General features: G+C 44.8%; 2 protein-coding genes across 2 annotated transcripts; both read right to left on the bottom strand.

Annotated features, from left to right (window-relative positions):
• Positions 1–27,413: 27,413 nt before the first annotated feature.
• Nudcd3 (NudC domain containing 3) lies at positions 27,414–120,187 on the bottom strand. The gene is made up of 6 exons (XM_041669234.1): positions 119,739–120,187; positions 114,066–114,388; positions 64,564–64,696; positions 47,225–47,368; positions 34,619–34,807; positions 27,414–29,782 (listed from the first exon to the last, which is right to left on the bottom strand). The coding sequence occupies exons 1-6, from the start codon at positions 119,928–119,930 to the stop codon at positions 29,672–29,674; spliced, it is 1,092 nt and encodes a 363-aa protein (XP_041525168.1). The 5' UTR covers positions 119,931–120,187; the 3' UTR covers positions 27,414–29,671.
• A 3,182-nt stretch (positions 120,188–123,369) lies between these two features.
• Positions 123,370–143,802, bottom strand: Npc1l1 (NPC1 like intracellular cholesterol transporter 1). The gene is made up of 19 exons (XM_041669238.1): positions 143,674–143,802; positions 141,096–142,624; positions 138,217–138,317; positions 137,724–137,896; positions 137,357–137,485; positions 136,698–136,880; positions 135,681–135,795; positions 135,392–135,519; positions 134,837–134,974; positions 134,527–134,616; positions 132,023–132,213; positions 131,723–131,847; positions 131,161–131,287; positions 130,952–131,007; positions 128,151–128,301; positions 127,666–127,897; positions 127,373–127,486; positions 127,122–127,284; positions 123,370–123,957 (listed from the first exon to the last, which is right to left on the bottom strand). The coding sequence occupies exons 1-19, from the start codon at positions 143,722–143,724 to the stop codon at positions 123,770–123,772; spliced, it is 3,984 nt and encodes a 1,327-aa protein (XP_041525172.1). The 5' UTR covers positions 143,725–143,802; the 3' UTR covers positions 123,370–123,769.
• Between the last annotated feature and the right edge of the window lie 377 nt (positions 143,803–144,179).

The following is a 144,179-nucleotide window of genomic DNA, read 5'->3' as shown; positions in this document are numbered from 1 at the left end:
TGGCCACGCTATAGATTCTAAATGTTCCCCCTCAAAACGCACTGAAATCCTAACCTAGTGCCCTGGAATGTGACACTGAGGAGGTGAATAAGGTAAAGATGAGGTCAGTATGGTGGACACTAATTCAGCAGGCATATTTAGAAGAAAGAGAAATTTGGACAGAGGCATGCAGAGGGAGACCTTCTGGGGAAGACATGGGAAGGCACTTCTCCTGTGCCAAGGAGAGGCCCCAGAGAAACCAGCCCTTCCCACATGTCTGAGACTTCCAGACACCAGGACCAATAGAAAGCCCTCCTCTGTTTTTTAATATGCTTGGTCTTTACGGAAGACCTAGCACACAAATATGATCAGACTATGGATACGGAATGTGATTTACAGGGATGGCCTCTGTACCAAGAGGCCACGTATCTAACCCCTTGGCAGCTTGTGGGATATATTTTCCTTCCTTTTACCTTCAACATCTTTATTAAGATGCATCTTTATTAAGACTTCTAACTATGTAGTTTTTTGTTTTTCCTTTAAACTACCGTGGTCTTTTACATGGATAATTTAGTCTGCTTATATTTAATGTAATCCCTGGTATGCTTTATTTTCTACCCACTATGTAATTTTTTTCTATTTATATCAGCTATATTTTATATTATTTTTCCTCTTTATTGCTTATATTCAATTAAATAATTTTTGTTTTTTATTCTCCTCCACATTAGCCTTTGGTTACATGTTTCTTTCCTGATGTTTTGTTTACGATTTCCATGCTTGTGCTGCTTGTGTAGTGGCTGCTCCAGAAACAAAAGGCCTGAAAAAGCTCCATGTACACTTTTCTAACTTTTCCCCAAGAAACTTATCTTCATTTTTGAAAAATATTCCCACTACAGAATTCTAAGAATTTCTAGGTTGGCAGTTATTTTCCCAACCTTCTGAAAATGTTATTGCCCTCTGAGACGTGTTGAAAAGCCTGCTCAGGCTCTTTTAAAGGCTGTGTGCCCTGCATGGCTTCATCGGCTCCCTCTGGTTGTGGACTGTGGTATTCTGCTGCCTCTAAAATGATCATAATCTAATATTGCTTCTTGGCTATCATTTTTCTTGTACCTTTCTGAGATGACTATGTCTCTTTTAAAGATTTCCAGTAGGTCTTATACATGTCTTATCTAAAACTTTGTACCCAGTCTTGATGTCATCTACGCTCCTATTCTCTGCTTCTCCAAGTCCTGCTAGTTCATTTCCATTAATCCTCTCTCCTGTTTCACCAGCACCTAAATCCATCTATTCTAAGTATCAACAGTATTTCCACACACACTATATATGTGTGTGTGTATGTATGTATGTATGTACATACACTATATTATGTATATATGTATGCATTATGTGCTATGCATATGTATACACACGTGCATATATTACTGACAGAGGTTGCTCTAAGGGGCAGCTATAGAGTGAGAAAACCATGGTCCTTGTGAGTTTCACTGTGCAATGTCATTGGTCAGACCTGCTCCTAAGGTGTTGCTCTCCACAGAACCAACGAAGAGAACCAGGGGATCACAGAAAACTCCACTCTGCTTTTCACCAACTTTCTTATTAGTTTTAGCCTCTCACCATGTGGATTTTATACACAGGCAAACCCCTTGGGTCCTGGCTGGCTTGTCAGCCTTAGAGTTAAACTTCTCTCCTGCCTCATGAAATCCCTAGAAGTTCTTCCAGCTTCTTAACCTAGCAGTACTGGCCCCATGCTTGAATTCCTAGAATGTCTTTTTTCTTTTTTGGCTTTATTATAATTCTCTTTTTTGATAGTATAATAACACTATTCCCTCCTTCTTATTCTTCCTCCAAGCTCTCCCATATCCTCCCTCCTTTGTGCTCTCTCCATTCACGGCTTCTCTCTCTCTCTCTCTCTCTCTCTCTCTCTCTCTCTTTCTGTGTGTGTGTGTGTGTGTGTTCCTAAATATGCAAATTAAAAACTGCTCACCCCATATAATGTCGCTTGTATATGATAACCAGTTGGTGTGGCCTTCCCGGAGGAAGAGTATTTCTCTGCTCTCCACATTCCTTAGTTGTCTGTAGCCTTTGTGTAGGATCACGTCCTCCTGAACTTTATTATGGTTCACATTCATTTCTGTCTCATAAATAAAAACACCCAGGGGCTAAACAGAGTGCTTACCTCACACTGCCCAGTTTCTCTTCTTTGGAAACGTGGCTCTAAGTTCTGGTTGTCTGCAGCTGCCCAGTTCATTCAAATAACTTTTTAGCCTGGGTTTTCTGGCTATTCTCAATGTTCTCCTCTGGGAATGTTACTTTAACCAAGCCTTATTTGTGTGTGTGTGTGTGTGTGTGTGTGTGTGTGTGTGTACACTACACGTGTGAAGTGCCTGTGGAGTCCAGAAAAGTGTGTCAGATCCCCTGATGATGGAGATACAGGCAGTTGTGAGCCACCAGATGTGGGTGCTAAGAATGGAATTTGGGTCCTCTGCATAGACCAGGTTATCCCCAAACTCAGAAAGATTTACCTGCCTTTGCTTCCTGAGTTCTGGGATTAAAGGTGTGTGGCAGGAAATGTACTTTAAAAAAAGAATTATTATTTTTATGTGTCTGGGTGTTCTGCCTGTATGTCTGTGCAGCACTTGGGAGGCAGAGGCAGGTGGATCTCTGTGAGTTCGAGACCAGCCTGGTCTACAAGAGCTAGTCCCAGTACAGGCTCCAAAACCACAGAGAAACCCTGTCTCGAAAAACCAAAAAAAAAAAAAAAAAAAAAAAGTCTGACCCCATCTCAAGGGCTCAGGTCACAGGTATATACCACTATTGCCTGGTTTTATTTGGTGCTGACAATCAGACTCAAGACTTTGTGCATGCTAGGCAAGCGTTGTAGCAAAGGAGCATACCCTCAGCCTGCAAACTGTTTGTTGTGGCCATTACATAGATGTACCACAATGTGTGCATCCCTTTAGCGGCTGCTGGACACTGGGGGTTCTCTCTTCTTTGGGTGACCGTGAATACTGCTACACTGACCACACGTATCCATGTGAGAGGTTCCAATTCTTTGGGGTCTGTACCCAGAAGGGAACTCACTGGGCAAATGGCACTTCTGTTTAACGTGAGGAAGTGTCAGAAGTTTCCCACAGCAGCTGCACCATTTTCCACCTCTCCCAGCAGTGAGTGAAGGAAGGCCTCACTTCTCTACAGTCCCGGCCACACCTCCGATTTCTTCTTGAGAGTTTGACATTTGAGTGTGTGTGAAGTATAGACTTTTGCCCAGTTTTCATTACTTTTGTGTTGAGTAGGAGAGGTTCTTTCTACAATTGTTGTGGAATATTATTTTTAAATGTGTTACATTTGTTTATACTGTGGAACATTTGTTTAATGATGCAAAGATGCATTGTACTCTTTTATGTTGCATTTGTTTAATTCTGTGAAGCTGTGTTACTGTGCCTGTCTAAATCACCTGATTGGTCTAATAAAGAGCTGAACAGCCAATAGCAAGGCAGGGTAAAGGATAGGCAGGGCTGGCATGCAGAAACTAAATGGAAGGAGAAAAAGATCAAGGTATAAGGAAAAGAGGAGGGCTCAAGGGGCCAGCCAGCCAGCCACACAGCTAGCCACAGAGTAAGGAGTAAAGAAAGATATACAGAAATAAAGATAAAATCCCAGAGATAAAAGGTAGATGGGATAATTTAAGAAAAGCTGGCTAGAAATAAGCCAAGCTTAGTTCAGGTATTCTTAATAATAAGACTCCATGTGTGATTTATTTGGGAGTGGGGTGGCAGGTCCCCCAAAAGATGCAAAGAGTCAAACAACCAACTACATACTTTTTTTTTTGTTTCTCAAGACAGGGTTTCTCTGTAGCTTTGGAGCCTGTCCTGGAACTAGCTCTTATAGACCAGGCTGGCCTCGAACTCCCAGAGATCCGCCTGCCTCTGCCTCCTGAGTGCTGGGATTAAAGGCGTGTGCCACCACCACCCAGCTACAATTTTTTTTTTTGAGACAGAGTCTATTATGTAACTTTGGCTGTCCTGAAACTCAGTATGTGAACCAGACTGACTTCAAACTCAGAGATCACCTGCCTCTGCCTCCTGGGCGCTGGAATTAAAGGTGTGCAACACCACTACCCTTGAACCTCGTGTTCCTACATTCTTGACCTTGGACATGTGTTAGCCGTAGGATCAAAGCATTTTATTCCATTCTGCAGGTGGAAGTGTAGATTATATTTTATCTGCTTGGTAGTGCATTTTGATGTACTAAAACTCTCAATTTTAATAAAGATCATTAAATCTATGCCATATTAAAGAAGCCACAGCCAAATCCAAACTCATGCTTTCTTCAGAGTTATGCGGGGTCAGCTCTTGTATTTAGGGCTTGGTATATTTGGGGTTAATTTCTTTTTGGGGTATGAGGTAGAGGTTCAACTTTATCCTATGAAATAGGTAAATCTGAAGAGGCAGCATTAGTGAGTAGCTTGACTGATCCAGCTTTGTGGGGATAGGGAGTGATTGCCAGTGGACATGGATTCTTCCTGGGGTAAAGAACATAGTCTAAATTTAGTGGCAAGGGCTGAAGAATGCTGTGAATATCCTAAAACACTGGATTGCACACTTTAAACACTGAATTTTATGCTATGTGAATTATACCTCAATAAAGCTGTTATTAAAGGAACAAACAAAAAGAACAGCTGGTGGCCCGGATGAGGGAGGACAGACTGACGCTCCTGCCTCTTGCTTCTAGGAGAGAAAACATGTTGTACAGAGCCCTTCTGTAGCTGCGGCCAGACCCCCAGAACGCAAGGAACGTGTTCTAGACGCAACAGGCACCCCGGGCTCTTCCTCTTCTACACTGTGGAACCATAGCTCTTTCCCATCCAGGCTCTTCCTCTTCTACAGTGTGGAACAATAGCTCTCTCCCATATGGTCTCACTCCTGCCTCAGGCTTCAATGCTGCTCCTAGCTCTGTAATCCTGGCGAATTAATTCACATGAGGAAAATCATAGCAAAACCACAAGCAGTTGTCTCTCCTCTTGGGAGAAGATGATCTGAGGAAAGGGCGGGAACACTGGCAGCCCAGGGAATCCTGGCAACAGGTCAAGGTGAGACACGGGTCTTCCCTTACATCTCCCAAAGGAGACAGTCTCATTCCTCGGGGACAGAAGAGCTGGTAAGGAGTGGAGTGACTCCAGTTTGGGCTTCCATAGTCAGCTGGTGTTCATTTGCTGACTAGCCCACCGTAGGTTACAACTGGGATTTTAACAGGTAGACTGGCTGGTTCAGTTGACTGGCTGGTTGAAGCTTTCCTGTAGATGGTAGGAGTTGGAAGTGTGTTGGGATCCAAAATTATCTCTCTGTAGAGCATAGCCTTGCTTTCTGACACCTGAATCCATAGGAACTACCAGAGTTTGGTCCTTGGAGGATAGAGGGTGAGCAAGGGGTTCAGTGTCCTAATGGCATCCTGATAGCCTTCCTAGACAGACGACCATGGGTCTCCAAGGGTTGAATAAATCTGGCGATAGCACTGCTGAATAGATCCTGTATGACACAACCTGGGAAGTTCAGAGCCCTTTCAAGGCCCCAAGCTCTCTGGATTCTTGCCCCCCACCACAGAAGTGAGGGCACTCCCCAAGGTCTGAGAGGCCATGAAGAGCCTCTAAAATGTGGCTGGCTTCTCCGGCTGGCACTGCCACTCCTGGTGAGCCCCAAGACCCCAAGTGGCCTGGTTGGCCCTTTGGCCTTCACACAGCCATCTACAGCCCTTCACTGGGTCTAGCTAAAGTCTTGATTTCATGTTTTAATTTACAGTTTTAAGATGTGCCTGTGAGCACCTAACCCTTCCTGGGTCCCTCACACAGCTCCCCACCCATTCTTCCTGTCCCCTTGTCTAGATCTTCAGTTAGAGAGGCCATGCATCCTCCTTCCACACCTCGACCAAGGTTACCTCAAGGGTTAGACACTGCGGAAAGAAGTGGAGGGACAAGGGCACTTTCCCTCAAAGTCCTCATCCCTACTGTCTAGAGCTGCCTGATGCTTGTTCCTCTGCTAAGGTCCACGCAGCTCTTAGGGTGGTCATCATGGTGTCGCCCTGCCCACACCCCACCCTGACCAGTTCCTTGTGTGCTGTGTGTCTTTGTAAACCCTCTGAGGCACAGCCTCCACACTTCCCAGTCAAAGGCAGCTCTGCTGGACCAAGACTAGTCCTTTCCCACAAGCCACGTCTCCCTCTCTGGACTTCAGTGGGATCTGCGTCTTTGTTTTTTAGTCGGTCTGTCTGGCATTAGGGGTGGAAGAGCTGACAATAACCAGGCTATACCCCATAAAAGCAACAGCCAAATGCCTGCCTTCTTGCGCCTCCTCCAGGGCCCAGAGCTAGCAGGCGGAGAGTCTGATTCCCGGGAAAAGCTGTTCAGCCAAACTTAGCACAGAATAGCAATTCAGGAGCTGAACTCTACCTAGCAACAAGATTAGCAGCTGATTTTGCAAGCTGGTATTTTTATCCTAGGATGGGAACGGCTGAGAGTGGCCACCTCCTGCTCCTCTGAGCGCTGCTCCCTCCTGTTCCACCCAGGGACCTTGCTCCCTACAAATCCCTCCTGGCACCATGCCCAGCTCCGTCTTCCCTTTTTGCTGTGGCAGTTTCTGACCCACGGAGGCTTGGGTGGGGCCTCAGAGCTTCCAGAGGGAAGTATCAACCCTGGGTCCAAGGCTCAGAGGCCCAAGTTGGCCTTTCCTCCTCTCCCCACTTCCTGGCCTTCCTTTTTCCTGTCCTCCTCTCCCCCATCCCCAGCGGTGTACATTCCATGCTGTCCCCAAAGCCCCTGGCACTCTGCTGTCTACCAGACAGGCTTCTCTGTGGGAATGGGGCTCCTTCTTCCCATGGGGCACATAGTGAGCTCCCAGTGTCTGATCCATGACCTCTGCTTGTACACTCCCCCGCACTGCTCTCTCAACAGCCTTCACAATGACAGGATCCTTTGGCAGCCTGAAGTCCAGGAGCTTTCTGTATGAACAGCCACCCACCACTACCCTCTTTGGAGAGAAAAAAAAAATACCATGATATGATGGTGAAATATGGCAGAATAGGACTTCCCATGTGAGAACAAGATAGTGGGGACTCACTTCCCCAGGTCCTCTCTCCCTTGATGTCATCCAACACACGCAAAGAACCCCGAGAGCTGCAGAGAGGGCAGCAAACTGTCTTGAGAGCTCCACTGTGGCGCAGATCCTGGTGGTTGTCTTAGTTCCCATAGGCTCAGGCCAGACACAGAGGACCCTGTGTACAAAATTTCTGCAGGGATAGACAGAGAATAAGCAAGCCACACTGAAACCTGCATCTTGTCACAGGACTGTGAAAGAGAACCCACCAGAGCTAGAGACAATACAACCATTTCTCCACCAAGTGCTACAAGAGCTCAGGCCTAGTGGGAGGACCATCTATGCTAGCAAACATCACACCCCAACAGTAATACAAGGTCTCTGAAACTTTTATGACAAGGACCTCCCAAAAGTAGTCCGCATGCTCGCTTAGGTTATACCTAAAAAGGACACCTACCTGATAAAATAAGAGACAGGAATGAGAGAGTCCCCCAACAAAATCCTCACTGCTCACGATATAATCTAAGATCACTCACAATACCAGCAACCAGGAAAGCCACAACTTAAGAGAAGCAATCAACTGATGTCCATGCTTGGAGAATCCGACACTAGAACTCTTACAGAGTTGAAATTGGCTATCATTAAAATGTTCTGGCAAATAATTACGGATTATTTTGAATTAAGTATAGAAACAGAAAATCTCAGCAAACCATTTGATACGTGCATTGATTGATTTGTTTATTTGTTGTTGTTTGGAGACATGGTCTTTCTATGTAGCCTTGTCTGTCCTGGAACTCACTATGTAGACCAAGATGGTCTCAAGCTCACAGAGATCCTCCTGCCTCTGACTCCCAAATGTTGGGATTAAAGGTGTTAAAATACCACACTAAGCTTTTGTAAGTTTTTGAAAGATTTGTCATTTTAATAATTTGATATGTATATCTGTGTGTGTGGTATTTGCATGCATGTGATGGTGTGATCTAGGAAGCTAGATCCCCTGGAACTGATGTTACCGGCAGCTGTTAGCCAGCTGTGCTGAGAGCAGAACTTGGGTCCTCAGGAAGAACAGAACCCGCTCTGAACTGCTGAGCCAGCTCTGCAGTCCCCTTGCCTATGCTTTATGAAAAGAACCAAGGGGAAATTATAAAACTGAAAAATATGGTCCTTGGGTGCCAAGCCTTGCTGCGTGGACTCACGAGTACACTGTGACAACAGCAGGGTCGAGAGCCCTCAAACAGGTGAGTGGGGTTTACTCATCAACAGCAGAGCGCACAGGCCAGGAAAAGAGAGGCACAAGGCCTCAGGAGTGTACGGGGGAAAGCAGACAATCCTACTTCTTATCATGGTGTTCATTAAGGGGAAAGAGTATAGAAAAAAATCCAAGCTGGGCACAGTGGTACACGCCTTTAATCCCAGCACTTGGGAGGCAGAGGCAGGTGGATCTCTGTGAGTTCAACGCCCATCGGGTCTATAGCCCAAGTTCCAGGACAGCCAAGCCTATACAGAGAAATCCTGTCTCGAAAAACAAAACAAAATGATCCAAAACGTAATGTTTGAAAACACTTCAATTTTCACAAATTACTCAAACCCACAATTTTAAGAAGTGAATCAAATGCCAAACAATACAAACCCAAATTAATTCACTGCACATCACAAAACTTCTAAAGACCTAAGGAAAGGGGAAGTTCAGCAGCTCAAGAGAAGCCAGCATGTTAGCACAGAGCACAGTGGTCTACACGGCAGCAAGAGAAGCCGGCATGTTAGCACAGAGCACACTGGTCTACACGGCAGCAAATCTCCCCGGAACCCAGGGCAATCAGAAGTAAGCAGACTGTGTCTCGAGTGTTGGAAAGAAAGACTCCATATCCAGCCAAACCACACTTGAGGAGTATGGAGAAAACACTCCCCAGATGAAGAAGAAAAAGGAGAACTGGTTGGTAGCAGCCTAACCTGGGGATAAACGTCCCCAGACAAACAGGGGGTATCAGGAAAGGGAGGCAGTGGGAGAACACTAGGACTGAGGGATGGCTTCGCAGTTAAGAGTACCTGCTGCTTTCTCCAAGGATCCAAGTGGGATTCCCAGCTCCCAAGTGTCCAGAACTCCAGCTCCAGGGGATGTGATGGCATCATCCGGCTCTGTTAGCGCTGCATACTTGTGCTCTCTCTCACACACATAAATAAGACGTATTTGTTAATGTAAAGAAGGTAAGAAAAACAAACTGTCCACTCGTGGCTTTCTCTGATCACTTTCAATAGCTAAAACAAAATTGCAATACCACCTGATGTGGTCCCTCGGTGTTAAAGGAATCCTTCAACAATTACATTCTTAAATCTGAGAGGTAAAAGGAGCATTAACGGAATTAAGGTTTAGACACTTAGTAGAAATGAGGAGTCACAGCTGCATGTGGTAGGCCAAAGCAACCCCTAAAACAACTATAAAAAGCAACGCACTGAAACAGTACAAAAACCGAATGGAATCATGACAGCAGTTCAAAACATCTGCAGGAAAGTCAGAAGAAAACAGAAATAATGACCAAAGGGGCCATGTGGTGATATTTTGTCTGTGCTCTAACAAATAAATCTTGCCTGAAGATCAGAGGGCTGAGGTAGCCACTAGTTAACCATAGAGATCTGGAAGTCTGTACAGACAGACAAGAAGTAATATGTCTGGGTGGAGAGAGGAATATAAGGTGGGAGGAGACAAGAGCTTGGCCCTTTTCCACTGAGCAGTTAGCAAGGTGAAGGAGTTGGCTGTGGCTTGCTCCTTTGTCTCTCTGAGTTTTCAGCATTTACCCTAATATCTGGCTCCAGGTTTTTATTGTCAAGACCAATTAGAATTCGTGCAACAATTGGCACCTAACTTTAAGGCACAAACTCATGAAAAAGTTGCTAGCCTGTGGCTTTGTAGCCACTGGCACATGCCGAAGCTGCACATGGTGGCTCCCACCGGAGTCACCCCACCCGCTAGGTTTTCTTTTCTTTTTTTCTCCTCAGCCTCTGAGCAAGTTTGGGATTTTCCTGTTGCAGCAGCTCTACACAGTCTCCAGCTACCATAGAGCCTACCCACCCTAGTCTGACTGGCTCTGCCTTCTGGTAGCTCCGGCCACACGCGCTTCTTCTGCACAATCCTGTGTGCATTTTTCAGACAAGCCGGCTCCCTCTCCCGCGTGGGTTGTTGGCTCCACCTAGACCCCCCCCCCCTCCCTGGGCTCCACTCTCAGCTCATGGCTACAGGCTAGCAGCTGCAGCTGAACTCAGCCAGGCTGTTCAGTGCCTGGGTTCTCCGCTCAGATGTGCTACACCTCACATTTCACCATCGTCGTCAGCAGATTTGGTGAGGTAACCGGGAAGTCTTAAAAGGCAGGAATTAGTTAAAAGAGAGAGGTTTTTCCGCATTAAAAAACATGAAACACGGGCGGTGGTGGTGCACGCCTTTAATCCCAGCACTCGGGAGGCAGAGGTAGGTGGATCTCTGTGAGTTCGAGACCAGCCTGGTCTACAGAGCTAGTTCCAGGACAGGCTCCAAAGCCGCAGAGAAACCCTGTCTCGAAAAACCAAAAAAAACAAACATGAAACACTTATGATGGAGAGAGTTAGGTCTCCGTATGATTACACAATGCACGGTTTAAAACGGAACAATTTAACTGGGATTGGCATACTGTTAATTATCATTCTGATAATCTTTATTGTTGATAATTCTTGATTTATCCTTTTAAAAGATGGTTAATATCAATGCCAAGATACAGGCCTTAGAAAAATTAAGTAAAACAGATCATAGATATATTCAGACCCAGACAGAGGGATTTAAAGGGAAACCAATCTCAGCATTGCACTTTGCACTTTTACGGTTAGAGGAAACAGCGTAAGGTTTTTCAAACAGCTAACTTTAATTTATCCAGTAGCCTTACAGGAACAACTGTCAAATGACAGATATCCCCAAGGTTGTGCAAGAGCTGAATGGACTCCTGTGGAAATGTTATATTTAAGGAGATTCAAGGAAGTGATAGTCTCATATGGTATGCATTCACTCTTTGTAAAGCAGATGTTAAATTCATAGTCAATATGTAATAGAAGTATCCCTCAAGACTGGAGAGACTTGGTTACAGCTGTCTTGGAGCCTGATCCTTAATTACAATGGAGGACCTGGTGGAAAGATGGAGGCTAAGATCACTGAACAACAAAGTAGGGCAAGAAATTTGGAACTCTCCCAAGACCAACTTCTTGGAGAGGGAGATTACACTAATGTACAAAGGCAATCTTTATATGATGACAACAACTTGGTTTTATGCCATGCAGCAGCTTTGAATGCTTGACAGAATTGAAGAAGTAGAAAAGAAAACTGAGTCTGTTGCTAAAGTTATATAGGGCCAAAGGAAACCTTCATAGATCTCTTAGAAAGATTGACGTTAGCAGTAATAGAATGACACCAAATTCAGAAGCTAGACAAATAACAATTGAAATGCTGGCTTTTGAAAACGATAACACACAATGTAAAGGGGTAATTGGGCCATTAAAGGCAAGATCAGCACCCTTGGAGGAATGGATCCAAGATACAATCAATATTGAATCTTAGGACCACAATGATGCTTCGATAGGAGAGGTGATTTCCAGAGGTTTGAAAAAAAAATAGAATTGTCAAATGTTTCAATTGCAGTAAACAAGGTCACTTTAAAAAGGGATTGTAGGCTGGGCGGTGGTGGTGCATGCCTTTAATCCCAGCACTCGGGAGGCAGAGGCAAGTGGATCTCTGTGAGTTCGAGGCCAGCCTGATCTACAAGAGCTAGTGCCAGGACAGGCTCCAAAGCTACAGAGAAACCCTGTCTCGAAAAAACTAAAAAAGAAAAGGGGGGGGGATTGTAAACAGGGCATTCCTGGAAACCATGTTTTCTCTAAACATAATCCAAACAGAATATCCCTCCCTTCTGGATTATGCAGAAGGTGTGGCAAAAAACAGGCACTGGACTATTAAATGTAGAACAATGAGACAGCCAATGTAACCCTCTACCATTGGGAAACGCCTCTCAAATTCGGTTCAGTCATCAGGGAGGAAACATCTTCCCAGAACAATCAAAGAACCTAATGCCTACTGTAAGAAAACATACTGCTCTACTGCTCTGGGCGATAGAAAAGAGAACAAAAATAAAGAAGAGAGAAGAAAAAATTCAAGAGAAACTGTGAAGCAAATATTTTGGCAAACGTCTATAAATGAACAAAGACCAAAATTAAAAATACAAATAAGGGATGTCACTGAAGGTCTTGTAGACACAGGTGCAGATGTAACAATAATTGCACCCGAATCTTGGAATCCAAATTTCCTCTTCAGGATGTAAATGTCTACTTTTTACGGATCTGAACTTTATCTCAGGTAAAATAGAGCACGAGATGGATCAAATGTATAGGGACAGAAGGACAGAGAGGAAATTTAAAGCCACAGGTGGCTAACACAGCAATGAATTTCTAGGGAATGTGATTTGTTACAGCAATGCAATATTCAAATTAACATTCCCCCAATATTAGAAACAGACCACAAATTAACACGTTTCTGAGGAAAATATTAGAAGGTATTTCAAAGAATAGTCAGTGACTATTCAGGTTGTACAAGAACAGAGTACAATGGAGGGGAATGCTAAATAGCATACCCTGTGCCATTATTATGAACAACAGCCATTGGAAATAATACATAAACCATTTCTTCAATCTATAGTTTACCATTATATGAATGATATTTTACTAGCTAACTCAAATGTAGATACATTAGGAACAATGTTTGAAGTAAAGAAAATTTTGCCTTGTTGGGCATTACAAATTGCTCCTGAAAAATACAAAGAGGAGATTCTATTAATTATTTAAGATATAAAATAGGTCTACAAAAAATTAGATCCCAAAAGGTTCAAATTAGGAGAGACTGATTGCAGACTCTTAATGACTTCCAAAGATTGCTAGGAGACATTTCCTATCTATGGTCCATTATTGGGGTAAAAAATGGTGAACTGAGTATTTGGTTCAAACCCTTAGATGGTGACAAGGACTTAAATAGTCCAAGAGAACTATCAGCTGAAGCTGAGAGAGAATTGACTTTGGTGGAGAAGAAGTATCAAGATGCACATGTGAATTATTTGGATCCAGAGCTTGATTGCATCCTGGTTATTTTACCCTCTATGTATTCTCCTACAGGAATATTAATGCAGAGAGAAGATATTATCATAGAAGCAATCTTTTTTTTTCTTTTTTTTTTTTTGGTTTTTCGAGACAGGGTTTCTCTGTGGCTTTGGAGCCTGTCCTGGAACTAGCTCTTGTAGACCAGGCTGGTCTCGAACTCACAGAGATCCGCCTGCCTCTGCCTCCCAAGTGCTGGGATTAAAGGCGTGCACCACCACCGCCCGGCTAAGAAGCAATCTTTTTACCACATAAACAGTAAAAAAAAATAAAGAACTTAAGTGGATACCTATTCAGGTTTCAATGGGCAACTACTTTGAGTTGGGAAAAGGCTGATTTGGTAATTGCACATTTCCTAGAACAAAAACTATGAATACCATCAAAATTGACAAAGGTTAGATTTGAACAAGGGAAACCTCTTAATTAGAAGAGATGTAGTTCATCAAACAACATGGCCATTCAATCTGAACTAACCTATAAAACTAACAAATGCTTTTCATTTAATCATATGTAACTAGCCAAAAGGGGACCTCCCCAAAGTTAGGGTTGGAGCCGGGTTTTCTTTTTGTCTTTTCGGGAGAATAAAGGCATCTAGCTAAGGAATCCAAAGACCATTGGACAAATGAGACATCTGAAGAAAAGGACAAATCATCCAGAAAAAAAAATCCCAAGAAAAAAAATTGGCCTATTAGTATATCACATCTCCAACAGGATAAAATTTCATAAATCTACCCAAATATTTGTTTCTGCTTTTCTCTATAGACATAATACAAATGTTCTTTTTGTAGTCCCAGTCCAGTTAAAAATTAAAACTGGCTTTGGAGTTGGAGTGTGGTTCTCTCATCCTCTAAACCCTAACATGCTTGTTAAAGTAAAATCCAAAATCTCTGTCTCTTGTTAGAAGAGTCACCTGATATGGAACAACAGAAAAACCAAAATTAAGGGATTATTTTATTGTCACTAATCTAATAATCCTTTGGGGTTTTTTTGAATCTTTGAAGCTTTTCTTAAGGTGTAAATATCTCAAAACTTATAGGATTAATATATTTGTTATATATATATATATTATATAATATATATAATCTTTTTCATGATATTAATAGTCATACAGAGCACTACCTAACTCTAGAATAAGGCTTCATCTAACTTCCTTCACATGATTTTAGGTTTGAGGGAACAGAATTTCTTCAGGTAAATTGGAATTATGTTTTTGTACTATGGATGTACATAAAAAATAGTAATCTTTTAACCTCTTTAAGATCTGCTGCATATGACATTCAAAATGTTCAAGTTTTAATGTTTAAGTATTCTGTGGTGGTGAACCATGACGCCTAAAAGCAACCTGTGAAGTCTCCATGCCTAAAACACAACCTTCTACGTGACTTTTGGTGTGTGTGTATATATATATAAATGATTATATATATATATTACATATATATTTGTTCTAAATTCTAAAATTTATATAGAAAGAGCTTACAATAAGCAAAAGAGACATGAAGAAAAGGTTCGTGTCAGGGTTTACAAAGTAGTTACAGAGTTAAAATGGTGGTACTGGTGGTAGATACACAGATGAATGAAACCGAACAGAAACCTCAGAAACATAAAATAAATATGCCCAATGCTCCTCCTCCTTTGGGTTGTGTATTTCAGTGTCCCAAAACAGTCTCTAGGACTCAAGTGGTCAAGTGATCCTACTGCTTCTGCTTCCCCAGTAGTTAAAGGCAGGCACACTCACCAACATGCTAAACCAAGAAGGTAGGTTGGTCATGAAATGAGAAAGGCATCAAGATTGATATAAAAGCCAGTTACGAGAAAGACTGGAAACCATCCCTCACTAGGGCTACAAGTAAGGAACAAAGCAGGCTCTAGAAAATCATGATATACACAAATATAGGTCGGAGAGGGTGGACAGTATGCAAATGACATAACCTATGTAAGTCATGGCGCTGGGGCAGGACTTTGGATCTTCCCCAGCTCACTTCCATTTTTGAGAAGTACCTTTCCTTCTCCTATTTTTGTATTTTTATTTTTGAAGGTTTTGCTATGTAGCCTTAGCTGTCCCGGACCTCAGTATGTAGACCATGCTGGCCTCAAATCCGTAAGAAATCCACCCAAACTTGTCTCTGCCTACTACTGGGTGCTGGAACTAAAGGCTTGCACTACCACACCCAGCCCTTTTGTTAAACTGTCTCATTTTATCCATATGCCCCAATCCAATTTATTCAGATTCTGGAAATATCAGAGGGTGTCCCTCTAGACTCTGATCCATTCCTACTTCAAAACCTCACTTTCCAACCTTTTATTAGTTGGGCATATGTATATGCACACACGTATGTACATGTAGAGGCAGGGGACAACTGTCAGAGTCTATTCTCTCCTATGATGTGGGTTCTGGGACTCAAACTAAGGTTGTCTGGCTTGGTGGAAAGAACCTTTACCTGCTAAGCAATCTTGCCAGTCCCCTCAATTCACTTTGAAACGGAAAAAAGTAATTCAATGGAGAGAAGATAGTCCTTTCAAAAATTAGTGCTGAATAAAAGAGACACTAAGAAAACAATGAAAGGCCTAAAAAAAAACTGTTTTATTTACAAACTGACTCAAAGTAGACAGAGGACTTAAATGTAAAATACAACAAGAAAACTTCAAGAAAACCGTAGGAGAAAGTGTTTGAGATCCAGGATAGAGAAAAGATTTTTTTAGAACTGTCACCAGAAGCTTAATTCATAAATGGAAATTTTCAAACACTGGATCTCATCAACATTAAAAACTTCTGCTCTGAGCAAAACTATGTAAGGAAGATAGCAAGACTTTGGAAAAGGATGAATTTCTAACTACTATGATGTTGTCAAGTATATATTTGGACCTTAGATTCTCGACATGCAAACTCCAGAAATCCTCAGAACCTGTTGGAGTGACAGGTTCTTTTTGTATGCTAATGAGATGACTTTGTGGCTGGTGTATCCTGGGTAGCTTAAGGATGGGGGATGGCCACTATAAAGTTCAAGGCAGGATTTAGGGACTGAACTTTTTGCCTGGTCCCACCGACCACCCAGGACAGGGAAGGCATGGTTCTGTGTTTTGGGAGGTTCTGGACAGTTATAATCTGTGAAGGTTCCTGGACTGTGGTTTCAGGAAGGACCCTTTCCACACACACTGCTCATCCTTCATCTGTGTATTCTGCTCATGCCTTTAAAGTACACAGGAGTTTCCCTCGATTCACTAAGTTGCCCAAGCAAAGAAAATGAACCTGAGCAGAGGCTTATGGGAACCCAGTTTATAGCCAATCACTCAGAAGCACAGGTGAAACACTTGGAGCTTTGAATTGATCTCTGCAGAGGGGATAGTCATGGAGACCAAGGCCTCAATCTGTGTGATCCAACACTATGGCTGCGTAGACAGGATGAGAACTGAGTCAGTTGGGAAGTTTACTGGTTGTTGTAGCATAAAAGTAGACACATACACATGTATGTATATATGTATGTATTTGCCATGGGAAAACATTAAATTACATAGCCAGAAAATGACTTTTATCTAGAGTATATAAAGAATGTACATAACTTGACATTTATAAAAACAGTGGATTCAATTATAACTCAGCCAAGAATCAACAGATTTCTCACCATGTGTGGCAGAAAGCACATGAGAAGATGCTCAATGCTCAGAATCATTAGCCACTGGAGGAGGCAATCAAATGAGGAGAGGCCTTCACTTATCTATTAGAAGGGACCAAAGAGAAAAGTACAGAAGCCAGATGCAGTGGCACACCTTTAATCCCAGGATTTGTAGGCAGATCGCGGTGAGTTCCATGCCAGCCTGGTCCTACCCAGCAGACCTTGCTTCAAAAAACAAAACAAGCCTGTTTAAACCTGTATCATTTCCCATTACCTCTGTAGTAAACTGTAACAAAGTTAGAGTCTTATGACAGCCCAAGCGATTCCAGTCTAGGAGGCCAGAAGTCCAAAATGGGTCTTCTGAAGTTCCTGACCACTGTCCACACACAGCGGCAGGTTAAGAATCCATGGCATGTCTTTCTGAGTCATCTCTCTCCCTCTTCATTTTTACGGAGCCAGGTAACTGTTTTGGGTCCACTCAGGAATCTAGAATAATCTGTCGCTCCGGACAACTGTACTGAAACCTAAAGTCTACCTGCTCGCGTGGGTTCTGGGGACTGGGAAAGGTCTTGTGTGGAGCCACCACTCTGCTTATCCCAGCATCAGTCCATCTGGGCACTGTGCAGAGAAACAGGAACTCTCGGTGTTGCGATGGAAATGTAAAACAGTGCACCTGCTCCGGAATCAGTTTGACGGCTTCAATAAAGTCACACATACACTCAAACATATGACCCAGCAATCACATCCCTGGGTATTTATTCCAAAGAAATAAAAATGTCTGCTCACTCAAAAGTCTGTATATGAATGTTAATAACAGCTTCATTTGTGACAGGAAAAGAATCCTGGAAATTGTCACTGGCAGCAGGAACTGAGATCAGCCTCCCAGTGTCTCCCTCAGTGGTCTTAGGAGTTTCTTTAGTCTGTAGGGACCTCAACACAGAAAAGTTTCATGACAAACCACCACAAGCAGCATTGGAGCTCATTAGAAACAGAAGGGCACCCAAGAACATGCGTACCTTTAAAAGAAGGGTTGCAATTAAAATTACATGTGCATGTGTGAAGCAAATGGTGATGTCAGATGTCTTGCCTACATGTATGTCTGTATAGCACATACATGCCTGGTACCTGTGGAGGCCCGAAGGGAGCATCAGATCCCATGGATCTAGAGTTGCGGATGGTTATGAGCCACCTTGTGGAGCTGGGAATTGAACTTGGGTCTTTTGGGGGAAAGCAGAGAATGTTCTTAAGGGCTGAGCTATCTCTCCATCCTGCTTTACCCTATTTATTTCCAGACAGAATCTCTAATTGCACCTGGAACTCTCCAACTGGTTATGCTGGTTGGTCAGCAAGCTCCAAGGATCTTGTGCCTGCCTTCCTAGTGCTGGGATTATAGGTGTGAGTTACCACAACTGCCCTTTTTAAAGTGGGTGCTGGGAATCCAAATAGGTCTTTGTGCATACACAGCATTACTGAATAAGTCATATCCCAACCCTAAGAGTTGCTAAATATTAAGACTTAATTTTTTTTTTAAAGATGGGGTGTTGTAGGATAATATTTTAAGGTGTGTTACTTTTGTTTATCTCTGGTACATGTTTAATGATACAAAGATGTGTTTGATTAAATAAAATTCATCTGTGGTCTGGAGCCTGCATCAGAAACTAGTTGAGAGGAAGTAGTAGGGAGGAGTCAGGTGGAGAAGGGTTTATAAGGAGGGGCGAGAAAAAACATGAGGACTTCCCAGGAGATGCGAGGAGGTGAGCTAGGTGAAACACTTGCTATTCCGCCTCTCTGGGGAGCAGGATTCCACCTCAACCTGTGAATCTTGAGTTCTTTAGCAGGACAGAGATTTAGATGAGTTCTCTTAGTAGTTTGGAAAGAGTCGGTGCCTGAGGGAACAGAATTTCTTCAGGCTGTGGCTCTTGCAGCCTGGCTGCTACTGGTAGCGGTGGAGCTGCAGTTGCTGACTAGAATAGCCGTAGTTTAAAAGACACTGGCACGGGGTTTTGAACCTACGTAATGTGCTGGCTTTGTGGGAGCCTAGCCAGTTTGGATGTTCACTTTCCTAGAAATGGACGGAGAGGGGAGGACCTAGGACTTACCACAGGGCAGGGAACCCTGACTGCTCTTTGGACTGGAGAGGGAGGGGGAGAGGAGTGGGGGGAGGGGGAGAAGGGTGGGGGGAGGGGGAGGGAAATGGGAGGCTGGGAGGAGGTGGAAACTTGTTAAAAATTTAATAAAATTAAAAAAAAAGACAGATAATTAAAAAAAAGAGGACAACAATGAGGTCTCACTATGCCGCATGCACTTGCTGCACCTACACAGACCAGGCTGTCCTCAGACTCACAGACAAGTGACTGCCTCCTGAGTGGTGGCGTTAAAAGCATGAGCTACATAGTCATTCAAACATATATTTTCATCAGAGGGGTTAAGAGATAGAGACACCCAGGCAACAAATAAAACAAACTCTATGGGACAAAGACAACAAGAAGATGGTGGAGTAGGAATTTTCCATATGTATCATCCCATAAAAACACCAAATTGCACAACTCTGTTTACAAAAATACCTTAATATGAACTTTGCAAAAATTACACGAGCAAGATGTTACACAGAAAAAATAAAAGATGCACAAATAAAGAAAAAAATCCTAATGTGGGCATGGGCTTCTCAAGGGATAGCCAGAATTATATTTTTGCATTAGCTATATGTGTTATCTTGGTGGCACTCAAGTTTAACTAAGGGTTGTTGCTAAGAAATTTCTCTCTCTTCTGCTCCCTGGGTCTGTGTAGCCTCAACTGACTTGGAACTGGCTATGTAGAGCAGGCTAGCTTTGAACTCACAGGGATCCACCTGCCTCCCCCTCCTCAGTGCTGAGATTAAAGGTGTGCACCATCATGCCTGGCCCTTTCTTTTTTGATAAATGAGATTATGGGTTGGCTCTGAAGTGCCCTGGATTGGATTAAAATCTGGCAAAGTAAAACTATGAGCCACATGAGTTACATAAAGGGTTAGGATCTCTTACTGTAAATGGGAGCTTCTGGGGGAGCTCCCTAGAAAATTACAGGTTTACAGATGTGAAAGAAGGCCAGGTGGTGGTGGTACATACCTTAATTCCAGCACTTGGAAGGCAGAGGCAAGATGATCTCTGTGAGTTCAAGGTCAGCCTGGCCTACAAAGTAACCAGGACAGCCAGGATCACAGAGAGAAACCATCTCAAAAAAAAAAAAAAATCCAAAAAAAAAAAAAAAAGAAAGAAAAGTAGATGGAAAAGAAGAAAGCCTTAAGCAAGTGTAAAATATGCTAAAATTCTTGATTTTCAGTGAGAGGCTTGAGCAGATGCCAGATTCGGGGATGGGAGAGTCTTTTCCCCCTTCCTTTGTTCTCATAATTTTTTCTATCTTTCTATTCTGTCCCAAACTATATAGACCAAATGTCCTTTGATGGATGGATGGTTGAGCTGTGGAACACCCACATACTCTGCCAAGCTATTCTGTAAGAAAAATAATAAACCATAATACACAGGGTAACCTGAATGGGCCTCAGGGAATTTCTGGGGAGTGAAAATGCCAGCCTCAAAACCATAATAAAATACTACATAGTTCCACATAAACCACACAGGAAACAGAGCAGCTACAGAGAAGGAGAACAGACCAGTGGTCTCCAGAGGTTAGGGACAGAGTACCTATAAAGACATAGGAAGGAGCCTTGTAGCAACCAAACACTTCCATATTGATCCTGGCAGTGTTTCTGTGGAACTGTATGCAGCTCCAGACACAGACGCACACACTTGGACCTGGTGGGATCTGAACAAACTCTGTGGTTTTGATCTTGAGCCATTGGTACTGGAGAGGCTGCAGCATCTTCACAACTGTACAGTTGCAAAACCAACTGAGGCTATTTTGGGTTACACAGGAAATGTAACCATGTGTGAAAGGTAATCATGATCGGTTATGACAGCAAGGCCAACCTGTCATCCTGGCCATCTTTGGACCCATGACAGGCCTTCTGCTAGGCCAATCTCTCAGCTACATTCCAAATTGTGGATGCTCCTCCCTACATAGGGACCAACCACAGACCTGTCCCAAGCCTTATCTTGCAGCTCTCACCCAACAAGCTAGTCAGTATTCTCCCTGGCTATACCCTCAGAGGGGCTGGATATTGTCCCTCTAACCCAAATGCTCTCAACACTGGGGTCTAGTTCCTCCCATTTCTCTGTAATAACCAGACTGGATAGGCTGGTCCTTGCCTTGACCCCACAGCGAGCTGTGGTGGGCAGTGGAGAAGTGAGTACTGTGGTGGTCAACCCTGCCACTTGCTACAGCCAACTGCAATACAGTGGGGATCCACTGACATAACTTGAGCCTTTAACTTTTCCAAGAGCTTAGAAAATGTCCTTTTGCAAAATTTTATCTATTTAATGCCAGCAACAAATTAAAGTTTAATGTTTTAAAAAGTTCTGGTGTTAGATAGTGATGAAGGCTGTGAATGTATATAACGCCAGTAATCACATACTTACAAATGAGGTCTTCAAGGTGGCTCAGGAGAGAAAGGCACTAGCTTGACCACGTGAGTTCCATCCTTCGGACCCACATGGTAAAAGGAGAACCAATTCCTTCAGCCTGTCTTCTGATTTATACACGCACACACGTACACACACAAGTGTAATAAAAATCATGAAATAATTTTGTGCAATATGTATTTTTTTTCATTTTTTGGTTTTTCGAGACAGGGTTTCTCTGTGGTTTTAGAGCCTGTCCTGGAACTAGCTCTTGTAGATCAGGCTGGTCTCAAACTCACAGAGATCCGCCTGCCTCTGCCTCCCAAGTGCTGGGATTAAAGGCGTGCGCCACCACTGCCCGGCCTGCAATATGTATTTTGCCACAACAAAAATGTAGACATAAAAGCCTCCTGATGTAGGTGGGCGAGTATGCCAAAGGTGAATGGGAGAAAAGGAGATAGGGTGGTTTTTCCAGGCATGGTGTGGGGGTGGGGACTGAAGCAATGTTCGAAGCTTTGTGATCTAGCAAACAGAGAAAGCAAAAATGGGCACATGGGTAGCAGTTGGAAAAATACAGGCTAAAGGAGGAGAAACTTGGGCAGGTCTAATGCATCCTAGGTGAGCCCCACGTGGGAGAGACTAGGGGACTAAGGGGCCTCCTTAATTGCTGACTTCCTCTGGCTTAAATAGGGAGCCACTGGGACCATTAAGTGCTCATTCTTCTGCAGTTGAGGGAAGCACAGGACTAATCCCCAGCCCTCCTGTAGGTACGGCTGCCTCTTGACTGGAAGTCAGACCACCCACAAAGTATGTATCCTCCAGAAAGTGGATACCACCTAGCTGGTATGGAGGTGAGTGAGATGGGCATGCTGTGCCATAAATGGTTGTTGAATGTGGACCTGGAGAAGGTGCCTCATGCCTGGAGAGCAGGTACAATTGCTGTAATATTCCCAGACCTGTGGACACATGGCCCAGGCCTCCAACTTCCAAGGTCCTGGTCCAAGTGTCCAGCCTGAAGCAGCGAAAGGAAGGAGGAGGCAAGGAGGGCTTGGGATGCACAGATCTGTAGTAAGGGCCCCAGACTCTGGGAGCCTAGCTGGGTTGGAATACCCTATCTGTGTTCAACCCCCCCAATCTAGCTCCAGCCCTCCTGGAGCCCTCACAAATCTAGATCAACTTGATACAGAATGAGTGTCTACGATACCGCTCCATTCCTCAGAGGGGCACTTGGAGTCATAAATGCTGGGCAGTTTACCACTAGGTAGTTTGGGGGCTTCAGTGAGCACCTTCCTGTGCTGCTCAGTGGGTCGAGTACCTGCACTGACCACTAGATGTGAGTGTTTGCTCACTGGAGCGTCAAGGATTAGCATAGGGACTGAGAGTTATGTTATCTCTTACCATGGGTCTGTAACTCCTTGGAAAGGCTGAGAGCAAAGCCTGGGGCTGAGCCCCTGCTGGACCACTGGGCAACCGTCTGCTCTGAGGAAGCAGAGTTACCGTAAAGACACTAGTCACTCTAACGGGTTAGAGCACTGGTTCTTAACCTTTGTCATGCTGTGACCCTTTAACACAGTTTCATGTTGTGGTGACCCCAACCATAGGATTATTTTTGTTACTACTTCATAATTGTGATTCTGCTGTTATGAACTGCAACTATGATATGCGACCACTGAGAAAGGGTCACTTGACCCCCAAAGAGATGTGACCCACAGGTTGAGAACTGGGTTAGAGCCTAAAGTGTATCACAGCATGTGGATCAAGGTGAAGTGGGGCCAAAGGGCCTCCCAGAAAGGAGGAGAGTGTCTAGGTTTGTGACTTCCAGCAGGGGGTAGAATGGCTCAAGTCAATGCCTTCTGCTGTGCCTGATACTTTCCTATCACCTAGTTCTGGACCCTGTTTTAAGCCACAAGCTCCTCTGTTACCCTGAGAGGAAGGACTTTGTATAAAGACATTTTTCTACGTCAGACACATCCCCACTATCCTCTCCTCACAAGATGACGGTGCCTCCTCTATCACCATCCTGACAAATCACCTGGTCTGCAGGAGAGTAACTCTTGGGGCTCTGGTACCTGTGTTTCTTCAGTTGCTGCACGGGAGAGGGGTAGGGCCTACTCAGGATTTCAAAGCCTCTGAGTGGGGAACATCTGCTTCATATGTGATGAGGATGGGAACTGGCACCTACCCTCAGAGCAGGTAATGCAGGCTGTAGTCAGGATTCCACTGAAAACTAGCAATGAGGTGTGGAACTCCTTCTGTATACCTATTGCTTTTATTGGTTAGTGAATAAATCAGTTTCGGCCATTGGCTTAGCAAAATAAAGCCAGGCAGGCAATCCAAACAGAGATGGAAAGAGAGAGAGAGAGAGAGAGAGAGAGAGAGAGAGAGAACAAAACAAAAGGTGAAGACAATAGAGGGAGACATCTGATAATTGCAGTTAGAAAGCGGACACAAGAAACCTGTCAAATAAAACACATCACACATCTTACAAAATTAAAGTCATTTGAAGTCTGGCCAGTGGTGACACACGCCTTTATAATTTCAGCACTTGGTAGGCAGAGGCAGGCTGATCTCCAAGTTTGAGGCCCACCTGGCTTACAGTGAATTCCAGGACAGCCAGAGCTCTTACAGAGAGAGACAAAAAAAAAAAAAAAAAGTCATTTAGATTAACTGGACTCCCACCCTGTAGCTTTCTGTTACTCATATTTCTAAGTAGGACCCTTAGTTTCACATATGCTATTGGTAGCCCCTCACTCTTCACCTTTGCAAGGAGGCTGCTTGTTGGTTCCCAGCATAGACCCAAAATAATCACACAGAAACTGTATTAACTAAAACACTGTTTGGCCCATCAGCTCTAGCTTCTTATTGGCTAACTCTTACATATGAATTTAACCCATTTCTATTAATCTGTGTATTGCCATGTGGCTTTTTCATGAGTCTGGGAATCTGACCTTGGCCTCACACTGGCACAGAGTTCAGCTATCTCAGGCCAGGAGAAACATCAGCTCCAAAACTACTTGAGAAAACAGTGTCACACGGTGTTTACAGAATCCAAACTCTCCTCTTTGCCAGTGTGCTTCTAGAACCAGTGCTATGCAGAACTGTTGGAAGACACACCTGAACCTGAGTGGAAGCTACCAAAGGGTCCAGCTAAATTATCTTTTCAAAGGTTCAATACATGTTTTTCAAACAACATCCTGCTGGTCCAATCAGGAGCGGATGAGATGCCAGCTGTGGCCACCTCTGCCCCGAGAGCAGCCACACAGGTAACAGTGTCTGCTGGCGTGGCTGATGTTAGGTGCCCACAGTGGGAGGACACTGAGATGGCACTATCCAAATGAAGCCTGCCATCACCCTCCCAGCCCTACCCCGAGTGCTGCTTGATTGGACTCTTCTGCCTAACAGACTGAGTAGAGTTGGCAGTCAGCTAACTCACCTTGAATTCAATCATGTTCTGCACAGAGCCAGGCTTAGAAATGTTGCCTTGGATTTAACAAAATCCCTTCTCTCATCTGTAAAGAGCTGTGGCCACTCAGTGCTGTTGGAACCTTCTGATGGCCAAGGTCTGGTCTGTAGTCTTTCTCTGAGGGCCACTATGTATGACTGGTGTCCTGTGAGCTGGAGTTCCATATGTAAGACCATTAGTTACTATGGATAACTACCAAGGAGCTCCCAGGCTGGCACTACTGGGTCAAAGATGGCCGAGCCCAGTTCTGTTGGTTAAGCTTCCACCATGGACCTACAATTGAGCAGCTGTCTGCCTGAAAGAAAGGTCACCTCTAAGTCCTAGCCTACATCTCTAAGCCCTGACTTCTAGTAGCTCTTTCCTATCCTGGCCCTTCTCCTCAGCAGAGTGCTGGGGAGCCACTGGGCACCCATGTCTGGGTTACTGAGTTCAGATGAATGACAACTGGGGCTAAAGGTGAGGGGATGGCTTGTGCCGGTCTCAGGTTGGGTGACGAGCATGACTGGAGACAGACAAGGGAGTCACAGGCCACACAACTTTCCAAGTTACTCGCTCCTATAACTAGTATGAAGAGTTGTACAAGGAAGTCCCCCAAGTCATTGTCCAGCTCTTTGCAACACATAGTATGGAAAAGCAGCAGGAAGCTAGGCAAGACTACCTCTCAGTCAGAAGTCCATCCAGTAGTCCAGAGGCTGCCCTTGCAGTGATGGCCACAGGCTGGGCTGGGGTATGACTCTGCACATCATCCCTGCAGCCACAAGGCAGAGCTGCCCAGTGATGGGCTCTGCTTCCCCACTCCTCCTTTCCACCAAAGGGATAGCAAGGAGTGAGCAGGCTTCAGGTGGCAGCCTGTTTTCCCTTGCTCACAGAAAGCCTTCTTGGGCTCTTGTCTGTGGAGGGATTATATAGTAGATCTAACACTGAGACTTCAGGTATGTTGGGGTTCTGTCCTCAATTTGAAGACAAACTTGGCTTAAGAAATAAAACTAAAAGTCAGGTGGGGCACAACTTTAATCCTAGCACTCAGGAGGCAGAGGCAGGTGGGTCTCTGTGAGTTCAAGGCCAGCCTGGTCTACAGCGTGCATTCCAGAACAGCCAGGGCTACACAGTGAAACCCTGTCTCGAAAAACAAAACAAACACAAAAGCATTTTAACACCTGGAGTTAATAGCTGAACCTGAAAAGGAAAACTATGAATGTTTCTTCTCACCTGAGATAGTGACCACATAAGCTTCAAGACTGGGAGGAGGCCCCGGGCTTCCAGGTCACATCCGTGCAGGATCTTCTGGTGCCCAGGAAAGACCTCTGGACAGTAAGCTGTTTCAGACCTTCAGGCAGGCAGGCGAGATCAACCTCAGCTGACCACAGCCAGCCCTCGTTCTGTGGGAACCCAGCTTTGTATCGGGGCACCAGTGAGCAGGGCCACTAGGCCACTGGCCGAGCAGGAGAGCTCCCGGGGGCCTGGCGGGGCTCTGTGCTAACTCCATGCTTTCTACTCACAGAAGCAGGCCATCAGTTCCTGGCTGAGCTGCTGCCAGCTGGCCCGTAAGAGCAGCAGATTTGAGGTGGGGTGAGGGTCTGTTCCCCAAGCACAGTGTTCTGGCCAGTGAGTTCTCTGCACAGCAGCTGACGCCTCCTGGACATATTTCCACACAGAATGCTTGACTGTGCTCACTCCTGCACTCTCAGGGCCTATCAACAAAGATGCCTCTTTCACTTTATTTAGTGGAAGGTTATTTCTGGTCCCCAGAATTAAATGGGCAATTCCAGTGTTCTTCACTCTTAAAAACTAATTTACAAGCCCACAGGTCCTGCCTACTGAGAGTGAGTAGGGTCCGTGATGGGTCTTCTGGAATAGGGCAGAGAACAGAAAGGAATAGTCTAAGGTCTGAGTGGATTGAGTCAGATGCAGGATTATGTACTGGTGAGAGCTTGTGTTCTAAGGGCTTGGGAGCCTGGTAAACAAAGAGTGGGGATATGCCAGCAAGTTTTATGTCAACTTGATACAGCTGTAGTCATCTGAGAGGAGAGAATCTCAGTTGGAAAAGTGTCTCCAAGATCCAGTCGTTGATAAACCTGTAGGGCATTTTCTCAACTAGTGGTTGAGAAGGGAAGACCCAGCCCTCTGTGGGTGGTGCCATTCCTGGTTGATGGTCCTGAGTTCTTTAAGGAAGCAGGCTGAATAAGACATGAGAAATAAGCCAATAAGCAGCGACCCTCCACGGCCTCTGCATCAGCTCCTGCCCAGCTTGAGTCCTTGCCCTGACTTCCTTCAGCGATGGATGATATGCAGAAGTATAAGCAAAATAATCCTTATCTTTCCCCAAGTTACTTTTGGTTATGAAGTTTCATCATAGCAATGATAACCCTGAGACAAGGGCTCTCCAGGAGGACTCTGGATGGGCCCTTAGGGTACAAGAGACGCCTAGAGCCTGCCTGAAATAATACAATGGATTAATCACTTATAGAATTTCTAAAAGCAGTGACAGTCCAGATGAGAAACAACCCAGAGAATTCAATTTTGGCGTTGACAATATGTACAGGAACTCAGGACTCACAGCTAGAAGTCAAGGGCAATGGCCACCAGAAGTGTCTTTCAGTGAATGTCACAGACAGACCCAAACTTGCTTAAATACAGATTTTATTGCAAACCAACACCGAGGAGTCAGAGCAGCTTTGTAGGCCGGAAACCCAACTCTCCTGGGTCTTTGGACAAAGGGGATGGAATCACCCTGCTTTCCTCAGACCTCAGCGGGTGGGATTTAGGGACCAAATTGTGGCTGTCGTGTCTAAAAAGAGAAAACAGGCAATGTGCCAGCTTCAGTGGCAGGGTGAGGCAGGACAGTGCCTTAGGGCAAAGAGCTATCTACTTGGCTGGCTAGGGTTGAGCCCCACTGTGATGAAGACATGTGAATACAGTAGCCACCACCACACCATGCACTATAACATGCCACAGGGATCACTTGCAGAGCACAGGTTCCTGCCATATGGCTTATACCTAACACTGTTCCCCAGGCTTTTTTCTACACTGGCTTGTTTGCTGAAACAAGGCAGGGACAAAGGAGAAAAACAACACAGAAAATAAAACCATGCCAAAGGAAGGTAAGTTGCCACAGAAGTGAAACATTGTCCCAAATAAAAAGATGCAAAGCTCCCCCACTCCGTTAGTCCTTCTGGAAGACTACCCACAGGATGAGGGTCGTGAGGGAGCGAGCAGGACTGCAGAAGACTGGAGATACATACACACCATGAAACTTCCTTCATTAGGTGGGACAACTTGTATGGGACAGGGATGTGCAAATCCTAGGACCTTGATGGAAACTTCAGGAACAAGTAGCAGAAGTGTCCTGGGGATCTTGTGAGTGTGACAAATTCTTCTCCCCGAGGATGACTTCTTCAGAGAGACTTCATCACAAGTCCAGACTCCAGAGTGGGTATTTGGGGCCCACTGCTCTCCCTTGACCACCATCATGGTCTATGTGCACCCACAGATTAACGCCTAGTATGGACTTCTTACAAGAGCCATCAGTTACCAGCTGTAAACCAGAAATCCTCAAATAACTGCAATGAACTAGTTCCTGACTATACAGTTGACGGAAGGCTTCTTGAAATAAGTCTTCAACCCGCTCTCGGTGGCTCCTTCTGAGTGTGTATCAACTGCACTCAGTGCAGGGCTATTTCCAGAGGGCAGGCTGCCTTGGCTTCGGTGGGTCTTAATTCTCACTGGTAGTATGGTTACCAGAGTACAGAGACCTGTACACACACACCAAGACTGAGAGCCATGCAAACTGAGATGCCAGCCGGCAACAGGCACAGACGACCCTGTAAAAGGCTGGGACACCCAGGTCTCTGCCCCTTGGTCAGGTCCTCACACCATGGCTAAAGGTGATCTGCAGCCACAGAGGATCTGAGTTCTAGGGAGCAGTCTGGTGATTGGCACAGGGGAATCTTCATTTTCTTGGACTCAATTATAGTTGCCTTCAAGTCAGTGGCTAAGTTTTCGTTCCTGAGGCATCCTCCACGGTCAAGGCTGCTTAGGAAATGTGGCTGACACAATCTGCCAACGAACAACTAACATGCTGCGATCTCTTCCTGAAGGTACCCAGGCTTTAACACAGCACGTCCAAGAGGAGGTCTTGAATAGAGCAAGTAGTGGTGTCGAGGCCCGGTCCACTTCAACAAGAACCAAAGCAAGGCAGCTGCAGTCAGAAGGCAGGCAGCATCCTTATGCACCTGGATCAGAGACCAGAACCTCAGACTTTCTCCCAACATCTCCAACAGGCAAAACGGACCCCAGTTTCTGCCGTTCTGCACACGAAGCTGAGGCTGGACAAGTGTATTCACAAAGAGATGAGCAAGAGTGAACACACACACACACACAGGTCTCACCAAGTGAGAGGTCCCATAGCAGTCCTAGAAGCAGCTCCACAGCCATGCCCCATATGCCTTCATGCATGTGCCTGGTGAACACACTTCAATTTAGCTTTGTCTGAGAGCCTACTCATTCCTTATCCCTAGTCAGAAAAGCAAGCGGACTAGTGTTAAAACAACAGCAAGCAGAGAGAACAGGGGAAGAAGGAAATGCTGCCTGCAGTGGCTGGTTGCTGTGGAGACAGAACATGTGCTCCCAGTTTGCTGGGACATGTCCCTCCCTAATTTGAAACACCTTCATTTAGTGTTGGCCATAGAGACTGCCAGGCAGCTGCTGGGCCTGCACCTTCTCTAGAATAGTCTGAAGGTGCAAGGTAAGCACGGAAGGTCTGGTTCATCATGAAAAAATTATGGTGAGTTGATCAGGAGGAGTGAGTCCCTGGCATGCAGGGAGTGAAAGGGACAAGGTCTCCACCTCCCCGATGATGAGGGTTTCCTTTCCTTCTGGTCATTAAAACTGCACAGCCCCAGGGGAGATGTTGAACATGGCCGGGTCGAATCGCTGGCCTCGGAAGGGAGAGCCTTCAGCATCCCACCCCTTCTTCAGCATCTCATGGACTTTCTACAAATAGAAAATAGAGAGATTAAAGGAGATCACAGGGCACCACATGCTTTCTCCTACAACAGACTTCCTGAAGGCCCAGAGCCATCCTGTTTCCTCAGGTCCTGAGGACTTGCCTGCTAGGGCCAACTGGCCAGAGGACTGCAGGCCCTGCAGTAGTTTGTGCTCAGGAGAAGCATCCCATGACCCTCTGCAAGACTGTTCTCCAAGACTGAATTCCTACTTTTCCAGCTTCGGTCTCAGTAAAGCACTAACTGCTCATGTCCCTTTCCCATTAGTCTGTCCAAACTCCACACAACGCACAAAACCTGCAGCATTCTCCAAGGTGATGATCAAGATATGAAGATGTGGGGCCTTCACCCCATAGGAACACGACTAATGTGTCCCAAGGAAGGACATTCTTATCATTGAGAAATGCATCATCAGACAACACAGGTTTGATCCAAGATGTAATGATGTGGAGGAGGAGAGACCTCAAAATGCCCAGCCGTGGAACTGGCAGGTCAGAAATGATGGACCCAGCTCTCTGCAGCCCATGGCCACTGTTGAACTATTTAACCTTTGAAGATCAGAGGCAGACTGGAGCTGCATGGTTACAGCTGGGACAAGCAGGGAGACAGTGCTCCTGAAGGCAGCACCTCTGCCTATACTGATGGGCTGGCCTTTCTTTGAACATCTGCTTTCCTCAGCTACTACCACAAATGTACCCAAGGATAGGGTGCTTTCCTCTTGCTTCCAACCAAAAAAAGCCTAACAAAATGCATGGCTAGAGATTACCCCCCAATGGAGTACCTGTTGCAGACAGCCCTGCAGAACAGGTGCAGAGAACAGGTGCTGCTTCCCTTATCACAAAGATGACAGATTGAAAGTAAAGTGGAAAATTTGCACTGTCAGCAAAGTTACTGGATTCTCAGAACTATGGACTGTTAAACAAAATCCAAGCTTCCTGCTAAGAGAGGTTTTGCTTGTTTATAAACCTAAGTGAAGAAGCAAAGATACTTAGTACATAGCAGGCTCCCATCTTTGCCCATGAGAAATGTGACGCTGTATAGTTTTAAACAAACACAAGATGAGACCCGCCAGCTAAGTACACCTAGGCAGGAGGGAGGCTGATGAGGCCATCAGGAGAACCTCAGCCAGCTGCAAGGTGAACAGCAACTATAAGAACCTGGTGGCTGGGTGGGGACCCACTGTAGCAAGCCCAGAGGGCAAAGGGCAGGTGCCTAGGTTTGTCTTCACAATTGAGGAAGCTCATGATGCCCAAGATAAATGCTTGGCCCTTTCTGCAGAGCACAGGCAGAGATCAGACCATCCTGTGTGCCACTAAGTTCACTCACAGGAAATGCTGGCACCTGCCTCTGCAACGTCAGCCACTGTTTGTTAGGGGATAAGGGCCACCAGGCTGGAGAGATCCTAGACAGACACATCTAAGTATAGACAGAGCAATGGCACCTGTGTACTTCTACACACCCCTTCTCAATGAACACCTGCTCAAAGAAATCTCACTAGGGAAAATGAAGAGCATTCAATTTGCTGACTTTGGAAAGAAGTGACATATAATGGCAACTTAAAGAATTCAAAATGACAGAAGAGGTATATTACCACTTCAAAATTAAAATGCTTCAAAACACAAAGCACTGGTGGCATTAGAAACACAATTTAAAATTCTGGCAAATTTAGAAAACTTCAAGTTTACACCATAAATGGGCATCAGAGCACGTTGGTAACTGTGACTGCCAATGTGCATAGCAGATGGAGGCTGACAGAAGAACCTGGCCCCGTTTCCCCCCTCTCTCTCTCTCTCTCTCTCTCTCTCTCTCTCTTTCTTTCTCACACACACACACAGTTAGGACTGGCAATCCTAGAGAAGTGACCTCAACCACCCACAAAACCCCAGCATGTGAGTACTGCTTATGTATGTGACTAAGCTGTTACAACAGGAAACACAAGGCCCTGGACCTCCCTTTCTAGTTCTGTAAAGGAAGGTGCTAAAGATACTCTACATGGAGCCCCAGAGTGCTGAGACTTCAGCACTGACAGGTAGTGGGACATGCTCGAGTTGACTATCCATGGGTTGAGGCTTCCTTGGCCATCCTGATTAGTTCAGCTCTGGTAAGGGAATCACACTGGATCCTACCATGCATTACTGGGCCTAGGCTCCTTGTAGGCCTTGTTAGGACAGCTCATCTGGGCAAGCACACTCATTTCCTCTATGGTCTTTGCCAGGTCCATAGCAAGTCCACAGCAGAATCAAGTTAAACTCAAGACAAAGCTCTTTCCACTAGACCAAAGCATCTTCAAGGTTTTTCTTAGGGTCCTTCTTAGCTGGGTAAGACGTTCAGTCTCCTCAGTTTCTCAGTGTTGGGTCATAAACAGTTGTGCGGAAGCTGCTCATCAGCCACGGACAAGTCTTCTACGCACAGCTGTAAGGACCTTGTGTTCCACACGCAGGTTTCTGCAATGTCTTGTGGGCAAAGAAGGCAGTCTTCATAGAAAGCCAAAACAGGGCACCCCCAAAGCCTTGCCTTTGCAGTGAGTCAGGTTCCCAGCAGCAGGTCACGCATGGGATGATACATTAAGTGTGTGTGTGCGCGCACAGTGCACACACATGATGTTTAGCACTGCTATCTTTTGATCCTTTTACTAGCCTGTTTCAAACTGTCACTGAGGATCCTGGAGCCAGAACATCAGAGAGCTGCCTTGGTTTACTGGAGATAAAGTACACTGCCCTATTCCCAGTCCTCAAGAGTAGGCTGGGAGGTAGCCACCAGAACAAGGAGACCAAAGACCTACAGGGATAGAAAAAAAGTAGCCAGTTCCTGCAGAGGACCATTGTTGAGACCGAAAAATGAGGTTGAGCTGCTCTCTGGATAAGATCAGATTAAAGAGGCTGGCCTCTTGCCTCCATGAAGACAGTTGTGTGCTTGTCCTCACTGATGCAGACTGAGTATTTTCCATCTGTCCTTGAGGAAGGTGACACTAGGCCAGGCCAAAGGGCATCAGCACCAAAGGAAGAAAGGAGGGCTATGTATGCATGGAAACAATGAGCGAAAGGATCAAGGGGAAGGAAGAAGACAGTGTGGGGAGAGGGAGATAGGGAGCCCAAAACCTGACACATCACGCAGGTCCTGCACTGCTGCTAATTCCCAGACAAGTGACACTGAGGTTGTTTTGACTTGTGTGTCAGGCAAGGGATGCAATCCCAGGGACCTTAAGACTAAGAGGTGCAAACAGTTGTTGAACCTTCTAGCTTCTCTACTATCTCATAGCTAAGAGTCTATAGAAGACATCACCGAGGTTTGGCTAATGCTCAAAGGTAGTTCAAGCCACAATCAATATCTATTCTCGTGTTTCTCTACAACAAGCATTCAGTTACAGCATCTGGGGATGGCACGAGGAGTCACTCAGCTCTGGCCTCTCCATTCTGTGGCACAAACTTCTCAGTGGTACTTGGTAGCTCTTCCCCCACCTCACCCAGGATGATGGCGTCTGCACTCATTTCTCCACTCCAAACAGACTCTTCCCTGGCAGTCACCTTATGGATACATCTGACTCCTTTTGTAGACAAAGTTCTGACCCTGGACACAGGAATGAGCATCTAGATCCATAAGGTCTCAACCATAAGGCTAAGGGTCACAGATAGACCTTCTGCCCAGTGGACACAGGCCAACCTGACTGGATTATATTGTGACCAATTAGGTCTGGCGATCTCTGCTAAAGTGAGGGCTGTAAGCTTTCCAGTTGCTGCCTAAGGACCTCTGTGTTCATGGACCGGCAAAGATGCCCTCCCCCTCACCCACTCGGGGCCAGGAGAGAAGTAAACCCCATCCCCGCTCCTTGAACTGCTATGAGGCACAATCCATACTCAAATATAAAAAACTCAACACTTTCTCGTTGTGAAAACCAGACCATCTAACCAGGGCTGCTGTGCAGAGCCTATAGCCAGTCAACCTACTCTGCCCATCATAGAACATGCTCATGACATGGCCTGGTATGGCCTAGAGGAAGAGGTAAAGACGCCAGCACTGCCTCCAAAGGCTTCTTGACCTTAGTCACAGGGAACATGTCCATGAAAACAGACTATAGTGGCCAATGCAGTAACAGTATATCAAAGATCACTGCTACTCTGAAGGGAAGCATGGGACAATTCACACAATCCATGAAGTAAGGCTCCTTCAGAGACAATAGGGAACACACATTAACTTTTCTAGAGTCCTGGGGGCTGGCTTCCTGTAGACAGCCTTCACCAAGTCTCTAAGCCAATCTTGGTGCGCACACACACACACACACACACACATGTCTAGGAGCTATGTGGCTAGCCATTTGACAGTGAAAAGAACCTGAGGCAAAAGCCTTTTCTTCCTTAAGTAGTTATTCTTATGCAGAAGAACAATGTGTTTACCCAAACAATCATTCTTTGGCATCTGCACCAGTCAGACAGACCCAGCCTTTGGCTCTTCCAGAAGCTGCTGACCTCACACTCTCATTACAGCCCCAGCACTTCCTTCACCCACCCACCTATTCGCTCTGCACTGGCTGTTGTAGTCAGACCCTAAGTGGGTCCTGCAGCCTGGCCTCCCTCCTTCCACCAAAGGGGCTCTCAGGCTCCGGAGGAGCCATTAGCACTAAACAATTCTAGGCTATGAGATGTGGCTGAGCAGCAGTGTGTACCTGTTCTAGGTGAGGAACAGATGGCATGAGCAGTTGGGCTTCCCTAGGCAGGACACCACAGAACTGCAGCAGGGCCTAAGCCAGGCCTAACATCTTCATGTCTTATTCCCCACCAGCATGACCCACCCGCCTGCTGAAGGTACAGGAGAGCCATGGTGCTCATACCAGCTCGTGGCTCTGGGGCTTGCCCTGCAGCTTCTGGTGGTAGTCAAAAGTGAGTCTGTCCAGGACTGCCTGTTCCTCCTCATCCACAGTGGCCATGGAGCGCTCCTTGTTGATCTTGTCGATGTCAATGGGCTCTTCTCCCTCCAGGATCGCACTCCACCAGTACTCGCCAACCTTGCTCAGATTCACCTGGGACAAGGAGGGGGAAAAACTGTATCAAGTATGGCAGGAAACAGCCCAAGTCACTAGAGAAAGAATATTAACAATGTGGACAGGGTCAACTAAGGGACAGGCATACTGTGCTGGGGACAGAGCAAAGTACGCGAGAGGCAGATATCCCAGGCTGAGCTTTAGACCTGCACAAAGGCAAGGTGGCTGCTGGGTCAGGTATGAGGTCACAACAGGAATCTCTGAGCCAGAGATCCCGCTAAGGGCACTAAGAGTCCTGCATCCTATAGATCTGAGTCCTCAGAGTCAGCATACTGTCTACCACATGTGCCCACACTTACTAGGCATCACTATTTTCTAAAGTTCTCTAATCCAGCAGGACCTGGCCCTGAGCTTTCCCATGCTGCTGCATCCCCTCCAAGGAGAACCCTATTTGGTAAGACTTTGTTTCTGCCCAATTCAATCAAGTTCCTCCCTTGGCAATGACCGTTCTTTCTCCCAAGAGCAAACTCAATGGGGAGATGGGGCCTCTGAGATGAAGGATGTAACCTGATAAATGACATAATCTTTCAGATGACTATGGCTAGGGACCCAAGTGTCTGTTCTCCTTCATCCTTGGTACCTTCAGGAGTCCTCCAGCCCGAGTTTTTGACTTCTAATGGTTCAGAGAGGAGCCAAAGAAGAGCTGAACTCAAGCTGCAGGAATGTCTAGACGTACTGTGATCAAGCAAAACAGCACCCATCCAATATCATGCAGCAGCCCTTAGTAAATTTGGAATCTGTAAAACTTATCACATGACCACAGAAACTCAGAAGCCAAGTGGAATTTCAGCAAGAGTGGAACAGAGAACATCAGAGGCATCTTGCAAAACTGGTATTCAAGGACAGAGCTGCTTCTGTCACAGGATGTAGGACAATAAGATGCAGGGCACACCATTCCTCGAGGCTACCGGTCAAAGAGACACACACAAGAAACTGGAGGCATTGGCAGTATCCCTCATGGTCACTGGCTGGACTCATCAGGAAACTGTTCAGAGTGGAGCAAGGTGTAATGTTTGCTCACTCTATATGATGACTCTGACGAGATAAAACAGATCAGTGCTCACAGAGGGGGCTAAGGGTAGTTGGAATTTTTTTGAGTCACCAACCAGCTCCCAAATAAAGACATGGAGACTTATTACTAATTATGAAAGCTCAGTCTTAGCTTAAGCTTGTCCCACCAGCTCTTTTAACTTCATTTAACCTGTTTCTATTCATCTACATTTTGCCTTAGGGCCTTTTACCTTTCTTTCCTTCTGTATGTCCTGCTTTCCTGCTTCCTCTCTGTCTGTCTGGCCGGCCCCTGGGGTCTCTTCCCATGACCCTCCAAGCCTAAAATCCTCCTCCTACTTACTCTCCCTGCCGAGAAGACACACCTATACCTCCCTCACTAGTGGCCATTCAGCTTTTTATTACATCAATCAAGTGCCTTAGGCAGGCAAGGCAAATCAGCAACACATCTTTACATAGTTAAATATTCTGCAACAGTTAAGGGCTGCTAAAACTGACCTGCAGAACCCTGGGGTCAGTCCACAATACTGTTAACTAACAGAATAGGCTGACAGTACAGGAACATTCATAGGAAGTTTCCAGAAATGAGAAAAACAACACAAAAACTTGTGTAAGCATGACACAACATCAGTACCTCAAAACTTCTACTCCTGATACCCAAAGCACAAGGGAATAAAAATAGGGACGAGGGACTAGAGAGATGGCTCACTGGTTAAGAGCACTGGCTGCTCTTGGGATTGATTCCTAGCACCCACATGGTGGTTTCCAAATGTAAACACCAATTCCATGGCCTCTAACACCCTCTTCTGGCCCCTGTGAGCACTGTGTACATGTGGTACACAGAGACACATGGAGGCAAAATACCCATATACATGAAGGAAAAGACTCCTTTTTTTAAACAGGGGAGAGCAACTACCTATGGTGGCAGCTCCACCAGTAAATGACTTCTGCTGTTTGGTTCCCAACTTAAAACAAAGCTATTCTAGATATTCTGGTCCCTGGTCCAATACTATGTGCAGTTTATGAGGTGGGAACCCCAAAACAGCCCCCCAAAACTCTAATACTGAGAATTCTGCCCTGTCTTTACCAAGCTTGAGGGATGAAGAACCTTCAAGTAGGAAGCTTTCTCTATTCCAGAAGAGATTCTGAGGTGTTACTATAAACTGGCCAGGTAGTGGTGGCGCACACCTTTAATCCCAGCACTCGGGAGGCAGAGGCAGGTGGATCCTCTGTGAGTTCGAGGCCATCCTGATCTACAAAAGCTAGTTCCAGGACAGGCACCAAAGCTATAAAGAAACCTTGTCTCAAAGAAACAAACAAACAAAAACCAACTGTAAATTGCTAGAAAGATAGCCTTTTTTTTTTTCCAGTTTTTCGAGACAGGGTTTCTCTGTAGCTTTGGAGCCTGTCCTGGAACTAGCTCTTGTAGACCAGGTTGGCCTTGAACTCACAGAGATTCGCCTGCCTCTGCCTCCCAAGTGCTGGGATTAAAGGCATGCGCCACCACCGCCCGGCCAGCCTTTTGTTTTTATGAGTGACGCACATGAGACCTATAATAATATGCCACCCCAGGCTCTGTTACATACATGTTGTCGTGCCTACTTAAGATGAAGAAAAGTCTCATAAGTCAGGGCTGTGTGAGGTGGAGCCTCCTTCGGCTACCAGCCCACCAGTATCGCTGCACGGGGATGACCAAGCATATCTATAGTTCAGTTATTGCTAGTAGATCTTTGTACATCGCACAGACCAGTCTCAACTCCACCATCAGGTCCACACAGATGCTCAACATCACAGCTCCACAGACATAAACAGAATAGAGGACAAGTCACTGGTCTGTCCTCTAGGAGAGAACGGATTATAGCTATCTGCCAGGAGTAAGGAGTAAGGGAAAGGTTCACTTCTAAGTCTAAAGTGGGGGGATAGAATGGGGCTTATCCCATGCCAGATCCACATGTGCACTTAGCAAATCTAACAAAATTCATGATGAATCCTATCCCTTTTATCATTAGAAATATTTAATTTCACAGAATGTTTAACTATAGGAACATGCTCAGGTTATTCCAAAAATTCTCAAAGGTTTTTGCAACAATAAGGATCAAACTACAGGCACTGTGCATACCAGACACACACAGCAATCTACTACTGTGCTACATTTCAGGCTCTGTGTGCACGTGTGTACGCTGCATGCACACAGTGGAGAACAAATGATGCTGGGTATTTTCCACTATTGTTGTCCACTCTATGAAGTTAGGCTAGCTGGCCAGTGAGCTCCTGAGATCTGCCCCACTTCCCATCACAAACACAAGCAGCCATGCCAGGTTGTGGCTGTTGTTTTCTATTATTAAAAAAACAAATATCCACAACATGAACACTGGAGATTCAAATTCAGGTCTTCATGCTTGTATAACAAGTGTACTATGTCATCTCACAAGCCCTTTAGTTCCCCCACTCCCCCTTTTTCTGAGACAGGGTCTTGTATGTAGTACAGGCTGGCCTTGAATTCATGATCTTATGATTCTCTTGTCTCTGAGAACTAGGACTAAAAGTATGTACCACCCACAAAAACCAGCTAGAAAATTTTAAAACATCTTCAATTAAAACAAAAACATTCCTCAGTCAGGTGTGCATGTCAAATGTCTAAGTGGATGCTACTAGAAGCTTAGGGCTATTATACCAGAGAGCATAGCTTCAGCCACAATGGTAACAGGTACCATCCAATGCCAGTCACCTTGTTTCTTCTTTTTTAAAGAAAAATTATTGTGCAATTCATTTAACTTATTTTTCAAAAGTGAACAGTTCAATGGAATTTGGTACAACCATAGTGGTATGCAACCAACCACATCTGCATGCTGGAACATTTCCATCACTCCAAAAAGAAGCCTTGTACCCAGTGACACACTCTTCATTTTACCCTAATAATTTCTCTTTCTCCACCCATACAACTATTAATGCTTTTGTCTCTTTAGATTTCACACAAATGGTGTTGTTTTGTATCTGGCTTATATCACTTAGTATGAAGTTTTAGAGGCTCATCTGTGTTGTAGCATGTATCAGAACTTCATTCCTCTCCATGCCGAACATTCCCCTGAATGAGCCTTCCACCGTCTATTGATCCATTCTCTGTAGATGGACACTTCCCCACCTTTTGACGATACTGAATAATGCTCTACTTGTATGGGTTCCTAATTTCGATTGCCTTGGTATTTACCTAGGAATGGAGTTACTGGGGCACTTGGAACATCTACTTCATGTTTCAAGAAATCCCCAAATTGTTTCCCACTAGAACTGTACCACTTCCACATCCTGGCACTGCAGAAGGAAGGGGTTCGGGTCTCTACTCCCTCATGGACATTTGGGATGCATTTTCAAGGGTGTGGAAGCTTGCCTGTTATTCCTTTACCTGACTACATGTAAGCATACAAGCTCCAGTGACTTCTTTCCTGCTAAGGTTTAGGCTGCTCTTGGTGCTGGAGCAACAGACAGCACTGAAGAAGTTCCTGGAAAACCCAAAATGTTGTTTCCAAAACTTTTTTGAATCCTCTGAGATTATCTTCTTCCACTCTGTTTCTAAAGACTAAGGAAGGCTGCACTTTAGTGTGACCATCATCCTCATCCTTCACTGGCCTGGCCTCCTTTTCCAGAGCTTCCTCGGAGCATCTCATGCCCTGCTCTGGCTCCTTACCCTCACACCCAGAGTCTACCCTCTCTAACTAGCATATGTCCCAGAAGTCTTAGCAGACAAGTTCCTTGGAACATCACTGACTTCCTTGAGTGCTACTTCTAGGGAACTCAGGTAAGACACTCTGGGAACCTAGTCTTTCAGGCAAACAACGTGGCTTGAATACACACAAGTCTCTGGAGGTAGGGTAGGGTGTTCTCAACACTAAAGACAGAACCAGAGTTGGGTGAGAACAGAGGAGAAACACTCTTGGAACAGACTTCATGGGTTCCTAGCTAGAGACCACACCCTCACAAAACTAGTTCCATGGTTTGCTTAAATTAACTGTTTTGGTTTAACATTTTGTTACTTTTTAACAAGTCAGGCTTGTGGAGGTGTAGTTTGCACACAGTAAAACTCACCCTGTTGCAGTTTCATCTCCTCCAGCCTCCACTACAACCCACCCACACCCAGGCCCCTCCTTCCACATCAGTCTGCATTGCTCATCTTGCAGTCCAGCTTGTCCACGTCCAGGATGTCTTCCCCACAGAAACCCACGGCTTGTGGGCGTGTACACATTTCCTTTCTGGAGCCTGTGGGCTATGAGCATGGCCAGGCTAGTCCATGATGCAGGTGATCACTATCCAAGGCCATGGAGGTGGTCCTAGGGTTTGGCAGATAGGCAGGAAGCCGCTGTAAGGATTTTTGTGGTTCCATTTCCTGGGAGCGCAGTGAAGGTCAGCAGGGCTGCAATGTGAGCACATTGGCTATGCTCACCACCTCACTCTCATGGCTGCAGTGAGGAGTTCAGGACACCACAGCTCCTCCAAGTTGAGCACTGTGAGCTTCTTAGCAGCCACTCTCGTAGGTATAAAAGGCATCTCGCTGTAATTTTTACTTTATTTCTCTGATGACGCTGAGTTTCATTGTGTACTTGCTAGCCCACTCATTTCTTATTTGCAAATAACTTCAAATTTACACACTGTCCAAAGTATAGGCAGCCACATGGGCATTTAGCAGCTATGTGCCTGCACTGTCCCATACTGTATATATGTTTGCATACAACATAACAAATAGTGGTTTCTCTGAACCACTTTATCCCGAGTTACCTTTAAGACTAGGCAGGTCTTTTGAAGTAACAGACTGGCTGGCCTAGCTTCCCGCAGCACAGGACTCTGGTGGGCTCTGCTCTGCTCTGCTCAGGACCATGCCCACAGTGTTCCTCTCCTGTCTAGTGTCTCCTGAGGTGTGTCTCTGGCCTACCAGCAGGTATCTCTTGCCCCAGGCCTCTTCACATTGTCACCAGTGTCATCCTCTCCCACAGGCCAGGAAACCTGACCTTTAACTCAGCCTCTCCTTGCTGACAGGGCATGGGCACTACTGAAGTGAGCCTTCTCTACAAGGGAACTGCTTGCCACCTTCCTCCTTTCTCAGTGGCTTAGAAAGTCACTCTGAACCATCCTTCTTTGGGTCAAAATGAGATGGTGCTCTAAAAGGTCACTGTGGCCTCACCATTTCCTGGATACACTCTCATTTTCCAGATCCTCTTTCATCTAACTGGTCCCACAATAATTTCCCAGAGGGACCCCAGACCGTCACTGACCGAACAGTGCTCCCAAAATGTCCTCACAGAAACTTCACCCTCAGTGTGAATAAACTTACCTCAGCATCCCCCGATCTGTGCCGATGACTCACCAGCATTTATATCCCTTTCCTTCCTTAGTAACGGAACCTCATTTCTATTCAGGGAAGCACTGTGCCCAGTGAGAATGGCTTTACTCCTCGCAGCTGCCCGTGTGATTGAGTTTGGGCCAACGGGAATGTTGTGGGACGTTCCTTCCAGGAAGGCACCTTGGAACAAGGGCAGATAATGGGGTGAGATGACAGCATGGCGGGTGCACCTGCTCAGCTCGACACCCACTGTGGGGAAGAAAGGTGGGGCAGCCTCTGACTCCTGTGGGTGTGCTGCGAGCCACCACCACACAAACAGTCTCCTGATTTTCAGTGTCATCAACTGCCTTGTGAGCTTAAGAAATTCAAGCAGAACTGAGACACTGCACAGGTCAGAGGACATGGGGGCAGAATACAGCTATACTCTGTCAAGTGGGGACAACAAGTGATAGAAGCTACACACTGCTTTCTTCCTACCACCCAGGAGGAGGGACTGAGGGCCCATCCACTGCTCAGCACAGTCCTGATTTCATTTGGAACAAAAACTCTTAGCCTTCTATGTGAGTTCAAGCCTCAGCTCCTCCCTGCTGGCATCCAGGACAGAATGATGTTAAGAATCATGATAAAACTGGAAACAGAACTCAGCCTGGAGATGGCGTCACACTAAAGGTGGGCTCACATTCCAGTTCACATACATCCCAGGCTGGGGTGCTAAAAATAACTTAATCTGTAGCTTCCATTCTGGATTTATGAAGAAGTATGGTGATGATATGTAAGGACAGCCTCACAGACCAGGAAAAAAGGCTTGTGAGGCGGTAAGGGACAATGGACCACTTCATCCTTGAAAGAACAATGAGAGCTGTCCAGACAACTGGCAAGGAAAATGAAGGAGTCCCTGGCTGAGAAGGCAGGGATGACACATCACCGGCGCCACCCTGGAAATGCTGCACTGTTCAGGGAGAGCCGCAGCAGTGATCATCCTGGGATTCCACTTTCTGAGAAATAATAACTACAGGAAATCATCTCAATACAGGCAGGGAGGTGCAGCTTGTATAAAAATACTCACAGTGCTAAAAAAAAATCATAAATAAACACAGTGCAGTAAGTTTTAAAGCCTGAACTCCAACATCTATTTATTCAGAAAATAGTCTAGAGCTACCTAATCAGTGTTAAATAGTCTGTGTGCACGATGTCAGCACATGAAGATGTGTGAGGGGAATAGCATTCACCTCTCAGGCAGCTCCTACCACCCATCCAATACAGCCATGGCTGAGAGCCCTGAAGCAGAGCATGCCGCCTGCCTACAGCTACCCACACAATGCAGAGGGCAGCCAGCTTGCCAGTTCTCCACAGGGAGGAAGAAATGAGGACAATGCACGAGATCAGTGCCTGGCTTCTGGAACCAAATGAAGAATCAGGAAAAGTAGCTGGTGCCGTTGCCACGGCTGATTTTACATCTCCGTAACCAGGCAAGGAGCTTGCCTGAGTCAAGAAGTCTCATTTAACATTCTCAAGTGTGGGAGGGAGGGAGGCAAGAACTGTCACACGGTTTTAGCTGCCACCCCTGCCTGCCCTGACTGTCTGGTGTGGGATCCACTGCAAAAGGGAGGAGAAACAGGACACATGGAAGGCGCTGAGAAGCAAGTGGCATGTCTGCATTCCCCTGCTGTGAGGTGAGAAGGTCAGAAGCTCTTATTGTAGAGTCTGGGGTACCAATAACAGCTCCAATGTCACTCCTCTTCACAGAGGCTGCAAGGGTCCTAATGTGAGAATGCCCAAGGGCTGCTATGACAAAAATGAGACTGGGTCGGAGGACTGAGTACTTAAAATGTCACCCATTCATTTCTTGTAGTTCTGGAGCCCAGATGTCCAAAATCAAGGAGTAGGCATGGTGTTGGCTTCTTTCAGCTCCTGGTGGCTGCTGGAATCCCTTGATTTATGCCCATATCATTCTAGTCTTTGCCTGGTCTTCATGAGAACTTCTTTGTCCGTCTCTTCTTCCGCCTCTTTGAAAGGTGTCTTTCAAATTCAGGGGTCACCCAGGAAATCCAGAATGACCTCATTCTTAATTACACCTGCAAAGTCCTTTCCTCCAAAAGAGGCCATATCCACAGGTCATCTTCCCAAGCCCAACAAGAAGCGATAAGTAGGCATGTGGAGATCAGGAGCCAGGTGCTCATTCCAAGATCATACAAAACTCAAGCATGGCTACAATGACAACTCACAGGCAGGCCCCCCGATAGTTAGGCAACCTTTTCTTAATCCATATGTTGGGTTCACACAGCAGATGCAATGTGTTGAGGGGAACAAAAATAGGCCCTTCATGAAGAAAAATAATATGCTCAATAATTTACAGGATTGTCTCATGTATATAATCAGAAGAGAAAAAAAAACTAGCCCCAATAGGTCATCAATAAATAAAGTAAAAACACAGCAAACCTTTAGTGTCTGGAACTGGACACATTCCATAACATACAGCACTTATACGCTAAGGCTTCATGGTAAAAGGAGGTAGAAGACCAGTCCTGCACCTCTCATCAGGAAGGGACCCCAAGTACAGACAACAACCCAGGCTGATGAGAGGGCCAAAGAAGTGATTATAATGCCCATGGCTCCTCTTTTTCAAATCCCTTACTGTCCACAAGTGATGCTCCCCTAAAAATAAAATCCATCCAATAATAGTACCAGCAACTCTGAGGGACAGGGACTAACGGGTGTGGTATCTCAAGGGCTTTTCTTTGGCTCTACTAGAGATGGCACAGCACCCACAGAAGTCATGTTTATGGCGGCATCTAAATGCAGCTAGTTGGTTCTTTTCATAAACTCTGCAGACAATAGGTATCTGGCAAAAATCAAACCAAAACCCAAACAGCAACTGGTACACAAGAAAGCCCAGACCATAGCAGAACATGGATGAAGAGTCCTCAGGAAACGTGTGCATGGATAGCAGGAATGAGGATCTTCCATCTGACTGTCCTCTCCAGGATGGCTGTCTAGCTGGAGAGCCACGCTAATGAGAGTACAGGTACAGAACACAATGTCTCCCGCCTGGGGGAGGTATCACCCACATCAATCTGACATGAGAGCTTCTCAGAACCACTAGGTTCAGCTCCCTTCCCTCTTCACCTTAGTTTTTCTCCTTGCCTGGAAAGGTCACTTTTCCTAGCCCCTCAAGAGAGAAAATTCCAGCCAGGCATGGCTTTGAGGCTCAATCCCACACTTGGGCAAAAACAACCCCATCTCAGAGCCTCAAGATCCTGACTTCTAAGACTATATGAAGAATCAGCGTATCATGTATCTCATAAAGCACCTGAGCCAACACATGTTATATATATGTTAGCAATTAATGAAGGCGTTAGCGTTTGGGTTATCACCACATCCTATTCCATTTTTAGAATTTTATATGATTTTTTAAAAATTGTTTCTGTGTGTGTGTGTGTGTGTGTGTGTGTGTGTGTGTACATATATGTGTGTGTCATGGCACACATACAGAGAGAGGTCAGGGAATAACTTGTGGAAATCAGTTTTCTCCCTTCACCATATGAATGCTAAAGATTGAAATCAGGTCATCAGGCTTGGTGGCAAGCATCCTTACTTACTGAGCAATCTTACTGGCCCAGTGTTTTGTTTGTTTCCTCTTGAGATATTTTCTTGCTATGCAATCCAGACGGGCTCAAAACTAATGGAAACCCTTCTGCCTCAGCCTCTCAAGTGCAAGGAGCATAGGTATTAAGTCACAATGTATGACTCCATCCTATTTCACCAGTATGGACAGGCCCTCCAAAAGTAATATGGCTCTGGACTATTTATATAAAGCTCTTAGAGGTAATTTAATAGCAATCGTATTTTATAGACATAAAGTAAAAGGAATAAATTCCAAGTACACAGCTTCTGATCCCAGTGGATTCTGAATACAGATGGAGCCTGTGAGCCCAAAGACCATTTCTATGGGAAATCCTGCTGGTTTCTGAGCAACACACAGCACTTGGAAAGGGATCCCAGTATGGAGCTGGGCAGAGTTGGGAACCTAACTCATTCCATACTCTGCCAAGGCAGAAGTCAGGGCTGTCACAGAACTCACAGTCCTTGAAGGCAGCAGCCCAAAAATCAGATAACTCTAGCATGGTTCTCACTGCAGCCACGGGCAGTGCCTGCCAAGAGCAAGGCAGTACTGCCATGTTACTCATGCTCCAGAACCGCCTGACCAGGAGACTTCAAGAGCACCTGGAAGCTCAAGTAGCGTGACAAGGAAAGGAGCTGGGGTGCTCAGACCTAGGAGTCCAATACAGCACTATTAGCATGCAGCCTGTATAGGTCAGGAAAAGGGAGAAAGGACTGAGCTGCCACACCCAAGAAGGTTACATTAGGGTTCTCCAAAGAAACAGAACAAACAAGTAAGAGGACACACATGGACATATAATACATATTAAATTGGCTCACATGATCACAGGTACAAAGCCAGGGAAGTCAGACCCTCAGAATGAGAGAGATGTATAGTGTACAACCTCAGTTAGCTACTGAAGGCTCAAGGGTCACTCATACAAAATCCTAGAGATAAAAGGACAAAAAACCTAGAGTCTGATATCCAAGGCTTTGCCTTTATATATAGTAAAGTGGGTTCTCAGGAAATGTTTCTCTTCCTCCACATCATGTTCAGTCTGAGTCTAGCCTACTGGATTGTTCTGCATTGCCCAAACTCAGAGTAGGCCTTTCCCTCTTGGATCACTGACACACATGAAAGTTGTCTCTGAAACATCTTTGCACACGCACCCATGCCTTACCAGTTCATTCAACCCAATCACACTGGCACCCAAAGTCAACCTTCAGAGGCAACGGGCACACTGTAGGCAGAAGAGTATTTTGGTTTTCTCTGGCTGTGGAATGCTGCCCTGCCAAGGGATGTGCATCAGTGAGGTACAGAACAACAATCAGACAAATGTAGCCTATACACGGCTGGTGGAGCCCTGGGCCAAGTCCCTATGGCTATCACCAGTACTAACCATTGACAAAGATGGGCCTGGGTGCTGGAAGATTCAGAACACAGGACAGACCAGATCCAGTCCCACCTCTGAAAACTCCACAAGCTATCTCATGGGCCTTAGGATACCGCAAGAGGAACTGAGGTAGGTCAGGGACCTGGCAACCCTAACGCACATGCCTGGGGGGGGGGGGGGGGGGGGGGTGTGTCCACATGAACAACAGTAATTCTATTTCAGATGTGATAGCAAGACGAAGCAGAAAATATGCCCAATCCCCACAGGTGCTGGCTGAGTCCAGTTAACTTGGTCCCTAGCCCATGCCTCCCCCTGAAACATGAGTGTAGCTAAGAGACCCACTGTGGGCTCAAGAGCTTTCTTCTTTACCCACCAGTAACAACAGACATTTTTATTTTACACATTACATATATGAAGAACACCTGAAGGATTTTTTTCATCCAAAGACTTACTGTTTTTCATCTTTATCTCTTTTACCTAACTTGTTCCCTCTGTAGGAAGAAAAGAGGAAACAAGTTAGTCCAAGATGCCCTGTGCAGCAGTTTCCCTCTTGGGTGCCAGCACAAGGGTCAGAGGTATTGCAGGAGAGAAGGCTGAGCTGTGCACATGTGGCCAAGCATACAGCCCAAACTGTAGGGGTCTGTTGACTAGTAACAACTGGGCTCTTCATTCGATTCACACCTCACTGTCATACCCTTGAACTTTACCTTGTGCCTTGCCAGATACTTGGTGAGATCTCCTTGGTAAACTTATTAAATCCAGACTGGCATCTAGAAAAAAAATGCCACCTCCATTTTCACTTTAATGTACTTGCTTTTGTCTTTCTCTGTAGTAAAGTGGGTTCTCAGGAATGACTAGGGCTGAGGGTAGAGGATACAAATGCAAAAGTTCATGGAGACAGGCTCTGAACAGGAGTATGGTGCTAAATAAGCAAAGACTTAATTAAGTCTGTTCCAATTACTGTAATTAAAGGTCTCACTGCTCATTGGAAAGACTTGGCCAAAGGGGGTATCATAGCAGGTTTGAAAGACACCTGAGAGCTCTGCATACAGTGACCACACTTACCAAAACACACTTTCCTGGCTCTAGGCTCCAGAGGGAACTCTCCGTGTTAATCTTGTGGGTGAGCTTCCCTTCCATGAGGACACGCTCTCCATTTTCTTCCAGCATGGCCACTCGGATGGAGCCACTGCTAAGGGCCACAGAGACCTGAGAATACACCAGGAAAAAAAAATCATCTTGCTTATGAAGGTAGCGGCTACTGCATTCCAGCTGCGCACACTGTGACACTTGGGTTTATCAAACATTTCTGTGAAGAAAGCCATTCCAGCCTAGTCCGCATTCCAAGCAACCTGCATTCTATCAGCTCCTTTAGGCAAATGTACAAGGAAAAAAAAATCAACTTTAAACAGAGATATCAAGTATTGTGGTGGAAGCTGCTGACTTTTATCCAAATCCTTTTACCTTCTGCACTTAGAGAGACTGCTTCTTGGGCTGGAAGGCAAGCAGAGAGGTAGGAGTTGGGGGCTTCCTTTCACCTCCCCCATGACTACCTAAAGGCTGCAGAAGCCGCAGCTCAAGATTCCAGAGGGAATCCTGGTGTTGCTCTCATGGTGTGCTTCCTTTCCATGAGAACCCATTCTCCGTTTTCCCCTCAAATGGCCACACAGTCACTGGCAAGAGCCATCTCTCTGACCTCTTCAGGCGCTGGACCACTGTGCCTAGAATAACTGAGTTGCTTGCCCAAAACTTTCTGGCAAAAGACATGTGTGGTCTCTTCTTTCTCTGAGCATCAATAAAGAATGTGATTATAGTTTGGTCTTCATAGAGGACAATAAAACTAGTTTCTTCAGTTTTGTTTCTGTCTGTTTGTTTGAAACAGGGTCTCAGTTTGTAGCCTAAGCTGGCCTGAAACTCACTCCATAAATTGGGCTGGCCTTGAACTCACAGAGGTCCACTTGACTCTGCGGTCTTTCTGCTGGGATTAAAGGTGTGTGCCATTATGCTGGGATTAAAGGTGTGTGCCTTTTAGCTTGGTTCTTTATGAAGCCGAGCCTCAGTACCTTTCTCCCCAGGCACTGGGCAGAAACTGTCTATGTGTCTACTTTGTTATTGTGGGCATGGCTGGTTGGCCAGCAAGCCTCAGGAATCTGCCTGTCTCTGCCTCTCTAACTCTGCGATTGCAAGTGTTTGCCAGCATTCCTGGGGTTTTGCTGTTTTCTGAAGGTTCTGGGGATCAAACTCAGGCTCTCACACTTGTGTGGCAAGCGTTTTACCAACTGAGCTGTCTATCAACGACGACAACAAAACGAGGAACCCACTGGAAATACAACTCAGAGATTAAGTAGCTACTTATCCAAAGGACCCAGATTTGATTCCTAGTATCTATGCACATGGCAGCTTATAACAGTTTGCAACTCCAGTTCCACCCAGGGACTCTAACACAAGCATACAAGCGAGTAAAACACCCATACACATAAAAAATAAATAATAAAAATGAAGTAGGGGGAGAGTTTGAAAGAATTTCTTCTTTTAAATAGAAAGAAGGGATGTGTGTAACCATACATGACAATGATCCCCTCTGACACTTCTCAGTGAAGATGCTGCGTGTGTGCTTGGGGGAGAAGATAATAGAAAGGCTGCTTCTACTCGCCATAGCCACACTGCCAGGTTCAAGTACAGACTTGGGGAAACATCTTCCCATGGGACTTCAGATCTACCTGCACTGACCTCTCCTCTGTTTACTGTTACATCTTTACCTGGATGGCTCTGCCGATTATAGTCTAGGTCCACTATCCACTTTCTACCAGCCAAAGAAATGTAAGCAAACGTGGCATGGCTCAGCTCTTTCCTGATAATCATGACCCATGTTGGCCAAATTAATCTAACCATAAATTTCTATTTGTAAAGAACACCAGACACAGGTCTTGGTCCCTCCCAAGAACATACTCACCCTAACATACTCCCAGCAGTTTTATATGACATGCTGATTTCCAAACTCAGGCATGATTCTCACAAGACCTAACCAGACTAATGAACTAAATCGTCGAAGGTGGGAAGCAGACAAGGTGTACTTCCAGAAGTACCAATAGGAAACACTACTTTGGGAACATCTCACTCATCTTTTGAGGCCTGCCAAAATGACAGTACCAGAGGAAAAAGCACCACTGGTGGAGACAAGGAAGGAAAGAACTGATGAGGCGCGAGCACTTCCGTGAAGACAGGAGTAAAAAGTGACACATGGCACACTTGCCAGAGGCGGGGACACATCTGGCAGCAGCTAGAGCCTCTGGCTAGGAGAAGCCAGGCACACAAGCACAGGCACGTGAGGACAGCTTCAAGTCGTGCTGGATCTGCGGAAGTAGCCCTCCTTCAGAGGCTGGCCTGCACTCTGAGGAGATGGTGTGCTGACCATGCTCTAGGTAAAAAAATACTAGTTCTTCAAACACAGAAACTTTAAACCTTGTCAGTCAAATCTAACTCTCAATTTTCTCAGCTGATAGCTGGTGGGAAAAACATACCTTTGAAATGCAACAAAGTAAATAAAGCCCTACACTCAAGACAGTGTAGGAAACTAGTAAATAATGAGAAAAATACATCTAGTAGGGAAGAGTTCTCTCTTATGAAAAAAGCCAGCAGCATGAAGAAAAAAGCTAAAAAGCAAAACCAAAGATGATAAACTTAAATCAGGAAAAAGCATATTTGAATATTTCTATTTTATAACTTTTCAGAATCTAATGTAGTATGAAAAATTATTGGACCAAAAATAAAGAACTAAAAACACAATTGCAAAAAAAATAAATAAAACTTCAATAGAAAGACTAGAAGGTTCAAATCAAAGAAATCCGATAAAGAGATGTTGTATTTCTTTTGCTCTAGCCTCATGTTGAACAGCAAAATGTTGTTGGCTATTTTTTGTTTTGTTTTGTTTTTACTCTTGACTCTTTTGGGGGGACCTGCCACTCAGCTCCCAAATAAATTACACACACATGGAGTCTTATTCTTATTTATGAATGCCCAGCCTTAGCTTGGCTTGTTTCTAGCCAGCTTTTCTTAACTTAAATTACCCCGTCTACCTTTTGTGTCTGGGTCTTTTCTTTTTCTTACTTCTGTATATCTTACTTTTACTCTGTGGCTAACTGGATGGCTGGCCCCTGGTATCCTCTCCTTCTCTTGCTCCTTGATCCTCAGAGTTCTCCTATTTATTCTCCCCACCTGCCAGTCGAACCTATCCTTGCTCCTGACTCATTATCAGCCGTTTAGCTCTTTATTAGACCAACAGGTGCTTTAGACAGGCAAAGAACCACAGCTTCACAGAGATAAACAGATGCAGCATAAACAAAAGCAACACAGCTTTACATCGTTAAACAAATGTTCCACAGAACAAACAAAAGTAGCACATCTTAAGATAATATTCTACACAAAGAGATCATTTGCTAAGGCAATATGACATTCGAGAAATTCTTATTAAAATTCTTATTAGCTAATTTCCTAGAAGAGTAAAACACTATGCCTTTATGTTGAAAAGAACCCCAAGAGCTGAGCAGAATGAATACAGGACAATTTAAACTCAAGTATTTTGATAACATTGTTCTGAAGAGGACATGATAACGCTTACTCACAGAGAACCCAAGCAGATGACCTACTCCAAATCAGTAACCATGGATAGAAAGAAGAAAGGGGTCCCTGAGATGCTCGGCAGACTAATGGGTCTGCTGTTGAGTCTGATGATCTGAGTTCTATCCCAGAGACCCAAGAGCTGAAAGGAGAGAATCGGTCCCTGAAGTTGTCCTTTGACCTCCACATGCCATGGCATGTATGTGTGCACACAGAGATAAATATACACAAACAAATGAATAGATTAAAAATGTAACAAACAAGCTCTCGCTATCACATATCACTCACAGGACAATCAGTCTAAATGAGAAAACTAAAAGAAGAAATATTCCAACTAGATCCCAAACACAGTAACACTTCAACCACAGTGCGAGGTGCAACTGGAAACAGTCACACACGTGTCACCGGTGAGAAAGGTCATCAAAAAGAAAGTTGATTTCTGGACAACACACAGTACGACTGAATCTCAGTAACTTGAAGGACATGAGGAAAGTACATTGTATTTGACAATATAAAAAGATAATAAGAAACCACTAAAAAGAAAAAAACTAAAATGATAAGAGAAATTCCTAATTCAAAGGGATGTCAGTAAATATGAAGTGAAGGGAATTCTAAAAAGCTTTTGGCAAAATCTGTCAGCATCAACTCTATGAATGTTGGAAACTAGCCAGAGATATCTACACAAGAAAACCAGGAAGCTCTGTGGAATTCTACTCTGTCCTAACCTCATCCCACTCTCTTCTCAGTGCAGCTCCAATTCGCAGTCACCATCAGAGGAAGCAATACAGGAGCTCTTCAAAGCTCCATTCTCAGAGAACCACCATTATCTAACCCATGGGAGGTTCTTTAGAAGACCCTGCCAACAAGGAAGGGTGTGTATATGTGTTCACACCTGGCTGTAAGGTTGTTTTCCGAAAGCCTTTCCCAGGGCAGTGTTTGTTAAAAATAATTATAGGCAATTGTTTTAACCGAGCAAACTAAAGAAAAGGCTAGGGAATAAAATGTCCAGAAGGCTTTGAAAAGCTCTGGCATATTCCAGAACAGCTAAAAGGCAAAACAGATGAGGCTCAATGCATGCTCAGGAAATACTAAGATGAGCTTTGGTTCATGTGTGTACTATGCTGACTTGTAAACAGACAGTGCAAAGTACACTAAGTTCACAAAGTAGTCAGAGTTCACCAGCTCTGCATAACAAAGAATATAGAACTCAAAGAATTAGTTCAAAAAGTCATTCAACAACTATATCGAGTACCAACAGAAATCACAGAGGAAGGAGGAACCTGATTTCCAGTGCAGCCATGTTATGTTACTTTCAATAAGGAACTTTCTTTCTTTTCCAAGACAGGGTTTCTACTGACTGACCTGGAACTGGCTCTGGAGACCATGCTGGCTTCAAACTCACAGAGATCTGCCTGTCCCTGCCTCCCAAGCACTGGGATTAAATAAAAGTGTGTACCACCACCCAGCCAATACTAAGATTTAAAAAGTTTATTTTTTAATTTTTTAAAATATTATTTCACGTGTATGAGTGTTTTGCTTGCATGAGCATCCAAGTATCACATATATTCTAGAACTGGAGTTACAGACAGTAATGAGCCATCGTGTGGGTGCTGTGAATTGAATCCAAGTCCTCCGTGAGAAGTACTCTCAACCACCAAACCATCTTTCCAGCTCCCATAAAATGTATTAAAAAACAAAACAAACAAACCAGGAGTATGGCTCCTACATAGGGGAAAGCAATGAACAAAATCTATCTATGAAAGCACAGACAAGGGCTTGTAAAAAATAAATAAGTAAAGTCTACAAATCAGTCATTTTAAAATACACTCAAAAACTAAAGAAAACCACCTATAAAGCACTAAAGGAAACCATCAGAACAATGTCTCCAAAGAAGATCAATAAAAACATGGAAGTCAGTAATCCTGAAACCAAGTATGAGTTGTGGAGTTTAAAAGTACCTGGAAAAGGAAGCAGACAGCGCTGCGTTTAAAGGGGTGGTGTGCTGTTCTTCTGCGAATGGAGTTCAATTCCTGCCACCCATACCGGGTAGGTCTCAACTGTCTATAACTCTGGCTCTAGAACTGGTGCCCCTGGCCTCTTCAGACACTTGCAATAAATGCACACACCCACATGCAGACACACTAATTAAAGAAAAAATTTAAGTCAGAGCAGTGGTGGTACAAGCCTTTAATCCCAGAGCTCAGGAGGCAGAAACAGGTGATCCTATGAGTTTGAGGTCAGCCTGGTCTACAGAGGACAGCCAGGGGCTATAGAGAAAAACTCTGTCTCAAACATTTTTTTAAGAGTAGATCTCAGCATTTGGAAACAGAATCGGGCAAGCTTAAAGTTGGGTTAGACTGCGGAACAGAAGGAAAATGAAGACGGCTTCAGAGCCTACAAGACACCATCAAACACACCAACATTTTCAAAATGAGACGCACAGATAAAAGGGAAAGAGAAATGCCAGAAACTACTTGAAACAATAATGGTTGAAGATTTTCCAAATCTGACAAAACTATCATCCAGAAGCCAATGAATTCTAAGTAGAAATCTAAGAGAGCCACACCTAGATCCAAGAGAATCATTACACGCTATCTTACCTGCAATTCTACAACCATACTAAAGGGAGTCCTGGCTGGAACAAAAGGACTGAATCCATAGAAAAAGAGCTCAACAGGGAAATATAAAGGCAATGTGGGTACAAGCATTATCCTTTAAATAGGATGGGAGAGAAAGAGTTACAACTGCTGTCTGTTGACGGTGGCACACTCCTTTAATCCCAGCACTTGAGAGGCAGAGGCAGGCAGAACTCGGTTAGTTCTAGATCAGCCTGGTCTACAGAGAGAGTTCCAGGGCAGCCAGGGCTACACAGAGAAACTCTGTCTCAAAAAAACAAAACAAAACAAAAAAGTTACAAATACCTAAAACATAAGTAACAGCTCAAAGTAGCAGAGAAAAGAGCTAGCTACATATGAATATAATTTAGAACACTGTTAAAATTAAGCAAGGTGACACTAGCCCGAAAAGACTGCCATGAAGTCCAATGTGATTACAGGCCTTGTGGCAAGCACTAAGAAAATGTTTCTTAGAAACAGCTACAAACACTGTTAAGTGGGATCCGTCCTAAAGCAGGACACCTAATGCTCACAGATGAGCTTGCTCAGCCTCTGGAACAGTACAAAAAGAAATATATGTCGGGCCAGCCTGTCTTATCTTGGGTAAGCCCCTCATGGTACCCATAAAAAGAAATGCATGCAGCCAGCCTGGCAACATCCCCCAATTCCTTGAGAAAGAGGGGCTGCCCTTGCTGTGTGAGCTTAATAAACATAGTCTTTTCTGTTTAAGGTCAGATTTCTGTTTTTCTGTCTCTGTTTCTTCACACAGCCTCAGAAATCTAACAATACTCTAGAAACCCTTCATTTAATAGAAAGGAAAGTAGTAATGAAAAACTGTAGGAGGAGAAAAACTGAATAAAAATTTCAAAACCTACTATAAAGTCATAGAAATCAAACAATATGGTACTGACATAAAGACCAGACTCAGAAGTCAAGAGCATTAGCTGCTTTTTGAGAGGACCAAAGTTCAGTCCCAGCCCCCCATGTCAGGAGGTATTGTATGGAAGCCCCTCACCTCCTACTTATAAGATGCAACTCTTAGATTTGTCCATTAGCCAGTCACCTAGAACAGAACAATACACTGGTAGCCAGACTTCCTAGGATCCAGCAATTACTCCCTCTCCCAGCTCCAAGTGGTCTCAGAATACGCTAGACCGTGGACGGATGCGAAGGCTGACTAAAGAGGGCTTCCGGGATGCAGCTTCCATGAGGTCTCCATTCATGACGGGGTGTGACTTTATTGTGCCATCCATGATCCTCTAAGTAACCCCTTGCCTGTGTTCTGTAAGAAAGCCCAATAAATTCCTTGGTCTCATCAAGTTGGACTTTGGTAATATCATACTTTGGTCTGAAACTCCAGCTCCAGGAAATCCAGTAAGGCCACCACATACATGTGCATATACATGCACATAGAAACACACTAAATAAGTAATAGTAAAAAGTTTAAATTATGTATCTGTGCATGTACCCATGCTCATGGAAGTCAGAGGTTCCAGATGCCCTGGAGCTGTATTACAGCTGGTTATGAGTTCCCCATCTGGATACTGGGAATTGAACTGGAGTCTTCTGGAATAACACTATGTGTTCTTTACCAATGAGCCATCTCTCCAGCCCCAAATATAAATTCTTTTCAAAAACTTAATTCAAAATGTATCAAAAAGAATTATGAGAAAACTGTAACTGACAAAAAAGCAATACAAAGATGTAATGTACAGTATGAGCATGACACATACCTTTAATCCTAGCATTAAGAAGGTAGAAGCAGGTAGATCTCTGTGAGTTCAAGGCAAGCTTCATCTACAGAGGGAATGCCAGGACAGCAAGGCTAAAGAGAGACCTTGTCTCAAAACAAAAGGTTCTTAATAAAGAAAATAAAACTATACAATGAGGCTGCTAAAAATATATGATTAACCATAATTTTTAAAGAAAAATAAATTTATGCTAGTTTTAAAAATATGTATTTATAACTTAAACACTAAATTTTGATATTTTAGTTGCAATATAATTACATAACTTTGCCCTTCCCATCAACCCATACCTCCAGCTATCTGTTTGTATGTGTGTATATGTATGTGTATGCATATGTGCATGTATGTATACACACACAGCTTGCTCAATCTGTCTAGTGTTACTTACATATACAAATGGATGCCAGTTTTGTTATCATTCCTCAACTTAGATAAGTGACGGTCACAAGGAAAAGGCTTCCTGTGTGAATGTTCTGAATAATAGCACTGTGTTATACTATGTAGATCTCCGCAGGAAACCTCCAAAAAAGAGAAAAGGATACATAGGTTCAGAAATATGGTTAGATAGAAGACTAAAAATTACTAGAGAAACATGGTCTGCTGAGGAAGCTGCTGCCATACTTTAAACAAAGTTAAGGAAATTGGTTAAGGAAAAAGCAAGTCTTCGTTGCACTGAAACTGGGCCTTGAAGAAGATATTTCAGAGGGCTCCATTCATAAAAGTGCAAAGGAAGCACCAAGGCACAGAAGGACAGATTTGCTAGGGTACAGTGTGGCTATGAAATCTGACAGGATACACAATAAAGGCAGGCATAGAGTACAGAGAGGAGATTGCATAAGATCTCAAAAAAAAAAAAATTATCTGCCAGTGAGTGTTCTGGTAACCTAATCAGAAAGCGTGGGTGACAGCCATATTGTTTATGGAACAGTTCCATTAGTGCTTCATACCAGGAGGAGGGGAAAATACTTGGAAGAAGAAAAGCTGGAATTTAAAGTTCTATAAATGATAGACAAATCCATCTGGCCATTCTGATGTGCTCTAAAATGTCAATGTGGACACAACCTCAACGTATCAGCCCCTTGATTAGGACACTACTGCTTTTGTCAAGGCCACGTACTAGTGGCACACCTATCAGCAACTGGTTCAGACACTGGAAGCCACAGGGAAAAGTTAAAGCAGAAAGTAAATGTTTACTAGAAGAACCTCCAGATGGAGGAACTGTGAATAGTGTCAAGTGTCTTCCCACGGATGGATGGTGCTGGGAAAGTTGTAGGTGCAGCAGGACAAGCGACCCTTCTGTTGCTGAAGTGCATTCAAAGGGGAGAATACGTGAGTCATCTCCAGAGGAAGAGGAAGGTAAGCAGTGCTGGAAACTGCACCGACATTAAAGAAGATGTGTTGTGGACGATACATTAAAGTCATAAAGTCACATGATCATAAAAAAAAGGTTGGGCTGGTGAAACGGCTCAGCAGGTAGACTGGCTTGCGCATAAGCCTGGGAGCTGAGTTTTATCAATGGTTACCACAAGGTAGCAGAAAAGAATTGACTACCAAGATTGTCAACTGACCTCCAAACATGTACACACACACACACACACACACACACACACACACACACTAATCCTTTTTAAAGAAATGATTTATAATTAAAATGTTTGTCTAAAAGTTTTCAACAAAATAAAAAAATTTTTAAAAATCAACTATGGAAGATTCCTAGGCACTGACATCATTGTGGCTTGATGGAGAATAATAAAGCAAATGGTTCTGCTTTTGATACATTACAGGGTGAATTAGCTACCCAGTGCTACACCTATATACACATATGCCTATGCCAGTCATCACATCACATAGACAATGCATCATCTCATAATGGTGATTATAGTGTATCATGATATTTTAAGAGAAAATTCAAATAACTATTACAGTATACTTTTAAAATGCTATTTTATTATTATGTACTGTTAATCTCTTACTGTGTCTACTTTTTATATTAAGCTTTATCATATGAATGTTGCATAAAGAAAACATATCATATATACAGGTTTTAAAGCCATCTCTGGTTTTAAGCATTCCTTAGGAGTTTCAAAATATATCCCAAAGATAAGGGACAGACAGACACACACACATACCACCAAACACTGACCTCCCTAGCCACCAGGCGCTCCTGGAGAAGGAGCAACAATGTAACAGAAAATGGGGAAGCCAAAGCAGGAGAGAACGAATTGGGAGAAATGTAAATTCACACTGGGCATAGAGGTTACATTTTAAATTTTGTAGAGAGTCTTCCCATATAATCTGGCAGGCCTGATTGCCTCCAGAGCACTGGCCTTACAGGCATGCACCTTCACACCCCACCAGACACTATGATGATATTTTTTCACTTAACCTTTACAAGGCCAGAAGTATGAGTAAGAATGTTGTCAAATGTAGTGATACTTTGTGTTTTAACAAATAAAATTTGACTGAATATCAGAGTAGAGAGTTAAGGGGCTAGAGGCCAGACAGTGGTGGTTCATACCTTTAATCCCAGCACTAGGGAGGTGGAGACAGATAGGGATAGGGCTGGGTGGAAAGAAGAATATAAAGCGGGAGGAGACAAGAGCTCGGTGTAGTCTGGAGATGCAGTCTGAAGTATTCAGTTAGAGAATGCATCCCAGGACAGGGTCGCCCTTTTGGTCTGAGGATTCAGTAAACATAAAAGGTCTCTCTAGTGGCTAGCTGTACTGCTTCTCTGATCTTTCAGCTTTCACCCCCTAATATCTGACTCCCGTTTTCTTATTAAGAACAATTAGAATTCGTATTACAGTCCAACAGTCTGTTAAAAAGTAGAAGCTCTTGGGCATGCTACTGCGTGCTGGCATGCACGTTTAATACAGCACTACAAAAGCAGTTTTGTGGTAATTACAAGAATATACCTTTGGTCTTGCAACTGCACTTTATAGAATTTATTCATATGGAAATGCATAGATGCAAAACAAAGTTCAATAATAATAATTCAGTTTAGTTTAATAATCATCCTGTTGCTTGAAGGGGGCAAAAGCAGACAGTGGGAGCTTTGAGTGCCAAGGGTAGCCACCTGAGCCTGAACACTATGGACAGGGAAGTGAAGGGGAACTCAAGGACATGGAGATAAATAAAAATGGCCAGAGCTGCCCTAGTGGATCTAGATAGACAATGAGGGAACTTACCTGTGCTAAAGATGGGAGTGCAGAAATACTTATAATATTTATACTTGATTATGTATGTATATCTGCTAAAGTAGGCCCGAAACCAGTGGGGTTTTCATAAGACCTCACAGAACAAGAGGCACCAATCCAGGTCTGGAACTTTCCAATGGTCACATAACAGCCTTTTCTGTTATGGAAATTTCCTGTAATAAAATCTTCCTAAACTTTTTTTTTTTTGAGACAGGGTCTCTCTGTTTAGCACTGGCCATCTTCAAATTCACAGAGATCCACCTGCGCCACCAACCCCACCACCACCCCAGTGCTGGCAGCCATCGCATCCCCGCCATCTTCTTACATTTTCCCCAGACCCATTCTACGAAAGGAATGCTGTACGTTAAAGCTTTCAGCAAGGGTTCAGCACCTGCATCAAGCTCAGGAGAATGGAACCACAAATCAAAACCTGCGGACCAAGCGCCTATCCCAAGGGGCTTAGTGTAAGGACAAAGCCTCTGTAGGCATGCAACAGGGCCTGAGCATCTGAGAGAAAAGAAAACCATGGTTCACTAGTTCACTAGTTATCCAGTAATTCAACAATTACTTTGCAAATAAAATCCTAGCACTTTCCAACTAAACAAGACGAGGAGAAGCCTGGCTCCTGGTTCTCACTCCAGTGCCATCAGCAGAAAGAGTTTTCTCATGTGAGAAATAAGAACTCCACAGTCTAATTCTCGAGGGCACTGCAAGTCTATGATCCAGTGAAATGTCAGCACACTGACCTGAAGTGAGTAATGGAGTCACCGCTCCTTGTCACCACACTAAGGGTTTGCATAAGAAGGCGGAGAAGGCCACTGCTCTTCCTAAGCAGCAGAGAACAGGTCAAGCAAAGAATGGTGAAGAAAAGACCACATCATGTTCTACTGAGGCAGATGAAAGACTTCACATGAGAAATCTTTTGGATTATCCAGAAGAACCACTGTTTAAAATCCTGTATGCAAAAAATGAACTTTCTATTTTTCCTCTGAAGAACACCAATGCACAGGATACACACTCCCATTCATTCTCAGCCACCTTGAAAGCCAGGACACTGTCCTCACACTCACTTCCACAGAAAGAGGGGGCAACTCAAAGGGCCAGCCCTGAGCTCCCACTGGGGAGCGGAGGTCAACGCCTGCTGCCACGTCCCTCATTTAACCTTGAGTCTCACACCCTTGGACCACCAAAACAAATGGCTGCCTACACACGGCCTCTTCATCACCAACCAGAACCAATGACCTGGCTCCAACTACCAAAGCTGTTGCAGTCATGGCTACCTACATGATTACATCTGATGGATGCCGGAGACAAACCAAAAATAAAACACTGCTAACAGGCAGCTGTGACAGGTACATTTAGGGGACGACTGGAAGGGAACCAATCAAGAAAGAAGTGCAACTCTAAGGAAAAGCCCTTAGGCCAGAGGAACCCAAGAGACATAACAGAAACTTATTTCAAAGTTTTAAGAGAGGACTGACAAAAGCTCTTAGCAATCACTAAGAAACTGATGGACATTTTTAAAGTTTCAAGGAAGCATATATTAAGCGTATGTTCCTTTATGTCCCATCCTCCCCACCCCAATTAGTCTTTGTTCCACTAGACAGTTTCACTTTTACTTTCTAGTTTCATGTCACATATGTGCATACATGTAGTAATGAAGCGGGGGGGGGCATAGAAAAATCCCTATTGTGTGTTTGTTTCTACAGGACACATTTAAAGTCCTTATGCTGACATTATTTAAAAATACTATAGCATATAGTAAAATACTAAAGCATGTATGTTTTATGCATGTATTATAAAGGAACTACAAAGAGAAAACATGTACTTGCCTCTCTGAGACTGGCTGGCTTAACTTGATCTGACGCAGGTCCAATTGTAGCAATTTCCCTGCTGCCAACATAACTTCTCTATGCTGGAAGACTTCCTTGCTACTATCACATTCCTTCCTCCACTTCTCTGTAGCTGAACACCCTGCTGGGTCCATTCGTTAGCTGCCATGACAGTGTTTCAGAAACACTTCTAGGCCGGGCGGTCGTGGCACACGCCTTTAATCCCAGCACTCGGGAGGCAGAGGCAGGCGGATCTCTGTGAGTTCGAGACCAGCCTGGTCTACAAGAGCTAGTTCCAGGACAGGCTCCAAAACCACAGAGAAACCCTGTCTCGAAAAACCAAAAAACAAAAAGAAACACTTCTAGGAAGTACTCCCTGGTACACTGACTTAGGTAGGCACCCAGGAGTGTGACAACTGGGTCACATGTAAGACCTATGTCTCAGGCTTAGGTTTTGTTTCCTTGTTTGTCTGAGAAGCCAGCATACTGACTTCCACAGTGCTGAACTAGTTTAGATTTCCACCAGCAGTGCGAAATTTTACTCCCACGTCCCCACTGGCATTTGTTGCTAATTTTCTTAATGACCATCAGTCCTGGCTGCTTTTTGTTTTCTTTAGATAAGACCTCACTATGAATTATGACTGTCTTGGAGTTCACAGGGATTCGACTGGGATTAAAGGTATGGCCACCACCATGTAGCTTTGATATGCATTTGTATGGTAGCTGGTGAACAATGTTTTCCTTTTGTTTATTAGCGATACATATTTAATGCCAATCTCAGTGACTTAGTTTATTTCATTCTTCCACTTGCATACTGAATTATTTTATTTCTTGTTGTTTAGTCTTCTGTCTGGTGCAGAGCTAGCAACTACCTCCCATTTTGGCAACTGTCTCTTCACCCAATCAGCTGCTTCATTTGCTATATAGAGAAGGCTTTTCATTACATGAGATCCTATTTGTCAGTGCTGGTCAGTACTTCCAAGTGGAGGGTGCCCCATTCAGAAAGCTCTTGCCTGCACCTACTTCTTGAAGCATTTTCCTTACTTTATCCTCTAACAGTTTCATTGTTTCAGGTCTTAAATTAAGCAGACCTGGGACTTGGGGGAAAAAAGTTTGCAATATTATAAGCATAGCATGGAAAAATATTATTAGGGAGAAAAAGAAAATGTCCTACCATGTGGGAGATAAGGATCTTCACAGGTAGAGCACCAATAGAAGCAACATCAGTAGGTGTCACAAATGCCTACATTAAAAGTTGACAGCACATCTAGAAAGCTCCCCGACCCCATCCCAGTGCTTTAAAGAAACGGGCTGGGCTCCCATGAGTGCATGGTGAGCCAAAGGACCAAGTCACTGAGATGTGCACTTCACCTATGCTGGACATACGCAAACACCATTTTGCTAACTGTTACTGTCTATGCAATAAAAAAGTGTTCAATGCCAGAGATCAATCTTGGTAACACCACTTGGGCCATGTGCTCAAACACAGAAGAATGAGTCAGATCCAGGGTTAGTTAGTAAAAGCAGGACTATGCCACCATGGAGATCAGAGGAAATACACTAGAGAGAGACAAGCGTCTGAATCACATGGTATGGCAGCAGTTCCATACCAAGGTGTCTGTGGTACATGGCACGGCTCCGACTCTCACAAGTGAGTGTATTTGAAACCTGTATTCCTGAGAGCTGTCTTGATTGCCAACATAGGTATTTTGAGTCACAGGAAAGAGAAACTAATTTTAAACTGGTCCTACTATGAACCTTTTCAGAGAAACCTGCAGAGGTGAGGTTCTTGCAGAAAGGATCTGAGTTCAATTCCCTGCACCCGTTGGGTACGTTGCAACTGACTGTAACTCCAGCTCTAAGGGATCCAGTACCTTCCTTCTAGCCTCTGTGGGCACCTGCACTCACATGTACATACCCATACACAAATACACAAAGATATACATAATTTAAAATTAAATTAAAAACTTTAGAAGAATTTATTGAGTTTATTTTGCATACGGGGTATATATTCATAAATATGCATATATGTACATGCCCATGTATATAGGCATGCAAGTGTGCATGTGTGTGCATCCCAGTGGCTGGTGTTGGCTATCTTCTCTACTTCATTCACCACTTTATATTTTATGACAGGTCTTATTGAACCTGGAGCTTGTTGATTCAGTAATGCGAGGTAACTGGTAAGTCCTCAAGATCCTTCTGTGTCTGTCACTCCAGCACTGGAATGACAGGCACACAATAAGGGATCCGAACTCGGCAAGCACTTTCTCAAGTGAGGTACCTGGCCAGCCCTTACGTTTGTTTGTAATGCACTGGCACTCCTACCACAAAGCGAGATGGGAGTCAACACCTGACCCCAAGGAGATGTTTGGCAAGCAACTTGGGAAAGACAGTCAGCACCTGCCCCGAACCACCCAAAACAGACAAGGTAAACTGAACCTGATGGTCTGTTACTATGTGGGGTTGGGTTCCAGCCAGGCTGTCCCCACTGTCCCCTGGAAAATCATATAACTTGACTTCCACATTACATGTTCTACACAACCCCACCTTCCATGAAGTCAGAAACTTATAAAGTAAAAGGTAAGACTCAAAGCTAAGGTTAGAGACAGATATATCTGAACCAACACATAATTTTGCCCTTTTATTTATTCAGCAATTCATCCACTCAAACATGTATCTAGAAGCTCCATTTGGGTGTAACCAGGGAGCCAACACGTAGTAATTTAGTAATTCCTCTCAGCCTTAATTTCTCATCTATGAAGCACAGAACTGCTTTGCACACTTAAGGTGCTTTTGAAGATTAAAATAAGGAAAGTTTCTGACATGTCAAACTTTATTACAATGTTAATTAAAATTCTGTAATATCCTATTTGGATCTGTTACCTAAAATTATTTTAAGTGAATCCTGACTATTTATAACAATCTATAATAATGTTATTTCTGTTATCGTTTCCTAAATAAACATCTCTCTCCCTCCCAAACGTAAGTTTCAGAAATCCACTAAACTGGTAATGTAACAGTTATACATACCTGATACAGCTCCTGCCCCATGGAAGAACCACAGGACACAAGCCAAGACATTCATTTAGTCACCGTAGCCTAGAGTTGCACACGTACGTGCGGTGTGTGTGGCAATGTCCATCCATTCCCATAAAGGCCATGGGAAAGGGCAGATGTCCTCCTCTATCTATTATTTCCTAGAAACAGGGCCTCTCACTAAACAAAGGGGTAAACTGGTGGCCCAACAAGTTCCAGCAATCCTCCTGTATCCACCCTCCACCGTGTTAGGAATCTGTAGCCCCACCAATCTTTTTTTACAGACTTGCACTCAGGTATTCAAACTTGCATAGCAAGTGCAAGATCTTACCCAGTGAGTGATCTCCCCACCCCTAGATTTCTTTGCTTTCCCTCAGGACTGCTGGAACTGCAATGGGTATCACGTATGCCCTGACACAATTTTTTTGGAGGGGGGTGTTACAGGAGTTATGTGTCTGAAGAAAAGAACTAGCTTTGTTTGTCAACATGGGCAGAAAATGTATACATCATAGAACTTGTGCAAGAGGAAGTAGGACTATCTTTCCATCGGCACCCTGAGGTGGCAAGCCTGGTCAATGAGTTTGAACACTGAGAAGTACATCAGGTAACACCAAATCAATGGACCTCACAGAAATGGGATATCCTCTGGTGATCTCTAGCCAGCATCAGCAAAGAGGCTTGTAGACAGGAAAGCTTTGTCTCACGCATGTCTATGTGAAACCAGCAACACTAGGAGTCAGGAAAATGTTAACCAACAGTAAGAAATGCCTGTCCTTTCTTCCTGTGTTGTCATCTCACTGTCTCGAACAGTTTCAGTGTCAAGAACGCCCACACAAATTTACATTCTCCTCTCTTTCCCTGACCAAAGATAAACGTCACGTATTTATTTACCTCCAAGGTACACAAGGAAGCTTTGCTGCCCCATTCTGTGGAGCACTGGGCTGCAGGGCAGTAAACAGACAGGACAGTCGCTATGGCAAAGCATCTCAGCCCACATTGTGAGTTTTCTTAGGGAGGCTGAAGGCAGACACTGTCAAGGGAATGTTTGAATCTGCTCTTGAAAACCAAGAGGACAGCTGTCACCAAGGAAGTCCTGAGAATGCCCATGTCAATGTTAAGGAGCTAAGACTTCAAACATGAAGGCTTTTCTCTAGATATGGCTCCTCAGACTAAGAACAGGGCTCGCTCTCGCCAGGAAAACTGGAAGACCAAGTAAAAAAAGGCTCACAAGCAAGGATAGCAAAGGCAACCACCTCCTGGGGCACAAGGTCTCAACCCTAACTCTCTTGCAGTCAGGCCAGTTCCCTCCCTGGAGTGCAGACTGCCTGCAGTGGAGCCCCTGCCCCGGCCTCTTACCTGCTTCCCCTTCACCACATGCTTGGGCACTGGCACCCTGACCTCCAGGTCAGTGTAGTCTTGCGACCAGGTATAGTTCTCACGGACAGCGCCATTGTAACTGTCCGGATTTTTCTGGAACTGTTCTTGAATCCTGAGAAAGAACAAGAACTATGAGATGCAGCTGAACAAATCAAAGCAGACAAGTTCCAAAGCCGCTTCAAATGTGTTATTCCTATGTCCCAGGGAGGGAGCAGCACAAATAAAAAAAAAATAAATAAAAAAAAAAAAAACCTTACTTGTGTTCTGCATCTGTAAAGGTTCCTCTTTGGGGCATTTCCTTTGTGACACTCCTATGTGGTCTCCCAGGAAATCACAGCTCTGCTTGCTGCCAGTTCAGAACCAGGCCTGTTAAGCAGGCAGCCATCTTGGTTAAGAAAATCCCTAGCTCATGAGCACTGGATGTGATGATGAACTGTGGGGGAAAAACTTTTCAAAAAGGCAAAAAAAAAAAAAAAAAAAAAAAAAAACCAAAAAAAAAAAAACTCCATCCTGCAGCTGCTTGACTTCAATCCTAACTCAACACTAAGCCTCTCTTTCCTCCGAGTAAGTAAATCAAAGCCAAAGGGACTGCATTTAACTGTGCACACCATTAGTAATCCAATTAATGAGATGGCCTAAAAAACCTAGTCAACCAAATTCTATTACATACCTCCACGACAAACCTGACACATATACAAAACGGTCCAGCCAGGAAGCAGATGTTGAAGATAAAATACAAAGTCTGTCACAAAATTTACCTTGTTAACCATATAAATGTCTTTTAAAGATGGATTTAGACTCAAGTCTACTAAATGAGTTGAGGCTCTAATTCACAGACAAGTCTTTGTCCGCTGACACACTGAGGCAGACAGGGAGCTAGCTCCACACACTATAAGCATGCATGCTGTTCCACTCATCCAGAAAGCACGAAGCTGCAAGTGCCTTCATTGTCTTGATACAGAAACAAGACCAGAGTTGGGGAAGTGATTTTAAAAAGTACATATTTTTCCTCACTCAAGTTTTAAAATAAGAACGTTTTTATCCACTATATGTGTGCCATGTCTCCGTGTATTCAAGAGACACGGCCTCCAACATAGCCTCAATTCTCAGGCCGGGTAACTGGAAGCTGCTGAAGGAAGATGCATGTCCTCTCAAATGATATCCTTGAGTCTTAAGCCTGAGGCTTCAGATGTGGTTGAGTTACAATCAAGTCATCAAGGTGGGCATCACTGTTTTTAAAGGGAAGACTCCAGACAGACTTATCCAGGAAAGAGATGTAAAGGAAGCATTAGGAACAGAGATTGGAATGGTGGGACAAGAATTGTGAGCCTCTACCCAAAGCTAGGGGACAGAAGGACCCTTCCCTACAGCCTTCAAGGGTGAGAGCCAAACCACACCTGATCTCTAATTTCAGTCACAGAATTTTCAGAATCAATGTCTGATATTTAAGTCATCAAGACATAGTACTTTGATGTGGCAACACAACCAGAGTGGCTGGCTGAGGAAATTAGCTTCAGAGATGATACTCAAAACTCCAGCACTCAGTACTGTGAAGATCAGGCACTGACCGTTCAGCATGGGCACACACTTGAAACTGTCCAAGGGGAAGCACTGTGCAGCACAGAGAAAACACAAGTCACACCTGGTTCGATGACTTGACAAAACAGAGCAAGAGGAAGGCACCAAAACAAAGAAAATGTATATAACAGGCCCAGTATTTTCAAAGACTAGAGGTATAGAAAACGCTTTTAACACAACAACAAAGGGGGAAAAAAAAACTAAAGGGGGAAAAAGATATACAATGTCTATCTATGGTATGGTCTCAACTTCCAGGAAGAGGAAATGAAATACATGCATAAGCAGGTTTGATTCTTTTAATTTTTTTTTTTTTTTTTTTTTTTTTTTTTGGTTTTTCGAGACAGGGTTTCTCTGCAGCTTTGGAGCCTGTCCTGGAACTCTCTTTGTAGACCAGGCTGGCCTCGAATTCACAGAGATCCGCCTGCCTCTGCCTCCCAAGTGCTGGGATTAAAGGCGTGTGCCACCACCACCCGGCGCAGGTTTGATTCTTATGGTAGGAGGGAGTCTGACCTTTTCGTTTCCTTATTTAATATTCAAATTCCTGACAATATGCAAACATTTTAACAACCAACAGAAAAGATATTTTAATAATCATGGACAGAATGAACATGTGGCCAGAACCCAGGGCCATCCCAGGGCCAGTGCAGTAGCCTCAGCCCTGCCCCTAAATGGGCTGGCTACAGGAACAGTAAGAGGTACTGCCCAGGCACCAAGCTTCTACAGGGCCCTCCCACATGCCTCATCCCCAGAGGCAGTATTGGGTTTCCACGGGCAAGAGCGCACATGAATATGGGGTGTTATCTCTGGGAAAAAATAAAAATAACAAAAACAGAGTTAACAGTGGCTAACTCTACAGCTGCTAAGTAGGAAAAAGAGATCCCTCTCCACTGAGAGTCCTATCCATGTTATGATGTAAAAATAGGCAAAACTATGAAAAACAAGGCCTAAAGAGATAGGTCGGTGACGAAGAGCACTTATTGCTCTTACAGAGCAACTGGTACCCACATGGTGGCTCATAACCATCTGTGACTCCAAATTCCAGGGGATCCAACTTGTTGTTCTGACCTACATACACAAAGGCAAAACGCTAGTACACATACCAAAAGAAAATCTTTTAAAAAAAGAGTATGAAAACATAAATAAAAGTCATTCCACATAAAATTAAAACCAAAATGGCCCTAGTACTTGACAGAGATCTGGAAATAAGCACAAAGACTTCTCAAAAGGTAGAAGAGCCCAACATATCAGAACTTCATGCAAACATCAGTATGACATGTGGGCTCACTTCTTCACGGAGATAAGCTGCCAGTCTCAGCCTGACCCCACATCAAGCCCCGAAAAGCTCTGTATTCCCATTAGGGGCTCTCTCTTTGTTGTCTGGTACCTCTGGTCTATCTTCCCACTATGACCTTCCAACACAGACTCTGGATCCCATTGCATGGGCCTCACAGCCTCCATCTACAGTAGGCAGGAAAAGTGTTCCTCAACAGCCCTACCAAGTTGCTGATTGCTTTTTTTAGCACCCTGAATCCACATTCTCTTTAAATAAAGTTGATTATTTTCAGCCGACAGTATGTAAAAATATGTGTCCTGTCAAGTGCAGGTGGCTCTGGGCCCCACCCAACAAATCTAAGGCCACCCCTGCAGCTGTAGGCTTGGGGAGGCAGGAGGCGGGGGAAGGGAGATGAGCACCACAGCTTCAGCATCAGGGTAGGAGTGAGACAGTGAGTCAGCAGCCAGGTCTCGCTGCAGCTCCCACTCTGTTCCTGATGAGCAAGGGAAGAAGGCTCTTGACAAAGTAAAAGAAAACACAGCACAGGCCCCACATTCCACTGAGTACTATGGGCCACAAGCTCTAACTCTCCTTGAAAACCCAGCAGTTTTGATTGCTAAAGCCTTCCCAGCAAGCCTAGGCACCACAAAGTGGGGCGAGCTGAAAAACCAGAACCACCTGCAATAAGTGAGCGTGGCTGATATTGTCACCAGGAACAAACTACATCTCAGAGAATAAGAACAAGACTTATGCAGTCTTTCCAGTCTGAAGCCCTGTCACTCAAAACCATGGACCTCTCTGCTTCTGCTTGCTATTTGTCTTTGTTTGTTTGCTTGTTTTGGTTTTTTTTTTTTTTTTTTTTTTTTGGAGACAGGGTTTCTCTTTGTAACTGTTCTGGCTGGCTGTCCTGGAACTTGCTCTGTAGACCAGGCTATCCACAAACTCACAGATTCGCTGCCTCTGCTTCCCAAGTGCTGGGATTAAAAGTGTGTGCCACCACCTTAACTAGCAATGTGGGTAATGCAACAAAAACCCACAGCACCCACGTATCATACTATCAGACAGTAAACTTGCAATTACAAAAATAAAATCAGCTTCTCAGGACAATTTTCATTCAAATTTACACAACAGCTCTTCATATGCTCACTGGCCACTTATAGCCTTTATGAAATTCCAGCTGCATCTTTGCTGCTTTTGTTTGCCACTTCCTTGCTTTGTACATTTATATAAATTTTGATAAGAATTCACTGATGGCCTCACCGTTTATAAAACATCTTTTCCTAGTTTGTAAGTTGCATTCATATTATAAAATGTGTAAACACAACTCTTCAATTTAAATAATCAAATACATCAATCTTTCCTTTCACATCAACTCTTCTAGCCTCAAAACTCCTTTCCTCCTCAAGGACTAAAGAATTATCAATCCATTTTTATATGTGTGTTTGTGTGTGTGTATTTATGTGTATATGGGTGTACATGCATGTGAAACCTGTTTTGCCAGAAGATTCTCAATTTTAATTTTGTTTTTGAAGAATCAGCATTAGGCTGGCAAAATGGCACAGCGGATGAAGCATTGGCCATGCAAACATGAGGGTCTAAGTTGCACACATCTGCAGTTTCTGTGTGTCTGTGGTTATAGTTGGAGATGGAAACAGGAGAATTCTCAAACACTCACAGGATCCTAGCCTAGCGTATGTAGTTAGTAGTAAACAACAAGAGACCACTGAGGTTGTCCTCTGACCTCTACATATGTGCCCCTGTATTTACACACACATATGAACATGCATGCACTAATAAAACCACACACACACATTGTTTAAAAATCAGCTTCTGCCTTTTCTGACTTTACTGACCTGTGGTGTACCATCTTTAGCCTGGCTGAGCCCATTTTAAGCTAGTTTTCAAAGAATGCCCCACTACATGAGCCTACATGAATAAATAAATGAATAGACAAATTGATGGATCGGTCAATCAAGCAGTGTGTGTGTGCGCGCGGTCGCTCGTGCTCATTAATAATTCATAAGATTTGCATTTCGTTTGGTTTTTAATTTTGTTTTTTTTTTCCTCTGTGTAGCTTTGGTGCCTGTCCTGGAACTCGCTCTGTAGATCAGGCTGGCCTTGAAGTCACAGAGATCCTCCTGCCTCTGCCTCCTGAGTGTTGGGATTAAAGGCATGTGCCACCACTACTCAGTCTTACATGAAATTTTAGAAAATATATTTCATAACATACATCAGTCAGCCAATCAATACACAAAATTAATATTCACTACAAAAGTATTTAAATTAACAAAAAATAAAAGCTTGTATTGTAACATTTTTTAAAATTATGTTAATTTAACAAGGGAAAGGTATTTTTTTAGATACATATATTCTTTAAGCATTAGATGATCTACTTCCTTAAACACTCACTTTGAGTTATATGAGCACATCAGTTTCTAGTTCAACCTTTTATTCCTAAGCAAGCAAAATCAGAAACATTCTGACTAGATTTTCTACTTCAGTTCCCTCAAAAAAAGAAAAAAAAAAGTCCCAAATGAGAAATGACTAAGCCTAGGCACCATCATTATTCAAGACTATGAACTCCCCATGTCAGTTTCTCAGAAATAGCCTCAGAAGGGGTGAGCACAGTAACTCAGCCAGTAGAGGTGTTGGCTTTATGAGCCTGATGACCCAAGTCCAATCCTGGGAACCTATGTAAGGGTGGAAAGAAGGAACTGTCTCCAAAATTGTCTTTGACATCCCTACGGACCCCTCCCCCACATATCACACACACACACACACACACACACACACACCACAAACAAACTCTTTAAGCTTGTCAAATGTGGCTGGAGAGACGGTTCTCAGCAGTTAAGAACACACTGCTGCCCTTACAGATAACCTGGGTTAGATTCTCACCACTCACATGGTAGCTCACACTGTTTATAACTCCAGTCCAAGGAATCCAGTGCCCTCTTCTGACCTCCAAGGGCATCAGGCACACAGGTGATGTACAGACATATAAACAGGCAAAACATTGACACATATAACTTAAGTTTTTAAAGGAGAAAACACAAAAGGTTCGGTATCTGCAGTCCACCTGTAGCCAGGAGAAAGGACCTACAATGGGGGTCCAAGCACCATCAATAACACCCCCAACCTCCATCCCACCATACTTCTCTCACCAGAATATGTATGGCCCATTCCCAAAGTCTCCACCATAGATAACACTTTTCCAAAGAGCCACCAATGTTACAGTGGGTACCAACCTCCCACAGTTGTGAATTCTTCCCCTCAAAACATAACTGTTGGGTTTCACTACTTCCAAATTATCCCTGCCCAGTCTTAATCCAGACCTCAGCCTCAGTGTAAGAAAATTAGGGCAAGAAGACTAAAGTCTTCAGACACTGCTCAAGGATATAAATGTATACTCCAGAATGCTTTTGTATATAACACCTATCCAGTGGAACAGCCATAGTCTGAAGGTGTGAAAATGTCACACAGAACTGCAGTTCCTGCTACGCCATGGTAGGGAAAAGGAAACACCAGAGACCATGTACTGGTCAGTGGAGAGAGATAAACATTAACTACACGCAGTATACCAAAGTCCCAGAGCATGAAAGAACACATGAGCAAGTGACCACAGGCTAAAGCAGAAGAGGCAGGAAAGTGGGGCTCATATCTACAGCAAATATGAAAGAGAAGACACAGGATCCCATTGGCCAGCAACCTACTCTGCAAAGGCACTATGTGCAATATGACAGTAAGCATACCTATGCCCTTGATGGCCCATATACAGGGCCTAAAATAAAGCAGAAGCAATGGGCCTTGTGAATGCCTATTCCTTGGTTTCTCAATATTGTTCCCTAATAAAATGAAATTTTAGGATTTTAGGATTAAAACACAGAAACCATGGATGAGCCCAGAACATTTACATTTTGTGCCAGAGACTTTAAAAAAATGCTAGAAATAAGAGAGTACTGGGAGGGGAGTGGGGGCTATAGGACAGTGGTCTGTGCCCTGTCACTTATATTTTAATAAAATGCTGATTGGCCAGTAGCCAAGCAGAAAGTATAAATGAGGCAACCAGGCAGGAAGTAGAGGCAAGGTGATAAGAACAGGAGAATTCTGGGAAGAGGAAAGGCTAAGTCTGCAGTCTGCAGTCTTCAGCCAGACACAGAGCAAGCAAACAGAGAAAGCCTCGCTGATAAAAGGTACCAAGCCACATGGCTAACATGGGTAACAATAATGCGTTAATGTAAATTATAAGATTAGTAAGAAGCCTGAGCTACTAGGCCAACCAGTTTATGATTAATGTAGACCTCAGTGTGTTTCTTTGGGTGGGACTGAACGGCTGCAGGACCAGGCAGGACAGAAACCTTGGTCAACAGGAGGGGGCTGGAGAGAAGGCTCAACAGTTATAAGCACTATCCAACCTTTCAGAGGACCTGGATTCAATTCCCAACACCCACATGGCAGTTCACAACTGTCCATAACTCAAGTTCCAGTGGGATCTGACACCTTCATAAAGACAATATGTACCGGCAAAACACCAATGCATATAAATCAATTTTTAAGTTTTTTTTAAACATTTATTTATTTATTATGGATACAATATTCTGTTTGCATATATGCCTACAGGCTAAAAGAGGGCACCAGACCCCATTACAGATGGTTGTGAGCCACCATGTGGTTGCTGGGAATCGAACTCAGGTCCTTTGGAAGAGCACACAATGCTCTTAACCGCTGAGCCATCTCTCCAGCCCCCCAATTTTTAAGTTTTAAACAGGAGAAATAGAGAGAGTATAGGGATGTCATGTCAAAAGAGCAACAGGAGATCAACTGAGAGCCTACAAGAGCCAGAGCTGGAACAGGGTGGACAGGAAAGCAGATAATAGTACTGAATAAAAATGCGAACAAGGGCCGGGCGGTGGTGGCGCATGCCTTTAATCCCAGCACTCGGGAGGCAGAGGCAGGTGGATCTCTGGGAGTTCGAGGCCAGCCTGGTCTACAGAGCTAGTTCCGGGACAGGCACCAAAGCTACAGAGAAACCCTGTCTCGAAAAACCAAAAAAAAAAAAAAAAGTGAAGAAGGGAATAAACACAAGTCATGCAGACAGAAATAGCTGAATAAAATAAATGAAAGGGGAAAGAACCTTATACTAAATCACAAAGAAAGACAGGAGGAAATGAGAGGAGTGAAAAATAGCAATTAGCGTATCAGACTAACAATGCTAAGAGCTGGTGGGGATATTAAGAGCCTTAAGAAAACAGTAGCTGTGTAATATTTAAATATCTGTCCCAATATATTTACTAGACACTGGTTGGTTTTAGCATGTCCCAAAGTCCTTGTAATACCTCTTTCCTCTTAGGAGGCCGAGTAATCCATGACTGTGTTGTAAAGGGACAGGTGGAGTGGCTCTAATGAACTCAGAACAGAAAGAAACTTACTGCCCGAGGCAGTTTAAAAAAAAAGTCAGGCCCTCTTCCCTTTTCTTTCTAAATCACAGCCCTGTCTAATCACAGGAGAGCACTAAACCTGAGTCAGGAAAACCTTACAACACAGCTGACCTTCTCAACATTGCCACAAACTGAAGGAGATGAGGCACAACGCCTAAGTGTGAAGTAAAGTAGATCCTGGACCCCACCCAATCCTGCAATAAAAAAGATGGCTAACTAGTAGGAAAATCAGAAGGATCCAAATATGGCTGTACTGTATTTAGTAATTCTGTGTAGATGGTACCTGGTTTTGACAAATGTATCCTAACATTCAGGAAGAAGAAGGAAGTTCAAGTCTATAGCCAGAACCATTCAGGTTGTGTGGGTGGCTCACACAAGGCTCAGAACCTGAACTTCAAGCTGCTATAAGAGCAAAGCCTCAGTTTCCTCAAAGTCTCAATTTTCTCATCTTTAAAATGAGGCCAACAATGACCCCAAATTCATAAGTAGTAATGTTTTGAAGATTTTGTCATGAGGAGTCCCTTTTCACCAGCACCATGTTATGTAAGACACCATTACTAATATTCTTGCTAATGTGGACTGTCAATACTACTGCATTAATGACTTTTCTATTGTGACAAAGCACCATGACCAAGGCAACTTATAGAAGTAAGGTTTTCTTGTTTGTTTGTTTGTTTGTGGCTAAGAAATGTGTGTGATCTCTCAGCTTCCTGTGTGCTAAGAGATGTGATCTCTCAGCTTCCTGCTCCAGTGTCTAGGTCTTCCCTTCATGATGAATTCTAACCCTCTGGAACTGTAAGACAAATAAACTTTCTCTAAGGTGCTTTTTTGGTCATTGTTTTTATCACTGCAACAGAAAAAATAATTTATATACCACCTCATTATACAGATCAATATGGTAACAACCACACACCTGTGCTTAATGATACAGCTCACTGCTCTCTGCTATACCAGAGACAACTGCAATAGGAAGTGTGTGTGTATCTAAACATAGGAAAGGAAAAGGAAAAGTTAAAAAAAAAATCCAAAGCAAAACAAAACAGAACATCTGTACAGGCACTGGCCCTGATTAGCATTCCTAGGCCTAGCAGCTGCTGAGGACAAGTCAAGGAGCGGTGAGCGAGTAAGAAGGTCGAGAGCACTGCACCTCGTTACAAACAAGATACACTAAATTTGAAAAAAAAATTATTCAACTACAAGCTCAATGTACCTTCCTTACTTTATCCATGTTTACATATTGATATTTCTGTAATAATAATTTGGTTAAACACAAAACTGTAATACAAAGGCATCTCTTTCTTTATATCTTTATAGAAAAGATGGCTAAGATGGCTCAGCAGGTAAAGGCACCCTGCCACTAAGCTAAGCTGAACCTAAAATAGAACCTGAGTTCAATCCCTGGATGTAAATGTGAAAGCTGAGAGTGGATTCCCATAAATTGTCCCCTCCATTTATCTAGTACTTGGGAGGCAGAGTGGCAGTGAGATCTCTGTGAATTCCAAGCCAACCAGAAACCAGAGCTACAGAATAAGACCCAGTCTTAAACCAAAACCAAACCAAAACAAAAAGGCTGAGCAGTGGTGGTGCATGCCTTGGGAGGCAGAGGCAGTGAGATTTCTGTGAGTTCAAAGCCAGCCTGATCTACAAAGGAGTTCCAGGATAACCAAGGCTACACAGAGAAACCCTGTCTCACAAAACAAAACAAAAAACAAAATATTCCAAAAGGGCAGTTTGTTTCTTCTACATGATACAGACAGTAAAGGGCTTTTCGAATAGGACTCCATTTACTCAAAAATTAAGCCACCAACAATTGACAAATGGAACCTAATAAAGTTAAAAAAAAAATCAACAACAAAAAAACTTCTGTATAGCAAAGAATCAACTTAGTGTAGAGGAAGCCCAAGAGTGGGAGAGAGCCTCTGTCAGCTTTATATCTGATAGAGGAGTAATATCCAATATATAAAAAAACTATAAAGAATCAAAAAAAACCCAACCAAAAAATTGGCTAAGAAATATCTTTGCAAGTGTTCACCATCCTTAGCAATTAGATAAGTGTAGGCTAGGGCTACTCTGAGGCATCACCTCTCCGCTGTCAGGATGGCTAGGATCAGCAAACAGGTAACAACAAATGCTGCAAGAATGGGGGGGAGGGACCCTCACTCGCTGGTGCTGGATTACAGACAGTGTGGGAATCAGCATGCAGAGCTCTCCAAAGCTCCAGCAGATCTATCGTATGAACCTGGCACATAACTCAAAAACTCAAAGTCCTTCTATACAGTGGCTTTCAACCCCTTTTTAAAAGTTGCTTATTAGATATCCTGTGTACCAGATATTTACAGTATGACTCATAACAATAGCAAAATTACAATTATGAAGTAGCAACTAAATACTTTTATGGCTGTGGGTCACCACAACATGAAGAACTGTCTAAAAGGGTCGCAGCTTTAAGAATTTCAGGTTCTCAACCTAAAGGATGAGAAGATTTAGTAAGGTATAGAATCTATAGTGATATCTTGCTTTGTCCACCATGTTCATTGTTGCTTTATTCAGATTAGATGTCCTCAACTGATGAAGGGATAATGAAAATGTGGCACACGTACACAATGAATTCTAATCAGTAAAGAAAATGAAACCGCCAAGTGGTAGTGGCACACACCTTTAATTCCAGCACTCGGAAGGTAGAGGCAAATGGGAGGAGGGAAGGAGAGAAGGAAAGAGGGAGAGGAGGGGAGGAAGGGAGGGAAGGAGGGAAGGAAGGAGAATGGAGGACAGGAAGGGAGGGGAGGAAGGGGGAAGGAAGAAGGGAAGGAGGAAAGGAGGGAGGGGAGGGGGGAAGGAGGGAAGGAGGAGGGAAGGAAAGAGGGAGGAGGGAGAAGAGAGGGGAGGGAAATGAAACCATAAATACGCAAGAAAATGGGTGGAACTAAAAAATATTACATTAACTGAGATAACCAGACCCTGAAAGACAAACATCAATGTGAATGCTAGTTCCAAATCTTTAAATTTGAATTTACAGCCTGGAATAACCATAGAAACCGGGAAAGTAGACGGGGACCATGGGTGTGAGGGACAGGGGATAGTAAGACACAGGTGCTATAAAGGATGAAAGAGGAAAAGGGGGGATGGGGAGAGTAATACAGTGGGAGAGGAAGGGAGGAGAAATAAATAACAATAAAGATGTTTAAAAATACCATAAAGAAACATTATTTTATAAGCTTCAAAATACATATGTGTACACTAGCACTTTAAATGGAGTTACACCACACAGGGTGATAATGCTCCCCCAGGAGTCATACACTACCCAAAAAAAAAAAAAATGTGCCAGGCAAAAGATACATCTCTTTGAGTTATTGGGGGGGGGGGTCCAAGAGACCCCCTCCAAACAATATAGGCTATTACCATTGCCCTTGATTGCCTTCTAGAACTTGAAAGACCCTGTTGTTAAAGATAACATACTTCAGACACAGAACTCGGAGGAATCAAATCAGTACTAACTAACCTGAAAGCATCCTCCCTATGGACTAGGTCTCATTGTATCAGAAGACGCTGATATGTAAGCTGCCAAGAAAGAGAAGCAATCAATAGTTCTACCCAGCTGTAGAGCCTGTAAACCACAATGACTGTTCCTGCCAGACAGCCCCAATGGTGCAATGGCATTTATTTGGGGATGGGAGGGGTGTAACCAAGGCCTGCTCATAGAAGGGAATTCATGCCCAGTGCTATAAACCTAGTCAACTTCCTGTGGCTAGAGAGATCACAGACTCTAGAGAAGTTACTGCCATTTTCCAAAACCAGCTTAACTACTCTAAATACTTATCCTCACTCATATCCATAGTGCGCTCTCTCTCTTATTGAAATATTTCTTTTTACAGCAGATGGAGGCCACTACAGAGATCCATAACTATTCAAAATGCAGAAAATAAGTGGCCATGGGGTGCCCAGCCTCAAGTGATACATCTACAATATAACTCCTACACCTAAGGCTCAGGCAACATTAAAGAAGAGAGGCAAAGAGATTTTAAGGACCAGAACCAGGCAGGATACCTGCTGCAAGACACTGTCTTCTAGACTTGACAGGGAAGCTACACCCACGAAATCTCAACAATATGACTGCCTAAACAAGACCTGCATAATTACAGCACCAGATGTTATCCTAACATAGAGGGGAGAAATTTCAGGAGCCCACTCTTAGATGAAGAACTACAGGCAGGCAATGGCTGCTGAGGGAAGGATCATCAGCTCTGTAAGCAGCCTTTGCACAGGCTGCACCATCTTCTTCCTTTGCTCCAGCATAGCCCACATTTCTGCTCATTATCAGACTTCCAAACATGCCTTATAGTTTCTGCCTATTCGATTCCTCTACAACATGCTAGGCCCTCATTCTCCACCACCATCACATCCACTACCTGGTCTGCTTTGGCTGACTCTCCTGCTGTCTCCCAAGCTCTAAAGAACAGGGTATTATATCACAAACAACCTAAACCACTACAACAGCCTCCTGCCATATACACCCTCTACCTTCCCTACCCTATCCTGACAGCTGCTTGTAACCTTTATAGCAAACCAGAACACAGCACTGGTCGCCCCACCTTCTGAAGAAAACTCCAAATTAGCATCTATTAGGATCTTCAAGAGTAAAAGGACATATATAATGCAGCCACCCTCAAGCCTCAACTTTACTCATTCCCTTCCCCACCAGTAAAGGAAGGTTAACATTCTTTACCATTGTTGATTTTCACAGGCTATGCTTTCAGACTCAGTACCTGCCCCTTCTCAACCTCCAGTATTATCTCTTTGTTAAATAAAGTCCCTGCGGCTTTTTATGGAGAAACCTTAAGACTGTTTCTTGGAGGGGAGGCTCCTGCATGAATGCCCATAGGTGGCACTGTGGCAACTGAGCAGATCCACACCACATGGACAGACGCACAGCTGGACAGACACAGAGCGTTGACAGACTTACAGCATGGATGAACAGTAGGCACAGCGGCTCTGACCTGAAGCCTTGTGAAGTCATGTGCTCCCTAATAAGAAAGTGAAAAGCCAAAGAAGTGGTTTTACACGTCAGAGTGAAGGTAAGTGACATCTTAGAATTTCGGATGTAAGGAATGGCAGTAGCATTTAGTGCTTACGGGCACAATCTTGAGTCAAAATCCCAGTCCTGCCACTTGCAGCAGTCTGACCTAGTACCATTTACCCCTAGCTCTCTAAGCCTAGGTGTGTTCATCAGTAAAGTAGGAGAAAACAACAAACATTTGCTCTACAGAAATAGCACAGAGCTCACCTGCACACTTTCCTGAGATCTATACCAGCCCAATCACTACCAAATGACACATGAGACTAGACTATTCGATCTAAGCAGATGCTCTGACACAGCCTGGGACCTCTATTGTTCTTAGCAATATAATATCACAGCTTCATGGGGACAAAAGGGCATTTTCTGCAAGCATTGTGGAGTTTTGATCAGAGAACTGCTGTTGGTAGCTCAACTTGGGAAGAATTGGCCACCTCAAAGAGCAACCAGCACAACTCCTGGAGACAAGGCATCACAGGAGCACTCAAGTGTGCTAGTCTAAAGTGTGGCAAACAGTACTTTTCCATTCATTAGTTACAGGCTGCCAGAAAATTTTAGCACTGAGCAGAATGAAGACAGGCTAGAGAAACAGTGTACTATTTATAAAGCCCCAAGTTAGCCAATTTGGTCATCTTTTGCATATAAATGAGATAAGATCCTCCCAGCAACCTATACCACAGGACTGGAATGCTGGTGGGAAAGCTCAGACCACAGGGTCCTTCCAACACCTACCTGAGCTGTAGCTGCGCTTTGTCTTGTTGGTTTACACTTGACTAATGTCAAGGTACCTGGACAGATTGTCAAATATTGTGAGCCTAACAGTCAATTGTGACTGCATCCCTAAAAACAGCACTTCAGAGGAGGAAGATCATTGATGCACAGATTGTTGATAAATATACAAATCAGTAGTACCTGTACTATTACAACCTTTTCAACTAGCAGGACTACTCCATCTAACATAATCATACAGCCAGGCAGGAGTTATGCATACCTTTAATCTCAGTACTCAGGGGGCAGAGACAGGTAGGAGCTCTTGGGTTAAAGGTCAGCAAAGCAAGTGCCCTGACAGCCAGGTCTACACAGAGAAACCCTGTTTCAAAAAACCAAAACAAATAAACAAACAATTCAACTAAAAATCAAGTAAGGAAATAAACAATGTTTTAGAAACCCAGCCTAAATTCTGGCAATATTTATGATGTTAACTTGAGAATTCTTTGTAGTGAATTACATGGAGTCTTTCAATAAATAGCCAGCAATGAAACAAATGTCAGAAAGTCAGCTTTGACAAGAGAGTATTTACTTATGCTGCTAAGAAAAAGCAATTAGTTCTTGGCTTAGAAAGAACCTTTAACAAGCAGACAGTTTGCTGAAGGGCTATTTCACTCCCTGAGTACAGACCTGTTGTCAGTGGATCTGAAAGTCCATCTGTTAATTCTCCACATGAGATGATAGTCCAGGCAAGTTCAACAGCCATGACCTTAACCTGCCAAAGCCAAAACCTCCAGAGAAAGACATTAACAGGCTTCTTTAAATGGTGGGGCCAGAAGAGACTGCAATAAGTGCTTTCTCTAGAGCTCCCATACATATGCATCTGCTACGACTTTAATACCTCTCCAAAAGTCAGAGACTGGCACTGAATAACCAGTGTGATGACCATTAAGGCTCCTCACTAATAAGTGACATCAAAGCTCTTATGAAATGTGTCTCTCCCAGTGTGAAGCCTAAATGCCCTCTGTGGTAACAGTTTTTCCTCTCCAAAGAGGCATCAGTGAGGTGCCATCTTGGATGCAGGAACTAGCCCTCACCAAATGCCCAATTTAGTGAGATCTTGATCTTCCAGCTTCCAAAGCGGTAAGAAAAGAAATCACCCACTCTCTGGTAACCACAGCAGCCACTGATCTTAGATAATACCAAGGTCACAGAGAAAACTGCTGATACTTGACATAAATGTTAAGAACTAAGGAAGAGGTACAAACCAACCTTCAGTAAAGGAAACCTTGGCGTTGGCAAAAAGACCCATGAGACTCACTGGACCCTAAGCCATCTCATCTTCACAAACAAACAAACAAAAAGGATCCCAGAACCTAAAGAAAAGCCCAAAAAGAACCCGAGTTTAGTTCCAAGCACTCACACTAGACCGTACACAACTGTCTGTGACTGCAGCTCCAGGTGATCCAACTCCCTCCTCTGGCCTCCAGGAGCGTCTGCATTCATGTGCATAAAAACCCACATGCAGATACATACACAAAATTTAAAAGTAAAAATCTTAAAAGTGGAGTGGGGAAAGAGGGAGACAGAGAGGGTATTTACTTGTGCTGCTCATCCTGTTCTCCTGCCTTGTCCCTGCTCTCCAAGCCACAAGGAGACTACAAAGTCTTTGTCTGAATCTAGCAGACACACAGACAGGCCTCCCTCAGGATGCACTTGACTTCCTAACACTCACCACAAGCTGGGTGGCCTCCAGTCTCTTCTACTGGCCTTAGTAGGCTTTTCTTATTTTCTACACTGTTCTCCTGCCTGTCAGTCCCAATTTCAGGAGCCTAGTTAAAGGAAGAAGGTAGAAGCTAGTGTTAATTCCTAGTTTGCAGCACACTATAACAGCAGTAAGACCTGTCGGGGTCTGGAGCTGCTTTCCATCAATCTATAAAGTCACTCTTGAGGACTGGTGACTTTGCCTACCCGAGAAGACATGAATAAGCAAATGCTAACCCAACCAAAGGCTCTCCACAGGGCCCAGAGTATTTTCAAAGGTACTAGAGAAAAGAGTGAGTGTGATGCCATAGGTAACAAGGTCTTTTCTCAATGCTGCTGGCACTAGTAAGCCCCTTGGCTTCCTTGATGCTAGCAACAGTCAAACCATAGTAGACAAACCATCAGGGAGAAGGTACATTCCACTGACATTGAAAACTAGCTTCACTTTAAGAGGTGGCCATACCCTGAGTCCCCATCTATTTCAGCCCAGCCATACAGACAGACTCTCCATAACCCACACGATACATCTGAGGCTCTGCTTATGCCTACGTAGATAAACCAGAGGCATGGTCTACTTGCCACTTCTATTCTATCATCCTCATGCCAAAATAATGGACAGAAAAGTAATTGGTAGGTTTTTCTCTTCAAAAATAAGTTCACAAAAAAAATAAATACATAAGTTCACTTTGTTCAGAATATCAAGAAATCACATTGATGTCATGGCTCAGGTCTGCACTTGGGCAGGGTAGAATGGTAGGGCGCTTCACAGAGAAGAGAGGTCAGAACGACAATCTCCTGCAGACCTTCAGGGGGTGAGGAAGATTAAGCTGGAGGACTAAAGCTGGAAACGGAGTCGGACTGTAGCCAAACTGTGGCTTCAGCCTCTAAAGTAGATGTACCCCAAGAGAGGAGTACAGCAAAAAGAAAGAGCAAGGCTGATTAGACACATGACTCCCCAACAACCACGTGCAAGGGCGGGAGGAAGCCAAGGCTGAGGAAGAGGGTGAAAGTCACCACTGGGAAGAAGAGAACTGAGGGCACACAAGCCAAGCACACACGCTGGCAGGCAGCTGACAGCATCAAATATGGAAGAACTAGGAAAGGCCACTGGGGACTGAGGAGGTGGCTCAGTTCATGAAGACTTGCCATACAAATATGAGAACCTGAGTTCAAATTCCTGACACTTACTAGCCAGCCAATCTGATCAAATTGGTAATCGTAATAAATGACAAACCTGTCTCAAAACATGAAGTGGAGGGCACCTGACAGTGATCAGAGGCCTCAATATGCACACGTTGTACTCCCCTGATAAGGAAAATAATTTGAAGGTTTATTTTTAAAAAGGGGGGGGGCACAGCTTGTGAGAGAATCATTCTTTTAACTTAAAAAAAGACGCACAAACAGCTACATTCATACAAGAATAAGAGAAAGGACCGCACAGAACTGAGGTTGTAAAAGGAAGGTATAGGCAAAGGAAAGATGATTAATGAATATGAAGGGAACACGGACAGGAGAAGGCACAGGATAAGGGAGACTGATCATATGAAGATACCAAAGACAAAGAGACAGGAAAGGGGATATTTAAAAAGTCAGAGAAAATAAATGAGTGCAGTGGGTCTAAGTCTTCCATGCTTACCCAAGTATGGCCCCTTTTAGGGAACACTGCTGCCATAACTGATATCCACATATAGAAGAGATGGACTCCAAGACACATCCTGAACCACATGCTAAATCAATTCAATGTATTGCAGTCCTAAGTTGAAATTGATCTATAAAATTTCCCATAGAAAATATTTTAAAAAGTATTTGTGCTAAGTAAAGATTAGATACAACACCAAAAACTGCAATTCATAAAAGAAGAAACTGCCTTTCTAGACACCATCAAAAGTCTATCTGGGGCTGGGCAGGGTGGTGCACACCTCTAATCCCAGCACTTGGGAGGCAGAGGTGGACAGATCTCTGTGAGTTTGTGGCCAGCTTTGTCTAACATAGTGAGTTCCAGGATAGCCAGAACTGTTGTTACACAGAGAAACCCGGTCTTGAAAACTCAACCCAAACAAACAAAATAAAAATAAAATAAAATTGAATTTAATTAAATTTAAAAAAGGGCCGGGCAGTGGTGGCACACAACTTTAATCCCAGCACTCGGGAGGAATAGGCAGGAGGATCTCTGTGAGTTTGAGGCTAGTTCGAGGACAGGCTCCAAAGCTACAGAGAAACCCTGTCTCAAAAAAAAAAAAAAAATCTTTTTGGGGCCAGAGTTTGGCTCAGAGGTTAAGAACAACAGCTGATCTTCCAGAGGACCCAGGTTTGATTTGCATCACCCACTGGCAACTCACAACCATCTGTGAGTCCAGTTCCATGGTATCTGACTTCCTCTTCTGACCTCCAGAGATGCCAAGCATGCACTTGGTGAATAGACATACATGTAGGCCAAAGACCTGTGCACATAAAATAAAGAACAGAGTCCTCTATTTTCTAAAGGCAATGTTGTGGCTAAGGAGATGGTACAGGTCTCACATGTGCAAGGTCTTAGGTTTAATCCCCAGCTCCTCCATCCCTAAATAGAAGAGCAACTTTAAAAGATAATGACAATTCAAAGACTGAAAAAATATCTGCAAATTACATATCTTATAAAGTATACAAATCTAGGAATACAGAGAACTCTCAAAACTTAGTAAGAAAATGAACAATTCAATTTTTAAAAATAGACGAGAGATCTGAACACTTCACCAAAGAAGGCATAAAGAACGGCATCATCATCGCTTATTAAGGAAATGCAACTTCAAACCGCAATGACATGCCTATGAGAAGGTCTAAAATTAAAAAAAAAAATGAACATCAAGCGCTGATTAGGATGAGAAGCCACTGAAACCTGACACAGCAGTGGACAGTGACAAGGCAGCACAATGCAGCAACTGCCAAAGGACAGACCCTTTACACCTACACTGGAACAAAGTGTGTGTCCCACTGAAACTAACAAAGATTCCTGGCAGTTTTATTTCTAACGGCCAAGCGAACAACCCTGTGTGATCAAACTTTTGCCACTTTGGACAAAGACCTGAGAAAAACAATTGAAAAGGAGGAGATATTTATGTTGGCATCTGGTTGCAGAGGATGCAGTTCACCGTTGGCAGCCTGTATTGTTTTTGGCATGCGGTGAGGTAGAAAAACATGGTTAAGGGGCAATGGAAAGGAATAGTTATTCACCTCATGGCGGCTAAGAAGCAAGAGTGTATCAGAAAAGGACCCTGATATCCCCCACAAGCATTCCCAGGACTCACTTCCTCCAGTGAGTGTAGCATCTGCACTATGGGATGGTATGCAAACTGGGAACTGTCCTGGAGACTTAAAAACACACACTTACACAGACAGACAGAGGCACGGGGACACAGGTCATCCTTGCAACAAGAGTGCCAAGAATGCACCCTTTACTGGGCTGAAGGGCAACTTATATAGGGCTCTGGCCATGCCCCAATCCTTGGGATCTTTCAGCTGCAGACCCACCAGCCTGCCACCAGGGTCATGTGCTCAGAGTAGCTGCAGGCTGCTCAGAGCAGAGGAAAACAAGTTGTTTACAGGAAATTCAGAGTCTGGTGGTCCGCAGTCCCCAACCTATCCCCCTTTTCTATATAATTATGGGCATGGCACAAATATGATAGTAAGTTGGAAAATGCCCTAGCAAACATAGTCACCGTCCCAAAGTCTCTCTCAGCCAGGACAGCGCCACCAGGCTGGGCACCGACTAGGCCAGAGCAAAGAACCTCCCACTGCTGCTGGGAGATGTGCTTGCCACTAGCGCCACAAACTCCTGGGTGGAAACTGCAGAGCCAGGAATCACAGCCGCCTCTGGACCTCTCCGTGTGCACTCACAGCAGTCGGCTGGATCCCTCACAAAACTCTGCTCCAGCCGCCACCTCCCTGCTTTCAGGGACTATAGGAAGCAGGCCCGTGCTCAGGAATCGCAGAAGGGATCCTTGCTCGCTGCATGCACTCCTGCAAGTCCCTTTTCAGGCCCACAATGGCAGACAGGCTCTCAGGCCCCACTTAAACAATAATTTAGGGAATTTGGACATCGCTCTCTCTCCAGACTACTTCCTGCTACTTGGGGGAGCTGTATCTTTGGGGGTATTCACAGCAACATTTCAGGGGGTCTTGGTGAATCAAACTATGTTGGCCTTGAATGATTCCACAGGCTCTCATCTTCTATGGAAAGAAAAGCAGAACCCCTTTTCAAAAGCAACATTCCTTAGACCCATATTTTAAAGTCAAGATACCTTTCTTAGCAGTTCCTGGAATCAATGTCTTTCCCCAGTCAACCAACCAAAAGACAATACAATAATATACATAATCCAAATTCTCTGTGCACATTCCATCTTTTCATGGCTTATACTGTCTATACTCTGTCTCTTTAAAGACTTACTCAAACACACATAACACACACACAGAGACATCTTTAATCCATCCTCACCATTCCCGAGGGCGATCTCTCTGAGGGCCTCCACTTGTAAAACTACACCGGTTCTGTTCCACACTCTACTTGATATGGGAAATAGGCTGAAAATTTAAAAACACACAAATACAGATAGACGGGGCCATGGGGACATCCTTGAGACAAGAATGCCAAGAATGCCCCCACCATCAGTCTCTTACTCGCTTGCTTGCTGGCCAGTCTTCTGAGGGTGATCTCCCAACATCTCCCCAATTCCCAATCTGACTGGGGCCTCTACCTGTAGCACCTGCACTATGGGAGGATGAGCAAACTGGGAATTGGCCTGGAGACTTAAACACACATGCACACACAGACAGAGACACGGGGACACGGGTCATCCTTGATACAACAGTGCCAAGAATGCCCACTTCATTGTGCTCAAGGGAAACTTATATAGGGCTCTGGCCATGCCCCAACTCTCGGGATCTTTCAGCTGCAGACCCACCAGCCTGCTATCAGGGCCTCATGCTCAGAGCAGCTGCAGGTTGCTCAGAGCAGAGGAAAACAATTTGTTTACAGGAAATTCAGGGTCTGGTGGTCCGCAGTCTCCAACAAGTGAGGCCCCGTCTTCCAGTTCCACCACCTACCGCAGACTATTCACATTGCCAGTCCATCAACAGGACAAAACCCTCACTGAAACATACTGACAGACATACCCACAAATGTGCTTCACTAATTCTCGAGGTGGCTTTCAATCCAACCAAGTTGACAATCAAAATTACCCATCATAAGAAAATGATCATTGGGCTGGAGAGATGGCTCAGTGGTTAAGAGCATTGCCTGCTCTTCCAAAGGTCCTGAGTTCAATTCCCAGCAACCACATGGTGGCTCACAACCACCTGTAAGGAGGTCTGGCGCCCTCTTCTGGCCTTCAGGCATACAAACAGAATATTGTATACATAATAAATAAATAAATAAATAAATAAATAAATAAATATTTAAAAAAAAAAAAGAAAATGATCATTAAGAGTGTTAACTGGCTGCTCTTGCCTAGGACCTGATCTGAATTCTCAGCACTCATATAACTCCAGCTCCAGCTCATATAACATCAGCACCTTCAACTACATATCTCCATGTGCATATTCATATTCACCCACAGAAACAAATGAATGAATGAACGAATAAGCAAATCAGTGATTAGATGGATGATGGAGAGACAGCTCAGGGATTAAGAACACTTACTACACTTGAAACTGAGTTTGGCTCCCAGCATCTGCATGGTGGCTTATAAACTGTCTGTAACTTCAGTTCCAAGGGATCCAATGCCATCTTTTGGCCTCCTCAGCCACCAGGCACTCATGTGTTGTACATACATGCATACAATTCATACACATAAAAATAAGCAAATTAGCCGGGTGGTAGTGGCACACGCCTTTAATCCTAGCACTCAGGAGGCAAAGGCAGGTTGATCTCTCAAATTCGAGGCCAGCCTGGTCTGCAGAGCTAATTCCAAGACAGTTAGAGCTGTTACATAGAGAAACTCTGTCTTGAAAGGAAAAGAAAAAAAAATAACTGAATTAAAAATAATAAGATATAGCCAGGTGGTGGTGGTGCAGGCCTTTAATTCTAGCACTTGGGAGACAGAGGCAGGCACATCTCTGAGTTTGAGGCCATTCTGGTCTACAATGTGAGTTCCAAGGTAGCTAGGGCTCTTACATAGAGAAACCCTGTCTCTAAAAACCATAATAATAATAATAACAATAATGGAGAAAAGATGATTAATCATCACAAACCTAAATACCTATTGGTAGATTACTGGGGGAAAGAATATAGAAAAAAATAAATGAGCCGGGCGGTGGTGGCGCACGCTTTTAATCCCTGCACTCGGGAGGCAGAGGCAGGTGGATCTCTGGGAGTTCGAGGCCAGCCTGGTCTACAAGAGCTAGTTCCAGGACAGGCACCAAAGCTACAGAGAAACCCTGTCTCGAAAAACCAAAAAAAAAAATAATAATAATAATAAAATAAAATAAATGAATTATTTTTATCTTATGTGCATTTTTTGCCAGCATGTAAGTTATGTGTAGCACAGATATGCCTGATAGATAACTTCGGAGTTCAGAAAAAGATGTTGAATCCCCAGGAACTAGAGTTACAGAAGGTTGTGAGCCACCATGTGGGTGTGGGAAACAAATCCAGATCTTTTACAAGAAGAGCAAGTGCTCTTAACTACTGGGCCATCTCTCCAACCTCTTACTATTTTTGAAAAATGTTTATGGGACTAGGGGAGGAGAAGGTTTCAATATACAAATGAGGATCCTGCTTTAGCCTCTCAAACTGAATTTATGGTCCTCCTGCTTCAGCCTCCCAAGTTCTGGGATTACAAGCATGTACCAACACAACTGCTATAAATAATTATTTTTTTAAAAAAATATTTATTTATTTATTATGTATACGATGTTCTGTCTGTGTGTATGCCTAAAGGCCAGAGTCACCATGTGGTTGCTGGGAATTGAACTCAGGACCTTTGGAAGAGCAGGCAATACTCTTAACCAATTAGCCATCTCTTCAGCCCCAATTATTATTTTTAAATGAATCCTATATGATTCCACCCATATAGCTCTAGAAAATATAAACTAGGCTTCATGAGAGAGAACAGTTCAACAGCAACCCCATGGTAAGGTCAGGCCTGAGGCTTGCCACAGAGGGAACATCAAAAAACATCATGGGCATGTTCCGGAAACACAACTCACCAAGTCAAATGCTAAAGGCATGCATGCAGCTTAGTATATAAGAAGACAGCCAGGTGTGGGGGACACATCTGTAACTCTAGCCCTTGGGAAGTGAGAGCAGAAGAGCAGGCACTCAAGGCTCTCTTCAGGCACTAACAAACTGAGGAGTCAGACTGGGCTATTTCAGACCACATCTGAGAGAGAAGGAGAACAGAGTTGACAGGAGGGAGAAGAGCTCAGCTGAAAGTAGACAAAAGGAATGGACAGGAAGAGGAAAAGAAGCCGTGGTGTTATCTATGCTAGTAGATAAGAGCTAGCCTGAAAGAAAGAACAAACACTACGTACTTTTGGCATAATCATATCAAAAGCATCAAAGTGTGCTGAGAGAGAGGAAGGTTCAAAGAAAAGTTATCACTAGTAAGGGCAACAATGCTAACCTATGCCATGGTCCAGAAGTAAATAAGAACCAGGGTCAAGACAGCCTTCACAGGACAGAGTTAAGAAGCACTTTGAGCAAAGAGGAAGAGCTCCCTGACTCAAGTAAACCGCAAGACCAGAATATACAGAGGGAGAATGCACAGCATTTTACGGGAACAACAGACTGCTCCAGGTCAGGCCAGCTCCACAGAAGTTCTTCCTGGAACAGCGTGAATCCCAGAGGGAACAAAGCACAGGAGCAGCCTGCACCAGGGAGGGGCTTGTAACTCTGTCTGTGTATTTCCTTCTCCTAAATGTTAGTGGAGGAGAACAGCAAGGCTGAAGTATCATTCATTTGCTGAGAAAGGATCGACTTAACACAAGTCAGAAGGAGCCACTGAGCAAGGGGCTGGCAGAACAACAAAACCAGCCATCTGGCTGCCTAAGGACTAAAATGAGAAAGAAGGCATACACAAGGGCTGATATCACTTGGGCCATGACTGGTGGTGATTCAATGAATCACACCTCTAAAACTATGCTTTAGAAGTACTCACACTCACTTCCTCTACCTTGGCTACTGTGGACATCTCTGGGGAAAATCAGCTACAGAGTTTCAAAGACATTCCATTCTTGGTCCAAAAGCCCACTTACCGGTACAGATGCACAGCCTGGCTCTGTGTAATATCTCAAACTGCTGCAAAAAATGACTTTCAAAAAGAACAGTCTATAGAATCCTGAAGATCTCACTAAGTTGTTCTAAAGAATTCTTGGCTAGGCATGGTGCCCCATGCTTCTATTTCCAGCATTCAAGAGGCAGAAGCAAGAAGACTAAGTTCAAAGCCAGTCTGGGATACATAGCAAGTCTCGGGCCAGCCTGGGCTGTACACACACACACACACACACACACACACACACACACACGAAGGGGGGAGGGGAGGGGAGAGGAGGGAAGGGAGGAGAGGAGAGGAGAGGAGAGGAGAGGAGAGGAGAGGAGAGGAGAGGAGAGGAGAGGAGAGAGGATTTTTAAGGCTTTAATTATTGTCCCCAGAACTGTAGCTTTGGAGGGCTCTACACCACAGATCTCCTGAGGAGTCTTGAGAAGGCCTCAGTCACTGACCCAAATTTAAGAGTCAGGAGGAAGATGGAGCAGCGACAAAGCTCAGCAAGAGAAGGCTGGCCCTGGTGACTGATTACTCGTCTAAAGGAGAACGGATGGAAAATTAAGATCCTCCTTCAACAAGGTAATCAAATGAAAGAACAAGACTTAGAATATGGGGAAACAGTTCGTTGTTATGTTCTCTGTAAGGTTTTGGGAAGGGACTTTTACTCTTTACATTTAAAAGCATTTAACAAGCTGAGTGTGATGGGTGCAACTGTAATTCCAGGTGAGAGGATGCAAGCATTCAAGGCCAGCCTGGCCCCATAGTGAGACTGGACTTGTCAGTCCCAGGTCAAAGGCGGGAAACCAATTCCCACAAGTTGTCCTCTAGACCTCCACAACATGTCATAACACACAATTACATACAGAAAAACACATGCATTCATATTCTCTCTCTCTCACACACACACACACACATACACACACACACACACACACACGCGCGCGCACGCGCGCACATGCACACACATTCACTAAGTAAAACTGTAATTATAAATAAAAATTTAAGGAGTTGGCTTAGCAGTCAAGACCACTTGCTGCTCTTATACAGGACCTGAGTTCAACTCCCAGCACCCATACCAAGCAGCTCACCCATACCAACCACCTGTAACTTCAGTTCCAAGGGATCTGATGCCCTCTACTGACCTCCATAGGCATATGTGGCATACACTCACATGGACACATACACAAAAATCAGCATAAAAAATTAAAGATTCCATTCATGAGGCCAGGGTTTCAGTCAAGAGCCAATCATCAATCTTTGATTCCTCAGTCCCACATGGTGGAAGAGAACTGACTCCTATAGGCTGTCCTCTGACCTCCACGTCTGTGTCATGCTACATGCCACAGAAACACAAATAAAGGGTAATAAGTTTTCAATATTCCATCTATACAAAACATGAGAACTGGCAGACCTACTAAGCATCTAGAGCTGAGGGATTTGTGTGAATGAAGTTCCGGAATAACAAAAGTGTTCTGAAATTAGTAACAGTGATGCTCATATACCCTTGTAAGCACGCCTTAAACAGCATATGAGAAAAGGTTATATATCTCAAATTTTATAATATTGTGTATACGTATGCATTTGTGGTGAGGGAGGGGGGGTATGTGTGTGAACCTGAAGGAGTACAGGAAGATATAACCCATGGTGTGCCACCATTGGTTAGTAGGTTAGTAGGGCCAAGCAAGGACTTTATACATTTTTGTAATTCACTTGTCACAGCAGCCAAGTGTTAGAATTCTATATAAAGATGCAACAAGAGGGCTGGAAAAAGATGACTCCGTGGTTAAGAGCAGTTACTGCTCTTGCAGAGGACCCAGGTTTAGTTCCTAGGTTTAACATCCACGCGGTGGCTCACAATCTACTGTTAACTCCAGCTCCAGGGGATCTGATACCTCTCCTGACCTACATGCACCATGGTGCACAGACATACACAAAATTTAAATATAAAAATATTTTTTAAAAGAAATAAATACAGTTTTAGAGGAAAATAACAAGATAGTAATACAAATGCAACTTGAATAATTTCCTCTATTTTTCATATTTTCTAAAACCTTACTATTTTTATAACTAATTAAACAACCTCTTTCCTGTTACCTAGGTATAATACTTTCTGAGAAAGACAACATTCATAAAAACAACACAAACATTATCTGGCTTTTAGTGGAACTTAGCACACATGAAATCTGTATATAATTCTCCATAGTAACTTTCTGTAACTGAATTGGAGTTGGGTGGCAGTGAAGGGAAGTCACCAGCGACATGCTACAACTGCTTTTAATAGGACTATTTAATAAGAGTAAGCCCAAATGTGTATTTTTCAAGTTCATACACTGTTTTAACACATTACCAATTAGATTCTACAGAACATAATACACAACTTCAATAGGTTGGAGTGAAATACATTTTAAAGAAATCAAGAAGATATGTGTGGATCTGTGGTAGAATTTCAGTCTGAAAAGTCCTAGGTTCAATCCCCAGGATCTGAGGAGGCAAAGAAGAAAAAGATGATGCATTGTTAGGGGCTAGAGACTTAAAAGTACTTGTTCTTCTTCTAGAGAACCCAAGTTTGATTCCCAGCACCCACACTGGTCAGCTCCCAACCAATCTACCTCTGAGGGATCCAGCACCCTCTTCTGGACTCCTCAGGTACTGCACTCATGTGCACAGACACAGATACACAAACATACACATAATTAAAAATAAAAAGAAATCATTAAAAAAAAATGAAGCGATACTGAAGAACAGTAATGACCCTTCTGTGGACAATGGAACAGTACATTTAGTCTGTAACACTGAAGGAAAGAAAATTTTCCTTTTTTTAAAATATTTATTTATTTATTATATATACAATAGTCTATCTGTTTGTATGTCTGCAGGCCAGAAGAAGGCACCAGATCTCATTACAGATGGTTGTGAGCCACCATGTGGTTGCTGGGAATTGAACTCAGAACCTTTGGAAGAACAGGCAATGCTCTTAACCAGTGAGCCATCTCTCCAGCCCAAAAGAAAATTTTCTAAAGTCTAATATAAAGTAAATTATTTAAGAGAGGATAGTCAATCAACTGGAAGAAAAGCAATAAATAAGAAAATAAGTAAAGTTTTATTTCTAAAACCATACAAGGGCAATATTGAGGTGCACATCAATTTTATTAAGTAGAAAAACTAAAATTAAACCATTGCATAAAATATAACTCTTCCTGTAAGAGATACAAGCCAGGTGGTGGTGCATGCCTTTAATCCCAGCACTCAGAAGGCAGAGGCAGGTGGATCTCTGGGAACTGAGGCTAGCCTGGTCTTCAGACTTCAGTAACTTCAGTAAGTTCCAGGACAGCCAGAGCTATTACACAGATAAACTCCATCTCAGGAGGGAGAGAGAGAATGGGGAAGGAGGAGAGAGGGAGAGAGAGAGAAATTAAGCCACAAATATCATAATTATGTAAAATTTAAAGGCACTCATTACCTATTATGACCTAGACTTGGCCAACTCAGGAAAGATCAGAAAAAGGCAGTAAGCAATGTGCTCCACTGGGCTACCAGGAAGCAGACAGTTACTGCTGGACGCTGCTAAAAAGATGCCAGACTACACCATAGGCCCTTCCTCAAAATCAGCAGCAAATAACTCTTACCAACAACACCAAAGCTATCTCCTAGCCAAGAAAAGACATTTTTCATCATGTACTATATCTGGGGTTATAATGGTTTTTAATTTCATTATTATTTTATGTACATCAGTGTTTTGCCTCCATTTGTTTCTGTGTACCATGTGCACACTTGATGCCCTAAAGCCAAAAGAGGAGTTAGCTCTCCTGGAACTAGAGTTACAGACAGCCGTGAACAGCCATGTGGGTGCTGGGAATCAAACCTGGGTCCTGCGGGAGAGCAACCAGTGTTCTTAACCATCTCTCCAGCCATATCCAGGGTTTTAAACCACCTAGGTAGGCCTTTAAGCCTATCTACAACTCTGTTTTTCCAGTAGAAAACAGAACTTGCTACCTAGAAGACGAAATAAAATGACAAAAAGGAACCCAAAGTAATAAAGATCAACTGCTTTAACTTGAGGGGGTGAACACAGCAAAAGTTTAAGTACTGGGCCAACTGAATTCTACAAATACCATGAAATATGGTTCCGAGTAAATTAATTCTATTCATTTCCTTTGCCATTATGCTATTTTTGAAAAATCTGTATTAAGAAAGTCTGGCTTTCCTCCACTAGAAAATCTCTGAGTCATCTTAAAGACTTAGTTGACCTGAACCATCCTTTTCTACTTCCAGTGTTTCAAGTGCCCTACAAAACAGACTGAAGAACTGGCATGGACCCAATTCTCCTCATCTCCAATGCTCCCTCCAGATTCTTTCTACACTTCCAACATTACACATGTCTCTTGCTCCTTTCTTCGGGCTTCCTGAGACCCTGAATGCATAAAAAGGCAGCATATGCATTCCCTGGTCTAAGAAGAATGACATCCCATGGACTGGTACATTCATTACACTGGAGTACAACTGCCTGTCAAAGCTGTACCTGAGCTAGAAGCCCAGCAAGCACCTCCTGCTGTGATGTGTGGCTCTTAGAATAGGACCTGCACATCAGAGATACTCAACACTCGTGCGGGGGACATGGCGAGAGAAACCTGAATGCTAAAAAATCTTCTCTTTAAAGAAGGAGGCTGGCACACGCCTTTAATCCCAGCACTCGGGAGCCAGAGGCAGGCAGATCTCTGTGAGTTTGAGGCCAGCCTGGTCTACAAGAGCTAGTTCCAGGACAGGCTCCAAAGCTACAGAGAAACCTTGTCTCGAAAAACCAAGAAAAATAATAAATAAATAAATAAATAAATAAATAAATATTAAAAAAAAGAGGAAGGCTGCTCAAATCATTCTAAGCTTCTAAGCTTCCTGATGCTGGAGTTATACTAATAAACAATATCAATTTCCCACCCATCAAGGAATGCTGTGGCAAAGTATTAAGAGATCCCAGCTCTAAGTAAGATGGCCACAGACAGGCACAGTAACACAAGCTTTGGCACTGAGAGCACAGAGCCGAGCCTTTGGAAGGGTTCCAAAGAGAAGGAGAAAGAACTCTACCTCTAATCATGTAATATGTTCTGAATCCATAGCTCAGACATAGCTATAAAGGGGAGAAAGCAAAGGAAGAGAGAAGTCTGGGAGCCAGGCCCTGCCTGAGGGTCATGTGAAAGCTGTCCACAGTTGGGATGGACAGGTGGTAGTGGAACAGCATCCAAGTGCCTCGCTCCACGGCAAAAATCAGAGCTCAGATGACTCAGCTGTGCAAGCAGATGGTCTGTGAACACAGGTGGTCTCCCCAAGGAGTTATTCTGTGGTATTCTACAAATATAACACCTGAATGCCTATATTAAAACTCAGAGCACTTCTATTCTAATAGGGATTATCAGGGACATTTATACACACTTGCCTCTCTTAATACATACAAAGGGAGATGTCCATGACCTTCCCACCTCTGAGTATATTTTAAACAACTCAGCTAAAGAGCTAGACACATTTTGCTTACAAATAACACTTTATGAGATTTCCCACAAAGCGCCTAATTTCCAGGATTCTAGTGAGTTACTAGGCAAAGGCAACCAATATGTAGTCATCAGCATCTTTGTTTATAAAACTACCATAACAAACGGCCGTTTACACACAGTGCACCTTAAAAAGCCCTCTAATAAATGTCTTCAGAAAAATTCCTAAATGAGAAACTATTAAGCCAGATTTGCTTAATCTTAATCACAGTTCTAATGCCGTCTATCTTAGTGGGCTAAAATAGAAGGATCACCAAGAGTTCGAAGCTAGCCTAGATAGCACAGTAAACTGTAGACCAGCCTGGACTGGTGAGACCTGTCTCATCTCAAGAAAAGGGAGAAGAGAACAGTGACCAACATATTAGTTTAACTTTTCACTGAATTAAGAAACCATAAAGTGTCTGGGCAGTGAGTGGTAGTGCATGCCGTCATTGAAGCACTCAGGCAGTGAGTTCAAAGACAGACTGGTCTACAGAGAGAGTTCCAGGATGGCCAGTGCTACACAGAGACATCCTGTCTCGAAAAGGAAAAAAAAAATCAATTTTCAAACACAAATGAAAACAGAAAATGCCTGTGACTGTGGGGACGTATGGACTAGTGCTAGAGGACTTTGGGATGATGGATGCTAGAAGCCACCCTACCTTCACAGTCTCATCACACTCTCTTCACAGTGAGGCAGACAAACTTACTCTCAATGCATCTGAACTAGGCTCTAACCCAATTTTAGATGAAACCCCAATTCTTTTTTGCATGGCTGTGTTATGCTGTGAATTTTACAAGAATAACAACCACTATGCAAATGTCTGATTTTAGTCTTTACAAAACCCAGTCACCCATGCATGCACCACCACCAGTTTGTCCATGAAGGCTCCACCAGGCTTCACATGCAGTTCCTAGCTGACACCAGTAACTACCTCTTTGGTATTTATACCATGAGAAATAGGTTTGGGAGCCCTTAAATCTTTATGTATGTGTGCACACATGTACAATATTATACTCTAGGAGTATGTAGATATGTTTTATCTATTTTATCTATTATACATATCTATCTATATGTATCTATTTTCACTTTAGGGCAATACTATTTGTTATAAGGATGAAGCAGTGATTTAGCTGGGAAAGATTTAGGATACAAACTAGTTTTACATTTTTACATAAATGGAAGCTTTGAGCTCTTCTCCTCTCCGGAGATACTCTTAGAGGTCTGAAACTCAAAACAGGACATTAAAGTCAGGAAGGATACCCTAGCATGGCAACACGGCTTCTCCCCAGCTTTTATCTGGGAATCTCACTGAAGCCACCGGGAAAAAACAAAAACAGAAAACCCACAAGAACTCACTTACCCACAAAGTTCTGCCAATATCTCCAATGGCCCAGGCCACAGTCCTGAGTTCTTGGTAAGGGCAAGGGGTGTGACAATAACATAGTGAGCCCCAAGGAATAGATAGAAGATTTATCTAAACCCAGACTGTAAATAAAGTTCAAAGGTCAGAATTCCACCATTCCGTGAAGCACAAATGTTCTATACAAATATCATTTTCACAGAATTAGCAAAAAACTTTAGCAGTCATCTAAAACACTTTCTAGAAGAAAACTAAAAAACGATAGTCTTAGGGACTTGCCCCTAAGCACAAAGGGCTCTTCCCTGCCTCATGTCCTGACACAGGCTCAGACACTTTTTAGGAGCAGGTACAGAAGACAGTAACCAACTGCCTCTAGTGCTAACTAGCAACAGTAAAATGCAACGTCCCAACCCTCGTAGGACACCTGGGAACACAGCAAACAGTGGACTTCACGTCCTCACAGCACCTGAGCCAGGTCCTCATATTCAGACAGTTGAAAGTCTCGACCAATGCCTCTCTCCTAGGCACTGCCTAGAAGTCTTCTCTCTTTCTGTTGTCGTTCAGTTTTTCAAGGCAGGGTATCTCTGCGTAGCCCTGGCTGGCCTCACAGAGATCAGCCTGCCTCTGTTGGGATTAAAGGTGTGTGCCACAACCACCAGGCATGAGTCTTGTCTTAAACACAGTACCCATGTTTTACAATAAATGTTGTTAGCATAACTGAACAGTCTTTTGAAAAAGGATAAAACTAAACTTATATTTTACAATAAGAGAATTCCAAATAAGTCAGTTATATGAATAGAAAAACTCAAACGATACAAAGGTCGTTTTTACAGAATTTTATAGACATATAAGAAAAAGTACAAACATTACAATAAAAATGAATTAACTTGGATTCAAATTTTCAGAAGCCAAAAGATTCAGTTTTATAATAAACACTTCATTAAAGAAAATTCTTGTTAGGCAAAAAAAAAAAAAAGGCAAAAGCAAAGTAAAAGGATAAATTGAGGAAAGCACTAAAATAAACATTACACATGAAGTTCTAATCTTTTCTCATACTATATAAGCTCTTAAAAACTAAGGTAGACAAATGGAACACCAACATAAAAATGAATGAAAGACAAAAAATGACTCCTATACATGACATGATACACAAGTTCCTTCACTCAAAATAAAACAATTTTATTTATTCATTTATTTAAAGGTTTGGTTTTCTGTTGCTGCTCCTTTTTTTTAAAGAAAAAAAAACTATCCTGAAACTATGTAGGCCAGGCTGGCCTTGAACTCAGAGATCAAGAAATCAACCTGCCTTTGCCTCCCAAGTGCTGGAATTAAAGGTGTGCGCCACAACTCCCAGCTTGTTCCAATATTGAGACAGTGTATTTTATAGCCCAGGTAGGTCTAGAAACCACTAGGTAGCCACTAGGCTAGCCTTGAATTTCTAATCCTCCTGCCTCAGTGATGCATGTATGTAGTTACCATAGCTAGATATTAAAATAAATATAAAACATCAGTAAGTACTACCTTCCAGATGAATTTAATTCCAATCTTAGCTAGGCATCCAATTCTGGGAGCTGGGCCTCTCGTACACTATGGCGGGAATGTAAACTGGTACAGCGTCAGAAAGGCTTTGCACAGCACTAACAAATTTACAAACCCACTTACCATAGGCACCCCACTCTAAAAATCTATCTTACGGATACTGACCCTCAAATTTAAACAACATTTAGCATGAAGTTACCACTGTTATACCGCATGTCCCAGCAGAACACCGAACAGTGACAGCCTGTACTGAAAGCTGGCTGGTCAATAAGCCACAGCACACACTGCATGGAAGATAATGCTGCAATCAGAGGTACAGCACAGACCTGCAGAACTGGCGAGGGTGGGATTTCCAGAGCCCATGGTCAGCTGAAAAATTAAATGTAAGAACATAGAGTACACAGTTTTTAAAATAGCATGTGTGAGGGTGTCAGATCCCCTGGAACTGAAGTTAAAGACAGTTGTGAGCTGCCAGGTGGGTGCTGGGAATTGAACCTGGGTCCTCTGGAAGAGTGGCCAGTGTTCTTAAACACCGAGCCATCTCTCCAGTCCTCCAAAATTTTTTATAGGAAGAAATAAGAAAAAGTATGTGATATATGGATGCTGCATTATTTACTTTTGAAGGAAGGAAAAAAGCAGAAATCCACTGGAAACTCCTAAAACTTAAAAAAAAAAAAAGTTCTCTAAAGGGCGAGAGGCAAAGAATTCAAAGGGACAGTGTGAACTTCCTCTGAGACGTCTTTCATTTATGTTGTGAAGCTGTATCTCATCTCCTAGCTTCAAAAGTAAATGGTTCCCTTAGAAGCAGTGTTAACACACTCTCAAATGCAAAAAAAACTATAAACCTGTCATTAACACAGAAAGAGTCAAATTTATGAAGAATCTATAGTACTTGCTCCGCGCAACACCTCACACCAAAACGCAGCCGGTCCCCTGCCAGCACCCACGAGGTCTGGACTTTTGAAGTTTTCATAGCACATTAACAACACCATACCACAATGGTCATTTTAAACACATCACTTATTCAATTCAATTGAAACTCAATTATAACTGCAAACATCTATGTTGGGGGGAAGGTGGGGCAGGGAGAGACTTCATATGCACAGAAGTGCCAGGAACCAAGCGAGCCAAGCAGCTACAGGGTACACTCAGGCTAAGGCAGGGCAGACAGAAGAAAGGCCACATCACAGTCACCTCATTTCCAGGGAACATTTCTAATTCTTTTTGTTCTAATTTGCTTTAAACTTACTTCTAAAGAAATGCTCAAATTCTCATAATCATCTCTAGTTAGCCACCATTTCCCCCCATAACTCCACTGGAAAAGAGGCTGCAAGATCAAGAAAGGTAGAACAAGTTCATCCTGCAAAACCATTCCCACCCACAAGTCCAGTCTGGTGAAACAGAATACTATGCAGTCATTCTAGAAAAAAATAGGACCCATCAAGACTAGTGAGGAGGAGAAGGAGCAGAAGCAGCAGCCGCCGCCTTGGCTAACATCAGCAGAAAAATGAAAAATTCAAATACAGGGGACAAAGGAGCTGCAGGACAGAGCCCTTTGCTCTGTGGAGCTCTGGCAGCAGTGACAGGAAGCTCTGGGTGAGTCAAGCAGGGGGTAAGGGTGGGGAGAACACAGCAAACAGCTGCTGCACAGGACCACCAGGTTACAAAGCCCTCGAGAGGAGGGCACATGGCCAGCCCACACCTGTGTTCCAGATCCCTGCAGGTCACAGTCATGATGGGCTTGGCTACCTACTGAAGGCTGAAGGGGGCCCTAGTACATTTCCTTCCCCGCATTCAATAGCCCAGCAATGAAGAAAGTGGCCTGAGGCCTTCTCTAGATCCCAAAGAACAGACAGCACCCCATCCCTAGGGAAGAATGGGTCAATTAAAAACAAACATCATGGCAGAAAAGGAGGAAAGAGGCCGAGTCCTTACCAATGCACAGCACAGCAGTTCCACCCACAGATCAGTGGGGTTTGCTTTCAGAGGCAGAATGTGCCCAGACAGAATCAGAACTGCTCATTTAACTCTGGGACAGCGGAACACCCACTCTAAAACTCCTACTAGTGGGTGGCCAAGAAGAATCCTTCCTTTTTCCCTTTCTGGCTTGAACTGCACAAGAACTCAAGGGAACAAAGAGCAAACAAGTCAGAAATCCTAAACACCCTAACCAAAGCCAGGAGGAGGTGCAGCTTGGGGCAGGCTGACACTTTCAAGCCTCACTGTTTCAAGACCCTAAAACATATGTTTACTCCTTCCACATTTGTTGAGTCCAAGAAGCAAATCCTGCACAGCTGTGCAGATGACTATGTTTCTGTTGTCAATGGAACACGTATAGGTCACTGATCTAGATTATAACTGAACTTGGAAGACATGGGGCTGGAAAAGAAGAGAAAATAAACCATGATAAGAAAATAAGAAGGTCCAAGAAAACTCAGTACAAGGTATAGAAGCTGCTGCAAACACGGCCCAGCACCCAGTTTCCCCTAACTGAGAGGAATGCTCATGGCACACCATCTGCTTCACACGTATCTACTATGAAAAGGGAAAGGGGGCCAGCAACCTCCATGGACAGATCTCTGAGAGGAGAAACAGCTCAAGCACTGTCGCCAAAGGAGGTGACAGCTCCACGCCCTGAAGACTTTCCAGAGGGGGACAAGATATGGAGGTGGAGGACAGTAATATTGATATCCTAATCATATGTGTATGTGGGTAGGTGGCAGTCTTACACATACAAAAACTGTAAATTAAAAACTACATACATCAAAGAAAGGTAACAGCAGATATAAAGTACAATGATAATGTGTTCATGTTTTCAGCCAAGTGTTATTACATGAGGCAAAGGTTCAAAAATTAACAATTTATGAAACAAGAAAAGGTATACTAACTTTTATTGTGGGAGAAAGAAAAACTATAGCTAAGTCAGTGCTTAACTCCAGAGTAGATCCAGTTACGCAGGCATCCGTCCGTGGTCATTCCCACTCTCACGGGCTTACAGAGAATAACTTCCAACCCTGCGATCTCTTCATGGCAAGTGCCTGGAAGAGGTGTATCATTTTTATCTTTTACATCCCATTCTTTGCTGTCCTTCTATATTTAGACACATAAATATTCACCATTATGTTACGACTGTCTGCAGTATTCAGTACAGTAGCATGTTGGGCAGGCTTGCTGCTACATCATCTTTGTGTAAGCACACTCTGTTTGGACAACAGCTAAATCACCTAGCTAGGCATTTCTCAGAACTTATTAAATAATATGTGACTGACTATACTCCAAGTTTTTCTCATATTATATCATTTGAAATCTTTGTTGTCACTCGATGTTTACTTGAAAAAATAAAGCCCAAGGCCCTCCAGCTGACTCGGCAGGGAAGACGCTGGCCAAACCAGACACTCTCAGTTTACTCCCCAGAGTCCATGTGGTGAGAGAAGTGATTCCGGAAAGCGGCTCTCTGACTTCTACACACTGTGGCACCTTCACGTGTATGAACATATCACAAACTAATAAGTAAGGTCCACTGAGATGCAGCACTCTCCTAAAGCCAGAGATATCAAAGGAAACACTGCAAAGTGGTGCTAGCCACGCACACAAGCACTAAAGCACCGTTTCCACAACAGTTTATTCATTCTAAGAGAAATTAAAACTCATATCACTCAGCACTTGGGAGGCAGAGGAAAGAGGATGTTTGAGTTCAAGGCCAGCCTCGTTACCTAGCAGAGTTGCAGCTCAGCCAAGGCTACATATCAAGTCCCTGTCTCAGGATGGGGTGGGGGATCCTCAGGTCACTGAATCCCTCACAGCACCGCTCAGAGTGCCCAACCCACAGGAATGTGGTCTGCAGAGCTCTAAGCTGTCACACATATCACACAAATGTACAAGTGTTTTAAACCACAAGGAAAGGGAGGACAGGACAGGATCACAAGGCAAAACTAGAGGAGCTCACACCTCAAGACTCAAGACAAAGGAGAAGAGGTCTCAGGACTCTATGAGTTTAAAACATAATTCAGAACTGCCCTAAGAAGACAGGGTAGTGCTTGTCATAGCCAGAACCTGAAAACAGCCTAAATGCCCCTTGATCGAAGAATGGTTAAGAAAAATGTGGTACATTTACACGGCAGAAAAAATAACGACAGCTTGAATTTTGCAGGAAAATGGATGGAACTAGAAAACATTATTTTGAGTGAGGTAGCCCAGACACAGAAAGACAATTATCACATGTACTCACTCATAGGTGGTTTTTAAACATAAATCAAAGAAAGTCAGCCTACAAACCACAACCACAATCCCAGAGAACCTAGACAACAATGAGGACACTAAGAGAGACTTACATAGATCTAATCTACATGGGAAGTAGAAAGTAGAAAAAGACAAGATCTCCTGAGCAAATTGGGAGCATGGGGACCTTGGGGGAGGACTGAAAGGAGGAGGGGAGAGGCAGGGACGGGAGCAGAGAAAAATGTAGAGCTCAATAAGTATCAATTAAAAAAAAAAAGAAAGCCCCCCCCAAAAAAATGACAGGGTAGTGTATGATGTACAAATGGAAAAAATGGAGGAAAAACAATAACTGAATGATGTCATTCATGAGATTGCTAAAACTACAAGGTTGGTCACTTTGAATGCCCATCACCATTCACTCAGTTGTTTACCAAAGGCCAAATTTGTGCAAGATGCTAGGATCCAGAGTGGCTAGGTATTCCTTTCGTGAGAAAGTCGGGGCCAAGATAGAGATAACGGCTCATGGAGGCATGGACACAAGACAGTGGTGGGGCCAGCCCCAATCCTGTACACCTACCAGCTGACTTCCTACCTCTATACTCCACCAAGAAAAGACAGGATTGAGCACAAGGGATCCAAAGGAGAAGACTTCAAAGAGAGCACACAGGGGCAGGCATGTCGAGAGTTGGGAGTGTGTCCATCTACAAGCTGCAGGACAGAGAACAGAGGACAGCCTGCCTAGGTACATTCTAGGGTCATCACTGAGCAGACAGCATGGGGACCCCCTCTAGGAGCATCTCAGTGAGAAGGGAAATAAGAACTACCAGAGACTAGGATCATGGGTGTTCACGGAGATTCGAGGGGAACAGAAGAGAACTCCAACATCAAGTTTGACCACACTGGTATGACGGGTCACCTATGTTTCCAGGCTTGTCTAATCCTTGACTTGAACACACCAGCTCAGAGAGGTTCACTCTCCTCACCAGAGCTCCCTTCCTGCTCCCTTGAAAGAAATCTTTTCAGATCACAAAATCCAGGCTCACCAAATGCCATCTACGTGCCAAGTGCTAGGATCTCCTGCAAACGGGTAGACAAAGGGCCTCTTAGGAGAATCCTGAGACCTCCTTTCTCATCTTCACTCTGCCTCAGTAACACGCATCCAGGCTATAGCCAGCCTCCACTGCATTAAATGTGAATGTTTTAAATGTAATAGTCCCTGCTCTTCACAGAACTCCAAACCCATGTCCACAGCTCACTTTGTCATGCCACCTAGACCTCTGGTCAGTTTCAGACCCTTAAATCAGTAAGCCACAGCCAGCCCCCATCTCCCATAGAAGCCGTCTTTCCTGCCTTTAGTGATTGTCAACTCCATCCTTTCAGTTGCCTGGCAACAAAGCTTGACAGTGAGAAAAATACACAGTTACATTTAAAATTCTAAGTACAAAGAAATACATATAATTTACTACTAAAGATAGTCATTATATAGTAATAAAATATAATTTATTACTAAACATAATAAATACTGAACAGTGTATACACCTAGAAAAACCAACAAAATTAAATAAGACTATTAGGAGCCAGGAAAAGACCTGAGTCTCATTTCCAGTTTCTCTACTAGAAAAAAACATTAAAATTCCACAAGACTTAAAGACTCACCCTATTCTTAGACAGAAAGAAAATTATAAAGATATCGGCTTATCCTAATCCAAAACAAGAATTGAATATATCCCTATTAAAATTTCAATCAAATTTCCATATAGAAAAATTAATTTCTATAAAGAAAAGTCTGGGGAAAATTATTAAACATGAGTCTTACCAAGTGCTAAAAATGTAATAGAAATCCGTAAGAAGGGAAATAGGTTGGTAATGGCAAACAAAAGAAATATATAGTTTGTAGTGTTTGCAAATAGACAGAATGGGAACTAAGAAAACCCAGAAGCACACACAAAGACAGATCAGAACCTAAGGAAAGTCAAAGTGAATAGCATTCCAAAGAACAGGTAAGAACAGCCCAGAAATGAGTCTAAGCCACTATTAAAGCTGGAAAGGGATCAGGTTCCCTCACGCAAGCTGGCAGTGGGAGAAACCTTCTGACCCAGTATCCTGTTCTAGGAATTCATCCAACAGATACACATACACATGTTCCAAGAAATGCACACATATTAACTGCAGCATCATTTGTGACCAGCATACTATAAACAGTTTAAATAGGCACTGCCCCCCACAGGGACCCATTAGACAATAACCCTAAAAATTCATAGGATATAACACTCTATGTCAAGAAAAACCCTGGCCACATATTCATCACTGGGAAGCTTCTGAAAATCCACAAGATATACAAACCACACCCAGAGCTATCAAATAGACCTCTAGTGAAGGGGCCTAATAATTTTCATTTTAAATCCCCAATGAGGGTAAGGTCAGCTATGGTGAAGAACCTTGGTGCCAAACATTCAGTGGAAAGAAAGCCCAGACTCCATTCCTCAGCAGCAAACTGAACACAAGCCACTTTTCTGAACCATAAGATGGAAGATGAACAGTCCTACCCCATTTAGTTTTAAGGACAGTAAAAACTCACAAGTGTACTAAGGAGCGGGTGCCTGGCAACAGAAAGCACTAAGTCAGTGCCAGTCGCTTATCAAGCCTGAATGACCACAGCACATTTAGGCGATGTGGCAAAGTCAACAGCCACAGATGTGCTGTGTATACACATGTACTGTGCAGAATAGGCAAAGTATACGTGCACACGAATAAATTTACAGAAGACGCTATGGACAAATTGACTCCAGGAAGAACAATTCATTTCCATTACACAGTCTTGTAACTTTAAAAAATGCTACGCTTAATCCAACTCTGACTTACAAGAACTAGGACAGAGGACATGCTGAACCAGCTCACAGTTAACAATCTGCAAAATCCAACAGCAAGCCCAACAAACAGCCTTTTTTCTTTTTTTAAAAAAATGGTTTTGAGGTTAAAAAATAATAAAAATAAATCAAAAAAAAAAAAAAAAGAGGGTTCTGGGGAATAAACCCAGGGCCTTGGCTCACCGATTTCTTAACAAGATTGAGGGTGGAAATTGTCAATTGTGAGCCATCAGTGTTTGCAGTGTCATTTATAGTCAGAATCAAACAAACCATATTACAGAATATTATAAGGAAACTAAGTTTAAAGACTTGCTGAAAACACTGGGCTGAGATGTTGTGAGGCAGAGTTTGTTCTGAGTAACAGAAGACAGAAGTTCTGACAACGAGCATGCAGGATGTAGGAAGTCCTGCATTCTTATGCCCGCTGCGGTTTCTACTGCAAATTCTACCTAACAAAAGTTTTAAGAATTATATATATTATGTCTTAAATGCAAAAATTAACATAAATTATTATGCCCCAATTCAAATACAAGTTGGTGGTCGTGGCTCTTCTTCTAGATAGTCTCAGGTAGCCAGGGCTAGCCTCGAGCTCTGTAAGTAGCTGAGGATGGCACTGACCTTCTGATCCTCCTGCCTCGTCCAAGAGCTAGGATACGGTATATGTGCCACCGTGCCTGATTTATGTGTGCTGGAAACTGAACCCAGAGCCTTGCGCGTGCTAGGCAAGCACACTACCAGCTGAGCTGCATCTCTAGTCCACTACCTCAGCTTAAAAGCATCTTTCAGATAGTCTGGCTATAGTTACTTTCTCTTCGTTAATTTTTCTTCACAAAGGAAAGAAAATGAATTCATGTTCAGCCCTAGTGAAACAGTGCCACTTCAGTCTCCAGCAACTCTAGTCCTTCCCTCTAACTGCAGGATTTTAAGCAAAGTCCTTTGTAATGGTAGATCTTAATTTTTTTTTAAAAAAAAAAGATTTACTTATTTATTTATTATGAATACAACAGTCTGCCTCCGTGTATGCCTACACGCCGGAAGAGGGCGCCAGATCTCATTACAGATGGTTGTGAGCCACCATATGGTTGCTGGGAATTGAACTCAGGACCTCTGGAAGAGCAGCCAGTGCTCTTAACCACTGAGCCATCTCTCCAGCCCCAGATCTGAATTTTTTCATCTGAAAAAAGTAAGCAGATCATTGATTATCACTATTTTGAAAAACACATTTTTCCAGGCTACTGCAACATGCTTCTTCCTCCACCCTCAGACCCTCTATAATTCTGACAAACCAAGTCATTTCTGATACAGCTTCAATGTCCAAAAAACATAAGCTACTGCTTTCTAAAAACAAAGCCTGTTAAGTCTCACTAGGAAATAAAAATCAAATAAACTGCCAAATAACAAAATTAAAATACACTGGGCGTTAATCCTGCAATCCTAGCACTAAGAAAGCTGAGCAGAGTTTTAGGCTAGTCAGTGTTAGATAACTAGATCCTAGCTCAAGAATAAATTAGCAAGTAAATCAATAAGTGAGCAAGTACTTTCTAGAAAGCAAAAGTCTTCCTAGCTGTGACTTAAATCAGGTCCTCTGTAGGCCTCTGATGTCTAAACTTCTTTAAAAGCAGTCATTTTAAGGTGAGTTATCTGCAAGATGAAACAGCACGCAAGTTGGGACTCTGTCCCCAGGTGAGCTCCATAGAGCGCTGAATATAAAGCAACAAGCAACCACCCCTCTACTCCCTCTGAGCACAAGCTATGCATGCAAGTCATTCCGGCATCTCACACCCCTCAGTGTGCAGTAGGAATTCAGAGTATAAAGACAATGCTGGAAATTCTCAAGTCATTCCGGCATCTCACACCCCTCAGTGTGCAGTAGGAATTCAGAGTATAAAGACAATGCTGGAAATTCTCAAGTCATTCCGGCATCTCACACCCCTCAGTGTGCAGTAGGAATTCAGAGTATAAAGACAATGCTGGAAATTCTCAAGCTATACTATTCAGCAAAATAGAAAGACATGTCATAAAAGTTTACAAATACATGTTTTTCGGGGCTGGAGAGTTGGCTCAGTGGTTAAGAACAGTTGGCTGCTCTTCCAGAGGACCTAGGTTTAATTCCCAGAACCCACCTAGCAGCTCACACCTGTCTGTAACTCCAGTTTCAGGGGATCTAAGAGCTTCACACAAACATACATGCAGGCAAAACACAAATATATGTGAAATAAAAACAAATAATTTTTAAAAGATATATATTTAAATGTATGCCTATGTTTACATACATAGGAAAAATTACAGAAAATATCCCAAAACTTTAGTAAGGAGTAGTGAGATTTTCTTCATTTACATATTTGTCTATTTCCCAAATGTTGTATGAGTATTATCCAAAAGAAAAACAAATTTCTCTTTTTTTAGGACAAACGACTTCAGTAATAATAGCTAGCCCCTGACTGAGTGATCACCCCATCAGGAACCACGCTAAGCAGGTTTTCAGTATTTATTCAACCCTTTCAATAACCTTCAGGATGGACATCGGGTGATTCCTGAGTATGCCACCATGACTTTACCAAGGGACCATCTACACCAGCCTCCTGAAGAAGGCCTTAACCAGCAAATGGAGAACTGTATAAAAGAGATAAACCAAAGGACCCAGCTTTCACAAGTAGTGTGACTGCATCCAGAGCCTCACGCACAGGTCTCACTCTGAGAGCCTCCCTAAGAAACATCATCACGGGCACCAGTGCTACAAAATCTGTGCTAACGTTCTCCTTAAACTTCTATGGTGAAGCCTTCTCAAGGTGAGGACTGCAGCAGGGGTCTCGGGAGATAGCAACTCATGAGCACTAACACTCATTACTAAGGCAGGAGACTTAGAAACAAGGTCCCAAGGAGCTCAGCAGTCCCTCCATGACAGAGGTTTTCGACCTATGGGTTCACAATCCACTTGGAGGCTGCATGTCATAAATCCTGCATATCAGATACTTACATTATGATTCATAACAGTAGCAAAATTCAAGTTATAAAGTAGCAATGAAATGATTTTATGGCTGAAAGTCACTACAACATGAGGACTGTATTAAAGGTTTGAGTAATTAGGAAGATGAGAACCACTGGTCTATGACACGATGACTCACAGACTCTTGTCAGTCAGGGATAGTGGCACACGGCTTTCTACAACTAGGAGGTAGAAGCAAGAGGATCAGGGGGAATTCAATCCAAACCTGACTAAATAGTGAGTTTGAGGCCAGGATGGGTGATACAAGACCCTTTTTTTATTTTGTTTTGGTTTGGTTTGGTTTTTACCGTTTTTCTGAGACAGGGTTTCTCTGTAGCTTTGAAGCCTGTACTGGACTGAGCTTTTGTAGACCGGGTTGGCCTTGAACTCAGAGCTCCACCTGCCTCTGTCCCCCAAGTGCTGGGATTAAAGGCGTGCACCACCTCCCAGTTGACCCTTTTTCAAAGAAAAAGAAAAAGGGGGAAAACAAAACAGAACAAAAGAAAATAATAAAATAAAAACTCTTGGTGATAGAGCCCAATGGAATGCTTATGTAATGCATACCATGGTTTGATCCCAGCACTGCAAAAGCCAAGGATGGTATCATACTACCAGGAAACCTCTTCCAAACGATGTAATTCACTTCCCAAGAAGTGTCTAGGTCCCTGTAACCCTAGGCACAAAGGACACACTGCCAAAAATATGAAAAAAATACTAATGACTTCATTTAGTAGCATATCAACTGCGTGAAGCAGCTCATCCATCATGCGGTTCTAGGCCGCCCCCCACTCACACTGCCCAGTAGCTTCCCTGCACAGGCAGGATAAGCAAGAACGGGTGGTTTGGACACAGTAGTAATGCCTACTCAATAAGACAGCACAGGATCCAAGACAAAAAAAAAAAAAAGAACTTGGTTCTAGCATTCAGGGTAACTTTTCCTAGGAGATAACCTATTAACTGATACTGTTTGCTTGTTGTGTTGCTATGGTTTGGGGTGGCCGGGGGACTTCCTTTTGTTTATCTGTTTTGTTTTGTTTTGTTTTTCTTTTTAAGATAAGAGTTTCACTATGTCACTATGTAGCCTAGACCAGCCTCAGACTCACCATGCTGGGCGATAATTTATATTCTTTTTTTCTTTTATTCCCCAAGACAAGGTTTCTCTGTGTAGCCCTGGCTGCTCTAGACTAGCTCTGCAGACCTGGCATCGAACTCAGAGAGATTCGCCTACCTCTGCCTCCCAAGCGCTGGGATTAAAGGCGTGCGTCAGATAACTTACATTCTACTTTTCCCCCCTCTTCCTCCTTTATAAGGAATCTGTTCGTGATTTATATAAGAAAAAGCAGAACTGCCACATGCTGTCAAGATCCTTTCATGAGCTCCCCAGACCCAAGCACAGCTTTTCCACTGCCTGTAGCAACACCTGCAGGTGGAGAGCCTGAACTGCAGGTGCTCTGACAGCTTGGCTGTGAGGAAAACCCAATCTAAGTTCTCAACGGGGATGAAGCCAAGAGGGGAACCACAACAGGCAACTCAAGAGGGGTGATTATGACCAGCAAGAGAGATGTTGAAAGCTGTGCGTCCCTTCTCTCTACCACACTAGTCACCTTCACTGGCACTGGTCCATTAGAAGAGACACTGAGACTTAAACAGACACAGGAAGTACTAAAAACAACTCCCAAAACAATGATGTACTTTACAGTCTTGCACAGCCAGGAAATCTTTTGTACCCAAATGAGTGGGTGTTTCAAGCACCCCAGCACTTCTTCTCCTTTGCTCCTTCTTCTCCTCACTCCTTAAATGGGGATTCATTGTGTTGTCCAGGCTGACTGGTCTTGCAAGCTCAAGCAATTTTCCCACCACAGCCGCTCATGTAGTTGGTACTAAAGGCATGCCTACTTGGCAAAGTTCCAAGATAATAAGATCCTATCAGAATCAAATAAAAGGGGTTGGGGATAGGCGAGGTGCCTGAGGAAGAGCATGGAGGCCGTCTTCTGACCTCCATGTGCACACATACACGCAAAGATAGACACACATTAAAGCACTCTGTACTCCACCACTCTGGGAACCACTGTGAAAAATGCATTTCTTTGCAAATCAAAACAACTCTGAGATTCCATCTTAGACATATCAGAATGGCCAAGATCAAAAACACTGATGACAACTTATGCTGGAGAGGTTGTGGGGAAAAGGGAACACTTCTGCATTGCTGGTGGGAGTGCAAGCTGGTACAGCCCCTTTGGATGTCAGTGTGGCAATTTCTCAGAAAATTAGGAAACAACCTTCCTCAAAACCTAGCAATGCCACTTTTGGGTATATACCCAAAGGATGCTCAATCGTATCATAAGGATATGTGCTCAACTAGGTTCATAGCAGCATTGTTTGTCATAGTCAGAACCTGGAAACAACCTTAATTCCCCCCGACCGAAGAATGGATAAGGAAAATGTGGTACATTTACACAATGGAGCACTACACAGCAGAAAAAATACTGACATCTTGAAATCTGCAGGCAAATGGATGGATCTAGAAAACATTATACTGAGTGAGGTAACCCAGATCCAGAAACACATATATCATATATACTCACTCAAACGTGGTTTTTAGACATAAAGCAAAGAAAACCAGTCTACAAATCACAATCCCAGAGAACCTAGACAACAATGAGGACCCTAAGAGAGACATATGTGGATCTAATCTACATGGGAAGTAGAAAAGACAAGATCTCCAGAGTAAATTGGGAGCATGGGGACCATGGAAAAGGGCTGAAGGGAAGGGGAGAGGAAGAGAAGGGAGCAGAGAAAAATGTATAGCTCAATAAAATCAATTTTTAAAATGCATTTCTTCTCTAGGCTTTTCAAATTCTGCTTTCAAATTTGGCATTCAAAAGTAAAGTTTATATCCTTACTCTCACTTAGCAACAACTATATACCATGAAACATCTGTATCTATCAAGAGTTAAGCCAGAACTAGCAGCAAATACTGAAGGCTGGCAAGATGGCTTGGTGAGTAGGGTGCCTGCCACCAAGCCTGTCGACCTGAGTTCAATCCCTGGAACCCAGAGGTTAGAAAGTCAGAACTCAGCTCCATAACTTGTCCTTTGGCCTCCACATACGCATCCCGGCACAAGTCCACCCATACGCACACTAAAAAAAGAATAAACAAACGTAGACCCAGGCATGGTTATGTACACGTATAGTCCTAGCACTGAGGAAGCAGAGACCAGCCTGGTTACCAGTTATACAGAAAGGTCCAGGACAGCCAGGGCTATGTAGATGTCTCCGATGAATGGATGAAAAAATAAAATGTTTTTAAATATATTTAAATGACATGAAGGATGTCTAAGCCTGTCCAAAATCCACATGGGCCACCGTAAACTCCCTAGAAACTGAGTGCAGATTCTATTCTCAGAAGAAATTTCTTTTACTTTGGGGAAGTTGCAGCTGATTGATCAGGCTCACTCATACAGGATGGCCTCCCCTGCTTAAAGTCAACTACTAAAAAAACCCTACCCATACCTACATATTTCCTCATAGCAATGCTGGCACAAGTATTTGAGTAACTAGAGACTGTAGCCTTGCCTGACTTATAAAAAAAAAAAAAAAAAAAAAAAAACTCTCACAATATCTACATTGGCAACCTTCAAGATCACTTTAAAAACAGGCAAATCATGTTTTGTTACACTCAGTAACAATGTAAAGTATTTTTTGTTTTGTTTTTGAGATAGTTCTCACTCTATAGCCCAAGCTGGCCTCAAATTTAAGTGATATTCCTGCCTCTACCTCTGAGTTGGGATTATAAGGCATAGACACATGAGAAGACTTTCTTTCTTTCTTTCTTTTTTTTTTTTTTTTTGATATTTTGATATTTTGAGAGAGGGTTTCTCTGTAGCTTTGGTGCTTGTCCTGGAACTAGCTCTTGTAGACCAGGTTGGCCTCGAACTCACAAAGATCCACCTGCCTCTGCCTCCAAGTGCTGGGATTAAAGGTGCCCAGCTGAGAAGACTTTTCTGAATATCTGGACTCTTCAGCATTGAGAAAATAGCCCCAGGGGGCTGGAGAGATGGCTCAGTGGTCAAAAGCTTTACCTGCTCTTACTGAGGTCCTGAGTTCAATTCCCAGCAACCACATGTGCTCACAACCATCTGTAATGAGATTTGGTGCCCTCCTCTGGCCTTCAGGGATACATGCAGGCAGAACACTGAATACATAATTAATAAATAAATAGATAAATAAATAAATAAAATCAAGAAATCAAGAAATCAAGAAAGAAAGAAAGAAAGCCCCAAAATAGCAAGTATTAAGATAAACTGGACCTAGTTGGAAGGTGGTGGCACACACCTTTATTCCCAGCAGAGGCAGAGGCAGGCAGATCTCTGTGAGTTCCAGAGATCAAGACCAGTCTGGTCCACCACCCAGTATCTTGCAAATGTTGCAATAAGTTGTTGGTCTGGTTCAAGGCCTCTGGTGTCTGGTCCACTACCAGTACGGGACCATCATAGAAACTACTCTCAGATATCCTGAGACTATGGTTCCACAGGACCAGTCCTTCCACACACTCCAGCTAGACACTGGGGCGAAACAACTCAAAGCCCCATAATGTGAATATGGGTGGTAGCTGATCTGGTCTGTCAGCGGGGACTGTCCCCCTCAGGGGAGGAAGGGTGGAGCCAACTCTTCTAGGCCCAAGCCATCAGGGCCAGCTCTCTCACACCCGTGGTGAGGGGTGAGGCCATCTCTACCTAGTGTGGGAGAAAGTTCTTAAGAGCCATTTATGGTGGCATATGATGGTTATCCCAGCACTCAGAAACTTGAGGCAGGAAGATTGTGAATTCAAAGCCAGTCTGTACACTACATGAAGAACTTGAGGTCAGCCTAGGCTACAGGAAAAAGAAAAAAACAAAAACAAACAAATATTTTTTAGCTGAAAAAAAAATGTTCTTCAAATTAAAACAAAGTATCACTTCTAGACACTAACCCTTCATATAACAGCCCTTCTTTCAGAACTCCATATTCAAGACCAGTTTCCCTTTCATGAATCCAATTGTTTCCCTAACTTCTTATTTAGCTAGACACTATTGTCTTGCCATACTATCTTTACAAATCTTAGTCGCCTACTCAGTAATGAGCGTTCCAAGTTGTTTCCTTTGCTTCACTAAATGAAAACTACACTCACTCCCCCAAAACAAGTTAGACAGTACAAGGAGTAGGAAGAACAGAAGTTGGAGATGAAAGAAGCAGATTTGTCAAAAAAGAAAAAAGTAGATTTATCTAGAAAAAAGAAAAGCCAGCAGACACCGCCACAACACACGCAAGGAGGTACCCACTCTCCTCACTGGGAAGGGCTAGGTGCGCTCAACTCCTGGGCACACAGAAGGACACTGTGAGACTTGATGCAGGCACATGCTTTATACTCAAGCTCAGCCTGACTGAGCTCATCTAAAATTCACAAAAGCGCTACAAGAGAGGTTTCAAGAATCTCATAAAGAAGTGAGCTACAGATGGTTCAGAGGTGAAAAGCATTGGCTGCTCTTCCAGGGGACCTAAGTTCAAAATCATATGGCAATTCCCAATTGCAACCAACACCCTTGTCCAGCTTCCACAGGCACTGACATCCACAGGCACACAGGCATAAACACAGGCAAAGCACACATACACATGAAATTAAAAATAACAACAGATCATGAGAAGTTATATTGTTTGCCCAAAATATCATGTTTAGGAAGTAGCAGGATCAAGTTGTAAACCTAGCCCTACATTAGACTGACTGTTCTTCAAGTATACATCAATCCTTGGGTTGGGGCGTCAGGAGGAATCCTCCATTCAGCAGTGTTACTGAAGGGAGAACAATAGGAATCAAGAGCTGAGGATGTCCCTCAGTAGTGCAGTATCTGCCTAGCATGTGTGAGCCCTAGGCTGAATGTTCAATACTACTCCTAACCAAAGAATCAGCTCCCACACAGAGACAGTAGGGGCTTTGGTAGGCAACAACTGCTCTAATTCAGGCTCTGGCCCTCAATTGCTGCATGACTGTGAACAGATCATTAATTTGTCTCAAACAGTGGAACAGTTAGAAGACTGAAGGCAACATGCACCTAAATGTGCACCTAAAGGGCTGCTGTGCTAAATAGACACCGAGTAAAGAAGTGGTGTTGAGGCTGGAGCTGGAAGCAATGGCACTGCGCACAATGACGGGTGGCACAAAGGAGTCAGCAGCACCAGAGAAGCGGCTCTAAAGGAAAACTCATGTGGTGTCTGCAGCTCTCATAAGTCAGGTGCTGATTTACAAAGTTCCCTGACAAGAAGAGAAGCTCTTTTCCCAGAAATTTTCCAAACAAGTCAACTTTTTTTCTAGGAATGATTCAGAGGCTATTAAAATTACCTTTTAGGGGGTAAAGGTGCCTGTCACTTAGTCTGACAACTTGAGGTCGATCCCTGGAACCCACATGATGGAAAAGAGAACTAACTCTTCCGAGCTGTCCTCTGACTGCTACACATGCCCTGTGGCACATGCCCACCCACACACAATAGATAAAGACTATACTTTAGCTGACTAGTCCTCTGAAGAAGGTCCTTGAAGCACGTGAATGGACCGCAACGTGCACACTAGCATGTCTGAGGTGCAGCTTGAGAACAGGAGATTAGACCCAGGCAAGCACAGAGGACCATGAAGACCACATGAAGACACCACAAGATGGCTGTCTGCAAGCCACAGATAGGGGCCTTAGAACAAACAACCCAGGCAATACTTTAATCGTGGGTTTCCAGCCTCTAGAACTATTAAGAAGCAAATTTCTGTTATTTAACCACTGCCCCACTGAAACAGAACTGGTATTTTACAAACCACACAAAACAAAAACCAATCCTAGGCAAATGTAACCAATGCAGAGAAAAGAGGACACTGCGGAGGAGCCGCTCCTACCTGGGAAGCACAGGGGGGTCCTTAGGGCCTTCAGCAGCACTACTGACAGTTCCTGGAGCTTCTGCCTCCTCCAAGCCATTGGCCACCTTGTGCTCAGGGCCCTGTGGACCTGGGGACTCCAACTTCTCTACTTCCCGAGGCCCACTCAAATCTGCAGTAGCATCAATCTCCACCTCCTGCACTGGGACCGGCACGGCTTCCTTCTCAACTGTAGCAGCTGCCACAGCCTTGGCTTCTTCTTCCTTTTTTCTGATTTTCTCTTCAAGTTCCTTCTTCCTTTTCTCATCATCCTGGCGAGCCATGTGATCAAATGTTTTAAAGACCTAAATAAGAAACATCAATCCAACAATCAGTTCACCTGTCCCCATTGGCACACACATCACACAGAAATAAAGCTGGTAGGAACTGCTCTTCCTCAAGAAGATTCCAAAATTGACAAAATCAAAAACAAGTCAAAGTGAACAGTACTTACAAACCCGGAGGATGCAAAGCTAAGCAGCTCTAACTGTATTACTTTTACCAACCTTCCCAGCATGTGAAGAACACACTGCCCTGGTACTGTAGATTCATGAAAGTACCAGCAATTCAGACTTAAAAAGTGAAAGGAGGCCGGGTGGTGGTGGCACGGGCCTTTAATTCCAGCACTTGGGAGAGAGGCAGGTGACTCTCTGTGAGTTCAAGGCCAATCTGGTCAAAAAGGTGAGTTCCAGGACAGCTGTTACACAGAAAAACCCTGTCTTAAAAAACAAAAAAAAAAAAACAAAAAAAAAAAAAAACAAGACAAAACAAACCCTAAAAGAATAAAACTGGAGACAAAGGCCAGGCATGGTGGCACATGCCCTTAATCCCAGTACCCAGGAGGGTCAATCCAGGTTAGTGCAATAGTAAGTGGTACATAGTGAGTGTGAGTGCCAGCACAGCCATGGGTATACAGTCAGAGTCTGTCTCAAGATAAAAAGACACCGCCAGACAAGCCCCGAGCCCTTTCTACTCCACAGGCAACCTGAAGGTTCGACTAGCTTCTCTCCAGCACTCATGCCAACAAGTACCTGAGTCCTTTGTGTTCAAAACCACTTTGTCTCTAACACCTCAGGTCTTCACCTTAACTACAAAAAATGGAGCAGTTAGGAATCTCTCCAATAACCTCAGACTGCTACCACAGGTTGCTACCACAGGCTGCTCCAAACCAAGCCCTGCTAGTCCTCATCCTTCCTGAAGCCTTTGCAAACTCTGCCTGCTGAACCCCTTCCACTTGTCCATCTGTACCACCCAGTTCTCAGGCCACTCCAGAGCGCCAGCTGCCATGTTCACAGCACTCACCCTAACTTCACAAGTCCTAGCCAGGAACAGGTGTCCGTGACCTTCAGTAAGAGCTCAGAGGACAGCGGGGCGGTGGTGGCACACGCCTTCAATCCCAGCACTCAGGAGGCAGAGGCAGGCGGATCTCTGGGAGTTCGAGGCCAGCCTGGTCTACAAGAGCTAGTGCCAGGACAGGCTCCAAAGCTACAAAGAAACCCTGTCTTGAAAAACTTAAAAAAAAAAAAAAAAGAGCTAGTTCCAGGACAGGAACCAAAAAGCTACGAAGAAACTCTGTCTCAAAAAAATCCGAAAAAAATCAAAAAAAAAAAAAAAAAAAAAGAGCTCAGAGGACAAGAGGTGAACTGACTTGCTTAAGCTTTTCCAACAAGTTCTAAGAGGAATAAGATACAGGTAGCTTCCTGATTATCCTAACAAAGACTACAACTCTACAACTAAGCAGTGATTCTTACACTGGACTCCAGGAGTTATCAACTGTACAGACTAACATGTCAAACTAAACTACTTTTTTTTCTTAATATTTTGTAATACATAATGGAAAAGAACAAGATTATCACAAACTTCATTCCTGACCTTCTAAGGAGTCAGGTGGTGGCGTACGCCTTTAATCCCAGCACTTAGGAGGCAGAGGAAGGTGAATCTCTGTGAGTTTAAGCTTGGTCTATAGAGCGAGTTTCAAGACAGCTAAGGTTACATAGAGAAACCCTGTCTAAAACCAAAAAGACCTTAGAAGGAAAAAAGTGATTTCCTATTTTTTTTCTATTGCTGTGATAAAAACATCTTGATCCAGGGGTAGCACACGCCTTTAATCCCAGCACTTGGGAGGCAGAGGCAAGCAGATCTCTGTGAGTTCGAGGCCAGCCTAGGACTACAGACTGATATCCAGGACAGGTTCCAAAGCTACACTGAGAAACCCTGTCTCAAGAAACAAAAAACAAAAAGAACAAAAAAAGCAACTTGGGAAAAAAAGGGTTTACTTGGCTTAGAGGATACAGTCCATCACCAGGTGAGATCAAAACAGGAACAAAGCAGAGACTGGAGTAATGACACCTACTGACTTGCCCAGCCTGCTTTCCTATACATCCCAGAACCACCTGATGAGGGATGGCACTGCCCACATGAATCATCAATCAAGAACATGTCCTGCAGACTTCCTCGACTGAAATTACCTCCTTCTAGAGGGCTTGGTTTGTATTAAGTTGACTAAATAAATAAATAACAGTCCACGCCTCAAAATATCAGCAGGAAGCTCTCAAGTTCCACAAAAACACAGCCAAACTTTCTCTGCCTAGGAACACAAAAACAAACAGTTGAGTAGAAATGCCATAATGCTCTGTGTGTCTGTGCCACTCTATCCAACTGATATCTAATATCACTCCCTCAGCAATACTGAACCCACCTTACAAGCCAAAGACTTTCTGTAAATTAAAGATAGATGATAGATAGATAGATAGATAGATAGATAGATAGATGGATAAGCAGATCCTTGAGACTCACTATGACCTACCCAAAAAACATATACTTTTTTTTTTAACAGTTTGACAAGGTTTCTCTGTGTAGCTCTGGCTGTCCTGGAACCCACTCTATAGACCAGGCTGGCCTCAAATTCAGAGATCCACCTGCTTCTGCCTCCCAAGTGCTGGGATTAAAGATGTGCGCCGCCACACCTGGTTAAGAATATATGCTTTTTAAAAGTTTCTTGGTTGGCAGGGCATGGCAGCACACACCTTTAATCCCAAAAACAGGAGGCAAAGGCAGGATGATCTTTGTGAATTTGAAGCCAGCCTGGTCTATATAGTGGATTCCAAACCAGTCAAGGCTACATGGTAAGACCCTTTCTCAAAAAAAAAAAAAAATTATACACACAAAATAAAACAAAATTTAAATTTAAAAAAATTTCAAAAATGCAATCAGTTTAAAAGTCTCTGTTTCCCAGGACTCAAACCAGTGAACAAGTAACACTTGTCTGCAAGTAGAAACTGAAAAGAAAAAAGCCTCTCAAGGCTGATGGGCGAGAATGACCCAGGGGTGGACAAAGGGGGCGAGGACAAACAAAAACCTCTTAAACCTGTGGCACGTGCTTGTAGTCCCAGAGTTTGGTAGGCAGAGGCAGGTGGATCTCCCTGAGTTCAAGGCCAGCCTTGTCTTCGGTAGGACAACACAGACAAACCCTGCCTAGCAAAAACAAACAAACAAAAGACTGTTCCCTCGGCTTCAGTGAAACCCGATGTCCTTCACTGTGACTGTTCCCCAGCTATCCTCTACTTTGGGCTCCTCTCCTTCAGACCTCACCAGTCCCTCCAAGATCCAGTTCCTCAATTCCAACAGCCTATAGGTCAGAACTTGTCTGCAATCTCAAATTCAATTTGTCTAAAAAAAAAAAAAAACACCTAACCCCCACCCCCCAATCCAAATGACAGTACAGTTAAGGAATGTCACTGTGAGTCACCCAGATTTGGAACATTGCAATCTTTGATCCATTCTTCCCCTTCCTCCAAGAGAATGGCCAACACATTGTAATCTATCTTTAAGAGGTAGCTGTTTTATAAAGTTACAGGGTAAATAAATGCATTACCTCTGTCAGCTCATCGGATAAACAAGAACCAACCTCTCAACTGTGTTAAAGTTAAAATAAGATGTACTACACCAGAGCGCCAAACACCAGCTACAGAGATAATATTCTTTTCTCATCCAAACCTTTCTACAACCGAAACAGAAGTTTCCACCCTACTACAGAATGGTTAAATGACAAAACAGAAAGATTTGGAATCAGAAAATTGAAGCCATGAGTTGCAGCTATGACACAATAGCTGAGCGAAGTTCTTGTCCCATCATTTAAGCTTGCTGAACTGACCGAATTCAGACGGACTCTGAAGATCAAGTGGCAAGACTTCATTATAAAGTAACGTACCTCTCACTCTCCAGTTACTCAAACGGCACTCAGGCCACTGATGAGGACTCGTTACTGTGGTTCCATTCTGAAACGGAGCCTCAGTAGCAAAACATCCCATCCACCCATCGCCTACCACTATGTTGACAGTTACTAAGGACATCCTAGGCTTTGGTTTCTTCCTCACGAAGGAACTGATAATCACACAGGCTGGACTCAGACACTTAGAAGGAAACACGAAGCACTTTACAGGTGCCAGAGAATCGGATTCTAACAGGCAAACGTGATGCTCCCCTCAATACTTTTTTGTTGTTGTTGTTTTGGTTTCTTGAGACAGGGTTTCTCAGTGTAACAGCCCTGGCTGTCCTGGAATTCACTTTGTAGACCAGGCTGACCTCAGACTCACAGAATCTGCCGGCCTCTGCCTCGGGAGTGTTGAGAATAAAGGTGTACCAAACCACACACCCGCAATCTCACCAAAAATCTAACCTTTCCTACAAAACTTTCTCAACTTCATAACTACCATCTCTATTATTTCCTTCCAAACAGCTCCACACACACAGAGAGAACCAGCAGACTTTTCTCTGTTGCCTTCTGTGCTTTGTTTTCTGAACCATGTCATGAGTAGACAGACCATTATTTAAAGACCCATATCATCAGAGCCTATATTACAGCTGGGTGTTAAACATACTCATTAAATGTTTGTTTATGACTACACTCTACAGTATCAACAATTCCATTGCTGGAGAGTCAGAGAAAGGAGGAACGTAAGTTCAAAGACACCCTGGTCTACCGGGCAAGTTCCAAGCCAACCAAGTGCTACAGAGCAAAACCCTGTCTCAAAACAAAACGACTTTAAACAGGTGTCCAGACAAATTCAGTCAGTAATAGTAACGCTTCAAAAACAGTAAATTTAACCTGGGACGTACAGATTTAAATCCAAATGTAAACTTCATTATTATTTTGAGTGTACTCGAGTTAGGTCACTGGCAAGCGGCCACACCCACCAATCAAAACGTACCGGTCATTCCTGTCACCTCCTGAGGCCGGCAGTTCTAAAATATTCAAGTTTCTGCCACTGTGAAAGTCTTTCCCCACCCGCCTGCACGGTTTGAATACAGCCTAGTACAACCCCCTGCGACATTCTAAGGATGCCCACAGGATGCTCGGACGCCCTCAAAAGCAGACTGGCAGCTTCCACCACCTAAGAATGTCCCGCACAGTCCCAGGCGGCTCCCAAAGCGGCACGCATCCCTGACAACGGCTTCGCGCCTCAGATAACGCCTGGCCATTTACACAAAATCACCTTTGAGGGCCAGGGAGAACCGCAAAAATCTGAAGGGTTGGGATGAGGAGTGGCGCTGGTCAGGGGCGTAGGACGCGAGCCTGGAGCAGGTCTGGCGCCGGGACGTAGAAGTGGAATAAAGTCGTGCTGGACCCCAGTGGCCCGTCGTTCCCCACCTCACCTGCAACACCAGGGCCTGCGCGGCCCCTGGAGGGAAGCCCATGCGGTCCGAAGGGTGGCGCAGCAGGCGGTAGAAATCGGTCTTGCGGTAGAGAAAGCCGAAGAGCACGCGCAGAAAGTCCTGGACATTGCCCACGTGCTGCAGGATGCCCAGCAGGGCCTGGTCATAAAGCTCAGCAGCCCCGGGCTCCATGGCTCCGCTGCCCGAGGGACGCGAACTCAGTGGGCACCGCCTCAAACCGGCCGATTGGCTACTTCCGGCGTTCGTGCCTAACGGCTCCCCCGGACAACGGAGACGCGGAACTTCCGGTCCGCGCTTGTTACTACTGGCAATAAGCGACTGTCCTCCTTGCTCTCCTGCTGGATGTCCTCCGCCGCGATATCTGCCTAAAGGAGACTGGTATGCAATCCATTATGGTTTCTACAAGTAAAAACGGCCATAGTTGCGGTGCGGAGAGCGCTTACCAGCCATATTTGAAGAGGGCGGAAGTATTGGCTGACGGCAACATGACGTGTTCACGGGAGATGTTGTCACGTGGTCTGGAAGCCTTTCTAGTTAGAATTCCTACCTAGTAGCTAGAGGGCTTTTTTTTTTTTTTTTGAGCCTATGCTGGAACTCGCTGCTCTTGTAGACCAAGCTGTCCTCGAATTCAGAGATCCGCCTGCCTCTGCCTCCCGAGAGCTGGGATTAAAGGTGTGCCCACTTAGAGGGCCTTCTTAAAGGCAGGGCAACCACGTTTTGTTTATGAGCCAGAGAAAAGGAACGTTATAGGGTTGTATAAAATTCATATTAATAACAGAGCGATGAGTAAAACTCAGAAAGTTGCACCAGAAGAAATTCAAGGTGACTTGAAAGGAGAAGTGTGAAAAGCTCAAAGAAGGAAAAAGAAATATAACATTATAAAGTGTATATCTGTATCTGCATGTATAGTACGCGTATGTGCATGTATACACGTCATTCTCAATAAGTGCTTGTAAAGTAGTATAAACCAGTATAAAGCTGGCTCATGCCTCCAAATTAAAGGCCAACCTGGCTACAAAGTAAAACCCTGTCTCAATCAATCAAATAAATAAAAGACTAGAAATATATGTTAGGTCTCAAACCCCAGACAAATGGCTCAAGTGCCTATTAACATATCAAAGCAGACTCGTCTGGCCACCAGTGTGGCTCAGTCCCTACCTGTTACAGGGTCCACCTATCTGCCATACCCTGCCCTACCCTAACCCACTGGGATTCCCCCCCCCCCCACTTCTCTGAATTCTTAATAACTCTGCCATCTCAGTTACAAGGTCCTTTTGCCCCCTTTGACCTCTTGACTCCAGTTTAGTCTTCTCTTCCTCTCCCCTCTCCTCACTGGTCCTGTTCAGTCGGCCAGTCATATCCACTTGTGAGATATTTGTACACTGTGTGAAGATATATTGCTGTGATTGGTTTAATAAAGAGCTGAGCAGCCAGGCGGTGGTGGCGCACGCCTGTAATCCCAGCACTCGGGAGGCAGAGGCAGGCGGATCTCTGTGAGTTCGAGACCAGCCTGGTCTACAAGAGCTAGTTCCAGGACAGGCTCCAAAACCACAGAGAAACCCTGTCTCGAAAAACCAAAAAAAAAAAAAAAAAAAAAAAAAAAAAGAGCTGAGCAGCCAAGAGCTAGACAGGAAGTATAGGCCGGACTTCCAGGCAGAAACAGGAAGTAAAAGAAGGTAATTGAGGTGCAGGGGAGAGGTCAACAGACATGGAGGGGGTCAGATATGCAGAATGAAAGAAAAGTAAAAAGCCACATGGTGAAATGTAGATTAATAAAAGCAAGTTAGTTTAAGTTATAAGAGCTAGTGGGACAAGCCTAAGCTAAGGTCAAGTTTCATAATTAATAAGTGTCTGTCATTATTTGTGAGCTGGCAGCCCAGAGGAAAATCTGACTATATCCACTCTGGACTCTCCCAGATGCCTCTGCCTCTGGCTATCCTCTCTTATGTCTAAAATATACCTCCTCCACCATACCAAGGACTAGTCATGTCCCTTTTATTTCTTTTTTCATTCAGTGTAGCTAAATTGGTAGAGTGTGTGACCATTTTGCCGGAGGCCCTGCGCTGCAGAAATTGTGTTGTGACCCACACCTGTAAACCCAGAACTAGGAAAGGAGACAACCAGAAAACCCACAAGGATCCCGCAAAGCAGACCGCTCACCGCCCACTCCCGGCCCTGCGAAGGCTCCGAAGGCTGGAGAACAGTGAGAAGGGAGCAGCATGCCAGACCTTTTAAAGGAGGGAAAGCCCCATGTCATACCCTACGCCTCCCAGTGAAGGACAGTACTCCCACCCATCACAGGCTCTCATAAGGCAAGTGAACATGTTACAAGGCTGTTCTCTTGAAAATAGAGAGGAAAAATAGAACAGAACACAATATTTCTATAAATCACTCCCCAGTACATATAAACTGTGTCATGTGCAGAAGTCACCCCTAACTCAGAGGCAGCCGAGCAGGACATGTGATGAAAACACCATTTCTGTTCAACAAATATTTATTAAGCAGTCTGTGCTTCACAAAGAACAAGATTTATTTTTTTTATGTATATGTATGCATGTATGGCTTTATGTCAGAAGAGGGCATCAGATCCTACTATAGATGGTTTTGAGCCAACATGTGGTTGCTGGGAATTGAACTCAGGACCTCTAGAAGAACAGCCAGTGTTCTTAACCACTGAGCCATCTCTCCAGGCCAGAACAAAGTGTATTCTCTGTCTCTGCCAAAACCAATGTGCCAGGATCAGGTGGGGCAGCTTGAAGCTCATGGGCCTGTGCTCTAGGCCGGAAAACTCCCCCACCCCTGAAGTTCTCAGCCTTCAGACAGACACACAGGCTTAATAGTTGCTGAAACTAGAGACCAAACTGCATGTCATATTCCACATGAGGTCAACCACCGTAGGGTGCTGTGAGACCTTCCTCCTCAGGCCAGAAAGAACCATGGGTGCCCTCTGCCTTTCCTGCTCTCCTACAGTGTCACAGCCCAAGGTGGGGTTACTCCCTGTTCTCAGGATATGAATGTTAAAGGATCTGCTGTCAGAACTGGCTCCATAGCTGCTGAGAAACCCTGTCTCGAAAAACAACAACAAAAAAACTATTTGCTGTCATGGAATGGAGATTTGTCTTCTAATGTCCACGGGGGTGCGGGTAAACAAAGGCATTTGCCCTTACAGGAAGTGGTGGCATGCTAGGGACAAGGTCGGAGCTCCCTCTCACTCACTCTGCAGTGCTGAGCACTGGGCTCATGTACACGGGACTAGCATGCTGCCACTACTACTAATCTACAATCCCATCCTAGAATGGAGGTTTTTAAATTTTGAGTTATATTTTATTTATCCTGTAGGGGTGGGGGTGCCACTGCATGCCATTCAGAGGAGCATTTGAGAGGGTGGAGTCTCTCCTTCCATCATGTGAGTTCCAGGGATCCAGCTCAGATCATCAAGCTTCATGGTAATCACCTTGACTCACTGAGCCGTCTCACTGGCCCTGGAGATTTCTTTTAAATCTTTTTTAGATTTATTTGTTTGTTTTGTGTGTATGAGTGTTCTGTCTGCCCATACACATGTGCACCACATGCATGCCTGGTGCCTGTGAAGTCAAAAGAAGGTGTCAAATCCCCTGGAACTGGGTGGTAGATGGTTGTGAGCCACTGTGTGGATGATGGGAACTGAACCTAGGTCCTCTGTAAGAGCAGCAAGAGCTCCTTAACCACTGAGCCTTCTCTCCGGCCCTAGAGATAGTTTTGATAAGGGAGGGAAAAACTGGGTGAGAAATATCTACCCCGACTGAGCCTGAGACAGACATGTCCTCAGCAGCCCCAGGACCCTGGGCCAGAAGGAGGAGGCAATCTCACACTGACCAAAGCCTCGGGAACCTGGTATGAGAGCAAGGGGCCACGCCAGTGCTGACGGCTGCCTCATGGTCAGAATGCCAGCCATTTTTTTAGAACAACCTCCCCCAGGCCTTGAGGACACCCAGAGGGAAGACACAGAGCCTGAATGACCTCCTACTCCATTAAAACTTCTGGCCACTTTTGGGCGAAGAGCTGCCAGCAGCACTAGCTCCAGGGGTAGAGTCTTCAAAGCCAGGGTTAACATAGTCTATGTCGGGGATGGGGTACTTGGGACTAGAAGGCTCTGGGGCCGTTGCTGCCTCTGTGGCTAGTTTTTCCTCCAGTACCAGATCCGGGTTAACATCAGGTCCTGCAGAAGAGAAAGAAGAACATAGACCTATGGTCAGGGAGGCGTGCAGATGGCACAGAGATGGCACAGGCATCACAGCTAGGAATGCAAAGCTAGAACATGGGAGCTGGCTTCCAACTTCATCTGCACCTCCTGCCTCACCCTAACAACAGCCATTTCAGCTGGCATTTCCACCACCCTCACCAGTCCACCTCAGCAGGCATGCTCTCTCAGAGGGTCCCTGACACCCAGTCTCTCTCTCCCTTTCTCCTGGGGACAATCTGGTACCGACACCACAGGCAACCCTCCCATGAAAAGCACTGTTCCTTACTCTGTAACACAAACCCATGGCACAGGGCAACCAAGAAGTCGACCTCTGTACTTACCATTGCCTTTCTGGGACTCTGTCTACATAGCCCTAGCTTCAGGGTATTCCTGACTACAGCTACAGCAATGTGGATGATAGGCTTGCAAGGGTCTTGGCACTCCCCAGCCCCTGTTGGTCTAGAAACTTCCAGCCCATGGCTGGAACATCTCTCAGGACTGATCCATACTGTCCCCAACCCACACATTCTCCTCCCCAAAGATGGTCAGTGAGAGCCTATAAATAACTCTAGTGTCAAAAAAATAAACTGGCAAGCATCCACAACTGGTATCAATAATCAACATTCCCAGGTTTTCTCTAGTTAGATATTGGGTGACAAGGTCAAAGATTCGCCCTCAAGGTCAGTCACTGCAGTGCTGGCCACAGTAGTATAGTCAGAAATAATCCAATGACCAGTAGTTGCAAGCTACCTAAATAAACGTGGAGGCAGTAAGACGGATGAGGAGACACACTTCTCCCTGGAGTATTTATGGGAGTTAAGCACTGAGAAGCACCATCTAAAATCATTATCTAGGGCTGGAGAGATGGCTCAGTGGTTAAGAGCATTGCCTGCTCTTCCAAAGGTCCTGAGTTCAATTCCCAGCAACCACATGGTGGCTCACAACCATCTGTAAAGAGGTCTGGCGCCCTCTTCTGCTGGCGCCCTCTTCTGGCCCTCGGGCATACACAAAGACAGAATATTGTATACATAATAAATAAATAAATAAATAAATAAATATTTAAAAAAAAATAAAATCATTATCTATTCTTTTTTTTGGTTTTTCGAGACAGGGTTTCTCTGTAATCATTATCTATTCTAATAAATTCTTTAGATTATATTGTAAGCACTCCTTTTGACGTTCACGTTCTTGCAAAAAAAAAAAAAAAAAAAAGATGTTGCAGCATTGGGCACTTTGCCTTCCAAAGCAGCAGCTGTGGGATTGTTCCTTGCTAGTCTGGCTGCCTTGAGACCTCTCAGCCAAACAGCCCTTCTGACTGCACCTACCAGAGGATGAACACGCCCCCTGGTGGTGTTGCCAGAGAACTGTTGTAACTGATGCTAAGAGGCAAGGCTATGATTGGCCCAAAGCACAAGCCAAGTGATGTAATTAATGCTAAGAAGGCAGGCTGCAATTGGCCCAAAACAGAGCCTCAGTGATTAGAGTTGATGCTAAGAGGCAAGATTGTGATTACAAACATAAACTGTGCTTGACCAAAATAAAGTATGATTAATAAAAACTCAGAGAGAGAGAAATTGGGGTTCAACCAGAAGATCCGAAAAGCAAAACATCCAGCCACTGGCTCTTACCTCTACCTAAGTCTGAAATGGCGATCCTGCCTCCAGGAATCTCAGGATGAGACAGATTGAGAGTTGTCTCCTCCCGTTTTATAATCCTCTCTAGGGCTGGGATTAAAGGCATGCACTGCCTGGTTTCTATTGCAACTACTGTGGCTACTGGGATTAAAGGTGTGTGTTACCATTGCCTGGTCTGTAAGGCTGACCACTGGGGGTGTTTTACTCTCTGATCTTCTGGCAAGCTTTATTTATTAAAATACAAATGAAATGCCACTACACCGAAACACACCTTTTCTTGCTATATCACCAAGCTGCTCCAAGTATACTGAGCAGTCTTACGGGCTGCCCCCTGGTGTTGCAACATCAGGCCCCCTGGGTGCCCGCCCTCCCCTGGGTGCCCGCCCTCTCCTGGGTGCCCGCCCTCTTGGGTGGTCTTTTCCTACTTTGTGGCATGGGTAGAACACAGGGCACTGGAGGCTGCAGTAGCTGAGCAGTCTCCTCAAACAGCAGTGAGGCAAAGGCTACTTGAAGCCACAGTGCAGCCTTAGAGCGGTCATGGCAGGACACAGGATGACAGATGAAGAGAGGAGGCAAACAAGGGCGGAGAGCGGAGCTCTAAGGAGTTGCAGCAGAGAAGGTGTACGCACAGACTGCCCACAGAGTCGAGTCCCCAGGACCAAAGGTGGCAGCACCCTAGGCTGAGAGTGGTGACTCTGGAGGCTACAGGGCTAAGGGTCCGCACACCCAAGGCCTACACAAGGGCTGTAGTACCAGGGTGTCGCTTGCTATGGCTTCCACCTGCCTTCTGCCACGGCTGCTCCTGCCAAACACTAGGGGAATAAAATGCCAGAGACCAGCATCTGAAGAGCTTCCCTTTACCTGCCTGTGATTTCTATCCAGGTGAAGAGAAATACAAAACAAAGTAGTTGACAGAGCAAACAATAGTACAGTGTTTTCAAACTCTTGAGTTATTACCCACTAATATTAAATGAAACTTGTAGATCAACGCCAGAATTTTCAAAGCAATGATAGGATAGAACCAAAATATCAGATTCCTTCGTGTATTAGAGAAAGAATTATTTTGTAAGATACTTGTCTTAGTTACTTATCTTTGTGTGCCCACACACATCATTTCTCAGTGTAAAATATATTTCTATACTTAGGTGTAACTCCGTGGTACAGCACTTGTCTAACGTGTGCAATATTCTAGGTTCCATCCCCAGGAGCACCGAAAAAGCGCGCGCGCGCGTGTGTGTGTGTGTGTGTGTGTGTGTGTGTGTACAAAGGTCAGGTTTAAAAGTCCAACAGAAAAGTGCAACAGGCCACACAAACAGTGTTTAAGACACAGTCAGTTAACAAAGAAACGCACTTATAGCATATTAAATGAAACACAAAAGTTTCCAAAGTAGGAAGTTATGTTCACGATCTTGGCCTGGACTCCATGAGTTTTCCAAGGGATCAGGCATCATTTGGGTCAGTACTCAAAACGATGGCATCCTGACAGGGGTGGGCATGGGTACTCACCCAGATAGCTGAGGACAACTGGCAGGAAGACCAGGCCATGCAGCAGGCCCAGCAAGGTGATCACGATGTTGAGGCGGAAGAAGAAGATCTGGATAAGCTGGGCCTGAGCAAAGCCCAAGATGAGGATGCCTGGGAAGTTAGTCATGGCCACTCCAGCAAACACCTGGTGGGGGAGAAGGGCCACATCCAGAAGTCAGGCAGGACATGTAGGGTCCGGCAGAGCACAGGGTGATCCACCTTTCTCCACTCACCGCACTGCCCATGGAGACGGTAGCATCCTTGGCCCTCTCCAGCCGGGTAGCCTTGGTGCTGACAGCAAAGGACCGGGTGATGTGGGACACAAACTCCACAGACATGCCCACTGCCTACAGGCAGAGAGGGAACTTCAGCTGACAAGGCAGTAGACAGGGAAGAAAAGGAAACAAGAAAGCAAGCCAGGCAGGTGTCTGGAGCCTACACAGAGCCAGGGGGGGCGGGGGGTGTTGGCTTATGGGCTCAGATCCCCAACTGCCAAAGGCCACCTGTGGCCTGCTCTGTGGGTTACCGTGACAAGGTTGATGAGGGACACAGCGTTGTAGCTGATACCCCACACAGCCATGAGACCGATGGTGTCCACGAGGATCATGATGATGGAGAGCAGGTTGAGGATGCCTGAACGCGCATCCAGACCCAGCAGGAGGTAGCAGACAACAAAGGTGGGTACAAAGCAGAGAGCCAGTGTGAAGATCCCCTCAGGGAGGACAGTCAGGTACTGCTCATAGAACACATTGGAGACCCTGCCAGAGAGCAGGGTGTGGTCAGAGCGCCAGCCATCAGGTGGGTAGGACATCCCATTTCAGGAGGAAAACATGAGAGGTTTGAGTCGGATGCTAGCCCGTGTAAGAAGTGAACAGGTCCCAGGCTACCCCGGGAGTCACCAGAGACAAAACTGGCCCTCATCTCTCAAGATCACTCAAAAGTCTGCAGTCCCCAACATCTCTCGTGTGACTATTACCTCCCACATCCCTGACCAAGTCCCCCAGTTCTCACGTGTAGGGGAAGACCTCGAAGTCTGGATCTGTGCCGGGCACTTTCCGCAGCTCAGCTGTGATGTTGGCTGCTAGCAGCCGGGACGTCCGGAGAGCTTCTGTGAAATCCTCTGAGTTCCTGAGGGGCTTGTGGTAGGCCATGAACTGGGAGGCTAAAGGACCACAGCAGAAAAGAAAAGTCAAAGGCCACACCCATCCTCGCATCCCAGAGACAGTGAAACAGACGTGTGATTGGGCTGGGTGCTGAATTCTGCCAGCACCACCTGAAATTCCTCATCGATTTTCTACAACAGACCTACATTTTCTTTCTTTCTTTTTCTTTTTTTTTTTTTTTTTTTTTTTTTGGTTTTTCAAGACAGGGTTCCTCTGTGGTTTTGGAGCCTGTCCTGGAACTAGCTCTTGTAAACCAGGCTGGTCTCGAACTCACAGAGATCCGCCTGCCTCTGCCTCCTGAGTGCTGGGATTAAAGGTATGCGCCACCACCACCCGGCCCAGACCTGCATTTTCTTATTTATTTTTAATGTGTGTGAGTTGTTCTGACTGTATATATGTCTGGGCATCACATAAATTCCTGGTGCCCGTGGAGGCCAGAAGAGGGCATGGGATCCCCTCTAACTGGAGTTAATGGCAGTTATGAGCAGCCATGTGGGTGCTGGGAGTCAGACCTGGGTCCTCTGGAAGAGCAGCCAATGCTCTGAACTCCAAGCCGTCTCTCAGGCCCAAGGGCTGCATTTGCACTTTACACCAGCCCTGCCCCCCAACAAAAAAACAAACAAACTAGAGTTGCTCCTGCTGCCATTCTCTGAAACCCAAAGTCAGTCATTTAACTGTCCTTGACAGTTGAAACCTAAAAGATTACCCCTGGGGCCTGGAGAGATGGCTCAGGGCTTAAGAGCACTGGCTGCTCTTCCAGAGGTCCTGAGTTCAATTCCCAGCAACCTCATGGTGACTCACAACCATCTGTAATGAGATCTGGTGCCCTCTTCTGGCCTGCAGGCAGAACACCGTGTACATGTTAAATAAATGAATCTTTAAAAAAAAAAAAAATCACCCCTGCATACAGCTTGTAATCACACACCCAGCAGGCTAAGGTAGGAAAATAACTGCAAGTTCGAGGCCAGCATGGGCTACAGAGTGAGTTACTGTCTCAAAATCAAAGCAAAACTGAGAGATCTCCCTGGCAAAACCAAATCCTCCTTGTGTGCTTTCAAAACATGTACTGGATTTTTTTTTCTTTTTGAAACAGGGTTTCTCTGTAGCTTTGGAGCCTGTCCTGGAACTAACTCTTGTAGACCAGGCTGGCCTCGAACAAATAGAGATCTGCCTGCCTCTGCCTCCTGAGTGCTGGGATTAAAGACGTGCGCCACCACTGCCCAGCTCATACACTGGATTTTTACACAAAAACTTAGCCTGGTTTTGGTTAAAGTGGGATGTTTCATTCTTATGGTCTCGGTACTTGGAGGGCAGGAGGATCAGGAATTCAATACTACATAGAAAGTTCTAAACTAATGTGGGCTATGTGAGAACCTGTCTCAAAAAATATTAATTTTTCAGTTTGCCTATTCCTAAAGGAACAGACTAGAAAGGAAGACAGGCAAACAAAAATGACTGGATTATTAGAGCTGTGACTTAGGGATCCTGCCAATAAGTACAATTATGTTCTCTTTTTTGATATTTTTTTTTCAAGACGGTGTTGCTCTGTGTAACCCTAGCTGTCCTGCCACTCGCTCTGTAGACCAGGCTGGCCTTGAACTCGGAGAGATCCACGAGACACACAGACAGTGTACTAGGTGCCTGTGGAGCCTGATGTCAAATGTGAGGAGCACCTGCAGGTGGTTCACAGCTAGAGGCATGGTCAACCCCATCCAGAGATATGGTCTAGCAAGTCTCGGGCAAGGCTTGGGCACATCTAACATTTTCCTGACGATGTTGATACTGATGTGTGGTGGGGGGCGGGGCTCTCACTTGGAAAAGCGCTGCTGTAGGGTATTAAGGTCCATGATGGATGCAGACCTACCCTGGGTTATGTGGGCCAGGGTTCCCTCCAAGAAACAACCCACCCCTCTGTCCTTGACACCCCACTCCCTTTTGACTACATGGGGTCTGCATGCCTTCTTGGAAGATGGGAACTTCATAGGAGAGTTAGCTGAGAGAGTGGAGTAAGTGTGCTACAGTTGTAGTTAGTAAAAAATGAACTCATTTGATGCTCCCCCATCTCCGTGCCAGCTCCACCAGAGTACTCAACACAGATCTCACCAAGTGTGCCTCCCTCCATGCAGATGGCTGTCTGGTTCTGCTACCTTCTGTGCTATGCTGATAACACACCGGATCCTTCTCCCCACCAGTCCGACTTCACCCCCCTTGCTGTTGATGGCTCTCGGGCTTCCCCTACACAGTGACATCCTACCTCATTAGTCAGCTGCTGCTGCTGACATCGCCATATCACACACACACACACACACACACACACACACACACACACACACGAGTGACTATGTGTTGAGGTGGGCGGCTCCCAAGTATGATAGAAGCTCTTAGAAAGGCTACCATAATTTACAGTGGCCATGGACTGGGGGTGAAAGAATGACTGAAGTCCTGGCTCATGGAGTTGGGAAGTAGGTTCCTTGTTGACAAGCCCAGGACAATCTCACACACACACACACACACACACACACACCTTCACACGCACACACACACACACACACACACACACACACACATATCAGACACACAGGTGCTCTTGGGGGACTCTAAAGCAACTAGCTGACTTGAGACCTCCTCCCCAAGCTAGGCCATACTTACCTATAACCTGGCCATCTGAGCTCAAATTCACAGAGGTTCGATACGCTGCTAGACCCCTGCAAAGAAGAGGCCAGAGCAGAGGCTTAGTGGGGATAAGACCTGGTCCTGTCAACCCGCCCACTGTATCCCAGGGAAACTGTGACTGGACACTTCTGTTCCTCTGGGTCCACCATCTCCAGAACCCAGCAGGAGCCAATCTCTGTACGTACCCTTTGGGACATCTGATGTTGGGTGGGTCGTCCAGGAACCAGGGCAGGTACTTGTCAAACTGTTCTGGTGTGGGCCTCACGGGGCCCAGCGTGAAGCCCATGCAGTTTCTTAAACAGTTGAAGGAAGCTGCAGGGAGGAGGGACTCTGGGCAGTGACACAGCGGGCCCGGCAGCTCCTGTTGTGACTCCCCCTCTGTGCCCCAATCTAAGGTCCCCAGTGCTGAGGAGTTTACACCTGCCACCCCCAATTGGTCACTACAGGCTGCTGGGAGAGGGACCCTAGGTGAAGCATTGGGTTTTTTCACACTATAAACACAGCACCTTCACACACAGGGCCACAGCCCTACTCCCAGCTCCACTCCCCACTGCCCACAACCAGCATGGTCAACAAGCAAAGGCATAAGACCCTGGGGTTGCACAAGTGCGGGTGCTTAAGGCCTAACCTGCTGGAACCCTATGGGTGTGGTGGGACAACTGAGAGCCTTACCAATCCTTTCTCCTCTCTTGCCTCAGTTTCCCTAAGCTGTAATGGGCAGTGAGTCCCCTGCAGCCCCACACTCACTGTCGGTTGAAGGACAGAACTCATCCTTATTGGGACCAAAGGAGTAAAGGCGGCAGCAGGTGGATGGAGTCAACCAGTCGATGAAGTCGTCTACCCAGGAGGATGCTGGGATCGCCAAATAAGACCTGAGGCCAGACACGGAAAGTAGGTGGAGCCAGGGAGCCTGGTGACTCCTTCCTGAGCCCTGCACTGGGCCTCCTCTGGCCTTACTAGCTGCAGGGGCAGAACATGCAGGAAGAGAAAACAGGAGGGGAAGAAGAGAAGGGGCAAGTCGGGGTGCAGGGGAGACCAGCCACTTACTCTTCAGGGAATTCAGTGGCGTACTGGATCTTCTGGGTTAGGGAGAAGCTGTCACAGCCTGCGCTAGAGCAAATGGCATTAATGCCTGCCTCGCTGGAGAAGTTGTAGCCCGAGGTGGTGATAAAGTACACTGGAGGCCCCACTTCAAAGTATCGGTTCAAAAAGAGGAAGTAGTCGATCAGGTAGGAATCCTGGGAAAGAAGGGACTCTCTGAGTCTCGGGGGACCGTGTGCACCCAGTTCGTACAGAGTCCATACGAACGTACCTACTGAGGTAAGCCGAGAAGTGTACAGAGGAGCATGTTTAGAGGTACACACACACGGTGTACACACAGATAAACACTCAGATATGCGTGCTCAGAGGCACATGGAAAGGAACTCACTCAGAAATATCCAGAGTGCACACACACATACATACAAGACACAGACTGAGGTACACGCAGAACCGTGTACTCAGAGAAACAGACCCTGACACACGCATGAAGCACACGCCAAGATACACACAGGTCCCAGAAGACATCAAGTAAACCCATGTATGCATTGTAAGAATTTCAGAAAGAAGAAAAATGAAAGAAACAGATTATTTGAAGAAATAATAATCAAAAATCCCCCAAATTGATGAAAGTCATAAACATAAACTTTTTTTTTTGTTGGTTTTTTTCGAGACAGGGTTTCTCTATGGTTTTTGGAGCCTGTCCTGGAACTAGCTCTTGTAGACCAGGCTGGTCTCGAACTCACAGAGATCCGCCTGCCTCTGCCTCCTGAGTGCTGGGATTAAAGGCATGCGCCACCACTGCCTGGCCATAAACATAAACATTAAAGGAACTCAGGCAAGGTCTAATAGAACAAATTCAAACAAATCTAGCCCAAAGCACACGGTACTAAAACTGTCAAAAGCCAACATCAAAGGACACTGTGGACAACACAAGAGAAATTCTTGTTACACGGAAGGAATGCAATGCAGCCATTTCCACACTTCTCAGCAGCAAGTTTGGAGATGGTGGAGTTAGTATTCAAAGTAGCAAAACTGTCTCTCAGAGAGGTGGGCTGGGGCGTAGCTCAGGTGCTTAGCTTGCAGGAAGCTAGTAGCTTAGGACAAGTGTGGTGGTGCACACCTTTAGTCCCACGACTCGAGAGGCAGAAGCAGGCCATCTCTGTGAGTTTAAGGCCAACCAGATGAATGCAGTGAGTACCTAGTGAAACCCTGTCTCAAAAAGGGGGGGGGGCTAGAGAGATGGCTCAGTGGTTAAGAGCATTGTTTGCTCTTCCAAAGGTCCTGAGTTCAATTCCCGGCAACCACATGGTGGCTCACAACCATTGGAATGAGGTCTGGTGTCCTCTTCTGGCTGCAGACATACACACAGACAGAATATTGTATACATAATAAATAAATAAATATAATTTTTTTTAAAAAAAAGAGGCAGATCTCCTGAACACACAGGGAACTCTTAAGCCTTAGCAACATCAACAACAAAAAGCCAATTCAAAAATGAGCAAAGAACTTAAACACATGTTTTTCTTACATAAGATATACAGGCGATCAATATGTACATGAAAAGATGTGTAACTTTTCTAATTGTTGAAGATGCACATTGAAAGCACTATAAAGCATCAGCATTGCCAGGAGTCTCAAGAGACCAAAACAACGGGACAGGGTGTTCCAGACCAGCCTGGGCTACAAAATGAGACCCTGTCTCAACAAAAGAATCCACCACTACAAACAGATAGATACTACTTGAACCCTGTACCATGACTTATTAGAAGGAGGAGGAGGAAAAGGAAGAAGAAGAAGAAGAAGAAGAGGAGGAGGAGGAGGAGGAGGAAGAGGAAGAAGAAGAGGAGGAGAATGAAGGTAAGTTCCTGGACAACCAGAGCTGTTACACAGAGAAACCCTGACTCAAAACAAACAAGCACGCAGACAGGATAGGACTTTATAGCTTACTGATAAAGCACTTTCCCAACAAGTGAGAGATCCCAGAGTTGATCCTCAGCACCAAAAATTAAAAACACAGAAAAATAACAAGTGTTGAGGGCTGGTGAGTTGACTCAGCAGGTAAGAGCACTTGTTGCTCTTGAAGAGTACCTGAGATCAATTCCCACCCAACACCCACAGGGTGGCTCACAACCATCTGTAACTTCAGTCCTAGGGATGCTGACACCCTCTTCCTGACCTCTGCAAGCACAGGCACCCAATTGGCACACAAACATACATGCCAACAAAACACTCATACACATAAAAGTAATAAATCCCCCCCAAAAAAAATCGTCAGTAAGGAATTCACATAGAAGGAAATGGCCGTCCCTGCGTGGATAGCCACGTGGAGAGCCCTCTGGTGCAGGGCGTCTACTGTGGCCTGAGCCAGCACTCAACCCTTGCACTTTACAGCCATGGATGTGGCTTCCACATGGTGCCAAGCCTTGTCTCATGTGTCCCCCCCACCCCACCCTCTGGCACTGCTGCTTCTCCCAGGTCTCAGGACCAAGGGATAAGAAGACGCCACTCACCTTGGGCAGAGCCAGCTCCTGGTCCAGTCCCACGCTGATGTGACACATGAAGTAGAGATTCGCTCCAAACAGGGCCAGAAACAGAAGCATCTGAGGGAGAAACTGGCACGTGAGAACCCCTCCCCAAACAGCCCCATCTTCCCCCAGACTTGAATGGCATTATTGGGCATTCTGAGAAACATCCTGGAGCTGGAAAGACTTGAGCTCTCGCTCCAAGTATCTGCCCTGGACCTGTGCAGCCACCCCATCACCACCACCATGTTCTGTTTGCCTTTCTCCTAAAGTGGTACAGCTGCCTCAGCCCACATACCACAACAGGGCGGGTGAACCTGTGCAGCAGGAAGGGAGCATATATCTTTCGGAAGAAGCGGAGTAAGAGTCCCTCGTTTTGTTCAGGTGGAGGTAGTTTCCGGGGTGAAAGGCAGCATAAGACGTCTGGGCGAGAGGCCTAGAGGATGGCAGTCTCTCAAGACCATGTCCAAGGCAGACCCCAGGAACCACCCCACCCAGGGAAGCTCTGGAAATGGCCACTGCAGTTTATGTTGCTTTTATTTCCTGCCTCAATCAAATACTGAATTTTACATCATTAAAACACCACCAGCTTGACTACTGTTAACTTTATAATTTATTATGTAAACTTACATAATTTTAGGAGGTTTAGTGATACTTCCAAAAATAAGTAAAAATAAATTCTCTTTCTATGGGTAATTGCAGAACACACATCCCAAACATCCTCTGTCAGAATAATGCCCCTGCCTCCCACCCAGCTCTCTTGGCTACCTCTGTGGTCATAATGCCACATCTTTGAGTGAACATAGCAACCCAGGCAGGGTAAGTTCCTTGGTCCTGGCCTAGCTGGCTTTACCTCCTGCCTCTTGCTATCCAGGGAGAGCAGGGCCACAAAGGCAGTCATCTGGAGCAGGAAGTCGAGGAGAATCGCCAGGCCAGCGGTCAAGGCAAAGGTCCGCACAGCCGGCATGGGGGTCAAGGCCCCTGTTGGGGACACAGAATCTGTCAGATCATCCTGGTCTCATGAACCGGATGTCAGCACAGAGAGTTTAAAGCAGGAAATGCCCACTGCCTTCTGAGAAACTCGCCCCCACGGAGAATAACCTAGCAGGCTAGCTCCTGGGTGGAGGACAGCCCTCGCTCACCTAGGAAGAAGCAGATGGCCTCAGAGAGGCTGCACAGCAGCATGCTGGGGGCCACACTGCCCAGGGCACGGCCAATGTGGGCCTCTCGCTGTTCCCCAGGCATCCTAGGCAGCCTCTGTGTGGGCAAAGAGACAGAGTGTACAGGGTCTGCCAAGGTCACCAGACTCTAAAGGCCAGCAGCAGCGTGGTAAGGGCTTCGAGTCCTGGCCAAATCTGAGGAACTGCCAGACCTTCTGGAGAGAGAACAGCCTACTAACAACTCACAGCCACACCTTCTGCTTCTGTGTTGAGGCCTCAAGAACCACTTAGTGATTCTAGATATGAAAAGGACCAAGCATTCTTGTCACTAAGTCCTCACAGCAAAGAGAGGCTAAAGGACTCTGGTTTGTGCTTACTGTGGGTGCCACACAAAGTAGTGCGAAGGCAGGAAAGAGGTGGCTCTAATGTATGGATACAGAAAACTCACTGGACACCCTGTGCTTAACTGAAAGCAAATTCAACATGACACTACTTGCTGTGGGATAGTGCTCTTGTACGCGTTTTGGTTTAATAAAATGCTGATTGGCCAGTAGCCAGACAGGAAGCATAGGCAGAGCAACAAGACTAGGAGAATTCTGAGAAGAGGAAAGGCAGAGACACAGTCACCAGTCAAACACAGAGAAAACAAGATGATATTGCCTCACCAAGAAAAGTTACCAAGCCACATGGCTAAACATAGACAAGAATTATGGGTTAACTTAAGTTGTAAGAGCTATTTAATAACAAGCCTGAGCTAATAGGCCAAACAGTTTATAATTAATATAAGCCTCTGTTTGGGGACTGAATGGCTGCGGGACCAGGCAGGATGAAAACTTCCATCAGCAAGTAGCGTGAATAAATTTGTGTCAACCCACGCCGTTTCCTACACGTATAAGCCTGAATAGAAGAGTCTGCAAGGATGTCAGCACCTCTATGCGGGGCTTTGTCTAACGAGGGTGTTGTGTTGCCAGAGGGTATAAAGAGCCCCTCCTTTCTTACCTGGTACTCAAGAACAAAGATGAAGATGTTGTCAGCTCCCACGGCCAGCACCAGGAAAGGTACCACTTGGATGATAACCAGAGAGGACGGGACACGCAGGTAGGAGTAGAAGCCCATGGCAGCTATGACTGCTCCCAGCACAACAGCCACCCCGCCTAGGCCCAGAGTAGCCTTGGAATCCACCTGCAATGCAGCTAGGCTCAGCCTGTTGGCTACCAGAGCACCTGCCCAGATCCTCCTTACTCCCCAGGTTGGGTGAGAAACAGGCAGGTCCCCTTGGTGCTCACACGTGCTCAGTGCCACCCACTTCAGTGAAGAACCCATATGTATATTTAAGTCTCTAGACTATACCATTCTTCCAGGAGCAGGCCCGTGGCACCCAAAAATGCAGGTGTGCCTGGCTACATCTTCCAGAATTGCATGGCATGACCTTTTACATGGTAACTTTGTGTGTGGATAGTGGGTATAAGCTAGATTACAGGAAGAAAACTTTGGGCCTTTTAACACAGACCGTATCCAAGAAATACCACCCTTTGAGGGGTTCCCTTTGAATGGGTTTAACTTGCTAAGTTCAGAGCCCTCCCTAGGACTGCTTTAGAAGGCTCTCTAGAGCTGTCCTAGGCTCAGGATCCCTCTTGCTGGATCCCTCCTGCTCTCACCGCTATTCGTTTCCATCTGGAGTAGCTGCCCAGGGCCAGGGAGATGTACAGGAAGACGATAATGTAACTGATGGCGAAGACAGGCAGGTCCTGCATGGTGGTGCGGTTGATTTCATCCTCCAGAGAGCGCTGTGAGCACACAACCAGGTCACTAACCACGTACTGAGTTTCTCTGTGGAGCACCCACTGCATGCTCTGGGGAGCTACAGGAGCCTCTAATGCAGGCGCCATATTGGGGTGGTCACAGGCTTTCACGGCCTGGGGCCGTTCAGGAGGGGGTAGAACAAGGATGTGGATTGGACTGGAACTGACCCCAAACCATTAGGGAACTGCAAGCACAGAACCAGGAAATCTGCAGGGTCCCTACCTCTGCTGAGAATGCAACCTGGAACTTGTCAGCCGTGCTGTTCTGGAAGGCTTGCATTTCCTTCAGAAAAGCCTCCTCCCAGAGCCTGGCCTGGGCCATGCGGGGATCATCAGCAGGGAAGTTATTGAGAGAGAAGGTTATGATCAGCGCCTCTGCCTCCGAGTAGTCCGTCCCTGGAAAGAGCAACTCTGAGCCTCCCTTCTAATACCCCCTCAGGCTGCACCCTTCTCCCATTCCTGTTCCTCTCCTGCTTCCCCACTCCAACAATGGCCTTATCCCATCCTCCAGTTCCCCCTCCCAGCCAAAGGCACAAAACCAGAGCTCCCCGGCAGCGTTAAGAATGGCAGAGGGGAAGTAGAAGCATCCTCTGCAGCCTCCTTAAGCCAGGCACCCAGGCACTGGAAACAACTATCCCTATGGCCTCTCCCTTCTACCTGTTATTCCTGCCCTAAAATTGTCCCTTCATTAGCTTCCCGGGGCCTACATCACTTACCTTGATACCCCCCAACAGCAAGGAAGGGGAAGACAGGAGCCCCGTAGTCAGCTATGCAGCTCAGGGCCAGAGACGTGCCGTCCTTGAATGTGAGAGGGGCACTGGAGGGAAACCACAAAGAGAAAGATACTTTCCTGCCCCTGCCTGGTTCCTTTGGCCCCACCCTACCTCAGCCCCTCAGCTCCCTGAGGGAGGAGCAATGAGTTCCAACTACCTGGACCAGAGGGTTCAAAATGACCATCTTTCTACAAAGTACTCTCATGTGGTTCCCCCAGTCCACAGAATGGGGTAGGGGCTGCCTTGGGCATCTCCCTTGCACAGGTACTGTATGATGGGCTCTCTGTGCATCTCAGGTCCCCTCGCATAGCCAAACATCCAGACCTGTGGTTACTCCAGTTCCAAATGAGCATCACAATGAAGCCGTGAGCCCAGACTTGAGCCATGACCGTCTCCAGCACAGGTCTCAATGCTGCTCTTCTCCTCCCTCCCAGAGCCTGACCCCTCCAAGTGTTGAGTTGAGCCCTGGACCTCAGAGCTTTCTACAGAGCACATCTCTGTGGAGACAGAGCAGAATGCCTACACAAAGCTCCTAACACACATTCTCAGTGCGGAGGAGTGTACCAGCCAACAGCACCGTCTAAAAAGCACCAGATTGCTGTATGACCTTCAGCAGTTTACCAAAACACTCTGACCTTCAGCTTTCCAATCTATGAAATAAGTGTCATCAGCTCACTTAAGAGTTACAAGCATCCAAAAGCAAAATAAAAATGGCACAAGTTGGCCCTTCACTGGGTATCCAATAGGGGGTTTTCTCTGTGAAGAAGCCTAAATTATTTTCAATGGAGTCTTTTGGGTTAAAAGGGTATAGTGTGAGTACCTCTCGTGATGGCTCTCAAGTAATAGGACAGCTGTCATCGGTTTCCTCACAAAGTAAAAGATGTGACCCTGAGCTTAGCAGTTCTCATAAGGACCCCTGGATTAATCAAGCCTGTGTTAGGATTCCCTCTGTTCCTTGAGATACAGAAGCAAGTGGTGCAATACTGGTGCAATACCAGCCGGGAACCCAGTGTCAACCACACCGGTGTTTTGTCCATTTCGAGACCAGTAGTGACATCTGTTAGCCTGTTTAAATGCCATCTGGGGTTTGGAAGACTATACTGTAATGTCATGTTTAAATGTTTGACTGAGTTAATTCTAAGGGCACTTGTTCCCAGAGCTTTCCATCTGAAGTCCAAAGTTCTAATAAAGCCGTGACTGTACAGGAGCTTACTTGTAAATCAGGCTGCACATGGCTCCTTCTCCCATATTAACATATGAAAAAAGAAAGAGAGATGGTACGAGCTAAGCATGATAGCACAGGGCTGCAACCCCTGTTCCTCAGGGGCCTGAGGGAAGAGCGTGGATTTGAGGACAACCTCAAATAGTGTGACTTTATCTGAAAACAAAACAAAATAAATAACTACACAGCAAAAAAACAAAACCAAAAAAATTACACCGCATCCCTGATGTCTCTCAATGGCCCCTCTCTGTTTGACTGTGTCTGAGGAACAATGCAGACACCCTAAGAAGCAGCCCATACTTGAAACTTAGCTAAAGATGGACAGCCAGTAGCAGAGAGAGACAGCAAATGCTTCCTCCTTAAATGGATCTTTTTTGGGGGGAGGGAGCAGGGTTTCTCTGTGTAGCTTTGGAGTCTGTCCCGGAACTCGCTCTGTAGACCAGACTGGCCTTGAACTCACAGAGATCTGCCTGCCTCTGCCTCCCGAGTGCTGGGATTAAAGGGGTGCACCACCACTGCCTGGCAATGTAGTGGATCTTAAAGAATGTGAGATCTGCCCCCCCCCCCAAAAAAAAGAGGCAGATGTGTTCACATGTGTTCCAGGACAGGCTTCAAACTACAGAGAAACCCTGTTTCAAAAAAACCAAAAAAAAAAAAAAAAAAAAAAAGTAAGATCTGCCTGGGATCTGCAAGGTCAAAGCGAAACCACCAGCACCTATGCCATTGGCTGGGGTAACCCTCGCCTGCTCTGCTCTTAAGTGTAGGGTGGGGAGAAGGCCCTTGGGGCCCTTCACTCTCCATTCTTTCTCCAGGAGCCTCCACCACTACTGGTCCTCTTACCACCCTTCCCTTGGCCCAGTGACCTTGCTGGCATCCTGTTGATACTACCCCCAACATGGGCAAAGCCAGACACAGAACCTCAGCAGCATCGGGGGATAGATGAAACTGCCCTAGAACACCTGGCCTGATGCCCTGGACCAGAGACTAGCCACAGTCTTGGTCAAGTCCAAATGAACTATTTCTGGCCAAATCCTAGGCTACCAAAGGCCCTACAGATCCTGGCGCAGTCGGGGAAACAAAACAGTGCAAGCACAAAAGCTCCCTGAGCTGTCACTTTTAGATTTAAATAACTAAGAGGGCAGGAGAGAGGGCTGTTATTAAGCGCTGTGCTATTCTTGCAGAGGACCAGGATTCCCAGGATCCACCTGACCCCTTACAACTGACCTTCACTTCAGTTACTGTAAATCCAGCAACTTCTTCTGGCCTCTGTAGCATCAGGCACATGTATAAGCCATACACATACATACATGCAGGCAAAATATTCGTGCACATGAAATTAAAATAATTCTAAAAAGAATTAAGACTACAGTAGGGACGTCACAGAAAGAAAAATCATATGAACTGGAGCTGGAAGGACTATGAAGCCTAACGTGCTGCAGAGAACAAGCGTAAGATGGGACTGAGCTCTAAGAAGGGGCCCAAACAGACGCGGACGAAGGCCCTGATGTGCACACAGAGGAGCTCTCCCTGTCTCTAAAGGTTCCTGCCCTCTGGCATGGTTCCTGGGGGCATAGCAGCACCTATTCTCAGATCTACTCACTTGGCACAGTAGAGGAAGTGGTCCTTCCAGTCCACCAGGGAAGTCTGACCACCAAGCGTCTGGTTGGCAGTGAGCAGCAGGAGCGTGCGGTTGTTCTGGAAGTACTGAAGGAGGCTGTTGACACAGCAGTCCGAGAGGGTGGTGTTGTGCGGGTTGAGGGGGGCGTAGCAGATGTCCTGCAGGGAGATGTTGCGCCCCGCCTCCGAGGACCACACCTGCAGGTGGCGAAGCCTCTCTTGGAGCTCCAGCAGCTCCAGCAGCAGGTCCAGGGACAGAATCCCGCTGAAGTTCTTGGGCCCTAGCAGCAGGGAGTCGTACTGGTAGCTGGACCTGTTTCGAGCTGTCACAAAAACCTGGCTGGTTCGGAAGAAGGGGCCGAAATGCTCGTCGTGGAAAGCCTTCTCTTTTCGGGCTTCACTTTTGGGGGCTGACCACAGTTCCACGGGGTCTGTGGTGAGTTCTATATACATCAGGCCTACTGACAAAGCTATCACAACCACAAAGGACAGTGCCAAGACGGTGAGTGGCCACGAGGCCACTTTTGCGCCCCAGTTCTGGAAAAATCGGCCAAGGACAGTGTGAGGTGAGAATCTGCGCTTAGGAGGGCGGTTGGGGGCTTCCTGGGGGCTTGGTGTCTTGCGCTTTTTCCTGTTGGAAGCCACTCGAAGACGCACAAGGACAGCAGTGAACAACACAAAGACCGCAATGAAGATAATGATGAGAGCCAACCAGCCTGGCATTTTACCCATGTAGAAGGAAGGGGGCAGCGCCGGAGGCCGAGCAATGACTGGACAAGATGCTGCACAGTCCTGACAGGAACAGGCTGCCGAGTCTGCACCCTGGGACTCATTGCATGGTGCAATTTCCGCATTCAGAGGCTGTATCCCCTCTGCCAGGGCTTGGCCAGGCTCCACAAGGTGGAAGGTGATGTCCAGCGGAGCCAGGCCATTCCCTGTGTCTCCCTGGAAGTTGAGCCAGCGCTGGGCATTGCAAAGGGCCGAGCCGTAGACCCCACACATGCTGCCCACGGCCAGCGAGGCAGCTGCAGGGATGCGCACCCGGCTACAGGACTCATAGGCCGCCTCGGCAAAGCTGCGCTGGTAAAAGGTTTCATAGGCCACCACAGCCGGAGGCTGTGAAGCGTTCTGCTCAACCACACGGGTGACATTGATAAAGAGGCTCTGGTTAGGGCTACAGGTGTTTTGGCAGTGTATGCTCACAAAATTGTCAGAGCAGGCGGGGCAGCGGGTAAGGAGGGCCTTGGTGATAGACATGCTGCTCTCTAATGCCAGCAACTGCTTGGTGGAGCAACAGGCAAAGGTGGTGTTGGGGCCATTGTACAGGCGGGGACAGATGCGCTGGAGGAGGGCCAGGTGCTCCCCTGTGACCTGGCGGGCCGGGGTATTAGACAGGCAAGATACATTGGACAGTGACGTGAGGCCTCCAGACAGCTCTGGATTCTTCCCACACTCCTCATAAAAGGTGCAGTAGCCAGCCTGATGAATGGGTGTGTAGGGATCCCCCTGGGCCTGCATAGAAGACCAACAGTATCCATTAGCCCTGAAGGTGGTTGGTCCAGTTGGGTACCTTCTGGGCAGTGAGAAGCCAGAGAAAGAAGGATGCAGGTGGAGGCCACTTGTTTGTTCCGGATGCCCAGACCCGAAATAATCATTCAGAAACTTTATTATTTGCAATATTGTTTGGTCAATAGCTTAAGCATATTGCTAGCTGGCTCTTATAGCTTTGGTTAACCCATTCCTATTCATCTGTGTATCTCCAAGTGACTGTAGTTTACTGGCAAAGTTCCAGTGAGTCTGTCTCTGGCGGTGGCTCCGTGGCTTCTACTTGACTCCTTCTCTCTCCTTCTCTGTCTGCTTGGAACTCTCACCTTGCCCTCTTCTGCTAAGCCACTGGCCAAAACAGATTTCTTCATTAACCAATAAAAGCAACACATAGACAGAAGGACCTCCCACACCAGAAGGAGAGCACGCAAAGGGCTGGGAGAGCCACGGGGAGGCTCGTGTGGCATGGGCTGTGCTTAGGGTGCCAATGAAGGGATACTCTCCCAATGGATAGAGATGGATTACTAGGAAAAAGACTCATCTGATAGAGTGTGGCTTTAAAAGGCCATGCTTCAGAGGAGATGGGGAGGTGGAGGGACCCCTATTGCTGTCAGTCTGAGTCTCTAGACTGTACTCCACACAGAAGCCAGGGCCACTTGTCTTTATAGGTCAGTATAAGACCCTCCTGTTCTGCATCCTGCATAACCAAATGCCAACCCCCACCTCTGAGAGCTAACTAGGATGGTAACAGGGCGGGCCCTCCCAAACCCAGAATATTTCAGGGTATAGTCACCCAGGATTCACCTCAGTCCCCACTTAACCACAGCCAAAGGCCCCGTTCTTTTGCCTCTCTGACCCTCTGTCCCTTCAACCCCTTGACCTGGAGACTCCACCAGCCAGCACTTACTTCTGGGCATGGGAAACCTCCCCTAACCGTGTGACCCTGACTATCAGATACCCAGCTTGCCTTTCCCTAATGGGAGACACTAGGGAGTAACCATGAGCAATGGACTCACCGAATTCAGGAGTAGGGCCCAGAGCAGCCATCCCTTCAGGCCAGCTGCCATCCCCGGGTCAGGAAGCAGAAGTAGGGCCGGGCCTCAGGGACAGCTGGGGAGGACTGAGCACTGGCTCCCAAAGTCTCACATTAAGGCCGCCTCCTCCTCCTAGTGACAACACATGTCTGGCGGGATTAGGACCAATAATCTGAACGTCTGGTTAATGATTCACGCATCCTGTAACCTCCTGTCAGATGGCTCCCTTCCATGTACCCCCTCTTAGGTGAACTTCCTAGTGAAGGTGCTGGAATTCCCTCTCACTTCCTGGTGCAACCCAAGTCGAACGCTGCTCGAGCCAGCTGGACGAGAGATGCAGGGTTGTACTTCTGCTAGACCCGGCACTGGCCTGGTTCTGGCCTCGGGAGCTCAATGGAGCTGCAAAATGTCAACATTATCCTGGGCTTGGCCTCCAGCCTGCACTCTGACCCATCGCCTCTTGAGAACAACATCAAGTATAGGCTCTG

Source organism: Microtus oregoni, unplaced genomic scaffold (genome assembly GCF_018167655.1).
Source record: "Microtus oregoni isolate MIOR12 unplaced genomic scaffold, Mior012 000019F_ref0000042, whole genome shotgun sequence".
NCBI classification, from domain to species: Eukaryota; Metazoa; Chordata; class Mammalia; order Rodentia; family Cricetidae; genus Microtus; species Microtus oregoni.
The sequence above is the reverse complement of the archived record's forward strand: the minus strand, read 5'-3'. Positions and strand labels throughout refer to the sequence as shown.

What these genes read in the sequence shown, in the direction of transcription:
- Npc1l1 (XM_041669238.1), bottom strand. Translation starts at nt 143,724, where the DNA reads ATGGCAGCTGGCCTGAAGGGATGGCTGCTCTGGGCCCTACTCCTGAAT. An exon ending in GTTCTGTCCTTCAACCGACA is followed by an intron (nt 131,288 to 131,722) that starts GTGAGTGTGGGG and finishes TCCTCCCTGCAG; the next exon opens with CTTCCTTCAACTGTTTAAGA. An exon ending in CCCTCATCAACCTTGTCACG is followed by an intron (nt 127,487 to 127,665) that starts GTAACCCACAGA and finishes CTCTGCCTGTAG; the next exon opens with GCAGTGGGCATGTCTGTGGA.
- Nudcd3 (XM_041669234.1), bottom strand. Translation starts at nt 119,930, where the DNA reads ATGGAGCCCGGGGCTGCTGAGCTTTATGACCAGGCCCTGCTGGGCATC. An exon ending in CGCAGGCCCTGGTGTTGCAG is followed by an intron (nt 114,389 to 119,738) that starts GTGAGGTGGGGA and finishes TTTCTTATTTAG; the next exon opens with GTCTTTAAAACATTTGATCA. An exon ending in AGCCAGGAAAGTGTGTTTTG is followed by an intron (nt 34,808 to 47,224) that starts GTAAGTGTGGTC and finishes TCCTTGTCCCAG; the next exon opens with GTGAATCTGAGCAAGGTTGG.